This window comes from Emydura macquarii, unplaced genomic scaffold, assembly GCF_026122565.2.
Source record: "Emydura macquarii macquarii isolate MOO-44397 ecotype Brisbane River unplaced genomic scaffold, CSIRO-AGI_Emac_v2 contig_1790, whole genome shotgun sequence".
NCBI lineage: Eukaryota > Metazoa > Chordata > Testudines > Chelidae > Emydura > Emydura macquarii.
In genome coordinates, this window is record NW_027131927.1 from 23,941,647 (window position 1) to 24,071,459 (window position 129,813).

The following is a 129,813-nucleotide window of genomic DNA, read 5'->3' on the forward strand; positions in this document are numbered from 1 at the left end:
GACCCCCTTACCCTGCACACTAGGGCTTGTATGCCATTGTAAGAGTGCTGCGGCCCATATGCGAGGTCTTGGAGGCTGCTGTAATGTGGCCTGCAAAGGTGATGTAAAGCCATCCTTCCTCTCCCTCCAGGCCTCAAGCTTCATGTTGTGCCTTTAGATAAACAGCACATAATGTCACCTTCGGTGCAAAAAGTAATACTTCATGTTGTAGCGCTTGTTTAGAGGGGCTGAAGGCTGCACTCCATTCAGTGCTCCTTAGCCCGAAGGAAGAAAAAGGGCTGTAGAAGGGGGGAAAAGGGCTCCAAAAATAAACAACCCCATAACTACTTCCAGCTGTTAATATGTATCCCTATAGTGAGTTCCAGTCATGCTAGAAATTAGAGTAATAGCTTGAAATACAAATATATTTTATTGCAACCTCCCTATATTTCAATGTAATTACACCAGTCAGTTTGGCATTTTGTCCATTGAATAGCTAGACTACAAGCAATTTGAAATACAAAAGTTTTAAAATGTGGCAGTGCAATACTAAAGCAGTGATTTATGTGCTTTAGGATCTCTGATACAGCCTTCCTAGCATGGTATTGACTATACAGAATAACCCCCAAGTATTTCTTTAAGAAACAGGATTTTCATTCCCCTACTTTGCTTCAACCCCACCCGCCACCATAGTCTCTATCAGTGTTTCAATATCAAACACTGTACAGTTTTCCTAAGTTAACTGTTGATCTTGTCAAGAAAATTAGTCTTTTGCTGAAGCTGCACTTGAATTTGAGGCTTTCCACCTGTATATCAGAATAGTCTCCTTGTACAATGCAGTGGTGCTGTTTCTTTCCACTTCCTCCTTTCACTGCTGGTTTGTTTTTCTGCCAGGTTGACGGAGGTTATCTTGCCCTCTGAGAAATTCTACGAGTATTCATATACCTCCTTCATCAGTATTGTAATTTGATGTACAGTATCAACCACGAGGTAATAAGTGTTGAATGTTTGAGGTGGCCACTATATGATCAGCATTGGATAATCAAAAATAGAAGTCCAATGGATAAAGCTACAACCAAAATGAAGCTAAACTGACTCAAGGAAAGAATACTTTTTAAAATGGTTAAGTATTAAGACTGAGGCAATTCAAGTTTTAACAAGTCTGTCCTGTCAACTTAAATCAGAAGGTCAGACTTACCTAAGATACATAATAAAAATGAAGCTGACTTAAAAAGGCAGTTGCTTAAACCTTAACTGCAAACCTGGCAACAAAATGAAGACAAGTGAATAGGAGAGTAACACTACATGCTACTAAGACAAAGGCAAGCCACTACCCACTTCTCACTTTCACAAATAGAAACCACATTATAACTAATGATTGAGGTAATAACACTGAAAAGCCCAAAAGAGGTTCCTAAACACACTTAAGGTTACAAATAAATATTTATGTACACATTATACACAGCTGATTAATGGCTTAAATGTAGGTTCCTGGTATTTCAGTGTGGCAACAGTCTGGAATGACAGCACAGGTTAGGTCTATTTTTGAATTAGGATGTATCACTGTTTCTGACAAAGAAAATGCAAATAGGAAACACTGTTAATACCTTGATTTATCATTTTTGCAGCTAATAACTTCCTTTTGTGTAACGAGACTTTTGAAGATTTGTTTCACTCTTGGTCTCAGCTTAGAAAAGTCCACAAGATAATTACGTTTGTTTGTGTCTGAAACCCTAACATCTGTACTCTTCCTGAAAGTGGCTGAACATGTAAGCCACTGAAAATTACATCTAGAAAAAGGTTTAGCTTTGATTTTTTGATATTGTAATTTCTTTCCCATCATACATTAATCTGTAATAAATGACCAGTATGAACTGTGTTTATCTAGCCAGACTATTTCTATTTAAACAGGACCATTATACAGGAAGCCTCACACATGCTTTCACTCATAAGAAGCTTACTGTTGCAGCTGGTTCTTAATATAGGTTTCACTGGAGGCATAAGAGGAAATATGTTCCAGTAGCTAAATCCCACAAACAGGTCAGAACTCTGGATTTTATTCCCAGCTTTGTGACAGGAGCAACTAATTTGATGATTTTCAGAGATGCGGAGTATCTGCAAGTACTCAGCCTCTCTGGCAGTCTGGTAATGAGCCTCTCTACACCTGCCAACAATTCAAAGTGCAACTCTTTCATCACAGCCTACATCTATTTTATTAAATTCTGAACACTCCAGATTAATGCATCACGGTTTTTTTACTTTCTGAAGTTCGTTTTAGATATCTGCTTTCAAATAAAAACCAGGGTCCTTATTTCCCCAGATTTTTCTGAATCAAATAAGGTTCAGAAAATTGTCAAAAGCTTAGTCCTAATATTCAAGTTATTATACATAAGATGCATTCAGTGTTTATCTACCATGTACTATAACAAATTTTAAAAAGCCAGAGCAACAGTGTTGTGGTCATCTCCCTCGATCTTGGAGTCTTATCAGGATCTTCTGGAGAGCTGCTGGAGGCTTGAATCAGGGTTCACATGCAATCAACCACATTGCTGGATCCCTGACCAATATCACGAATCTGACTACTAAGACACGAACACACAGCTACACCTGCCCCAGCTCTGCAGTGAGAAACAGATCCAACAAGTTCCCACCTAAAGAGAATGATAAAGCAAGAAAGACAAGGAAAAAGATTAGTTTTTTCCCTTGAAAAGTTCACTCTACCACCAACATTTTAATTGAATTTGGTAAGTTCTCCATAGGACAAATGATGCCTCCAGTGTATAAATCTATTGGAAAACATTAGTTTGAATGCTTCACACTTCATTTAAAACAAATATACATTTACTCATAACTTTGTTTGAACTTCCATTTATGTAAATTGGTCAAGATTTGAAGAATTGCATCCACCCTACTCTTGAATATTTGTACTTATTTCCCTCTTTTCTGCACCCATACACAACCATATCTTGAGGCTAGGGAGATATAGGCATAATTTCCCTGCTACTTATCTCCTCTTTATTGAAAATAAAAATCTCTCAGGCAGGGAGAAGTAATGAAACTAAGATAATAACTTGATTGGATTAATCTAATCTTGCTTTACACTAATGATCTTATTGATAGTACTCTGACTAGAGAAACTTCCTTTACCTCAGTGAGATATACAGATGAGGTTTTTTCTCACTTACCAGTTTATATCACATAAAATTAAGTATTTACTCTTAAATACATATTGAAATTTACCCTCAAAAAACAAAAGCATTTAAGTAATGCTCTTCCTACTTTATTCAAGGCCAGGGAAAGAATTCCATCTATTTATATGGAAGATGGCACCTCTATGAAAATCAGAGTCACCCCTTGCCATAGATTTTCATAAAACCCTGTTGTTCTTAAACTCTTTTGAAGGAATAGATTTGTCTGTTAACTATGACAACCAAGGTCAAATCACAAACTAATGAAAGGTTGCAGAAAGTTACCTTTTCAATGACATAGGGCTTAACCTGTAACTGCTAACACTATGGGAGAGACTGAAGGCTTGGCCTAAAGTGTCAATGTGTGGTGATTGAATTAGTCTCTAATTAGAAAGGAGACTATAAACTGAAATCACTAAATACATACATAGAACCTCATTCTAGACTTGGAACTATGGTCCTAGAGAAAAAAGTAAATTCTTCACACCCATTAATGTAACTAGAATAAGTATTTTTTGTTGGATGTATGAACTTAGTCCATACACGACAGCAATTTTAAAATACACTTTCAGGTAATGTGACAAGTCTAGCATTTGCATTAAATATCCTTCAGGTGTCAGCGAATAATTGTTCAGTTACCAATTGAGGATTGGAAATTAACTCTTGTGCTCAGTTAGGATAGCTTGCTTTACAAGATGTTTAAAAAAAACAAAACAAAAAAACTGCATTATTTCTTCCTACCCCCTCTCTGGAGTAGCATTTTTGGATAAAGGAGAAAAATTATTCAAATAACTTTCATAGGTTAAGGGGCACAGTGATTCTATACTGTATACATGAAGCCATCTTTAGCTGTCTTCATCTAAGGATAGGTCTACACTGCCGGCGCTGCATGGATCGATGCAGTAGGGACTGCACAATCGATCCCAGAAATGCTCTCCAGTTGACACAGTAAATCCCTGCCGCCGCTGCCCCCCTCCCCCTGAAAAGAGTGAAGCTGCGTTGACCGGAGGGCATTTCCCGTCAACGCAGTACAGTGGAGACGTTGTGGTAAGGGAATGTTGGTAAGTCGACAGGAGATATGCAAGCTACAATATGTAGCTTGGGTATCTCCCATCAATGGCCTCCGGCAGTGTAGACCAGCCCTCACTCAGCAAAGCAAGCTTCAGAATTACCTGTTCATCACTGGATCAAAGGCTTCCACTGTGTTCAGGTATGCATTGCCATTATGACCACCAACTGCAAAAATTTTACCCATTAGTGTTGCTATGCCAACTCCACCCCTGGGGGTTGTAAGTTCTGCTACATACTCCCACTTGTTATTGCGAGGATCAAACCGTTCAACAGAGCTCAATGGAGAGTTGTCATCGAAGCCACCTGCAAAGACAGACATTACATTACTGTTTGTGAGAAGGGAGATTTTTCTAAGGCTGGCATCCAGTGGCTGTATAATGGCCACATTTTTCAAACATGGGTGCCTGAAGATAAGTACTTAAAAATCAATAATTAGGTAGCAGTGTGTGGCCTAGTGTTCAGAGGTGTAAAAGTTAAAGGAACTGGCAGGTGTTCACCACTTCTGAACAGATAAGACTGGTCTAGGTGCTTTAATTTTGAAAACTTTGGACCCTGTGGCATAGTGATCATAAAACCATCCTTTGTTTTTATTCTTCTGCCCCCCCCCGGAAGAGTGTGGAGTCCTTTTGCTTGTTTCCTCAGCACATGCATACAATAATTCTCAGAATAAAATAGGGCTAGACTTACTCTTGATGAGAATATTTTCTACTCTGTAAAGAATACCATTCTGTACCATGAAAACGAGCAAGCATTGGGTAAGTACAGTGACTTTTCTAGAGACAAAGAAAGAGACTGTATCCACTCACAGAAGTATGCATTAAAAACTCAATGCCCTGAAGTACTTAACTTTTGGTGTTTTCTATTTGGTTATTAAGTGTTAATATACAATGAAACTAAGCCACAAGGGAATCCCAACATCACCTGTTGTAATGACCCAGAGAATCTCTTAAAGGATTCATTAAGGCCAGAGACTCATTTCTATGCACTACAGATTTCACCATGATATTATGGTTAATCCAACTGTAGATTTACATGAATACAGTCTTGTTATAGTTATAGTCATGCTGTCCATTCTATTTAAGGAATATTCGGGCTGCCTTGTTTTTGCAGATTATTCAAGCTTGCCAACATTCCATAACATGCCAGAAAATAAATTTCTGTAAGTGCTGCAATCTTCTTCAGATCCACATAGATGATAAAACATTGTCAACTAACTAAAAGCAGTCATGAGGCTGCCCCTTAACCTGTACCCATCTCTGAACATCAGTAGTAAACTACTCAGCTGTGCTTCTTCCAGTTTTATTGCTCCTGTAAGTGACACTGCAACTCTTTAAAAAAAAAACCAAAAAAAAAAAACCAACCACTACACCACATACCACCTTTCTACCTAGATCCTAAATAGTAAAAACTACAAATGTGTGTCTTTCAGAAAAGGGGGAAATTCTATGTTTTAAAGAGAAGGCTATAGTAAGAATCTGTTAGCAAGTTCATTTTTAAAATCTCTCACTGATAAAGTTAAAGATAAAAACCAAAGCCAGTTAAGATTATGTAAAATTTCATGTGATATCCTATGATTCATATTGCAATTCAATGGTATGTATGCACAATTAAACTAGGTATAATTTAGTTTGGGAAACAGGATTCAAGGTGAAACTGTAAAGAGGAGGAGTTGAAAAATGTCTATAAAAATAAAGACATTACTGAACTCAGGCATACAGTGAACAAATGAAAAGGTGCATGATATATACACACACACACGTACATCTCAAGGTCTATTTTTAAGGGGGAAATTATACTATCATTTACTTCTGTATTTTCTGAAGAGTAGATGTCAAATCACTGTGCAATGAATCTGGTATTAATTAAGATCACATCACAATCTTAAATGAAAGCTTCACTTTTAAATTTAACACAAACCCAGTGAGCACACGATCTGTAACTGCATTGTGAAATGCAAAGAAAATTGCACCACTCCTCTCTACCAAAGGGAAGCACTGATTAGCTTTAATGAATTGTCCAGCGGCTTCGAAGCACTGAATAACCATTTTGTATCTGAACTGAAAAAATTAGATAAGGACCATTTAGATTTGTTTAATGCTCAAGGGCGCCTAGTCTTACACTCCAGCTGCCCCAGCTCTAACTAAAATAAATCACAAATACCTGAAGTGCAGTAGTACAAATCTAACCCATGGAATTTATTAATATCCACTTCAATTCCACTCCAGTTTCCCATCCTTACAGTTCCCCCTCCGCTGCCTATTTGTAAATGCTTCTGGGAGGTGTGGGAGAATAAGCATTGCAGTATGCCCCAAATTCCAATAGATTCAGAATTTTTCCCCCCAAAGCTGCCAGGCCTTGGTGAAAATATCTTGCCAGCAGCGAAAAGAACCTTCTCATTTATAGTAATGGCATTGCAGCCTCTGCTGACCTGATTAATATTAATGTTGTTGTTTTTACTTCTCCCGGGAGCTACTTAAAATTTATAAAATACTTAGATTTATAACTTATCATAATAGCATTTTCATGTTGAAATAGCTTGATTCTCAGTCACAATCCATATTTTTATAGGACAAAGTGTCTCTCTTGTATAAGTTAGGAAGAAACACTCCTACTCACCTACAACATATAAGCAACCATGAAGTTCACTAACCCCGTTGCCAGCTCTTCGTTGACCCATCTCTTTTACTTCTATCCACTTGTCCAGATGGGGGTCATATTTCTCTACACTGGAGAGAGAGGCTACACCATCATTGCCACCAACAGCATACACATAGTTCTGAAAGAAGATTGAGCAGAGAAATTACATGCAAATGAGGTAGCCTTTCATACAAAAAGTCAAAAGCATCTTTGTAGTAAAATTCAACATCACTGCATTGTCCAGCTCCTTTACATTGATTTTTTAAAAAATGAATAGTGATTGTATAGGAATGTGCACTGACCCTGGAATGTCTGTCCATCGCAAGGATCAGATATTTGTAGTGTGCAGAATGCTTATATTACAATCATGACCAAGAAGTTAAAAATACAACCATGTACATTTATTTAAGAGTTTACCTCTCTTCACTATTTTTATAACAACCCCCAGAAAGACTGAAATTTTGTTTTTCCCACGTGCAAACACATTGTTACTAGTGCTGCTAGTTTTTTTAAAAAAACATTTGAAGGTGGGGGATATCTGAATACATGGATTTAAAAAACTTAATTATGTTTTAGCACTACTAATTTTCACATTGTATCATTCATTTAGTGTTACATTTTGCCTATCTAAATCCACCTGCTGTCTTAACTGGAAACAGTATTTATTTCTTGTCCTCAACTGTTGCCATGTACTGTTAATAAATATGTCATGTTGCACTCCAGAGACGTGCAACAGAGGTGCAAGTGGTGAGTGAAATTATTTCAGTGTTTATATAGCTGTGAAGTGCTTTGGGGACTGTTACAAAATGATATTGGACCTGCTTTTTCTAATGCTTTGCACCTTGCGTAGTCATTTGTGTTGGTGCTGAGTGAGTGAAGAATTCCTATCTGGTAGACTATTCCATCCCTTATGCAACAAAAGGTGGAAGTGACTGAAGAATCAAACACAGTATGTTTAACACAGCAGTCATGACAAATCTGACTCTCTTAAATGATATCCATAACCTTGACTTTTCTCACCTTTACACAATATGGTAATTTTTGGGAGTGCCAACCTACTGATCATAGGATCAATACAGTACTTATTTGAATGTTACAACAACGTGAATGCACACAGTGGAGTTTGGTTAGAACACTAATGTTAACACCCTGAACTTTTGCAGAAATTGCACAGTATTTCTAATGGCGTAAGTGGTCAGTACCTCAATTTTAAATCTTATTTGAAAGGGAGCCCACTGCCCTAGTACAGTACCTCATGCCAAGCCAGGGCCTTGTTTCAATACTGACTCAGAAGGAAACATTAACTTACCATGAGGGCCACTGAGCCAACTCCTCCTCTGGGAGTATTCATTGATGCTACTCCACTCCATCGATCAGATTCAATGTCATATCTCTCCACATCACTGAAGCAAGTGTTGTCATCTAAGCCTCCTATGGCATAAATGGGGCCACCAAGGGAGGCTAGAGCAATTCCTCTCCTAATAAAATGATAGTATCAACAGTTGAGTGTATCCTTGAAGGTACTGGAAAAAACAGTTAGACCAAGTGCAATTTTCTCTGACTGGCAACTGTTTCAAAATGAGAAATAAAATATAATGGAAACCAAAAAGGAAATGAATGCTCTAATGCGGATATCTGAGATTTTTTTCATTACACACTGAGGCAGGCTCTTTTTTTTTTTTTTTTGGGGGGGGGGGGGCCTGTCTGCTCTTTAAAGTGTAACACTATCCCAGTAGGAACATGCAAATAAATGCCATTTAAATTAATGGGTTTTTTTGTTTTTTGCTAAATAGCATTATTAATACTCCACAACACAATCCTTCATTGAAATCTTGGTATACTGTTGTACAGGATATAATCCATAAAGAATGTGTATGCAAGTACTCGAAGTTTATCTGTCTTCTATAGCTAGTGAAAAGAGTAAAATTAGCAAGAATCTCAAACAGGATTTTCGTCAATTTCAAAAGCCCCCCCCCCCCCCAAAAGCAAAAGAAAACAGGCAGCTGTTGAATGCAGGAGCACCAGCTTGTGTTCATAAACCCAAAACCACCAAAAACCTAAGAACTCAGCTGAGCCTGCCTGTTTCAAACATATGAATTTTCTTTTTAAATGGTAGGCACCAGGGTGTAGGTAAAAAGCTAGACCACAGTAACTTTTGGATTCTTTTCTTCAAGAATTGCTTGCTCCCTTGTTATTTAAGAGAAATTTACCTTTTGGTGTTCATTGATGCTTTCATCATCCATTTATTAATGACTGGATCAAACATTTCCATGCTGCCTAAATGTTCATTTCCATCATGCCCACCTACTGCATAGACTTTACCTGAAGAATAGAGAAGCATTTTGATTTAATGGTGGGTAGGCATCACTTTGGTTTCCAGAAACACAAGATCACCACAAACAGTTGGTGATATACATGCCCAAGCCTATTTTCCAAAATAGCAGCACACTTTTCAGTTGCAAAAGTAAGGTTTGAAGGTTTAGAATCTGTGTATATTCTTAAATTACAGACTAAGCCAGAGATTTATCTTAAAATGTCCTATAAAAGCTGCTGTTTATTGAAACAGCATGCTGCAAGCTGTTCAGCCTCTACACAAAATACTTTAAACAAAATAGTTTAATATTTAGAGGCACAAAGGAATGTATGCTATCTGAAATATTGTTTTCTATTGGTTCTGTTGTAGTAATGTAACATATGGGGGAAATGCAACTCAACAGTTGAGTTCTCAACAGCTCTGGAAACCTGGCTCTAAACTCAATTTTTGGGTGCCCAACGTATCAAAATTGGTGGCAATCTTGGAAAATTATGGGCTAGAGAACTTGCCCAAAGCTGTGAGGAAGTAGGCTATAGACCGTGAATAGTGATCTCGCTGGAACTCTGATTGGTGCCATAGTAACACAGGAATGTTTTCAGACCTGAAAAATGGCTATTTAGTAAACTGAAACATGTCCAGTAATTTAGCCATGATATGGGACAGGCTTTTCTTATTTTTGAGTATAAGCTATTCTTGTAGTGGGTAGAATAACTGAACAATTAAGTTACTGCAAAATGACTAATATAAAGTTGTGTTGTTACTAACCTCCCACAGAGATTACACCTACATGTCTTCTCCTGCTGTTCATTTCAGGGCCAAAGAACCAGTTGTTTTTGTTTATAGAGTAGCATTCAATGCTGCGAAACGGGTCACCTGATCCACCTCGGCCACCAACACAAAACAGCATGCCTGAAGGAGAAGAGAGTAAATATTGGTCTCTGAATGAATAGCCAACAAAACATAGGCAACATTTTTACTGTGAATGGAGCAGGATTACAAAATGAACTGAAGACAGGCACTTTTCCCCTCCCTCTTGGGTTACATTCAATACAGCTACACTTCTGCATTTGTGGCAATGACCTCACCTTTCATCTGGCAAGAACCATGCAATTCTGGCATGCAAAATGACAATCGATGTTATTGTGCAGACTCCAAGAACGTAACAGGATTTTAGACACTATAGTTATTTGACTGGGGAGACAACTATATTTCTTCTGTTACATCTAACTGGAATTTCTAGATCAGAATCTGCAGTCTGCATAACTCCAAGTACTTTGTAAATGGCAACTCACTGCTTTGGGGGTCAACTAATTGTCAAAAAGAAGCAAAAATATTGTTTTTCTCCCCCAGGAAGTAAACTCTGTAGGGCTTGTGTATCTTTTGTTTCCTGCACAGTTCCTAACATTAATATGCTTTCTGCAAGCCCTGCCTTGAATACTGACATTTGATCTAGTTAAACTAGTATTTTAAGCCACTGAAACTATTTTGTTTAAAAGTTTTTAGTAAAGGTGGTGCTAAAAATTATTCACTCCACCTAAAACTTACATATTTCTTCTTGAAACATTAATGAAGTCAAACAATTTACTCCACACTCCCTATCTCTACATACATTCCCCAAACACTTCCTCAGTATTGGATAATCAGATCCCTATTTAATTACCAGCAGTCTCGTTCCTTGGGGTTGTGCGGATGGAATACTGGAAGTCTGGCACTGCACTGCTGCTCAGGTGAAGGTGGTAGTTTCTTGCTTCATCCAGTAAATCCCTGCATTTGAGATTCTGCTTGATGATCTCTTCTTTTGCCACAATGCCCATAAGGAAACAAATGGGTAACAAAGGCAGACGTACCTGAGGGGAATGTACACAGTTCTAGATAATAAGCTACTCTGAATTTGTTGAGCCCTAGAGCCAATGATTAATACAAAAGTATACTCCTGGGCTGTACTCCTTACTGCAGTAATTTATCAGCTCAAAAATCACACTTCAGTGAAAGGAGTAATAAAAGTCTATTCAAATACAGCTTTATTCTTCCTGGGAGAATGAAGGAACGCTTCTTTCACACCTTGTTGTGCACCTGCAAGGTATGTGTAGCTAGATGCAGCAGTGAAAAGCGGGCTGCGTCCACACTCATTGAGGTTTGTAGCTACGCACAGCGATGAAAGTTCCCAGCAGGGGAAGCTACTGGAGCCTTTCCCCGCTGCAGTGAAAGGGTATGTCTACCCTGCAAAAAGACCCACGGCAGCAAGTCTCAGAGCGTGAGTCAACTGAGCTTGTGCTAGGGGGTTAAAAATAGGAGTATAAACATTTGGGCTCAAGCTGAACCCCAGACTCTGAATCCCAAGGAGGGGGGAACTGCAGGCTGTGCTCAAGTGTCTATAGTGCTATTTTTAGCTCCATTGCATGTGCCCCAGTCAGTTGACCCAAGCTCAGACTTGCTACTCCAGGGTTTTATTTTTTTTGCAATGTAGATGTACCCAAAGACCCCAGCAGTAGGGAGAGTCTCTGGCAACAGGATTTTATTACTAAGAATGGGGGACGCTGAGAGAGCATGTAGAGAGAGCCCTGTGGGGTACAATACATGTAGGGCATTCTACTCTATTCACCTAAGCCATGCCTCATAGTTTATTATTTATACCCATCCTAGCTGGGCATGCAATATTTCCATTCTCTGTGCCACTGCAAGTGTAAACATACCCTCACTTAACTAAATTCTTCATATTAAAAAAAAGTAGTTTGCTTCTAGGGAGAGGTTAGAAAATCCAATTGCTTGCTCCAGGGGGAGTGGGCTAAGTGGAACTTTAACTACCTACAATACAATAGTTGTTACACCAGGCAGTGTGTCATGCACTGCCACATACTTTCCTTCTTTCTCCAGGTGACTGAGGCCAGGGCTTTACTTTTGCTGATATGCCGAAGGAGGAGGGTTTTTTACGACACTTCTAGGCCTGTAAAAGCCCTAATGTAGACAGTTATACTAGCATAAGAGTGTTTTTGCTAGTATAAATTTACTTAATTTGGGGAACCACTATAACTTATGGCACTTTTTTGCCAGTATATATCTGTCTATACTAAAAGAGTTTGCTGGGATAGCAATAGCAGCAAACCTTTTCTATCGTAGACCTTGCCTGACAGTATAGGTTAAAGGATGCTGAGAGCTAAGTGGCAGAGTCCCCAGAGGTAGTGTGGAGCAGACCAAGCAGCAGAAAGGACTAGAAATGTAGTAGTACAGACCAGCCAAATCAGGGAATAAATCTTTGGTGCCAGATTAGCAGGGGAGGTTCAAAACTATTAAGCCTAGCTAGCAGAAGAGACTGGACCAGGCTGAGACACAAGCAGTGGAGATGTGGGGGTATTATAAATGCATTATGGTGGGAAGTTGACAGAATTTGGGCACCATGGAGCCATTTTTCATTAGGCAAACTGATTTCTGTTTTCTGACTAGAAGGTGGAGGTAGGGTTCCCCCCCCAAGTCCTGTCTCCAAATGTTTGCCCAGAAGCTTTGGGGACAAAATTTAAGGGTAGCCTTGCACATAGAAAGTTTCATGCATTAGCTGCTAATGGTTAGTACCGACTGTACTACCTGGAGCTTGGTACATTGAGTCTCTGGGAGAAGTCCTCTTAAACTGGCGTGTTTCTGAGAGGTTGCCTAGAATCCCCTTTTCTACAGTGATTTCACCGCTGCAGATCCTGTTCTCTTTTCTCAGAACTCGGGGGATAACTGAGGCCAGCCCCAATGAAAATTCAGGATCCAGTTATAACGAACTCTTAAGTCTTAAAAACACAAGATTCATTACACTATAGTTTGAATGACAATTTTATAAAAATGTGAGGAATTTGTTTAGCATCATGATCCTACTTGTAGTTATTTGATCATATATCCAAACAGCTAGTCTGACATTAACTATGACAGACAATAATATATAAACATACACACAGATTACATCATATACAAGTAACACCAAGGCTCCATAGACTCCACATCAACGTAAATTCAGGAGTAAGGGGCCTGGCTTCTGCACAGCTGACTGGAGATTTTTGTAGCAGTTTCAAATAAATTTGGATTTTTAGTGTCCAATTAAATTGACAGATGAGTAATAAAATCAATCAAATATTCCTTTAAAATGTAATGTAATCTCAAATTAAAATATACTGCCTATACATTTCATTTTCAATCTACTGCAGAATATTTACTAAACACAAAACTGCATCACAGGACTTGTCTGAGGAAGCTGGAGCTTTTGGCAGCTAGGTATAGCTGGGGCTTAAAGTAATTTGAGATAGGGGAATCAGCACAATAGCTGGCCTCTAGTTACTATCATAATGCAATTAATAATGGTTCTGCTAAAATTATCTTAAGTGAAATAGATAACATTTGAAAGATCAGTTGTGTTTTCAAGTTTTCCCCTCATCCCCGAAGAGAAATAGGGCAATTTATACCTTCCTTAAGAGTTATTGCCAGTATCAATGGATCTGTCAGCACACTGTTTACATTTGGAAGGGTTGCTTTTTTTGTTTTTCAACCATAAGGAAAGCTTAGATTCTGGAACAAAGTTCTGCAGCAAGTGTATGGATTCACAGCATTAGAATCCAACCTGGGGCCATCTGGACAGTGTAAATATACACCAAACAAAATATACAAATTAACATACAGAATTAATTCTGGAAGATATTTAAATTTTTCTGCCATACATCTAACAGGTTTGCCCCTTTTGCTTTGCCCTTTTCAATAATTCCCTTTGAAAGCAGTGAAATCTAATGAGTTCAGATAATTAAGCTGCAAACTCTTCCAACTGAATGACTCTTCCTCCAACAAACTGCTCATACATAGTATCTTTGTTTTCTTAGGCCATGGATCAAGAAATGGATTAGCACATTCTGCCCTAAAAACCAAAAAAACACCCTGTGTATGTTCCAGAATTGATAAATTCTATCAGTGTTATATTTTATAAACCAAAAAGATAATGAAACTAATTACGATATTCTTTAAAAAAACCGCACCGCTTGATAATAGTGGTGTTCCCAACAGAATGTAGGAAGTATACCTTGTTTTAATACAACTTACAACTGTCTCAGCTTTGCTTTGAGTAAGGACAAATACTTATCACCAAAGAAAGCATTTCCTCCCCCAGAATCTTGTATTGCCACGTATATTAAGTAGTGATGACTTTATGTTTTCTATTTGACTAGGTATGCATTTTTAAACATTTTCCCCTCCAGATCAGATACTGCTTTCTGTTATTGGTAATTAACAAAGTCCAAGCACTAACGTAAAATTTTTCCTTTCAAAAACCGGTAAAGAATGTGACTTCCTTTTCGGAAATCCAAGGAAGGATCAGAATTACTTCTACTCTAAGCAGAAGATAACCATAAATTTGTGACAGACTGGTGAACCAGAGTAAAATGTCTTGCCTAGTAAAGGCTGAATATTAAATTGAAAAAGAGTATTCAACACAAAACTAAATCAATGAATTTTGACAGGGAAAGAAATACTTTGCATCTTTTGTCTGTGTTTTCCTTGCTCTTATAAGATCCATAGTTTTTACTATAAACAAAATGGATGGCTTCATCTCTGCATATTATATGAAAATATCATCCAATCTATGCATGTACCCCCGTCTCTTCCCTACCTGAGCAAGTATTTCATACAGCCATGAAGTATGATGCTGTGGATTAGCATGAAGCCACTTGATTGCAGCATTATAAACCTGCTCCTCAGTCTCAATGTTCAGATTGCTGGAGGACAAGAGTTTATGAAGGTGCTGAGGTGACATACTCACAAAGTCCTCACATTCCACCACTTCAACGAAGTGTTCACAAGCATAGCAGTCAGCCATGTCCATCAAGTCAATACGGTTGTGACTCTCTGCGAAGGCCCTCACTGCCAGGCAGTTTGAGGGATGAAAGTGTAGTTTCATATAATCACAGCAAGCTTTTGCTACTAGCTCCACCTGAAGAATGCAGGCTGCATATAGGAGGGGCTGGACATTATCGACAGTCAATGTAAGACGGGAGGAATAGACAAACTTCACCAAATCTTCTATTGCATCTCCATCAAAGTCCCTGATCTCAATCAATGTCTGTTTTGCCTCAGCCATTTCAGAAAGAAACATAGCTCTGAAGTAAGGAATAACACAAGCCAAAACCAACTTGTGGCAGGAGATTAGCTTTGAACCGACCTGTCAGGGAAAGAAGAGAGACTGTTTATATGAAAACTCAATTTTAGTCCAGTTTTAGGGCTTTAAAGAAAAGAAATGATACCAATTATAGCTGAGGCTGGAATCCTGGATTGTCATGCAGTTTTCTAGTGTGTTTGGTTTAAAAAACAAAACAAAACAAAACAAAAAAAAAACCAAACACAAAATAAATTATTTCCTCTTGTTGCTTATTTTTCGCATTTAGCCAGCTGCATAAAAACCCAGAAGGGCAGATTTCACTTTAGACATCTGACCTTTTAATTCAAAAGAGCAAGACAAGGCAACAGCCATATCCCTAGTTCAATAAAGGCCCTCAATAACATCTATTATTCATCTTATTAAAACCTCCCTCCATGCAGGACTTTTTAAAAAGATAAAGCAGAACTGGAATTCCCTTAAGAAAATACAATTCAGACAGAACTCTGGGGATTAAAGAGGAGATCACTAGTTTTTCTTAGCATACACACAAACTTAAAGTGTAAATGAAATAAAGTCTTTGCTAGTATGGGTCAGTGGCAGCCACACTAAGGAAAACAAGATACAAAGACCTTATGGTCCCATCAGACTGCAGAATGGCAACGGTAGAAACTTTCTTGTCCCTCTCCCATGGTTAATACAAGATTGAGGAAGGAGGCAGATACCAGCTCTACTCCAGAAGCAGATGGGCAGGTGTGTGGTGGGGGTATAGGGAAGCAGACCAGCGATTGCTTCTTCCTGCCAAAAATATCAGGGGCCAGATCGTTCACTGATGAAAATTGTCATAGATCTGTTAACTTCAATGGAGATATGACAGTTGACACCAGTGGAAGATCTGTCCCCAGGAATGGAAGGGAATGGCCCCACAGACCACTTCTGTGCCATGCCAACCTCAAACACAGCAGGATCCTTCTTCCTGACAAACCTCCAACCACAGCCATGTTTGAATCTGCTGCATAAGGCTGACCTTTTTTTTTGCTCTGAGCTGAGTTTGAAATTAAATTCAAGTAAATGGAATATTAGATGACAACAGACATTTTATTTTATTTTCTGTTTGTGCAGTTAGAGGCTGAGTAATGTTCCACGTTTTGAAAGGATGATTTATTTTGTACAGGAGGTGGCCCAACAACGCAAGCCTTAGGGGAGCCATAATGTATAAAAGTTGCTCTGCTGACAGCATAACAAAGACCCTACTGTCTTATTGTATAGCCAAGCCAATTATGTATGTACTAAAATATGATTTACAATGATAGGAAGAGAAAAATCTGCTCTGTTTTTCCTATAGGGGAAGAGAGGAGATACTGTGCTCAGTGTCCTCAGGCACGGGTGAGCACAAACTGTTCTATATAAGAATTAAATATATAAAACAAGCAAAGTAAGTATTAGAGGAAATCTGATCTGCAGAGCTTAAATTCCATTCAAGGAGTCCCAGTTAAACCACAGATTCAAAAAGCAAAGGTCAAGTAGTTTATGAAGCTGCCACAGTCTCAAAATAATATTAGCTCCAAAATTCAAAATTGGTTAACTATTTATATTTTTCCATGTTATAGGCATGGAGTATCTTCCTGTTAAGCCACCACTAGAATGGCTTCTTTTTAAAAGATGTTTCTCCATGTTTGTCCAAGGAGAACCAGTTTCAACACAAGCATTTAGTTCATTGGAACGTCACATATACAAATTAAAAGAGATGGTATTTAACTGTTATACTGCAACACTGTACAGTGGTGTTCTGTTCATTTTCTTGAATGAAGGTACCGCCATCTTTTAATCAATGAACCAGAAGTACAGTTTCCTTCTTATAACTGAAGCCATGATGTATATTTAATGCTCCTGATAGCTTTATAATGGGCTAAAATGTGTTGTAAGGAAAATGAACAATCTATACCCTAGCTGTGGAGTACCACTAATACTACATTTGAGAGCTACATGAGCCTTTCACACCTGTCAAATGTGATTTACCAAAAATAACAGTTACTCTTCTAGTCAGTGCTCATGGTTCAGCCTCTCAACTGGCATCCGTTCTTTCTTAAAACGCACTCATTTCAAAATCAGAAAAGCCAATTTAAAACTAATTTCCACAAAATCATACAATCAGTATTTAAAGAATTATTCTGCAGTTCAGTACTGATCATTGTTCAGCTGGCTTCCTTTTCAGAAGACTAATTAAATTATTAATTTCTAGACCCAATCTTTGTGTTCAGCATCACATCCTGGCACAATAAACAGGACAAGTCTAAACCTTATACTTTATTACCAGCGAGGATGTATTCTTTAGTCACAAAATACTGTATATTCAATATTTTGAGACACTACATCAATACTCTGAAGCATCCTGTAGGAAATACAGGATCATGCATCTGACTAAGTGGATTTCTGCCCATGAAAGCTTATGCCTAAATCAATTTGTTAGTCTTTAAGGTGCCATAGTACTCTCACTGTTTTGTAGGAAATAGTTTGTAATTTATGCTACCTCATGTCAGATCAATGACAACATGATAGTTATATATATTCACTGAAAATATGCCAACAGATAAATATGAAGCTGTTGTTACATCAATATCTATAAAATACTCTATTTGGATTTATAGAATGCATTCAAACATTCATGGAGTATTTGTATGTTTTTTTTTAAAAAACAAAACATTTCTAAAAAGTCACCCCAATACATATTCTCTTATATTCACGTATATTTTCTCTTGTACATCAGTCAACTAATGCCCCACTTCATTGCAAATTATTGTAGGATTCATATTTTGCTTTAGTTGAAAATCAAGTTACTACATATGACTTTCACAAACAAATACAATGGCCATTTAAAATGGCAAAATGCCTCTGATACATAACACTTTTGGACTAATATAGAAATTTACAAAAATCTAAGTTGTCCCTTGAATTATTCCTTGTTCATTATTAACAGCATGTGTGAAATCACTGGTTTATTTAATAAAACAAATTTACTGCAGTAAAGTCAGTTACCATTATAGATCCTCCCCCAAAATTGTAATGAGATATGTATGTCCAGTAAGCTCTGTGCCCTGATAAAGCTCCACTGATATAAATGGGGATAAGAACAGGAGCAGGTATCAATCCACACAGATCTAATTGCAGGACTAGGGCCATTATCAGGTTCATTTAAAAATAAGTCTGTGTTAAATGTTAGTGTTGCTTTCTTTGTATAAAGTAAATTATGCATGGAAAAAAACTGAAGAAAAACTATTTTTTCCCTAGAATGATTGTTGGGGGGAGAGGAGGAGGGGGAACAGATTCATCCACTTGAGGTAACCTTTAGTTCATAACCATCCATACTAAGCTACAAAACTGAAGACCATATTTTTAAAAAAGAAAATGCTAAAGTTTAATATTTTCATAATGTACAAATATTTCAGACATTGAATTATTTTATTTGAAGTTATGAGTTTGAATTAATCTACACTAAACCCTGGCTGGGCTGATTGACTGGGGGTTGGTCCTGCTTTGAGCAGGGGGTTGGACTAGATGACCTCCTAAGGTATCTTCTATGATACAGTTCAAAGCAATGTTAGAGGAAGTACACTGAAAGAAGACATATATCAGCCTTAATTGAGTCTTTAATTGATAAGTTATTCCACATAAACAAAGCAATGTAAAAATGTGAATCATACTTGCCTAATTCTACCCGTTCAATTCAAAAACTAAATGTTTTTGTCCCTTCTGCTCAATTAGCTATCCTTTTAACAGTCTACCAGCTTCAACCAAAACGGTTTTCTACAAGAAATATATAGTGGAAGAGATTAGATGTACAAGGTTTCAGGTGTCTTGTCTCAAAATTAACACAGACCACCTCACTGATCAGTCAAGTTCTCTGTATTACAATCATTGGGGCATCTCTGTATTAATTAATCCGCAATAGGGCTGAAGAAAATCAGGACAGCCACAGTTAAAGATTTATGTCAAGCTAGAAGTTGCTGTAAATACTAGTGGTTCCAACCAAAAAAATAAAAATAAAAATTTCTACATGTGCTGAGGAAACAGGTTCACCTATAAACCAGCATCACCTATAAATTAAAATGTGGAGCTGCCCAGAGATTTCATGAGGAAAGTTTTGCCTCAGTGTTTTACAAAGGCTTAGCAGATGAGTAGAACGGAGATATATACTGCTTTATCTTTATCCACTCCATCTTAACTATTTTTTTTAAATCCTACACCTTAAGCACCAGATTTTATAGGAAGGGATAGGAAAAGCCTCCAAGTACAGAATTTGTGTTACAGCACTGTCAATTTATACAGTCTTAGTGGATATCCTCAACACAAGTACGTTTTAAGTTAAGAAATGAGTTTCACTACGAGCTAGTCTGGCTCCCTCAGCATTTATTGCTGTCCAGTCAGCAAGTGCAACATCTGAAGCAGATACAGCTATACATATCCAATATGTACTATTTTGATCCTCTAAGAAGAGCCACTTTAGAAGTAACAAAGTGGTGAACGCACAGTCTAGAACAAAACTTTACAAAGTCTTGCACATCATCAGAGGGCTCTGGCACACCATCGAAACCAGCAGTGAACAAGCCCCATCAGTTAGGTTTTTATAGAAATTTTGTAATCCCCCCCCCCCCCGTTCTTTTCCTCCAACCTATACACACTATTTCAGTCTTGTTTGAACTGAGTCTCAGCCACATAAGCCCCAATCTTTCTGATTAAATCAGTCACCTGTAGCAAGTAAGTTCTCAGGAAAATACCATCAAATTCCACAGAATCTAACTTTCATTTTAAAATTAAATTGTTTCTAGCTCTTAGGGTTGTGAAGGTAACCTTCCAAACATGAACCACATGTAAACAGATGCATTACCATCTTCCAAAGTCTTTGCTAAAACCCTTCCCAAACTGCAACACAGTCAAAATTGACTAGAACTTTGCCAAACATCACCACACTAAAAACCTTAAGGGCAGCAGTGAAACTGACAAATTCATTCTGTTGCTACGTGGGGAAAGTATGAATGGTATAAGTAGGAGTAATACATACTAGAGTTTATTCATGGTGGAAGATGATTCAAAATAGCAGCTTCCAGACAGATAAGGATACTCCCTTCTCACAATAGCCTGAAAGCTAAAGGAGTACTGTTGACACCTTCCCCATCATCACAGCTCCTAGGAAGCTGAGTGAAGAGCAGCTGGCATCCCACACGTGAAAGCAGGCATGAATTCTGGTGTTAGATGGAAAACAGAGAATGCTCTTTTTCCATCTAGCTACCAGGTGGAGGCTTTGGAGAGGGGGCTTCAAATTTATCACAGCTAATAACTAGAGACTGATGTGAAAGGTGAAGTCCACAAGCAGGTCCTGGTACAGAATTTTGAAATTCTCAAAATTTAATTATGTTTCTACCTTTTAGAAAGATCATATAGAATACAGAATTATATCTATTCCATGAAATTAGATAGGATGACTAAAAAAAGCCTATTTCCATTCTCTATGTTTTTAGAGCAATTTCTATAGAAACCCATTACCTTTAGATTTTCAGAAGCCTTCTCTTAACCCTGTTGCCCCCAAGCCTCTGCGTGTTTCTCTTGGACAGTGGGAATCCCCCACTTTTTCTTAGCAGCTTTTGGCTAGTAGGTTTAGTTCTCTAAGTTTCCAAGCTCTACATGTGCATATGTCTGAAGATGGTCAGAAGAGACTGAAGTGGTGGCAGAAATGATATTTGGAGAGATTTCGGTTAGAAAAGAAAAGACAACATTTGGGGACAGGAGGGAAGAGAAGAGGAAATCTATTATATTAAAAAAAGCAGAATTTAGCCAGAAGGGAACATAAGAACAGTCTATATACTGGGTCAAACCAATGGTCCATCTACCCCAGCATCCTGTCTTCTGACAGTGACCAGTGTCAGATGCTTCACAGGGAATGAACAGAGTAGGGCAATTTATTGAGTGACCCCTCCACTATCATCCAATCTCATCTTCTGGCAGCTGGAAGTTTAGGGACACCTGGAGCCATGAGTTGCTTCCCTGACCATCTTTGCCAATAGCCATTGATGGATCTAACCTCCATGAATGTATATAATTCTTTTTTAAACCCAGTTATACTTTTGGCCTTTACAATATCCCCTGGCAACAAGTTCCACAGGTTGACTGTGTGTTGTGTGAAGTCGTTCTTCTTTATATTTATTTTAAATCTGATGCTTATTTAATTTCATCAGGTAACTCCTAGTTCTTGCATTATGGGTAAATAACATTTCTCTGTTCACTTTCTCCAAACCATTCATGATTTTATAGACCTCTCCTCTTATATACACTCTCCCCCTCCCTCCTCCCCCCCTCCCCCCCCCCGAAATCCTCTCTTTTCCAAACTGAATAGTCCCAGTCTTTTTAAACTCTCCTCACATGGAAGCTGTTCCATATCCCTAATCTTTTTTATGATCTTCTCAAAAAAATCCTCTACAGATGATTAAGAAAATCCTAACAGTAAGTACATAAAACTAAAGAAAGACAGTAAGTTACATTTTTTTTTTGAAAGGTATTAAAATAAAAAGTTGATTGACACGGTGTTAAATAAATGCAGTAAACATGACATCCAACTATTTTACTCTTTTAGACAGCACAGGAATGACAGAATAGGCATTTTTTTACCCTAGATAGTTGGGCAACTAGGGGCTGAACAGATTTAAAAAAGCATGGATAAGGACACTATTTGGGACTTGTATTAGGGCTGGTCTACACTGGGAACTTACATAGGCATAGCTATGTCTTCAGGGGTGTGAAAAATCCAACCCCTTAAGAGTATGTCTACAGTGCAATTAAGACACCTGTGGCTGGCCTATGCCAGCCGACTTGGGCTCCCCTGGCCCAAACCGCAGGACTGTTTAATTGCAATGTAGACGTTCCAGCTCTGGGACCCTCCCACTTTGCAGGGTCCTAGAGCCTGGGCTCCAGCTTGAGCCTGGATTTCTGCATTGCAATTAAACAGCCCTGCAGCCAGAGCCCCATGAAGCTCAGTCAGCTGTCATGGGCCAGCTGCAGGTGTCTAACTGCAGTGCAGACATACCCTGAGATATATGCTATGTTGACCTAACCTGCACTGTAGATAGTGCTAGGTCAATGGAAGAACTGAATGAAGAATTGAATTGAAAAGACTGGAAGAATTCTCAGGGTGATGGATTAACTACAACAACAGGGGAACCCTTCTGAGTGTCTGTACTAGTACTGAGTGTCTAGCTGTTTCCAGAAGTGACCATCTATGATGTCAAGAAATCGCTCCTCTGAACTATGGCCCACTGTGACATTTGGCTAGTTGGTATCTGTTAGTTGAAATAACCCATTGTTACTGTTTTAGCAGATTTGGCATTTAATCTCTGTCAGTATTATGCACTCGCTATTATTCTCCGTAAGCAGAGGTCAGCTGTATAACCCTTTGATTCAGGATCTGCACATTTACAGATTCTACTAAATGGCCACATCAATTCAAATTGTATTTTTTTAGAATCTGTAGAGCCTTTTCTATTTAGTACTATTCCTTAACTTCTTTGACTTAGAATGTCATTCCTGGGTTATACATTTATGATCAATGCAAGAACCATGTAGCTGAAATCTGCCAGTGAGTCACATCAGAAACATAATATAAATGGCTCTCTACCCAATGGTAAAGAGGAAAGGAAAAAGGAAAAAGTCTACCTCTGTTCTTGAAGTATCTCATTATGGAAGAAACATATGTGGAATTGTAAGATTAAAGTGAGGTAATTCTCTCATAATATATGTCATTAAAAGGCCACTGAATTTTTTTTTTTTTTTTTTTTTTTTAAATAAGGGTTTTCTCTCCCCTCCAGCTAGTCTTTTGGGCATGCCTGAAAACAACATTACATATGAAAGCCCAGCCCTTCTTTCCCCTCCATCTCTGTGCACACATCCTTCTGCTGGTGGTAACTGCAGCTGCAGAGCTTATAGTGAATACCTTCTTATAAAGCCTGGTGAAAGGCATGAACCAATCCCACACAAAGGGAAACAGATTATACAGGAAGTGCTGTCAAATGCACGAAGTACACAAATTGAAGAATTTTTTCTTTAGTCCTTTGTCAGTTAGTGATCTTTTGGTTTAGATAGCTCAAAATTTTCAGATGGAAGTGATATTCTTAAGGAGTTTATCTTGAGGCAAAAAAAGCTCCCAAATTGAATACTTCAGACTAATTATTTTTAACATGCTTGTTTTAAATATTTGTTCTAGCAAAGTTGGCTAACTATTTGTGTTTCAACAGGGCTTCCTCACAGCCTTAGTCATTCTTGAATCTGCAGTGAAACTAGATGGCCGAATCTGAGATATCAAAAATCATTTTCATGATAGACTGATATTCAACATGATTATGACTTCACTGCAGATGAGTTAAGGTGAGCTGGCTTGTGATTAAAAAGAAACTCCTACTTAAGTGATATAGGCTAATTGGATTTTTTTAGTTTGGACTCAATCCACTGCAGTAAAGTACAATTCAAATCTCATTTTTTGTAGATGTTTAAGCTATCAAAAAGTTGGGTAACAAATTTATCTAATGAGGTAAGCATAAGGCATTTTAAAGAACACATTTTCAGTATGCAGACTGGAGGGGGAGGAGAAAAGAGGAAAGGAGAGGGACATGAGGAAGGCTAATTGTAAAGAACAGTTAGATTATCCAGAGGGAGTTGTGCAGAGAGCAAAAATGGGCAGAGAGTGAGGGTTGGTATGTTTCTGCCTCTATCCTGCCTTCCAAAAATGACTTGTTCATGTGGCAGCATCTTCAGGGTAAGGGAAGATCTTCAATTATAAGCTCTCTGAAGCAGGGACAGTTGGTTTTGTGGGTTCCTAAACAGTACAGTAACACAAATAAGAATAATGCCTGTCCAAGGAGACGCTCCTAGCTGATATGCTATAATCAAAAAGGTTACAGAGAAGCAATCATCATTCTGGTTGGTATTCTACTTTTGGGTTAAGTGTTCTCTTTCCTCCTTCACTGCACTTCTCTACTCAAATCTACTTGAGTGTTTAAAGAAGCAATTGTAGTTCTCTGCTGTTTACACAAATTACTATTCATAGACCAGGTCAATTGGAATACTAAATAGTTTGAGAACCAACTCTTAAAGTAACAACCAATTTTGCAAAAATAATTAAAAGCTACCTCAAGATGTACAGAATTATAGCTTGTGCACTACTGCAAATCATGGCTGGCAAATTCTCATGAGTATCCTAGAACAACTAGTCTGAGCATGTGAGAAGTATTTGAGGTCCTGTATAGAGAGGCTTAAACAACAAGTTCTTCAGCAAAATTCATCCTATTTCTTTAATCCTAACAAACCCACAATTGCACTGTTGCCAGGTTCTGAAAATCATTTAGATCTGAGAACTTCCAGGACAAACTTGCAGGTGCTGCTCTACTCTTGCTGGATTATATGCCTCATTGCAATATCTGCAGCCAATCAATACAACATAAAATTTTGAATTTACCAGAACTGCGTTAGAATATACGTCAGTAAAAGCAATGCAATTTAAGTTAATGGCAAAATTGCAGCCTTAACAGAACTTGAAAAATATACTCATTCATGGCAGGCTTTTCCTGACAAGCGTACGGCCCCAACACAATTTATTTTTAAATGAATGCGTAGGTTCTAGCCCTTGTGATTTCAAAGATACCCTTCCCAAATGTGAACAAAATATAAATTGTAGTATTTTCTTCCCAATTTTTCAGCCCACTTCAATGCTGCTGCTCATACACTTGTCAAAAAGCAGCAGAGTAAATTTTCATCAGTTTCAATTCTGATATTCAGAAAGAAGAGTACTGCTTCACAACCGTTCCTCCCCAAATTGGAGTGTGGGAGCAGAACAGAGTTGCAGAAATGTCTTTCCTCTGTACCTCTTCATAATAAGCTCTGGATGGGGATGAATTATACCTTCTCTATTCCATTAGTTACATGGGTAGGAGGACAGAGTTTCAAATTTATCAGATATCTATTAGGCAGAGGCTTATGGAAAACGTGAAGTCCCTATACACGGTCCAGGAACACCATCCTGATAGAAAACCCAGCAACTAAGGCTGGCAGAGGGCTGACCTCCTCACTAGGGCATTGCCTCATCTTAGTAGTGGAACTGCTTCCCCCCCACCACACCACCTCTTTTTACTCTATCATGCTTAATATCTATCTAAAGCACTTAATGCTATTTTGGTGCTATATAAAAAGAGGCCCTAATCACAGAGTGTACACTATAGATAATGTATAGATTAAGAATAAGGGATGCAATGCAACAAAAGCTAGTGATTGAATAACGTTGCTCAACATCCATGGAGTAAATTCCCACTTCTCTCCTTTGTCACTTGTTGTTTTGTTCTTTAGGAGAGAATTAGGAATATTAGGATTTCTGGAATAAAGCGTTTGTAATTAAGGATTTTGGAAGACAGTGGCACAGCACAAAATCTCATCCAAACGGTTTAAATGTGATGCAGAAGGTGAGGGGAAACAAACAAACAAAGGAATTGTGGCATTGATTTCTGTGGTAGTAGCCTGGAAATTCTGAACAGGTGGGAGGACGCGGAAGGGTACTAAGCTGAAAGTCAAGAAGGTGTTAACTGAATATCCTGAGTTTGACCATTATATTTTTAAATATTTTGTACATAATTGTGAGGTACTCTTTTTATAATGACCAAAGACAGAAACTTCAGCACCTCAGCCTGAACCTGAGCTGCCAATAGTGTTCATAGAATCACAAGCAACCTTTAACAATACCCCAAAATCAGGGGATTGTAATAATTTGCAAGAGATGATTAAAACTGCAGCACATTTTAGAGCGTGCAACACAATAAATACGGGTGGTTGGAAAAGAGGCAGTGAATCATTTTATATGTCACCTTCAATGTAACATCACAGAGCTCCCCAGCTTCATAGAAGTGAAGAAGAGAGCTGTGAAAATCCTTCCAAGCTTCATTTGCTTCAAATATGAAGACTTCTTCACCATAACTGTTCAGAGATGTATCTTGCTGCTGCTGCCTTTTCCCTTTTATCGGATACTGTTTTGCTGGCTCTGGGATCATAGATTCTGAAGCCATTGAACGTTTTTTTCTTTCACAGCATGAATCTTTAAACACTTCCCATGAAAAAAATCAAGAAAATCCAGCTCCATCAGAACTCAGGCCAAACATTCAAAGTCAAGTAGAATCGCCATCTTCCTATTTGCAATGACAAAACAAAAACAGATTAGACATTTTTTACTGATAGCATTCTTCAAATGTACATCATGTCGAATCGTTACCTGTAACTCTGCTCCTTTGAAGATACCACCAACACAAGAAGCACCAGACTCACAAGTCAGAAGCCTATACAGATAGTATCTTTTTTTTTTTTTTTTTTTTTTAAAAAGCAGGATTTCTTCTCTAAGGAAAACTGAAATATCTTACTAAGGTTTACATAAAGTCAAATCAATCTGAAAATGTGTTTTGTATGGTTAGTCAAAATTAAATGTATTGAAAATATCAAAGATTCTGTATTTAACAATTTTTCATAAATAAAAAGAACTGTAATTTGAAAGTATTTTAGAATACATGCTTGTACCTAGAAGCTGTGAAATGGAAAATAACAAAAGGAAAGAAGCAATTTTTAATGCTCTTAACTAGCAACCTCAGCTGACCAAATTAATTTTTCTTGATCTTTAAGGCATTAAAATGAAGATGCTGTAACAAGACTTTGTTCCTGCTTCATATGCCTTTTCATTCAGACCCACCGAAATCTTTTAAGTAAATAGGGTGTCCAATATTGTTTATGTAGTTCTCTACAACTAAAGAAATTTTAGGTGTGATGTCAATCTTGCTCATCCAGGATCGTGAAGAAGTTTTGTTTGGGGTAGGGAGGAAAAAAGTGTTTTTTATATTTTGAACTACTGCGTCATTTTGAAGTAGCTATGTGAACGTTAACAATTGACCTTTTTTAATAACAGCGATATTAGGCACCAATTTCAATTTGTGAATGAAAACTAATTAAGGGAAATGGTGAGGGTTAAAATTTTCAAAAGTATTTATGTGACTTAGGTTCCTAAGTTCCATTTTCAGAAGGGACGTGGGACTTAAGTTCCCAAGTCCTTTAAATGTTCTGAAAATTCTACCCCAAATTCAAAGTTCTTGTGATGTCTGCTAGGAAACTAAGACAGTGGCGCCCAAACTTTTCCTGTTATGTGCTCCCCTCTTACCAGTAATGGAATCTGTCCGCACCCCCTCCCTCCATTACTACACAGTTGGCTCAGCAGAGAGGCTTGGGCTAATTGCAATACGGGTGCAGAACTGGATGGGGGAGGAGCTGGGACTAGAGGCGGGGCTGGGCTGGGGGCAGAGTGGAGCTGTGGCTAGGACTGAAGCTGGGCTGGGGAGAGTACCCCTCAACCCCACCATGGGGACTGGCCCAGCCCAGCCCTGCCACGTGCCCCCCCGAACATCTTCAGTTTGGGGATCAGTGAATTAAGGCCTGGTCTACACTAGAAATTAGGTTGGTATAATTATGTTGCTCAGGGGTGTAAAAAAATCCAGTTAAACTGACCTAAACCCCAGTGTAGACTGTGCTAGACTGATAGGAGAATTTTCCCTTTGGATTACCTACACCAATGGGAGAATCCCTCCCGTTGGTGTGGGTAGCATCTTCACTGACGTGCTACAGTCCTAGGATTTTAACTGAAGTTAAGAACACATTCTTTCCCCCCACAGGCTTAAGGGGCTGCAGAGAAAGGAAGAGAAGAAAGGTATCTGTCACAACGTTGTTTCTTTGTTCCTATTCCTTGGGAATAGGTTATATTTTCAGCTCTATTTATGCAAGGAAAAAGGCAGAGAGACTTTTCATTAAATGGAAGCTCAAAACTCTAGTTGTGCCTTGACAAGCCATCATAAAACTGCCTGAGGCTGGTGATCAAAAAAGAGAACCTAATATTTGATTTTTACTTGCTACAGCTAAATTTTAGTACTATGCACTAGACCTCACTTAGAAAAGCCCACCAAATTAAATTTATGTCCCTCCTGTACTATGAAGTCACAAAAAGGTTTCCTTTTCAGAACAAATTGAGTAAGTGGTGTTTAGACGTCTGTGACAGGGTGTACTCACCCCACACTGGACAGGGAAGGGTTAACTCCTCACTGTGGTCTGAGGAAGCCATGCCCCCAATACCATACTGGGCATGCCCCAAGTGCAGTGCCAGTATAAGAGGGAGCAGCTCAGCTCAGTCTAGGCTGACCACCAGGGAAGGAGGATGCACATCACTAGCTTCAGCCTGGGAGCAGTAGAAACCCCATGCCCCGATGGCAGAGGCGTCAAAACCCTGGCGGACACCAAAGGACAGCCCATGGAGAGTGGAACCACGTGGGACAGGGAACCCGGAGACCCCAAAAGAGACACTGGCCAAGGAACCTGGGGATTCCAGAAAGACACAGACCACAGCCACAAGAAACATGGTAGGAAGTAGCCCAGGGGAAGGACTAGCCATTGTCCTAGATACAGTGTTTTGGGCAGGTCCCTGCTGACTCAGTGGCAAATATACTTGCTGCTGACAGGGCCCTGGGCTGGGACTTGGTGGAGCAGGGACGGCCTGGGTCCCCTTACCACAGCCACCCCAATCCCTACAGGACAGCCTGCCATCCTATTGACTCCAGTCACTGGGCCTGACTGCCCTGTGCACCAGGACAGCCCTGGTCACTTTAGACTAGAGATCTCATGGCCTTGAGGTAATGGACAGCCAAGCGGGTGGGGTACACTCACCCTGCATAGGATGGGGATCCTCAGCCCCATCACAAAGTCATACACTATAGAAGACCTTCACCTAACACCTGTTCATTTTTGTCGAGAGTGAAAAAATGATGATAGCAGTAGTGAGCAAGATGGACTGCATGCTTTCAGAATGAAAATTAATAGAATTTAGGCTTACTGGGTTTTTTTTTAAAAAGACCTTTTGTGACAAGTTATATAAAAAGCATTTCATATTTTTCCAAAAATGAGCCTTTTTCCATGAAAGATCACTCCTACAGGAATGAAGGATACTAGCAAATTTTCTCTAATTATAGCATTCTGAAAGATCAAGAATTTAGATATAAAGAATATAATCTTTGTGGAGAAGTGACTTAATGGAATGGGAACTTCCTTAGTGCATTTTGCAGTGGTTTCTCCTTTTTCTATAGCTATGGTTCAACCTATTCACCATTGTGGGCTGCGTATATAATGTGTTGTGGATGCTGCACCCAATGCTATATGTATGGCCTTGAGAATGTCACGTGGACTGCAGTTATGTGCTGACTGGGCTACCCACAGGTTGAGAACCACTGATCTACAGAGTTGCTTAAGCATTCAAATATTGTAAAGGAACTGCACTTTCCTATGTGTAACACCAGTACTGAGGCCTTCATTTTTTTTCTATAAAGTTTGTGGGAGTGCATAGTATTTGTTAAACATTAACAGCTGAATTTCTAAGGTTAGGCTACTACTGTCTATAATCACTGGGAATCAAAGATCCTGAAAATTGAGAGAAATAAGAAAAAAACTAGTTTTGACTAGTTAAAAAGGGAGTAACCATACAGGAAGAGATAGATAATTGTTTCTGTGGCCATCAGTAATAAGGCTATTCATAGTTTAGTGGGTATTTCAGTGGTACTGAGAGCAATTTGCACTTCTATGCTGAATCTTGCTATTACAATGCTCCTCTTTCATAGCTAGGTTTACACTCTAATTTTTGGAGCAATTTAAAACTTTATAAAGGGAAACAAGTTGGCAAGCATCTCTAAATTCTACAGAACAAATATCAATCAGAAATAGCAAAGGGCAGAAAATGCTTTACACCAGTAATAGCAAGAAAACTTTCAATAGGTTAATATCTTAATTTCTATTGATATGGGGACAAAATAGCTGGAACATAGAATCATAACAGTCTTGCCACTAGTGGAAGCAATCTGAACTGCAGATTTATAAAGACAGAAAAATTGAAAGAACAGTAAACTTGTCAATATGCCTGAAATTTTTAACCTACTTTTTTCAATTACTGTAATTTTAAATATATGTATAAGTAAAATATTCCTTTTGGGTTTACTCTGTGCATTTGATAGAATTGTGTCTAGTCAGTTTTAAAAAATCAGAATAAAATAAAATATGTATAGGCACCCATCCAGTGCTCGAAGCACATTCCCAATTCCCACTGCATAAGCAGTTTCTCATATTTGTATGGTTCTCACTCAGCAACAGGAAAGTTATAAGAGGCACATATTAGTAAAGACATCCATATATGGCAGGGCAAATTGAGGCATCAGAAAGAACGGAAGCTTTTAACAGTTGACTAGATTTAATCTTGCTGGTATTCTTTTGAGACAGACTAGAGAATAAAGGTTTGTTTTCAACAGAAATGTGAAGGGAGATTGAGGCTATATTAGACTGTAGATGATGCGATTTATAAAGAGAAGACTTTTTTACTGACACAACTACGAGTAGGCAGTGCTATATTTCCACTGTGGAAAAAACATTCATGACGTCAGCTGGAGTCAGCTAATGGAACGAAAGTGTAGAATGACTTTGAAATGAATTGTAAATTGAATGGTGAACTAGTGAAGCTGCTTCATGATATGGCAATATGACGTAGTTATGCTTTGAAAAATGCTTTGAACCAGGCAGCAGCATTCTACTTACGCTGGAGTTGTGTGTGTTTTGACTTGGGGAGGCCATATGAAAGCACACTGCAATAGTCAGAAGGACCAAAGCATGGATGAGAATTCAGCAGAGATCAAACTGAGGCAACAGCATCTAGGCATATATAGACAATATTGCACAAGTGGTGACAGGTAGATCTACAGACACTAGTAGGATGTGTCTTCAGGATCAAAGATGATACCAAGGATATATAGACAAGAGTTTGTCAAGGGAAACATGGTATTTAATTCACCCACACATGTATCAGTAAGTAGTTTTATTTTTATGTAATACAATTAGAATCCAACAGGATTCCTCTAGGAATACCCCTTATATTAATTCTATAGCAATAAAGCTTAGAGATATTGATAAACTGGGTTGACAAAACACAGTATCATGGCATAAAAACAGTTGTACTGTATTAATTTAAGTCATCTCATTGCTTGAACAAAGTGGGTTTTGGCCCTCATATCAATCAGAACAGTTTTGGAAATAAATGTTAAGTCAGTGACTTATTTAAACATCTTTACTATTGATGTAAGTCTGTGATTTACATCTTGTTTAAAACATTTCACCCTGCATGAAGCACCATTTATAGTCCTTATTTTATTTTAGCTAGTATTGGTACATATTACTTAAACTATTAGTCTTACAACCTAAGCTGACTACTTACAAAATCACCTATCCACATTTCAGAATTTGTCTGATTTGCTCCAAATTAACTGTGACATCACAGATACTATGCAGTCCCTCTATGGCTAACCTAACAGATGAAGAACCAATAAGTAATAATCTGTTAAGATAGTGCAATTTTGCTTAGCTTTTTTAATCTGTTGAACAGTTAGAAGCAATGGTCATAGTCAGGTAATGTTTGGAACTACAGTGTTCATTAACCTTCTTTTTGGTGTTCCATCTACATCCTAAATCTCAATTTAAACAACAGTTAAGCCTAAAAACTGAAGAACTTCTAAGCTAGCCTCTTTTGTCGTCTGCCTGGCTCCACTCAAAAAATCAAGGCTCGACTGATGCTTAGTTTTCCAAAACCTTTTCAAAAGCTGGAACAACTTTTGTCCATGACATCCTAAGGGATAATTATCCACCCTATATGCAGCATGATTCTTTTCGGAACTTCTTCTCCTTTCAATCTCTGTCTGAAACAGTAGCATTCATTTTTGGAACTACAAGGTTTAGCTCCATCTTGTCCACAAACAAGGCTGAAACCTATGCACCAATGCATCTAGTTTCTGAGGCATTACAGCACCAAATTCTGCAGCTGCTTCTGGTAAACTCAAGTTGAGGTTCTTATTGAAAATAGAGGTTTTTACTGAATTAAATAAGAAACTGAACAACACTAGGAGTATCTACTGATAGCATTTGCAGGAAAAAGTCAGTGTATTATAATACACCCCAAATTTTGATTGCCTATATACCACAGATACTCTTACTGCATTATAGAAGTTGTCACAGGAAAGCTGAAAATTTTGGCAACTGGGTAGGGAGCAACTGGTAATTCTGGCACTTATGAAGAAGAGGTTGAGATTTTTGCAAATAAGTGATGCATCGTATATTTTCTCCTATTTGGTGGTGGAATAGAGATTGTAACATAGGGAGCTATCAGATGGTACTTCTGAAAATGATCTTGTTTTTCTGACTATATTTAGTTCTTGAAAAAATGCTTACTGTCAGTTCATAAGCAGTTCATTTTGGATGCAGAGAGTATTAATAAAGCTGGTATGGCTTAAATCTTCCTAAGAAACATTGAAATTGTCATTAGGCTTGAGAGAGATAGGGGACAGGTCTCATCTCTAAGAGCTATTGTTTTGGGCAGGTTCACATTCATAAAGTTCTTTGAAGCCATAAGAACTAAGTACTTCACTTTTAAAATATATTATGCAGCATCATTTTGCTATATGGGTGAATTCTGTGACATGAGACTCAGGAGTGTGCTTACAAACTTCTTGACTGATCTAGATCAAAGATTACTTGAACTGAGATCTGCCACTCCCTATCTACTCTTGAATAGTGCATTAGAAACACCCAGCAACTTCTTTAGAACTAGCCAGAATAAGGAACTCTATTTTTCTGTATCTCATTTCATTATGTGTAGAGTATAAGTCACTTGTTTAAAAAGATCTGCATGGTCTCCGTTTTTAGAGAGCCAAATTCAGCCGAGTCGACCGCACTCTGAAAAAATTTGTCCAGCCTGAATCAGACTCATTTGAGCAAGGAGGAAAAATAAAGGAGAGGTTGGATAACCTTGACTTGTTTCTGAATACCAAATTGCTTTATTTAGTGGTGATCAGATCCTCTAAATTTGGTTAGAGGGAGGACTATCAAAAGGACTGCTTATGCTTATGGGGCAAAATAGCTTTCTCTCAGTGCAGGCCGAGGAAAATTCTATTGCTCAGGACAAGAACAGCGCTATCAGGGAAAGTGAAAGCTTAAGGTTTACTGCACAATAACAGAAAAGAGAAGGATAACTGAGACACAGCAGCACTGAGCAGCCAGTCAAAAAGGAAGCCAGCCAGAAAGACTGAGTGGGAGTGGAACAAAGAACTGAGCTTCCACAAGAGAGGAAAAGCCATGTACAGCAACAGAACTGAGTTGCCACTCAGATGGGAGGAAGACAGGCTTAGAGGATGTTAGATGCCTTGGAAGAAGTGGAGGGAGGGAAAGAAATGGGGAACAGAAAGAAATGCATTGCTGAACCTGCTTCAGGATGCATCTCAGTATGAATTTGTGGTGCTCTTATTAATCTCAATGTGTACCTGTTTGATCAAGTTCCTAAACATCACTTTGTAAGAGAATTCTACTTTTTCTTCTCATGGAACTTCTGAACTAATTGGTCCTATTTTTGACATTTTGATGAAGTAGGCCTTTAACTTTCAGTTAAGAACAAGTTGCTTTAAACTAATACATACAACTCTCCAGTCTGGTAGAGGAAAAATAAGCTCCCTCCAATAGTATATTAAAAAAAAATGACTCAGTCAAAGAAAGACAAAGATTGTGTCATGCTTAGTTTTTTTTATAATAAATTTTTCCACTTAAGGCCAAAAACATATTTCAAATGCTAGATTGTAAATGAAATAAAATATGAATTCTTAAAGAGTTTTCTAGCAAAGAATGACGTTTTAATTTTTAAAATGAGGGCATCAAGCTGCTTGGTGATCTTTACCAGATTTCCTTGAACTCTGAATTAAAATAATTCATTAGCATTGCTTGTTTGCTAAAAACCTGCAAAGGGGCCATTATTGCACTTAAGGTCATGACTAAAATAATGCTCCAGAGACAGCCTGTCTGCATTTTTTTCTGTAACTTAAACCAGCAAAAGAAAGGGGGAGAAATAGACAGTACTTTGGGTTCTAGATGTCCTAAATAATGTGAGATTTTTTTAAAAGCATAGTATATTATTTTTATTCATTTTTAAGTTAAACCTCACTTATCCTGGTCTTCAACTAATACCTACCTCCTCCACAATGACCCCTTATTACACTCCTGTAACTAATAATCTGCATTCACAGCTCAATATATGTTATCAGGATCTTGGATTACCTCTCCACATTAGTCAATTTATAGTCCAGTAGCATGATTATCTCCACACAACTCCCAAACATAACCTTTCCATCTGTCATTTACTCTGCACTTCTCTGGAGCACTACCATTTATCCTAATTGCTACTGCAGAAGACACACAGTTTGCCAATATTACAAGCACCTGTCTTTCCATTCTGGATTTTTTTACATTTAAAAACAACTTTAATGTTAACATTTTATCAATACTGCATATTCCACTGGAACATCAGCATCCTCCACCTTCAAAAACAAATTCAGTATAAAATATAGCTACACCACAATCTATTTGATTCTAACTGAATTGTCCCATTAGACAGGGACAGAGAAGCTTTGAGACTAACAATGTGACAAGATGTGAAATGTCAAGTGCTTGACTTTCACATCACTGAACTCTAAAGAGAAAAAAGTTCAGTATATTTTTGACTGGCCCATTGCTCATTAATATTTTGTAGTATCACTAATGCAGTAGTGACTGAGGCACTAATTAAAAATCAAGTCCCCAACGAGCTAGGCACTGCACAAACCTGCAATCAAAAAAAGACAGTCTCTACCTCAAAAAGCTCTCAATGTAGGTTAGGGCAAGAGATACAACAAGTAGATGAAATAAAGGGGAGGAGGACTTTACTGTCTCCCCTTTACTGACCATCACTCAAGTCTTTGCAAGATGTACACTGGCTTGTAACCATGATATCAAAATCATACATAACAATGATTCTCTGGCATGGTTTGCTGTGGATCCAACAACATGAGTTAACTATAAAGTCACCAGTCTTATTTCCCTACAGCTTCTCCCTTTCCCCAGTGAAATGATTCAGACAAGTGTAACAAAGTCCACTAACTTCTAACTACAGAAGCCTGGTTTTGTACCTACCAAGTAGAATTTCTTTAAAACAAAAAGTTATCTGAGTAAATTACAAGCTATAACCACAACACACACACTTTTCTTTATAAAGTTACCATTAAAAGACATCTAGGAACTGTACACGTCTTTTGCTAATTAGAGACCATCAAGTTCCTTCTGTTTTAAGAAATAACACTGGCTTCAATTGTATTTTCTATTCTAAATGTCTGTGGGAAATCTCCCACCAAGCAGACAAAGTTTCTAAAAGAGAAGAAAGTTAAAGTGCAACTGTTTACTTCCCAAAAAAAAAAAAGTGTCACTAGAGACATGCTTGGCCTCTAGAACAATTAAATTAGTATAACTAAACAAGAGCAAAAGATATTAAATGCTACATATGCCAGGGGGAAAAAAAAGACTGATATGTAGGGCCCTACCAAATTCATGATCCATTCTAGTCAATTTCATGGATTTGAAAATTGGTCAATTTCACTATTTTCTAAACTTTAAATTGACTCTACTCTTAATTTGAAGTAGAATGATGGCTATAAATTTGTAATCATACTTTAGTAAACTGTACATAGTTTCTGCAAACAAGATTAGTCTCTGGTGCATAGTGCCTCATAGGCATAAGTAAAAAAAAATCTATTTAATTTTTACTAAAGTTATTCAAGTTTATTAATACACTGGTTCCCACATCTCATTTACTGAGCAGGTCAGCTCAAGTGTTCAGGCTGGCAGAATGAATGCGCTGTGCATTATACACTAATATGCAATATGAGATGCAAAGCATTTTACAAAGTCAAAGGCAACTCATTCATCTTTAAAAGTGGCCAAGTCAACATAATTCACATCAAGTATTCTAGTATGTGCACTGACCACCACCTACCCAAAGCACAACTATTGAGGACCTGTCCACATGTGACATTCAAGATCCTGAGTAAAGAGAGCACCATTTTTAATGGTACAAAAACAGCAATGAACTTTCAGATCTCAGTGGTTAAGTTTTTTAACCTAATCTCATTATATTCATAAAACATTAGATTGCATTGAAAAATTAAATTAAAACCAGACAAGGTAAAAGTTGCCCCATCCCCACCCACCAGGCTTATCTAGAAGAAATAGTCACATTTCTTTGACATGAGTCTTATAAATATTCAAGATAATAAGCCAGATCCTCAGGTGCACCACTTTGTCCTTCCTCCAACTCAACTCTGTACAGCCTTAGAACAAGTATCCTACATTTAGAAAATTTAATAAGCTTTAAATCAACCTGACTAAATAACTATGCTCAGGAGAGCTAGGAACATATACTCGGGACAGTTTCTATAGTGTAAATATTCATAACAGTGCTAACCACTTAATACAATTCAACTATTGTCTCTTGATCTAGCAAGAAAACTTTAAAACATGGCTTGGACTGTTGACTGAACCAAAGGATGAACAGAGATTGGGAGAATTAAGGAAAAAGGAGAAGAATGCAGCTGTCTAGTCCAGATCCTAACCAAGTAGCCTTGGCATCAGCTGCAGAAGCAGCTGTTCACTGTTCATCCTCTGATTACAGCTAGCTCAGGGAGCAAAAAAGAGGAAGTATACTTTATACAAAAAATCATTTATTGTAAACCTCAAAACTCTTCTTTACTAGATCAGATTAACACAAACCCCATGCAAAACTGTTGATTAGAATTTCCATGCTAATTGGGAATGTGAAGGGGGATATACAAGATTTAAACATAATATACATTTCATGCTTTTCAATTATATTTTGCTTGATACTGAGCTTTAAATAAGTAAATTAATCCTGAGAAAAGAACAGTCATTCTACAAGTCCCAGAGCATCAGATTTTGTAAATCCTGCCACAAAAGGAAACCCATTCAGTTAAACAAAAAAAGTCAAACTTCTCACTGAAATAAACTAAATCTTTTCACAATTAATATATGAGAAAAGCACTTTACTTTAAAGTAATCTTGCAGAATATAGATCAAGACTCCTCAACATAAAAACAAGCTAGGGTTCAATATAAAGGAAGCTGCTGTGTATAACAGTATTTCACAAATTCTGTTTTGTGCAACATGCTCAATAAGACAATTTAAAAGAAAAAAGCTTCTATATATTTGGCACTACCTAGGGACATTTAGTCTCTTTATATACAATCAAACCCAGATGATTGCTATGGACACTGACAAACACCTTCTCTCAGCTCACTGCCCACACAAATATCTTGGTTCTTGGACAACTGCTGACAGAAAAAGCAAGGAAAGAAGAAAGAAAATCTGTGCATCTGTGGTTGAAAGCATGGTCAGACAGGACTGATTTTTCCACAATGAATTTTTACAACTGTGAAGACACTAAAAGGAACTACTTCCTTGCCCTGGCCTACAGGCTGCAAAGACATGCCTGCAAAACTCAGTCAGGTCATAAACCTCTTAACAAACACAGACAACTTCTGTCCGGTCTCAGAACCTTTCTTGCTGTGAGGAATTACTGCTACTATCTATTTGCTAGGGCTTTGGAAAAGGACTGAGGGTATGATTGTGACAGAGTATTTTGTTACCTAACAAGTCCGTAAGAATCCCCAGTCCACCAATATTCATTGATGCTTCTGGGTAGCTAATTCTGTTTGGATTTTTATTGTAAACAGAGCCTCTCTAGCTGTGGACACATCTAGCTGTGGACATATCTGTAGGCTGAAATAAGTAATTTATTTCAGAGATCACAAATATCAAGGACAGTTACATGGACACCAGGAAAGTCAAACTCAGCAGGGAATCAGAAAAACTCCCTTTAAAAAAATCCAAGCCATTCACGAAATAGCAATTCAAGGACAAAACAGCAACTGGGGCTACCACCAGTGCCTGATTTTCCTGGCTGGTAAAAGTACAGTAGAACCTCAGAGTTACAAACAGCAGAGTTTTGACCGGTCAGCCACACACCTCATTTGGAACCGGAAGTACAGTCAGGCAGCTGACAAAAAAAAAAGCAAATACTGTACAGTAGTGTGTTCAATGTAAACGACTAAAAAAACCAGGAAGTTTAAAAAAAATTGAGGTAAGGAAACTGTTTGTGCTTAATTTAAATTAAACCAGATGGTTTAAAGCTGCATTTTTCTTCTGCATAGAAAAGTTGCAAATCTGAACTAAGTCAATGCTCAGTTGTAAACGTTTTTGAAAAGACAACCATAAGGTTTTGTTCAGAGTTATAAATATTTGAGTTACAAACAACCTTCACTCCTGAGATGTTCGTAACTGAGGTTCTACTGTACAGATCTAAGGCCTCTACAAAAGGGGGAGGGAGACTGTCAGCCTCTTCCTTGAAGAAATCCTGCCTCCCCTCCTATGGCACATGCAAACACATGCACAACAGCCTAAGCATTACTGAAGAAATTATCACTTGACTGTGGTGACCAGTCAGTATCTAAATTCCCCTTTATATGCAAGCTAATTGAAAAAACAAACTGATTCCCAACACCTCCTGGATCTTTACATTACAGTCTGTCAGCAAAAAAACTTATGTCGCTCAGGAGTCTGCATAGTCCATCACCCTGAGCGACATAAGTTACATTCACATAAGCATTCATGTGCACAGCGCTATGTCAGCAGGAGAGCTTTTACTGCCAACATAGCTTATGCTGCTTGCAGAGGTGGTTTTTGTATGCTGACAAAACAGCTCTCTCCCATTGGCATAAAGTGTCTTCCCCAGATGCTCTGCAGTGGTGCACCTGTATTAATACAGCTGCACTGCTGCATATTTAGACGTGGCCTTAGTCAAGGCATGGTGCAGAAAGAGCACTGTTTGTTCTAGCCAATAACCTCCTCCAGTCCACAATCAAAAAAAGGCCATCCATTCTCATCCTCTTGGACCTCTCTGCATTTGATACCAACAATCATCAAAATCTCTTGCCCCTCAAAGAGGTTGCAGTGATGAATGGAAACAGTCTGAAATAGCTCAAGTTCTTCCTCTGATTGAATCCAGAGTCTCATAATTGAGCCTTTTTAGATTCTGGAAGAAGCTAAACAATCATGTTCTCTACCATATTCAAACACCGATATGAAGTCATAGGATGAAATGTTCCATTCAACTCCAGAATCTAATATCTCTTGCTGTGAGGATGTATCACAGCAAATAACACCATCTAATTTGTAGGGTTTCTGGGGAGAGCTGAGATTATGCAGCTGATGGAGTATTTTGTACTGATCTGAATTACTTGCTGGATACAATAGTATTGGTGTGTAGGGATACTGTTTTGCTTCTGTGTGATTAGACTTGCTGTTCTAAGTCGTCAAAGAGCTAGAAAATTGCACACCATCATGTTAGATTTAGACATGATGATTCTTGCAATCATGACCAAGGCTCAGTTACTGCAACTCTGATCTAAGAATGCAACATACCCCCCAAGAAAGCTTTAGCCAATACAGAATGCAGTAGCCCCTTGCTGACTAATACACATATAGGTAAATCACCTCAGCGCTGCATGTTCTGCACTGTCTTCATGTTAAATCCAGAATCCAATTAAAACTTTGTCTTCCTATTCCAACACAGTCATGCAATTGGCCCTACCTACATGAGACTGCCTCTCTCGTCATAACCATGACCTCTCACAATCATTATACTGTAGGTGTATACCAGGTGTGCAGGAGACAGTGTTCATTCACAGGAGCCAGATGAGGACTTTGGAATTCACTACCCAAACATACAAGAACGACTACTAACTTCAGCATGTGGAAAGAAAAGTTTGTATTATTTCTCACTTAGCATTTCCTCACCAAATTACACACACACACAATCTCCCCCCCGCCCCAAAATACAATATACCTACTCACACCAAATAATATGCTTCTACAACTTATTCATTTTTATTACAAGAAGTGAGAAAGGAGAAGAGCATTTTATATTTAATATGTGAGACCCTACTGCCATTGTAAACTCTTCAGGGCGCAGACTCTACATGGGCCTTTATACTGTACTTAGCAATACTGTACCCTAGATCTTGGTGGAGGATGCTAGCAGGGGAAATACAGTATGCGGTCCTGTAAGCAAGAGGCAGCAGCAATTTGAGGCCAGCAGTTCAGCTCTCATTACAGCATTTCTAACATGTTTTATTACTATAGTGTTTTATTACCACAGTATTATTTTCATTATAGCCTGAGATTCTTGAGAGAGAGAGAGAGAGAGAAAAGAGGAAGGAAGTGTCACGTTTATGAAAAAGGAGTTGACTACTTAAATGCTTTGAAAACTCAAATTCAGAGAGAAGTGAAAAATGTTAAGTCTTGTAAAGCGCTAAAATGTATTATGCATGAAAATAATGTAATCACCCCCTTACTGCCCGACCGTAGGTTTAGTGGGGGAGGGCACAGAGGTGGCACATCGCAATAGAGAACCTTCAACTGCAGCCGAAAATACACTTACAAAGGTGCACAACCGCAGCCAGCCAGCCCCCCCCCCTTCCCCGCACACCCCCTCCTGCTCCACCGCCCTGCCCCCCACTTCCTGCCCTCCCCCAGCCCCACACACCCCCTCCTGCTCCACCGCCCTGCCCCCCACTTCCTGCCCCAGCTCCCCATACCTCTGCCCAGCCCAGCCCCACGCCTCTCTCCCTAGCCACTAGCTCCCCAGGCTGCCGCCCCACATAACCCCTCGCGCCCCCATCCGCATTCTCCCCGATAGGCCCCCCCGCCCCCGGAGCGCTCCACGGCTTCCCTTCCTCTCTTTCTAACCCTTGTCCGCCCCTCCGCACCACCCCGCCCCTTTAGCCCGGCTCCTGCTCCCCCGCCGCTCGCAGACGCCCCCCACCCCCCAGGCACCATTACCTCTTGCGCGCTGCGCTGCGCTCCTCGGTTCCGTTCTCTCAGGCCGGTGCAACTGCACCGGGCAGCGCAGAGCCGGCAGCCAGCAACGAACTCCCACGCGCGGGCGGAGGGGGGCGGGGGGAGAGAACTGAGAGCGAGCGACGCGGGACTTTGCCGCCGGGCACGCTGGGAAATGTAGTTCTAGGTCTCCGGGTCGTGAGACGCGAAGCGGGCGAGGAAATCTGCACGGCCCAGCTGCCTCCGTGCCGGGGCTTCTACATCTCTGCCCAGGGTCCTCTCGCGGCAAGCCCCTCCGCGGTTCAGATGAGCGAAGTACCGTTTTTCTGCATGCCCCCGAGCTGCACAACCCCCACCACACACACACACGACCACAACCACCTGAGCGTGCGCCTTGGCATATGCCCAAACCAGAAAGTGCAGCCCCTTTGGCAAGATTGCCCGGCTGTGTTTAAGAGACATGCACAGAAACGAGGGTGCATGCCGATCCTTTTTCAGTTGCGTTATTTTCATATTTTTCCTGTCACTTCAGTGGCAGCAGGCTCAGGCTCAACTTAGACAGCCACAGGCTCTTGGTTTTCTAAATGTGCGAGTGCCGATTAAGTAGCTGGAAATGCAAGGAGTAGAGGTGGAGGAATATAGAGAGAATCCCATAGTCGGATCCCATAGAAATAAATTATAGGTATCCAGCAGGAAAATACACTACACTAGATTGATTGGCATCCTTCGACTGCAAGAGACAGTAGAAATTGCAGCCTATGATGTAGATGGTTTGCAATGTCTCATGTGACTAAATAGACCAATCCAAGATTTGCATAAACTTTGGCAGTTATTGTAAATGTGTGTCTTCCTTGATAGCTGCTTGCTTCCTACAAGCTCTTTTCAAGAGCTACACTAAAGGGTGTGATAAAACCCTGTTTTCAAAGATTTCTGAGAACATCTGTAGTGCCTATGAATTAGTTTTGTTGACAAGGTAGACTGTGAGCTTGTGAGCTCAGAAGTTGAAAAAGCTATGTTCAATCACCCTAATGCTCACATGCAACAAAGAAATGTATGATGTGTGTGTCTAAATTGTGGTACATCAAATAACATATGGCCAGGAACCTCAAGTCTGCCTTCTGTGGGGTTTTTTTGTTTTTTGTTTTTTTTGGTTACAGGTTGTATTTGGAGGGAAAATAATATGAGAACTCTCACACCTTAGTTGACTGTTGATGAAAGATGTTGAATCTGTTAAAGTGTCCTTTCTCTCTCACCTGTTTGTTAAACAAGCACTTCACAGATGATCCCACTGTCAAACTGCCCAATTTCTTGATCTACTGAAGCCATGAGATGACCATCAACTGCAGGAGAACATTACAGAAAAGATGCATGCACTTGATGCTCAAGTGGAGAATCAAGGATTCACACAGTGCAAATACAGAGACTGCCAACCCATTTAACACATTGTGAACAAGTGCCCAATCTTTTCATTTACAGGAGACATAGTAAAGGTGCTTGCCACATCTCTTGAAGTCCTGAGATGAATGTCAAACCTTTCTATTAACCTGTACATGTTATTTCTGTACAAAAGATTAATCAATCATATAGTTGCTAATCATTTTTTAAAATTAGATTGCCAATCCTGATGTGTTTAGAAATGAGTATGCCCCCCAAAAAATATCTTTTTGAAAATTGGGGGGTTCTTTTGCCTTCTGGTCTTTGAACCGTATTCAGGTAATGTTTTCAAAAAAAATTTCACATCCCCAAGGGCTAGAAGCTTCCTAGGAAAGAAAGATTCTCTTCTATCAAGACTCTCAATAAATGACACTGAAAATGTTTTTAAAGGTCTCACTAAAAACCTACTCCCTCTCTCAACTGGGGAGTTTTCCCTTCTCTTGTGATGTTATAATTCTACTTTGTTCTCCAGTTTCTCTTAGAGTTCCAGAGTAGACAAAACTTTAATATCAAATGTAAAAAAACCTCAGATAAGAAGAGTTAGAAAGATACCAGTTATTCCGGCCTTCTTTATAGATCATAAAGAAAAAAAATAAAACAAAACAAAAAAACAGTACAACCATGACATTACAACCCCCATTTTGTTTCAGGGGGTTGGAGGGTGAGGGGAAGGGAGACATGCAATGCTTTTACATGTGAAATAGCCAAAGAAGATTTCATTTGGCATTTGATATTTTACATAGTATTTTTGTTTGTTTTTAAATGAGGGAGTTGTCTTGGTTTAAATGAGGAAGTAATAAAACAGTCTTGTTTGCTGAGTGGTTGGATTTCAAAGATTGCGCAAGGGACACATATTGTACGGCCTTATTTTCTGAATAAATGTACCTTAAATTCCTACAACGCTGCATCAGAGCACACCCATTATCACACCTCTTAAATTGGAAATTAAATCCACAGATATTTTAGGTGTTTTGCCATCTCTCACCCTATTGAAAACTCCAGGTAAGAAAATTGCAGCTTCCATTGGCAACTAAATTTTGGAACTCAGCAAACAACAGATATATTGTTCAGTTAGTTCTTAAGACTTATTGTAGAGTCACTGACTCTTATTGTAGAGTCACTTATTGTAGAGTCACTGCCCCGAGGCAGCTGCGCAGGTATCCTGCCTCAATTGCGTTCTTCAAACCTTTTGATCCAAAGTCTTTAGGCCTCAGTGTGGAGGTTTGGGTAGGTATCCTTGCTGGGTAATAACTCTGTCAGTCCCATTCTCTGGGGAATAGGAGTCTACAGCCCTCCTCCCAGGTTTAGGTCACAATTAAAATAATTGCCTCATCTGGAGTCCGCCACTCAGAGCTGAGTTATATAACTCAATCAATCTTTTTCTCTTTGTCTCAGGACCTACAACACCTTCCAAGAGCAGAGGTAGGTGTGACACAGTGTACCCCAAAGCAGCATACAGTAAACCCCATATTCATCATTTCTGTGCAGTTGTAATAATTCATATTAAGTATGCCATGTAAGATATTTAATGAAAGGTCATAATCTGCTGAAACCCATGGTCAAAATATGAATATTGCTAGTATGTATCAAATTATAAGATTCTGCTGTTGTTACAATATGTTATAAGCTTTCTAGTAACAGCAAAGGAGGCACCCACACCAGGAGGGGCTCAGCAGCCATCAATCAGCAAAGTAATTGTAATCAAAGGATTTACAATACAATTACCATTGCACAAGACTATACAGTAAAGATTGCTCAACTCTAGGACTCATTTGCATAGGAGGGATTAAGCAACCTAGTGACTCAGCAGAGCCCACCTGGACATGCCTGAACTAATGTTTACTGGCCACATGGTTAAAAGATATAAAATAAGGAACCAGAGGCTGCATGTCTTGTCCTTTCTCTTCCCCCATCTACGCTGAAAGCAACAGAAACACTAGAAGATTAAGAGATTAAGCCCAGGCTCTTGGGAAAGGCTTGTATACTGAGAACTGGAACATCCAAGTGGGGTGAGAAAACTGCTTAATCTGAATGCTGCCTAGTGTTAAAGGTTTAAAATTTAGAGCAGTGGTTCTCACAACAATTTTTTTGGTGGCCTCAGAGTGCGGCCACCAACTCTTGCTGGTGGCTGCGTTGACAATTTTTCCTAATATACTCAGTTAACATTAGGAAAATCAAATAAACATGCACATATACATGTCCAAATAAATTCTGGGTTTTGATGGATCAATCGTGTGGATCAGAATATTAGCAAAAGTTGAGGAGCTCTTTGAATGGAAAGGCTGCCTCACTTGCCCCATTCACCTTTCAGGTGAGAAAGATGAGTGGGGTGCATGAACTGCAGCTCCTGCCAGATGGCTAGAGGGAGTTCACTTGCTCTTCCCTGCAGAGCAGTCAATCTAGCTACATGTGCAGCATGCCCTGAGCCACCTGGCAGGAGGTAGGGAGGGGGCTGCTTTGGGAAGGAAGAACTGCAGTTTAGGGAAGAGGCTGGGGGGGGGGTCACTTGCACAGTTGCAGGGAGGGGGGGATGAGTGGGTGAATGCAAGGACCCTGGAGGCAATCGAGAAGCTGGCAGGGAGGGAGGAAAGGGGGGGTGGTGCTAGAAGGCAGGGAGGAAAGGGGGTGGAAGTCAGGAGCCAGAGGCATTGGCGTGGCGGGTGGGAGGTGCGGGTTAGTGGATGAATGCAAGGAGTCACACCTGCATGCGGAGGCAATCAAGCGGCTGGCAGGGAGGAAAGGGGGGTGGGTGCCGGAAAGGCAGGGAGGGAAGGGGTGGAAGTTGGGACTCCAGGCACTGGCGCGGCCGGGGGGAGGGGGTGGCTGTCAGGAAGGCAGGGAGGGAAGAGGGTGCGGGGAGGGACCCCAGGCACTGGCGGGTATCCAGTGGCTGGCAGGGAGGGGTGCGGACCCCGAGGCAGATGCGCCAGGTAGGGGAGGAGGGTGTCACTTACCTAGGCACTGCAGTCCGACGGCAGAAGGTGCTTCTGGGAGCCAAGGGCCAGAGGTTATTCACTCTGCCGGGGCTGCTCCCAACAGCTCCCGGCTTGTGGTTAGGTGAAACCTGGCTGGGCGGGGTAGATCCTTGCCCCTCCCTCCCCAGCTGCTCGTGGCCTCACAGAAACCCCCTGGTGGGCGAATGCGGCCATGATGGCCCCATTTGAGAACCGTTGATTTAGAGTGTGTGTTTATCGTTATTTTCTTTGGTACCTATCTCTGATTTCTTATGCCTACCACTTATACCCAAAGTCCACCTTTCTGTAGTTAATTAACCTGTTTTATATTTCAACTAAAATAGTGTGTTTGTGTTTGGAAAAACCCCAGCTCAATTAACAAAAGCTGGTGTGTGTTTTTGCATGCTGAGGAAGGGGCAAACTGGGTGATAAACTTATTGGTCAGACTTCTGATCAGGGCAGGACAGGGCAACCTCAGGGTGCAGGGCAGGGAGCTGAGGCGGACTGCCTGGTGACCTTCTCTGTGGGATTCGTGAGTGGCAATCTAGCTAGACATAGGGCTCCACCTGCTGTCATACTGAGAGATAACAGCACCTGGAAGGGCTGCTGCTTGTCACTAGTAAAGTAAAAACAACGAGAGTCCTGTAGCACCTTAAAGACTAACAAATTTCTGCGGGCATAAGCTTTCGTGGGCTGCAACCTACTTCGTCAGATGCATGAAGTGGAAATCACAGATAGGAAGTATATATCCAGCCAAGGGTGAGAAACATAACAATGGGGAGGGCAAGTGCTAACAAAGTCAATTCAGGTACGGTAGATGAGACCTACTCACAACTGTTGATTAGAGGGTGAGAATGTGTGAACAGTGACAATTACTTCTTGTAATGAGATAACCATTCCAAGTCCCTATTCAGACCCAGTCTGAGTGTGTCAAGTTTGCATATGAGTTCCAGCCCTGCAGTTTCTCACTGAAGGTACTTACTGGACAAGAAACATATGGCGCAACACAGAAAAAGGCACAAGGCAGGGAAAGACTTATGGAACAGGAAGAAAAAAGAATTGACATGAACATAGGGGGTAAGAGAGAGGAAAGGAGAGCAGAGATGTAAATGGGGCTAAAATTATGTAGTGTGAAGACCCTGAACTCTAATTTTATGGGGGGAGGGAAACAGGAAGCCAGTTAAAGAGTCAAAGGGCTGATGTAACTAAAGCAGAGGAGAGGAAGGCCACATAAGCAGCATCAGTGCAAGCAATTTGTTTTATAGCTCACTCAAATAACTACCTGACATGTCTGTTTGAATACATAATTATTGAAATTAATACAGCTATGATGTTTCATTTCAAGTACATGCACACTTGCACATGAATATATCTGAATACCACACTTCAGTACATCATTCCAAACTTAATGGAAAATAGTGTATACCCTAAGCCTCAGCCATACGTTGATATACTTTTATAGTCCATGTTTTTAAAACACTCAGCGTGGTTCTTTGGAAACCACATTTCATCAACCACAATAAAGGCTCTAATCCTCAATGACGATAAGTCCATGATAAATTTAATACCTGATAGCCATCTCTGTCTTGATACTGTATCCGACTATTGCAGGCTAATAGACTTGATTATACAGTAAGCCTTTTCCCATTCTGATTACTATGATCTATAAAAACAGGTTTTTGAAAGTTAAATGTAAAAAAAAAAAAAATGACGAGTTAACATCAAAAACATCAGCCTTACTTTTGGATTTCCTTGCTTTTCTTCATTTAATTTAGACTATATTTTATGTTACAGGATAGCACAGAAGAAGGACTGTTCTTGCAGCTTTTTTTTTTTTTCTTCTTCTTTCTTTTAGAGATCATTTGGAGATTGTAAAGGACAGAAAATGATCATGCTACTTTATAGCAGTGGTTCTTAAACTGTGGTCTGCAGGATGATTCAGATAGTGAAACACTTTGAGAACCAAGCAATAGAAGAATGAAATGTCATGAGGGGATATGTTTGCCCCTCAAGTTTTTCTTTTTATGAAATGATCTGTTGAATTAAAAAGTTTGAGAATTTATGCTTTACCGGAAAAGCAGAAATGTGCACTTTACTTTGTTGCCATTAAACAATAGGCAAACTGAGATTATTTTTGCTCTGCCAGTTTAAGCTGACTGTGCAAAGCATGTGTGTTGTATGCTGCTGCTGCAAACTGTGGACTCTCACATAGTATTGTTGACCTTAGCGGCTCTGGCAGTAGCTTGCTTTGTCTTGCTAGACAGAGGAGAATGACAGGAGTTAGTAAAGACTGACAGCTCTACACTAAAGAAGTTAATCCTTTTATGCCAGTTCCAATTTTTTGTCAAGCACCATGTGAGGAAGGTTGTTGTAATTAGTCTATTAGTTCAAAGATTGTCTTTCCACTAGGAACAGACCAGTCTCCAGATTCTTGTGCAAAAATATTGTTCAATTTCAATGACTTCATTGGCATGACAAAGTATGCAAGTGGTGCCCAAGTTACCTGTTAAGTATCTGTGTAAAGGACAGTTTCACAGTGGTAATGCAGAAGACATGGCTTTACTGGCCATTGCTGATTTACTGGCAGGCTGGCACATATTGTAGTATATTTTCTTTCTCCCAGAGTTTTAAAGAGCTTTTCTTCCTCACTCTTTAGTTGGAAGCAGAGACCATCTTAGCATTTTTGAGTGGGCTTGCAAAATATTTTGTCAAGCCTGTCCCATCTCATCTCAAATGTCACTGACTTCTGTCCACTGTGATCACATTAGCATACACAGGATTTTTAGAATTTTTCAGAGGCTGCTGCTCACGGGGTCCTCCTTCTTCAGGGTTTGCTTGTGTCTGTCTGGGTTTAGAATCTGTCCTGACCTCAGAACTGTAGTCAGACTCTATGGCTCTGGAGTGGCATGGCAAGGATTTTATAACTTTTGATTCAGACTTGACTTGAGAACCTGAACTGTTAACTGAGATGGCACATGGAGTGGGGGGAAATTACAGATTGGGAAGCTCAAACAGAGCAAAAGATCTCTCTTCACAGATCAAAGAGAAATCTACTTTGGTAACTACCCTGGTACAAGGTCCTGCTTTTGGAATCATAATGATAATTCCTTATTACAAAATAATAAATAATAATAAAATCCCTAATTAACCAAACAGCCAAAAAAACCCTGTGGCTCAATATTTGTATGTTCTATTCCAGTTACATGCTTCAGACTTAAGACCAAGACAGTTAAGGTTAGTATTCAATAAGCCTTGGAACAAAGGGGAAGTTCCAGAAAACTGGAAGAAAGCTAATGTGCCAATTTTAAAAAAGGGTAAATGAGATGACCTGGATAATTATAGGCCTGTCAGCCTGACATTGATCCTGGGCAAGATAATGGAGCAGTGAATTTATGGAAAATAGATCCTGTAAACTAACGTTATCTTTTTTTGATGAGATTACAAGTTGGGTTGATAAAGGAAATAGTATTGATGTAATATACTTAGACTTCTGTAAGGCGTTTGACTTGATACTGCACAAAATATGGATTAAAAAAACTAGAACGATATAAAATTAACATGGTCCACATTAAATGGATTAAAAACTGGCTGACTGATAGGTCTCAAAATGTAACTGTAAATGGGGAATCCTCCTCAAGCGGGTGTGTTTCCACTGGGGTTCTGCAGTGATCAGTTCTTGGCTGTACGCTATTTAATATTTTTATCAATGACCTGGAAGAAAACATAAAATTATCACTGATAAAATCTGGAGGTGACACAAACTGGGAGAGTAGTAAATAATGAAGAGGCCAGGTCACTGATTCAGAGCAATCTGGATCACTTATTAAACTGGGTACACAGAAACAATGTGCTTTAATATAGCTAAATATAAATGTATGCATTTAAGAACAAAGAATGTAGGCCATACTTACAGGATGGGGGACTCTATCCTGGGAAGCAGTGGTTCTGAAAAAGATTTGGGGGTCACAGTGGATAATCAACTGAACATGACTTGCAGTGCAACGCTGTGGCCAAAAGATCTAATGTGATCCTGAGATGCATAAACAGGGGAATCTCGAGTAAGATTAGATAGGTTATTTTACTTCTGTAATTGGCATTGGTGTGACTGCTGCTGGAATACTGTGTCCAGTCCAGTGCTTGCAATTCAAAAAGAATGTTGATGAATTGGAGATGATTCAGAGAAGAGCTAGGAGAATGATTAAAGGATTAGAAAACCTGCAGTATAGTGATAGACTCAAGGAGCTCCATCTATTTCGCTTAACAAAGAGAAGATTAAGGAGTGACTTGATTACAGTCTATAAGTACCTACATGGGAACAAATATTTGATAATGGGCTCTTCAATCTAGCAAAGAAATGTATAACCCAATTCAATGGCTGGAAGTTGAAGCTAGACAAATCCAGACTAGAAATGTGGCATAAATTTTTAACAGTTAGAGTAATAAACCATTGGAACAACTTACAAAGGGTCGTGGTGGATTTTCCATCACTGACAATTTTAAAATCAAGAGTAGATGTTTTCCTAAAAGATCTGCCATAAGAATTATTTTGGGGATGTTCTCTGGCCAGTGTTATACAGGAGGTCAGACTAGATGATCACAATGGTCCCTTCTGGCCTTGGAATCTATTAAGCCTGCTCAGTGCTCAAGAATAGGCAACTCCCTTTTCTGAGCTCTGCCAATATGCCTTGCAGAAAATTCTATCCCAGACCCAAATTTAGAGATCAGTTTGACACTGAGTAAAACCTGCCTAATCTCTAAACGCATCTAACCTCACTTACAGCCAGAGATACTGTTGCTTCTGAGTAATCTTGTATAGGCTCTGATCTTACAATTAGATCAATGTGGGTGGACCCCAGTGCTCTCAGGGAATCCCTCCGAGGACAATGCAGCTACAGGTGGGCATTGGTGTAGATCTGACTGTAGAATCAGAGTCGTATAGGTCAGTACAGAACTGTCCACATGTTGGACATTTCTAGCCTTGTTTTTTAGCATTGTGTTCTAAAGTTCATGTGTTTTATATTGTTTTTCAACTTTCTAATGTTTGATAAATTTACTAACAGCAAAACCCCACATGCATCATCATTACTGAATTGCAACAGCTTCGTTCTGTAATAAAGGTTGCAATTAGATGTTGGTTATTTAATAGATTCTGATTTAAGTACCCTTTCCCCCAACTCCCTAATGAGATAGTGGTTGGTGCCATCTGCTTGCCCTGTTCTATAGGGAGCAGGCAGGAAGCAGTAGGCAGTCTACTATCTCAGATAATAAAGTAATGCCTTTGTGTTCTTAATGCTAGTTATTAGCGCATTGGTAATATTGCATGTAATGTATGTATGGCCTTGATCCAATTCCCATGGAAGTCGATGGAAAGACTCCCACTGATGCCAATGAGAGTTAGATCAGGCTTTATGCCCACAAAGCTACCATTGTTTAGTTTTAATTCTGTTGGGGGGAGGGTGTTTGGTGTGGTGTTCACTTCCTGCCCCAAAAGCGCACATTTATTAGACCTCTGAGATCAACGTTTTGTAAGGGGACTCCTCTTCCTGCAATGTGCAATCTTTAATGACAGTAGGAAGTTGTGGGAGTCTTCTCTTCCGGAGCTGGTACCAGCAGCAACCTTTTTGTATGTAGAGAGGCTTTGACTGCAAATTCTGAGGATAGTTTTGAGGACAATGTAATACTATAACAGTTTTTCTTTCCTCTGTAATAAATAACAAATCATGTATTATAAGAGGCCAGCATCCACTGTAGAAATGATCATACTTAATTTTAAATCATCCTTTGTAGTTTGCTGGGAGTGATAGTACCAGAAAACTCCTGATGGATATTACAGGATTAAAGTCTAGAAAACATGACCTCTGAGGAAAGATTGAAAAAATTGGATTTATTTAGTCAGAAGAAGGGAAGACTGAGTGGGGGACATAACAGTTTTCAAGTTCATAAAAGTTTGTTATAAGGAGAAGGATGAAAAATTGTTCTCCTTAATTTCTGAAGCTAGGACAAGGGTTTAAAGTGCAGCAAGGGAGATTTAGGTTGGACGTTAGGAAAAAATTCCAAACTGTCAGAGTGGTTATTGATAAGAGAAATAATTAGTATATTATACTTTAAATATAAGATTTATTATCATTTATCTTTGCAATGTGCATTTTTAAAAACCTATTTGTATCAGTAAATGTTACATTTATGAAATAAACAGCAGGATCTTATTCAGGGGACAAGGCAGTATGCCACGTTTATTATGAATACAGAAAATATTTGAAAAAGCAATTGCCTAAAACACACTTCACACACCCAGAGTTCTGCAGGAGGGATATAATTACCGGCCTCTGTGTTGCTCGAACTGAATCACTGGCCAGGTGACTCAGACACAAGGATGGAGCCAGGCTCTGTCGGTCGCGACATGATGCTCCTTGAGGTTTGCAGTACGAGCCCAAAGTCCAGGTTTCTTCTCCCCATTTTTATACTTATCTGTCCCCATTCGGGTCTATGGATTTTGTCATGTCAGTCTCCTTGTTTGATGTAATCGTCAATTACGTTTGATAGTGCAAGTGTGACAGCTTTCCCATTCTTTCATTCCTGTTTCACTTTGTCTTGTTCCTGTCCTTGGGTGTTAACTCCCCTGTTTTCCAGGGTTATCTTGATCTTCGGTCATCTGGATTGTAAAAGTTCTTTAAACAAAAGCATCTTCTCTCCCTCCTGCCCTTGGAGGCTGAGAACCATTACCTCAGCAATTACTTCCTCGCCGTCTTATCTTGGCAGACTCAAATTGCATTCACTCCTCATTCATACTTACTAAAAATCATTACATTCTTATCCCATTACATTGGTACATTATCTTATACTTACTAGCATAATAAAATCCTTATACCTACACCAATTCTATTAATACCAATTTTACTAAAAGGAAATAAAATAAATCTTATTTGCCCTCTCATTGCCCCATGATTTACACATCAACCACATTCCTGATACGCATTGAGCACTTTACTTCACTTGTAAATTATCACAATTAGATTTCAGGATGTTCCCAAACATTCATATGTAGAACGTCACAAACAGGGCCCCAATGTGTTATAAATGTTAAATCACAAAATGTTTAGGTAGGATGTTCCCACTCATATGTTCAAGTAGTCAATTATCATAGTGGAGCCTGGGGTGGCATGAACAAACAATCAATGTGTCTGGAACATCCCTATCTATAATGCCTAGTTTTGTTCTTTCTCAATGTGAGGATTAACTCTTAAGCTTCAAATACATATTCATGGTCCAGGCCTGCTCTGGTTCAGGCCTACATCACAGTGCTGGGGCCTACATGATGAGTGTTACATACTGGTTTTTAACTGTGCCCAGGTTGGCTGGGATGCTTTAAGAACATGTACGGTTAACTGAAATAGGAATAAGAAAAAACACTGATATTCACAATAATAACCATACTCTGAAAGTAGTCACCAAAAATAATTCAAAACCAGCCATTTGGATAAAAACTAAGTTAAACCAATCACTTTCCTTTGAATGATCTCATAAGTTTTTGTAAGACAGACCTCATCTTCTTTTGGTTTTCACAGTATTTTTATCTGTCCTTATGCTATCATAGAAGGCGCAGTTACCCAAAAGGACTATAAAAAATTGGTTAGAAAAGTTCTCTGTCATTGATAAGAGATGCCTTTTTAAGAGTTTGATCCAGTGAGATACTGAGCAGCTCCTGGGAGAAGCTGGGTACCATCAACTCTCACCACCCAAAAGATCATGTCCTTAAAGATGAGGTGAACAGCTGCAGCCAGCAGCAGAGATGAGGGTGTTGCGAGTGAGCCCGCCATTGATAGAGCTTCCCAGCAATGAGGGCCAGTACTTAACGTGTGTTTAGAGGTAATGAAGATAACTATCTAGCTGCATTGGGAGCGGAGGAGGATGGTGGTGGGTGGTTTGGGTGATGGTAATGAAGGAAAACTGGCTGATGGTTGGGCAGAGAAGGGAGCTTGCACTCAGGAAGAGGGTGGTTGGGAATCTGGACATAAAGGTTTAGGAACCTGCACTAAGGAGAAGGCAGCATGTCCATGCTGGGTTGTTTGGGCATAGCATGACCAACCACTTCTGCCCTGGTGGCAAGCTACAGTCAGTTGTAAATAGCAATTCTTATCCATAGTCCAATCACTGATATTTTGACATTGAAGACAGCGCTGGTTATAACAATATCAAAGACCAAAGGATAACAACTAGTAAAATTTGCTACATTTTGAGTAATAATATAAAAAAACTTTCAACTTTAAAAGAAGAATACAGCAAGGCACAGAGTGTCATTAAGAACAATTAACTGGTATAAAAAACCTGTAAGATTCAATATAAATTTATCAAATCTGTTGCCCCTTATTACAAGATACAAAGCTGCCTTGATTATATATCCTAGAATGGCTTCTCTTACAAAGAGCTGAGGGAGACTGCCAAGCAGCAATTTAACCAGAGCTGACAAATGGTTGTGCACTGAAGTGAATTAATGACATGACCTTCAACTCCTAACTCTACAAGAAATTTGTCTCACTGTTCATATATTTAGATTTCCCAAATTCTAGGTTACTGTCTTTTACCTGAAGAGTTATTCTTTTAGAATAAACAACATAGCTGGGAGGCTAATATTCTAGGTGCAAAAAGTGATTATGGGCTAGAGTCTCCTCTCACATTAGTGTAAATCCAGAGTAACTCTAGTTCAGTTATACTGCTGTAAAACCACTGTGAGAAGAGAGTCAGACCTAACATTGATGGTGGTGGAGTACATGAAGCAGTAAATGTCTTTTGTGAGTGATTATATGGTAGGGCAAAGCTGAAGCACTTAATAACTATAGGAAACATTTAAGACCCAATTTATTGAAGATGAAAAACACCCAAAGCACTCATTGACTTCCAAGGGAAGTATTAGCACTCATCACCTCTGAGGATCCCTAATGAAAATTATTCTCTTGTGACGTGACAAGGGAAGACTCAAACATACTGCAACTTCTTTAGCCAGGTTCTTTGAATATTAACCTGATCCTGAATAAGTAATGTATGATAGAGTATGTTCACATTTATTGTCATTTTGCTTTAATATTTTTTTAAAGTCTGTCTTGTGGCATATGTGTTTGAAAGTTCTGTGCTGCTGCTTTGGGGTTGGGATGTATGTTGTCCTGCCAAGGGAGAATACAACCTCTAGTTTGTACACATTGCCACTCCTTTTTTTATCCATTCATAACTGTTGAGGAGAGACAGCATGAAGCGAGCTACATCCCCTCTTGCCACTGAATTTGTTACCGGGTAACCATTTGGATCAGGAACAAAATAGCCTTCGTGAGTCAGGAATTCTTTGTCTGTAGGGGAAAAATATAAACTGATATGAACAGTGGGTGGAAAAAATAGAATTGCAGAGGCAAATCCTTACACTTCAATTGATTCTCACCTGCTCAATCCCAATGCATATATATATGAAATATCAAGTTAATTTTAAGCAGTAGCTATAAAAAGGTACTATTTTATATCTTTAACAAATCAGGAAATACAGGGGCCATTCTTAAGTACTGCCAGTTGCTGTAGGTAACTAAATAACTTCAAGGACTTCTGCAGGATATTATGTGAAAGCCTAGGTGTAGCTACATCAGCTCCTCCTCTTCCACCCGAAGACTTCCATAACTCTATTTATGTCTTCTTATCTACCTTCTCTCGTTCCTTTTCTTCCTACTACAAGTCTTGCTTAACCTCCAGGTAGCCACCTAAGAGGCCAGATCTTCAGCCAGTGAAAACTGAGGTAACTCCACTGAAGTCACGGGAGCTATGCCAGTTTTTACCAGTTTGAGGCTCCAGCTGAAGATATCTACTAAATAGCAATAATGAACACACAGAGTGTGATAAGTAATTGCCTTGCCTACTATGTTAATATCAGCTATTTTTTGTTCATACACAACGTTCTTTATCCTTGTAATATGCTAAGAGGGAATATTGCTCCTTTGCAGTTGACTTCCTCACTGCACTTGTACTCATTTTAATTTCTTAAAATAAAGTCTAAAAATGAACTTCTAAATAACGTTACCTTAGTATTTGCCATATAATATACCTTTATCATTATCAATCATTATTGATTTGTATTGTAAATTAGGCTGGTCTATTCTATAAAAAACAGCCTGTATTATTCATAAAGTAATGAGCCGCCTTGAAGCAGGATCTGCCTTACCTTATCCCAGGATCAAAAATTATTCCATACATAATATTTGTCTGCAGCATATCATTACTTAGCCTCCCTCCAGAAAACCTATTAAAATCTCCTTGGAAGTTTGACACATGTTTAAAATGGGATTTCTTGCTGTTTTACAGTGATGGGAGGAAGGTGGAAGCTGCAACATTTCCTAGTATGAAAACATTGTTCAAAGTTGCAGAGAGATGTATTAGCTGTTTTTGGCTAAGGAACAGTGTACAGCATGTAAATAGTGTTCTGACAAGTGTCTACCTTGCAAGGGATTTTTGGATCAGACTCCAAATCAACACATTTATTTTTCCTTCTCATTTTTATTGTAACAATGGAAGCCAAATTCTGCTCACAGTTATGCCAATGTAAATCCAGAGTCATGACATTGAAGCCAGTTGACATACTCTGGATTTATAGGAGTATAATGGAGAGCACAATTTGCATCAAATGTAGCAGATTTATAAATTGATGTGGAGTAAAAGATTACCATCTAGTTTTACCATCTCTCCCAGACTGAGAGCGTCATAGCCATGATTGAACAAAGAGCTTCTGCTATTCTATATTCTGAGTCAAATTTTCAGAAGTTGACAGATTTTCATAGCCCCTTTGCTTTCAAAATACAGCTCTGATTGTTCTCCACAAACTATTGGGTCCTGGGCACTTATGGAAATCTGGTCCTCTGGTCCTTGGAGCATCCTCATAGGAAAATTGTTAAATGCTGGTTAAAAATACACCACCCTCTTAAATGTGTTTCTCTTTGAACTACCAATGTCCCTTCCTGTAGAAGGGTGTGGGTTTAAAAAAAACAAACATGATAAACAGGAGGGGTTTCTTGTAATATATTGTGTTCTGACAGAAAATTATCAGGCGCTAGCTGTGAACATTAAACTGCTGGGAAACCTCAAGGGAAATGTTATAGCATATAAGAAACATTTTTTCTGGTAGCATTTGGCTTGCTGGGTAAACATAAATATGTTAATTTTCAAATGGGGAATTTGAGTTGAGGCTGAGGTCTTGTGAAAAATAAGCTCAGATCCCAGTAGAAGCACAGACAGGAAGTGAAGGGCTGGAGGAGAAGAAGAGTGCAAGAAATAAAGAGGCTTGAAGTGGAAAAAAGAATAGAAATGCTTGCCTCATGGAATAGTGGCCTGCAGGTAGCCCTGCAAAACCCCTCTGATCTCCCATCTTTACTTTCCGTGAAATGGACTTGCTCATTTAAAACACACTTCATATTTTACTGCTACAATTGGTGTGTGCTGTGCATTTAGATCCACATTTTCAGAACAGGGTGCATGTAATTTTTGCATACAGTTGTCAGCATTGCCAACCTCAAGCGTGCAAAAAATCATGAAGCAGGCTCCAAAAAATCATGAGATCTGCTTGAAAATCATGAGATTTAAAAATATATAATAAATGTTCATCTCTTTTTCTTTGCCTTCTAGTTTCTGAGCCTTTAGCGTGCACCTGCTTCATGCTTTCAAGATTTTTTCTGAAACTTACTTAGATTTTAGATAATGAAAGCTGAGATTCCCATGCAATCTTTTGATTAAAGCATCTGGGACTCCACGAAAGATCACCAGCTATCATGATGGCTAGTTAGATGCCTGGCTTTTAATTTTTCTCATGCTGCTACTGTGTCTGTACATGCAACTGTGGTAATTGTGCATGCAAATTATGCACTTGCATTTTTGCACATGCAGTTCTGAAAATATGTTCTTTATTGACTTGGTGCTAGAACGTCGAGAGCTTTTGCCTTTAGCACTTATCAGCCCAAGATCCCAGCTTTACATGAGGTTCAAGTGAAATTAGTTTTTACATTTAATTACAGTAAACTCCAGAGTTTTTTAAACAAACAATCTTTGTCTTAAAATGAGGGTGCATCCCAGCAATAAAGTCCACATGGTGAGATACCTTGTTCTATCCTCCTCTTGTTTACAGTTGAAGTTGTTTCCTTATTATTGTGTTAAAAAAGGGCTGTATGGTGCTATTATGTACAGTGACTTTTTTGTCAACAAGCTTTTGACAAGCTCCAGCTCTGGGGATCAGTGGGGAGGATGAACTTAATTAAAATAAATCATTGATGATAATAATAATCTTATTAATGAGAAATTTGCTGTGGATTTTAATGTACTGCAAGAATGCAGTGAGATCTTATTTCAGCAATTTCCCCCCAGCCCATTTGCAACAAAGGCCCTTTTGTTAGTTCATTAAGCTAATATGAAGCCTCACAGATAATGTTGGCATTATTTTTCTAACTCATTTACAGTGATCACAGGAAAACAATTAATTCCCTGAATTTCTGGCAGTTACACTTTACTTATCCCCAACAAAAGAGCTTTGCTCATTAATATATTATCAGTCCTCTAATACTCTGTTTTTTCACTAAGCATTAACTCCTGCTGCTAGTCTTCTAAAATTAACAACAAATGTTCTGTTGTTAAGAACTGGAGGCCAGTTCCATTTTACAGGGTCAATCTCCTACACAGTGCTGAGCACTCTTAGTTCCTACTGACTTTGTTAGGAGTCCAGGATGCTCAGCATCTCCTAGGAGCATCTCAGTAACTCACCGGATTGAAACTCTTGATCCTGCAAACATGTAAGCACATGTGTAACTTTAGTCATGGGATTAGTCCTAGTGACTTCAACAGGATTACTCATGGTCATAAAATGTGTAAGTGTTGAATGTTAGGGCTTATTAATCTAATAACTAGGGTTTTCGATTAAAACCCCAAAGGTTCGCTAATCTGCGGTCTGTATCCTTCACAGGATTTTAAGAATATGGGACACTGATGGGCTTTACTGCTATACTGAAAGGACCATATTTTCAAAAACAGATGCCCAGTTATGTGTGCAAAATTTCACACAGTATTGCAAACCTCCATTTGCACACGACTATCCTGATTCAGCCAGTTGGGCATCTGAGTCCACACCCGAGCAGTTAGACACCTAAGTGGTCGACTGTGTGTTCAGATACCTCATGGTGTGATTGTGACTTATATGGACACTTGTATGACTATACATACAATTTGTTTACTTGTATGACCCTGACTGGGACGAGTGTGATTTTTGTGTGTGAGTACAATTACAAAATGTGATTTACCTAGCAGTACAAACACATTCTTAACAAAATATGAATCATGGCAAAAATGGCTTGTTTTGGGGTTAGTTACAAATTCAGATGAGAATTACTAAAACATTCACTGAGGTTTGTTAATCTTTCTGTGTCCCTGCTTTGAGTTTGGGACAAACCTGGGCATAGGGGAAAGCCTTGGGAAAAGTGATCATATGAGTCAAATCAGCCCAAAATTGTGAATTAGAGATGAGAGCCTGAAAGGGATTTGTCTAAACTCTGCTGAAATCACAGGGTTTCACACAGCTCTAATCTAGTGCTTCACCTGCTGCAGTCATGGCAAAGTGAAATTAACAAGAGCTCTACCTTCACACTAAAATGGAAAACTGAATCCCACAGGGATGAACAGCTCGATTTTCTTGCATGCATAGCATGGAGTAAGTAAAAGGTAGGGCACATTTGGGGCCTGCCTATACTTTGGTAATGTTCCTTCAGTACAGTGTGTTTCCAGTTTTTATCCTGGGCCCTGGTCCAATGCTCACTGAAGTCTTTCCACTGACTTCAATAGGCACTTGGTTAGTAAAGCTTTGATACTTCAGTCTCTGGAAACACTGGCTAAATGATGTAGTTAACGTATAATTTATACCCATATATTGGAAACATTTATTCTCAAATATATTTAATACTTACTTTTTCCCTCCTGCAGCTTTACAATATTTTGGGCCACCTGAAAGTAATTAACAGAACTGGCTAGATGCAGCTCTGCGCTCTTTCCCACATATCTCTACCAATGTTCCTCAAGCCTACTGCTAACTGATTTTGCAAAATACTGAGTGGCCTCAACTCCAAAAGTAAGCTCTTTGGGGCAGGGAGTGTCTTTTTTTCCCCCTGCATTTGTACAGCACCTTACACAATAGGGTCCTGGGCCACAACTGTGGCTCCTAAGTGCTACAGTAATAGAAATAAAAATGTAGTCAATAAGAGTTAAGGCCAAGCAGCACCTGCTGCAGGAGGTGCTTAACACCTTTTCAAAATAAGGAGAGTAGGGAATGAGTGGACATCTTCATCAGCCTTTAGGCCATCAACATTACTTTCTGGCTATATGGCCATCAAAGCTTTCTCATAGTTGATGCTGCTACTATTACAGTTCGTTTACCTGTGGCTGGGACATTTTGAAGTCCTGGTGGCCTCACTACAGTCCAGCTGAGGTCACTGCACTCCTTCTCTAAGTAGTTCTCCATCTGATACATGTTGGTAAGCACACTTCTGATGAGTGGCAGGAGGAGAAAACGCACGATGGCTGGAGCATTCAGTCCAGACTCAGCTGTAACAAAAGAGACATTCTTTTCACAGAATTCCTGAATGAGTTTCAGTGGTTCCATTTCAGCAACTCCTCTCTTCAATAATATAGGCACATGACGGTCCTGATTCTGTTCCCTCTGAAGTCAATGGGAGCCATTGACATAAATGGGCACAAGATTAGGCATGCAGTATGGTAGAGAATTTATAAAGCCATTTCCCCTGTGAAGATCCCATTCCTGCAAGGTGTACTGTGAATCCTAGGGGCATTCAGTACCTCCCAGGATTAGTGTTTAAGAGGCCAAAAAGGATTATGAATTTTCAGAAGCATAATGAAGCTGTGGTAGTCTATGCAATCCAAGACACTCCTAGTCTTTATAAGGGCAGGACCCATGTTTCTTGATGCAAACAAAGATACTTTCTGAGCTTTACAACCAGGCCAATACTTTTTCCTTTGTTTGCAAAATAGTGGATTGCAAGGGTGTGATTATGTCCTGGAATGGAAGCACAAAGTGTGCAAAGATGAACTTTCAGCTAAAAGGAGCTTAGCACAGATCCAACTGGCTTGAGCAGAGGAAGGCTTCTTTTCAGCACACCTGGTAAATCTGTCAAGCAAGAAAGATCCTCAGGTGCAGAATTCATGCATAGTGAGCCCAGACAATGGGTTAGGGAACTCTGTGAACAAGGTAAGTCTACCACATTACCTGGCTATCAGTGATCAGACACAACACTACATTTTTGTTGGTGCTGGCTGGACCTTATCCTTAACTTAGAAAATGACACTGTACAACTTTATTGACAAACTGTACAAAACCTTGCGCCTTAGCACTGCAACACCTACTGTATCAGCGTCCTCCATCAGAAGAGCCTGGCCTGCAGTACTGTAAAAGTGGTTTGCCAAATTTTGAGCTCCATTTGTAAATGCAGCAAGCAGGATATATTGCCCAATCACGTGAGATGCAGCATAATCTATCATGATCCTTGTAATATTCTGGATAGGATGTGAGGGTTTTGGAAAAAATGAAGTCAAGACAGCCTCTGAAGAAGCTACGCCAGGCTGTATGCATGTAACAAGACAGGATACGGGGAAAGATTTTCAAAGGCACCTTACCTAGCTTGAGACAAGGACCTTGAGACAGGGACCATCTTGTGTGTGTGTGTGGTATTAAAGCACAATGTGTTCCTGGTCTATGATTATGGCTCCTAAAGCAATACAGTAATCATATAATAAAGTGACTTAAGAGCCAAAGTCCTATTAACTTCTACATTCCCTTGCAAGCCAAGTCACTTACTGCTTTTGAAAATTTTATCTTGGCTCAATAACAACAAGAACTGCTTGTTCTTAATTTTCAGTTCAAGGTTCTCCGGAATCTCAGACACCAAAATCCCTTTTACCCAGTAGACAATAACCCCTCCTCCTTGCTCATTAGATTGCTTGGCTTTGTCTCTGAAGCCAATGTCTAGAAGGATGCACTGAAACAATTCGCTGGTTACTGTACTCACGGGAAGTGTACCATGACGTCATGGCTATTACACGGTTCACTCTGGATAGCCTCATGGCAGCCACTACAGTTTCCATTGAATCTGTGTATCCTGAAATTGCTGAGAAGATCTTGTAAGGGAAGCCTAAGCAGGAAATGACAGCATCTTGACCTTGAAAATGTCCTGACAACTGTTCTGCTGAAAAAATGTTTGCTTCCACCACCTAAAAAGATTTAATAATGTCATAGTCTTTTCAGTACTTCTCTCCCCACCATACCCACCAACATTTCCTTCTCCTGTCTCTCACCACTTCTTTTCCAAATAAAAATACCTCAGAGAATGTTGTAGTAGCTCATAAAAGTGCTCGTAATGTACCTTCATACAGGGTGGGATCATGTTTTTTAAGGGAAGATTTGGCAAACAAGGAAGATAGAAAACCTCAGTAGAGTGAGTCTTATCAGATTCATTTTCATTCATGCTCTCTCACTCCCCTTCTTTTCTTTTAAAAAATATAAGAATATGATGGTGTGTATTTAAAAAATAATACCTCTACAGCCTCACCCCCACCTTGTGATTTAGCATTAGCTTAACACAATTTTTAATTTTAAGGCTGAAGATTTGATTCCTGTTTAATGCAAAGTTGGTGACTGATAAAGTTATTACTATCAATTATATGATAAAAGATGAGCCCCTGACTTGGTAAGGATAACAAAAACATGGCTGGATGACACTGCAGACTACTGTTGGCACAACTGTCTCCAGCTGGTTATATGATGCAACACAAAGACAGTGGGAAATTGGAGGCCAGTGTTGGAGGAGAGTGCATCTGATCTCAACAAATAGGAGGTATTTTACCTCAAAGCTAGATCTGACTGACTGAATGATTTCTTGTCTTCCCAGCTGATAGCAAATAGTTCACTGTCTGAATTCTCATTGGGCATGGTCTCTGTATGAGGATACACATTTCTATAGGATGTGAACAATGACAATTACAGTTAACACCAGTTACAATAATACATAGTAATTTCATTATTGAAACTGATAACGTGTTCTTGCCATCCTGTCCCAGTCATTAGACATTTAACACTTCATCCTTTCACCATATAGAAGTGTACAAGAGCCAGAACGCAATTCATCTTGGGAAAGCTGCATCCTATGCCTTTTGATGATTTCATAGAATCACAGAAGATTAGAGTTGGAAGGGACAGCAGGAGGTCTAGTCCAACCCCTTGCTCAAATCAAATCATCCCCCCAACTAAATCATCCCAGGCAGGGCTTTGTCAAGCCATACCTTAAAAATCTCTAAGGGTGGAGATTCCGCCACCTCCCTAGGTAACCCATTCCAGTGCTTCACCACCCTCCCAGTGAAAAACTTTTTCCTAATATTCAACCTAGACTTCCCCCACTGCAACCTGAGACCATTGTTCCTAGTTTTGTCATCTACTATCACTGAGCTCCATGCCAGGTTAACTTTAATGCCAGGTTAGCTTAAATAATAAAATAACCCCATCCATGGATCAGAAAGCACTTTACAGAAAAAAGGGGAGTATAAAACGGAGGCACAGCATGATGATCTGACTTGCCTGGCAGAGCTGAGAATAGAATTGAGAGAGCCTGACTCCCTGCCCACTGCTTAGTACACTAGCCTACATTGGAGCTCAGTTCCTCCCAGCTCCACAGACTAATAATACTGGTTTAGAGGCTCAGGGTCTATAAAGGACCCAGTCTTCAAGGGCGTGTTCACTTCTTTGTTTGCCTGGTCCAAATTCAATGCTCTCTTCCCCAGGGTCACAAGAAGTCCAGTTGAGGTGTCTGGCTGATGCTCGTCTCTGAGGCAGTTAGAGCCCACTCCTGCAAACTGTGAGCATCTCTTGAGAGCTGCTAATTGCTCTCAAATCCTATTGAAATCAGTGGGAGACGGGGCTTCTCAGCACTCTGCAGGAACAGAGTCTTTAGCAATTCCACCCTTTCAACTCCCAGACCCAAACTGTAGCTATCTATGGTAGTGATCATAAAAGTGCATTAAAATTAAAGAAGAAAATAGCAGGGAAAAGTGGCATAACATAAAATCTCCTGGGGTTGTAGAGATATTGGCTCAGAAAGTAAGATGAGAATTTCTAGTAGGGTAGGAATCTGCAGGTGCTCTCCCTGGCTCTTGGAGATCACATACCACCCAAATAATTTAGATGTCATGTTTGGGCAGGCTGACATTTTTTTGTAGAATCATTTGCCCAATCTGAGTTATAATAGCTATATAGAAAAGAAGCCAGTGGAGAGACTGCCATTGAATTCAATGGGTTTTGGATCAGATGCATAGGCAATATACATTCAGTAGATAAATATGTACTATATTTAGGCCAAGTTTAAAAACAAATGATTAGTGGTCCTCATTGCTTGCATTATTGGTTGACTGACTTGAGACACATTAAAAGGGCTGCAATTTTTAGAAAGCGCTGAGTGCCCACCCTCTGAAAATCAGTCCCCTTTAAAGTGTAAAGTTGAGGTACCCAAAATCACTAGTCATTTCAGAAACCTTTGGCCTTATATAACAGAATATTATGCTGCTTAATATTTAAATAATGAAATACCTTCAGATTTTTATGTTGAATAGTCAGTTTGGTAACATTCCGCACAAGTGCGGTCACGTCATGGCCTTGCTGTAGTGCTTGTGAAACCAGAAACTGGCCAGTTTGACCAGTTGCACCAAGAACCGCCAGCTTCATAGCTTATCTGCAAACAAAAGGCAAGGTTGAGAATGGTTTTGGTTGCAAGGAGCTGCCTGGTATTTGGATTTAAAAGGTGGGGGGGAAAAGTGTCTGGAGATTTAGGAAGACAGTAACTTTTGAGGTCCAACTCAAGCATCTTGTTTAACTTTGATTTCAGCACAATAGCGCTCTAAGGACCAGAATGTGTAAGCTACGTGTTGCACGAGTTGTGATATGGAGTCACATGACTGTGACACTCTAGGAGGGACTGCTCCTCGGGAAGTACAACCCTTCACCAGCTCCCCAGTGCAAGTGGTGAGAGTGAAGAGACTGTACCATGCTTCAGTACTTTTCAGCCTGCTCCCATCTCCGCTTCTGGCTAGTTCTGTGGGCTAGTAAAGATGCTGTGACAGGACATGGAACAATCAGTCACTGTACTCCACCAAAGGCAAGGACTGCAGTTGTCCCTGGCTCGTGTACAGGATGCAGAAAAGCTTCTATGTGTGACCCTGTCCCCTCTCATCTGATTCCCTGGTCAAAGGCTAGGGACAATCAACCCCTAAAAGTATGTCTACATAGTGAACATTGGCATTTTGGAGCCAGTGAGAGCCTAGGTTGCCAGACTTGGTCTAGCAGGGCTGCGCTAGCACTCTAGCCCTTTGAAGTTGCAGATAGGGCTGGAGCTCAGACTCTGAAGCCCACCCACACCACCCCAGGCACCAGAGCCTGAGTTCCAGGACTGTTTACAATGCTATTTTTGGAGCACTAGTGAGTTTGTTGAACCAGGCTTGGATGCTCAGTTGTGCTCACTCCAAAATGCTGTTTAGACATTGGAAGCATTTCTAGTTAACGTGATTATTGATTTGACTGGTTTTGAGTCAACTATCTGCAGAGGAAATGATGATGTGCAAAGCTTTCTGCACAGTATGAGTGTGGAATCAGAAAAATATCACTGACAAAATACCTTACTCTGAAACTGTGATAGAAATGCTAAGTTCAAATGGAATGTCTTAGCCCTGCCATCCACATGCATATTCGTTAGTCTATGTTGCAGAACTTATCCACTTTTGAAGTCTGAACACAGACATCTCCTGTCAGATAAGTTAGTAAGTGTCTGTGCGTGATCCAAGACTTCCTGGCACCAGAAGACCCATTTAGACAGGCTAGCACCTGGAGGACCCCATGGTGTTCTGTAATCACCTTACTTGTGGGCAATAACCTGTTAATCAAACTCCACTATACGATCTATATGTAAATGAATCTAAATCAAATCTATATAAGTCCTTTGTATCTGGTAGCAAGGCGAAGTGCCAGTGACCAGCACAGAGACGTACTGCCTGGGCTTCCCTATGGCTATAGCTGTTTGTGTGTGACACAAATAAAGCTCTACTCGATCTAACCCTAAAAGAGAAGCTGCATGATCTTTCTTCCACGACATGAGTCTCCTGCAGGATCAAGGGCCATGTAGGAATCTGTCCTAGATCAGCTGCTGCTCATCATTCTCTCTAGCTATTCCTAGGCTTTGCTCCTCATTGCCGTTGTTAGTGTGGTGCCTCATGCTTCATACTTGGCTGATTGCTGCTACAAGTATCAATTTATTTACTTACATTTACCTTATAATTAAAGCCCTGCAGATCCATGAATATCCACTTTATATCCACAGGTATCTGCATCCCCAGATCTGGATATCTGCGGACCATTTTTTGTGGATCGGATAGTCATGGAGGTCGTGGATAGACTTTCTCGGATGTCTGTGACTTCTGGAGGAGCTGCCAGCCCTAGGCCCCACCTGTACAGCTAATCATCTGATAGGCAGCAGCTGGGGCTGAAGAACTGATCAGTTGTTGGGCAGGTGGGGCTGATCAGTTGTTGGGGGGGAGCTGTTCATCTGATCAGCTGTTTGGGGTGGCAGGGACTCAACAGCTGATGGGACAGCTGGCTGCAAACATCGGCTTGGCCGTGGGGATGGGGATACATCTAAAAGAGGGAGGGTGGATTATGAGTCTATAGAAGTTTATTCTAGCTGATGTGGATCCACATATTTGTATCCGAGCAGGGCTCTACTTATAATTAAAAATGACCCAAGATCATCCAGATGTGCAACCACATGTTCCTATCCAAATTACCCTAGTTCTCCCATGCCCGTTCCCTGTTTGGTTTGTTACACCCACTTATCATGTCTTGTCTTTTATTAAATTGTAAGCTCTTCAGCCTAAGACTATCTGGATGTCCACATAGCGCCTCGCAGAATGGGACCCTGATCCTGGATGGGAGATCAACATAAGAATAGTACTTTGCATCGTAGGTCTCAATATACTTTATAAGAGTGGTTAATGGGAGAGATGAGCACCAAGAGAGATGGGGTTATCTGCCCAAACCCACAGAACAAATCAGATATGAAGCTGGGAACAGAACCCAGATCTCCCTACTCTTAATACAGTGCTCTATAAACCAGCAAGACAAACTGTAACATAGAGGTAAATGGATTTCAGCAACTCAACCGGCTCAGATTTGTAGTTTTGTACCTACTCAGCGGCTGCTCTTGAAGAGTGATCTGGTCACACAGGCCAAGTGGCTCTGTGTGTTACAATGTGTGGGTGAGTCTCTCTGCTAAGGGAGAGGTGGAGCAGGGCTTGTAGCTCCCTCTTCTGGGATGTGAGGAACATACACCTCATTCATCCAGTCCCTCTCTGTCCTGTGCCATGTCCTGGATATCAGACCAGTTAAGTGATCAAGGAGCAGGACAGCTACTTGTATCATTCCAGAGTGCTGAATCATCCAGGATTTCTGCTTGCAGCCACTGCTGCATTTTCAGGTTGAGAGACTGAATTCTGTGCTTGTGTTTGTGCCTGCATGTGCTATTGATCTTATTTCCTTGCGGGGCTCTCTGTGGAGTTCACCACTGTACTGCTCTGTTCCCTTCTGCCACTTTGTATTTGGAATTGTTTGGAAAAGTTCGTGCTCCTCCCACCTCCAAGTCCCCAACCCCGGCCAGAAACTTCTTCTCCCCCCTGTGACCACATAGATTACATTCATAGATATTGCAGAGAAAAGACTATTAGATCATCTAGTCCACCCCATGCCACTACCAGTTTGTTGTGTACACTCCCCATGTGTCACATCTCAGTTGCAGCAGTAATGGGTAGAGGGATCAGTGACAGAGCGCTGCTTATTTAAGAATATTTAGTAGGAATCTAAACAGGTCAAGTTTGCCTTGTCCCACCCAGCACCACATTTTAGCAGCGTGGAGACAGATGAGGAAATAGAAATGACTTTTCGCCAGTCCATTCTTCAGTGATGTACCAAGGGGATGGGGTGCCATGCCCCTGGGCGCTGGCAGGGGGGTGGTGCTGGCCAGGCCCTCGGAGGAGGAGCTGCCTCCTGTTGCAGGCAGCCAGGGTGTGCTCCTGGCCCCTTCGCCCCTGCATTGGGCGGAAGGATGGAGCCATGGGACTAGAGCCTATCACGTCTCTCCCCCCCCCCCCACAGCCAGGTAGCCCCTGCCACCCCCACTGCAGGGGGAGAGCAGGAAATGGGCCCGCAGACACCTCCCCCCTCCGCGGGGCACTGCTGCCAATGGGAGTGGGACACCAATGTAAGTATGGTCCCTGGGCACCTGAGACCCATGGTAAACCACTGCCATCCTTTAATAAAAACTAAAACAAGTACTTACCAAAATCACACTGGAGACAAGTGATGGAGATAGTTATGCCCCCGGGCTAGAGCAATAGAAATAGCTCTGAACCAAACTCTCTAGACAGTCTTACTGCATTGGTGAGGCAGGAACTGGACTCAGGATTCCTTTATGTTGTGTTCACATTAAACTAAGTTCTCCAGACGGTAAGAGTCCTCTGAGCATGTGTGCATTGACCCCTCTTCTCCCCGCCTCCTGCAGACTTTGTCCCTGTGAATGTTTTACTGCCTTAAAAATAAACAAAGTGTTAATCTCCTTTGGTTTGTTTTTGATTCACTTTTAGTCTTATCACTAATTTCCCACAGTCCCTCCTCCTTCCCTTTTATCTATTACAACATCCTGCTTACACAGCAGAGTCACAGGCAAGAAGTGTGCAGTGCTGGGATGTTGCCACGCCTACAGTTTCTTGTTACATAAAAATTATGTAAGCTTAAAAGAAAACACATCAACCACACTAGCTAGGCTGTCAGCAATACAAATTGCCAACGATTACATCCAACAACAGAAACCACTCCAGGGGCTTGGGTGAAATGCGGTTCTCCGTTTTTGAAGGGATCCTGAACTTGCAGAAGTCCCAAATTTGTAGAACAGTGGGGATCTGTTACTGCCTGAGGACACTGATTACTATTTACGTACACTTTGGTAGTGCCTATAAGCCTCAGTCAAGTGGGGAACTGGGATGAGGTGTATAAACACCACGGAGGCATTAAAAATAACGAGAGTCCTGTAGCACCTTAAAGACTAACAAATTTCTGCAGGCATAAGCTTTCGTGGGCTGCAACCCACTTCATCAGAGGCAGTGACAGGTTTAAGGGAAGCCAGAGAGCTCAATTAGGATTAGACCCAGCTGGGGTGAAGGTGGCTAGGTTGTTCCTATAAGGGAAGGACAGCAGGGGAATAGAGGGAAGGAGATACAGAGGGGGATGGTGTGGGGCTTGGCTCTGGGATAGGAACTGTAGAGAGACCTGCAAAAGAAGGAGTTTGTACCTGATGACTGTCCCTGAAGGCTGAGGGTAGCTGGAAAGGGGACTCCTAAAGCAAGTAGGGAAGACGCCCTGTTGGTCAGCAACTCAGGAGAAGCTGGGCCTCCAAGAAAAAAGCTCTGGGATGCAGTGCTCAGTAAACTAGGAAGCCGGAACTGCAGAGTGGGGTAATGAGTCTGCAGGGAACTGAGCTCAGGCAGGCTGAAAGAGTTTTTGTTCCTTTATCTTTGGACATGAGTCACCTGGGAGGGGTAGGACTCTTACAGTATGTTAACACTGCAGTTGCAATGTGATTTGCAGCTCCTGGCTATACCTGTGCTAGTGTGCAAAAAATAGCAGTGAGGATGATAGGCCCTTGCATCAAAGCTCATCTAACTAATGCTCCAGTAGCTGCACCTATGCCATCCGCAGCTATTTCTATTGTTTCACATACATATGTGACAAAATAAAGAGAGCAGTGTTTGCTACCCTGAGATGTTTAAAATATAATATTGGGACACGTGAGGGAAGACAAACACCATTGGAGGAAAAGAGGGCTGGAAAGGAGGTGAGAGGTATAAAATAATGTAGTTGCTGATGCATCTTGAGGGTTAACCTGTTTCTTTCTCTTTACTCTCCTTCCCATGCTCATGGGCACAGCTTCCAACAGGAAAGGATAAGGGTTTATAGGCCTACTGGAAAAAGTGGGTTTGTTAGGAGACTGAAAGAGAAGAGCTTGTCTAGCCTGAGGCAGAGAAGAAATGAGGCAGGATTTCACGTTCAAGGACCAGAAATAACTATTGGGACCCAAAACGGGAGTGCCTATCACAGAAGTCCCAAAATGAAGGGCCTCCACTTCTGATTATTCGGCTAGAGAGATTTATCCTCCTTCAGGATCAGCAAGAATATAGGGGCCCCTCTATGAGCGTCACAGTTTACGATTGGCTGTAGGGTCCCCCTGGCTGCTTGCTGTGTTTCTTTTTGTGTGACAAATAAAATACAGTAGCATGATGTACTCTGTAGTTTCAGCCCAGGCCAAGGGTGCCACCTACTGAATCACTAACTTCACTTGCCCTTGCTAATCACAAAAAAGAAATTCATAGTGCTTCTGATTTTAGGTTTTAACTGATAAATCACCCCTGATACAAACAAAATAAAAAATGAAATGGGCGGTTATCCAATAAACACTGGAAATGCTTATGTGCAGCTAAGCTTGACTCTCTAGAGCAGTAATGTAGACTAAGGGTGTGTTATTTTTAAACCGTGCTAGTGTTGTGTATTAATTGATCCATCTAGACTCTGCTGGTGTGCACTAAATCTTCCCTAGTGAGCTTTAACACACTTTTATGTGAAACAGTGGTATGGTAAAGTGCACTAGGGAACATTACAAAGAAATTATTTAGAGTAAATGCTATTGTAATAAGTAATGCACACAACATACACTGCTCATTACAGGATATACAGAGAGCTCAGAACCCCCCTGCATTTTGAACATCTACATAAAACTAAAATTGCTAAAAATAATCCCCTCCTTCCCCCCAAATGAAATTAATAAACCTGAGGGGAAAACAGAAGCCTTAGGAATTCAGTGCCTCGATCTTGAAGTAAAAACATTTAGTTTTTATTCAAAGGGTTCTTACGTTATGTTTAAATCAAATTGGAAATCTATTTTAAAATGTCTATATGTCAAGGCCTGCTTCTCAGGTATAGTTTTATAAATACAACTAGGAATTACTGGTGGGAACAAAAGCACTTAAAAACCTGTATAAAATTATAGTACAGTGACAATCAAGGGTTATGTTAATAATGGGGGACTAAAATAATGATAATTATAAGGAATTTTGCTAGAATAAAGGCTGCAAAATTTGGCTCTGATTCTGGTAGCTGATATGGTAACTGAAGTAGACGTCTTGGTCAAGGGGTGGTACCTCCTTTGTAGATAAGCTTCTTTGAAGCCAGGCCACAGCCACATGAGTTAATTATTCGTTGTTATACCAACATAAACATTTTAAAGCATCTAAGTGACTTAGAAGCCTAAGCCCCATTTTAAAAAATGACTCAGGTACTTAAGTGCTTTAGAATATTTTACCCTATTTTTCTTGTTGATTGGTAATTATTTCTTAAGACTGTCTCAGGAACTTCTACCTTATAACTTAAGACATTATTTTATATTCCTTACTAATGCTATCAAAATTCCTAATGACTTTAATGGGACTCTTTTCCTTGTTGCCTGAAGTTGCATAATTTCTGTAGTTCTAAAGGAGGGGTATTCCATTTTCCATAAAGTATCACCCACTGCCTCTGACAACAGGGCTCTTCAGTCACAGCAAATTCTTGCCATTTTCTTCAGTACAACAGTCTGACCCATGCAAGCTTTCCTAGTCTCTGTGTAGCGTTTACAGTAGATTGGGTTATTTCAATTGTTCTTTTGCATTCCTAGAAACTAAACCACATTCTCCAACTTGTGTGAAATACTGCTGGTGGAATTAGAACTGGAAGCTGCAAACTCTGCATAGTGCTGTTGTCATGAGGGAGTCATTATTGATTAACTTTTATAGCCAGATGCATTTCTAAGATACCCCACAGATTTTCAGTGAAATACTTCATTGATTTTTTTTTTTGTTTAACACTAAAGCTGCTTTGAAGACTTGCCGGAGGTACACACAAGGACGTCAGTCAATTCATCTGAGCTGTTCTTACATAAAGGTTACTTGAGATCATCTGACGTCAGTTTACTGGATGTTTCAAAAACTAGGATAAACACCTTAAAAATCATATTCCTTTACTTTTTTTGCAGTCCCTGAACCTGGAAATCATTGCCCCTCAGATGTATTGATGCTGAATTAATAGTCTTAAATGTAACATAATCTGGCTAAAAAGGCAAGGTTTATGTAAATTTTCATACTACTGACTACTGAGCCCTTCTTGCACTTTGTATTTTGTGTATTGATTTTAAAGCACCTTGAGATGGATTGGGCTCATGAAAGTGCTAGTTCGATTAATTTTGGATTGGAATTTAATTAAATCCCAGCCTCTTCATTCATGCCAATTTAAGGAAAATGGGGTGAGGACTGAATGGAGCAGGTGGGTGGGTCTGGGGTATGGAACCACTACTTCATTGCTATGAATCCAACGTATGAGTTTAAAGCAATGGTTAGGTTTGAAGATTGCCGATGGCTCCAAAGGTTGCAATTTCCTTATAGAAAAAGGGATTACCTGTGTGTGACAAAAGTTAGAAACATTTCTACATTGAATTTATCTTAAATTAAAAAACACTGACATAAGTGTTAAGGCATGGGGCGGGGGAGAAAGGAGGGAAACACAAACAGGAAAAAATAAAGTACATTCAAAAAAAGCCAGAGAATTTGGATGGCTTAAAATTTTTAGTCTAAGACCCAGTCTCACATAAAAAGAAGCAACAATGCCCTCTTAGGTCAATATAAACTTAAATATGTCTCATCTCATCTGCTCTTATTACTTGAGGAATTTTAGATGGGCTTGGTTGGTGAATAGATATCAAGAAGATGTCTTGGAACTCAGGGAGATGCATGTTTTCTGCTTTGTAAGGGTTAGATTGGGCTATTCTTGCTCTTTTCGAATAGTTTAGAGCAGTGGTCCCCAAACTTTTTACATCGTGCCCCCTGGAGCTGGGACCAGAAGTGGGGCCATGGTCAGAGCCGGGAGCCAGGGTCTAGGACTGGGAGTGAGGTCAGAAGTGGAACTGAGGCTGGGGGTGGGGCTGAGGCTGGCGGGCAGGGACAGAGCAGAGTTGGGAGGTGGGCAGAGCAGGGAAGGGCGGTGCTCCCTCTCTGTCCCCTATGGGGGCTGGCCTGGGCCCCACCATATGTTCCTCCACACACCCCCAGGGGAGTGTGCCCCATAGTTTGGGGACCTCTGGCTTAGAATCTGATTTTTCCACTTCTCTGCAACCACTGCTGTCATCTACCCTGATGCTAGGTGGGTACAGAATGCAAGCAGATCAGAATGTGGAGAATTGGCACCAAGTATTCATGTAAGGAAGTCTTAGGGCCAGATCCAAAGGGACTTAGGCACCTACACCCTGACTTTAGGAACCTAAGGCCTAGCTTTAGGCAGCACTGCAACCCACAAGCCTCCTGCTCAGCTGCTGCCTAACTTTGTAGGAACCTAAACTCGTTCAGTGCCTAAATTCCTGCTCTAAAAGTTCCCTAGGCACCTATATTTCCACCTGTGGTCAAGCACATTGCTGTGGCAATATCTGGATGGCTATTTCACCCCAAAAGCCCAGCGTGATGCTCAGCAACTTGTGCACCTATCTTCCCCATGAGGTCTGATGTGAGCAAGAGAGGAGGAGGAGGAGAGTAGGTTCAATTCTCCACCTCCTCTGCCCCCATTGTCTGAGGAGAAAGGATGTGAACTAGGCTACCATGGTTCTCACTCTTTCTCTGGTCCAATGTGTATTTAATTAAAGTGGAATGGCTTCAACAGGATCTCTCCTGAGAGTCCCACCTCAGAATATCCCACAGCCTCAGGGTTAGCACACTCTCCTGGGAGTCAGGGAACCCCTGACGAAATCCCTTCTTCTCCTTCAGCAGAGGGGAGAATTAAACTAGGGTCTTCTACACCCAGGCTGCCTCTTCTTTCACCCCCAGGCTTTTTTGTGTGGAACCAGGCAGGGACCTATGCCGCCTGTTTTTAGGAGATGGGTTCCTAGCTGTGCATCACAAGCAGAGACATGTGACTCCCGGCAGCCCTGATGTAGGCACTGAAATCTGAGGGGACGGGGGTTAGGATGCATCTTTCTTCTTGCCAGCTCCCATTGATCAGCTTAGGCAGCTGTCCACTTGGAATGCTGGCTTTGATCACATTCTCAGGTGTCTATCTCTCCTCATCATTGTGTAAAGGGAGCCTAAGCTCCGAATTCAGCGTTTGTGGATCTTGGTGATTTTCTAGGCACCTAAAAGTTTAGGCTTTGCCCACTGAATGTTGCAATGCCTTGGTCCCTTTGTGGATCTGGGCCTTAGTCCATGCAACCTAATCCAGCTTTGTATTCATATTTCTCAGCCTAGCTCTCTTGCATAACAATGAGCACAGAATGTGAAGAAGAGAACAAGTTCCAGTGACAAGAGACTTATTCAAATAGCTGTCAATATGATGGCTTTAACATGAACCATCACCTGCTGAATTTACTATGGCTGGATGGCATCAAACATGAACATGAACTCAAGGAGTGGTTATTTCACTGACTCCACCGGTTATTCTGAAAGAAAAACTACTATGCTTTGCAGATCTTCTTGCCCTCCCCAACCCCACCGGAAGGGGTGATGGGTGGGAAGGGAATGTTGTAGGGCCACAGAGGCTACCTCAGTGTCCACAAAGTGGCTCTGCAACCCATGGGCAAAAATTCCTTCCTTTTCCCCAGCGTCTAGGTACCAGGTCAGGGTGGTGGGGAGAAGACTTGCTCCATAGTAAAGGAAACTGGAAGTCCCAAATTTCCTCATCTGGGGTCAGTCCTTCCACACCTCTTACAGTAAACTGGCATATACCAACAGCTATGGTCCAAGGAAAAAGCAGCTGGACTCTACTTTGAGTGGAATTGGCCTAACCAAAAAGCATTGTATGTATAATGAGTCAGTTACATTTGTAGTGTATTCAAAGAATCATCCTACAAATCCACAGGCCAGTTCTGCGATCATGGTGGATAGGAGTCTATTTCATTTTTGAAGGCAGTGAAAATAGTTTCAAAGGGCTGTCCGAAAGGCTGGCTCTGAAGCCTTGCTACCACTTCTGGCGTGAGAATAACAAATTCTCTTGCCAGGTTGTCCCTGCCATATTATATAGTGAAATGCCTTCATAGAGGCATCTGCTGTATCCCCATTTTATACATGGGGGAGTTTGAGACACAGAGGTTAACCTGTGACTTCCTGAGAGTTCCTGTCTTCTAGTCAAGGCTCAATGCTGCTTCCTTCATTTGGTGGAGGGAGATAAGGAAATAAATAATCCCAAATGTACCTACTAGTCCACTGTGCAGGATGAATTAAAATTCTGTCATGGTCTGGACCCCGGGCTAGCTCTAAGTTTACTGGTATGTAGGGAAAAATGTTTGGCCTCTCACCTTGCCCACTAGCCAGTTAAGAAAAGCCTGTTCTTCAGGTACTCAACCCTAATGTGTAAATAAATGCCAGCCAGCCCTGAAGGACTTGCACTGTTTCATAAAGTCCCCTTAACATGGTACTGTTGGTGGCTGCCTAATCCTAAAACTGGCTTTGGTTGTGGCAAAGGAAATGAGCTAGAAAAAGAACAGATGAGAACTAGAGAAAGTGTAATAGGAGGCAATAGGATTAGAGAGTAATGTTACTTTGTCTCCTCAATTTAGAGTGTAAGTTCTTTGGGAAGGAGTTTTCCTACATTATGTATGTAGGATGCCTAGCACAATAGGACCCCAGTCTCTGTTGCAGTCTCTATGTATTACTTTAATACAACTGATTAATAATAATATCCTGTGAAGTTTTGGCACACTCCAATTTTAAAACTTGGATGTACTTGAAATAGTTATAAAATTACTCAGCATTTTACAATATTTGTATAACACTTACAATGAAATTTAAATCCTGCTTTCCTATTGGTCTTTAGAGTACTGGTAGTTTTGTAACTAGTAAATAGAAAAGTAGGTTGATGGCACCATCTAGTTCAATATTAAACTGTTCAACATACAAAAAGGACGAGGGACATGATTCTTTTCTTGCTCATAGCAGTGTAAATTCCATTGAGTCAACCCTCAAATATGCTGGCACAATGCTTGGTACATGGGAGAAAGGGGTGTTTTAAAACAAAATCATGTTGGTCCAGGCTCACTCGAACTATAAATTGTCCCTTAGCAAATATTTAGGTGAACCCTATATGAGGTTTTGACCTGGTAACAAGACCTTAAAACTAATCAGACTTCATTTGTTTCCTACATAAAGTGTTCACAACAAAACAACTAATGCTTAGGTGTTAACCTCTGAATTTCAAATCACTGTGTGGAGCTCTAGCCATGCAAGTGTCACCTCACCCACATGCATTCCTGAGGCCTTGCTCATTTTTCAGGTGTTCCAGCAGTCATGGAGCATGGTTTTCTCTGCAGAGTCCTCCCAGCCACAAGCACTGCTGTGGTGCTAAACTACCCTGCTCAGACCGCTCTCTTCCCCTTACCAACGTGCAGACAGCTAGCAGAGGATGCAACGGGGGGCCAGGGAGGAGGTGGCTGTTATTCCTGTCGAGGCACAGAAAGCTTGTCCTTAACAACTGCACTATTTTAAATTAAGCATGGTATAATGTCATAGCTAGAGACTTCTGTTTGCAGCATTAGGCCAGCAAGCTGATCAGGGAATGGGAGGTGTTCCCTCACCCCCCTTCAAGTGGGAGGAAGAACTTTGGTCTCTGTAACCGCACCCTTGCAGAACAATAGTGGCTGCTGCCCATGGTGGCTGAGGTGGTGAGGGCCCACTGTGTGGAACAGAAGCCAGCAGAGGGGACAAGGATTGAAAGGTGGGACAGGACTGGGAAGGGATTGAATTGTGTGAGCACAGGTGCATGATTGACTGAATTGAAGGAGGCTAATGGGAAGCAGGGATGTGATAGTTCAGCAATCTTACCCACACTAAACAGCTCCCTTTATTCCCTAACGCACCCTGAACAATCTCTTGCCTCCAGGCTGTCACTCACACATACAACAACCTCTCTAGTAACTCCCCAAATTCTCTCCCATTTGTAAGTTGCCCCCATGGCGATTCCTGTCACCCTGACTCCTATCCAGCTTTTAGCTACTTCTCCTCAAAGTCTCCACTATTTATTGGTCTCCAGAAGCCAGGACAGAAAGCTCTAGAGAGAGCAGAGCTGTGCTGCGTATACTGTTTTGTGTTTACAAACGGCTATGGTTTTGTCATATTTACACCACAGGCAGGGAACGTAACTAGAGAGATATTTTGTTTGGTTGTTTTTTGGAAGGGAAAGTGCTGTGATTGCACAAACACTTAAAAAAAAAAACACCTGAAACCCCAGAGCCTTTTTTGTTAGTGACATGAGCTTCCTATCAAAAATTCTCTCTCCAACTGTCCCTGTCATGGACTCCCCATTCATTTCAGTGTATGTTGGTCTAACCCCAAGCTAATATTATTTCAAAAGATACAGAGTCCATCTTATTACTATGTAAATGCACCTTTTACTAGTTTGATAATAAGAGATATAACTAATAACTGTTAGTTGGAGTTAGGTGTGTTAATGAAATATGCATCATAAGAAGAAAGCAGGTTATTTCTGCTTCCACCCTTCATCCAATAAAGAACTAGTTATTTACACCTTTTGGCCCCAGCCAGCATTGAGAAGGGGTAGAGTTTGGGGTAGAAAGGTAGAAGGGTAGAAAATGTAGATGTGCAGTTTGCCTTATTGATTCTGTGAGACATCAACATGATGATCTGCTTTGATGTTTGGCAAATTCATAGGCTGACTCTCCCAATTCCATGCACAGCTCCAGTAATCAGAACAGTCTCTCCATTGACAGGTTTTCTCATCACAGGAATAAAAAGCTTTACAACAGCCTCTAAGAAGGAGTCGATTATGGTGACAGAAAAAGCAAGAGACTCTTAAGCAGGAGTTTGATTGTTTCAGTTACAGGATCCTTGCAATGTTTTTCTCAAATTGGCTGTTTAAAATACCGTGAGTGGTTTGCTTGAATAAGAGATAATATTGTTCACTAAAGCCAGTAATCACAAGGTTATTATGTGCACAAAGGTCTGATGCATCACGAGGATTCTAAAATGAGCATATTGAAAAATGAGTCTTGTTCTCAGACCAGAGGGTGTTTACTGTGTGTCTTGGTTGGAACTGGCTCTTTTGAATGATTCTGGTTATTATTTGTTTATTGTTTGTGTTACCAATGTAACAGCACTCCTTGTTTGAGGTGCTATGTGAACACAGAACAAAAAGACAGTCCCTGCCCCAAAGAGCTACAATCTATAAGGCAAGATACGACAAGTGAGGACAGATAGACCCTTTGGGGGAGTACAGGAAAACAGTGAGAAAATATTGGTCAGCTTGATTGGTTGTGGTATCAGCAGCCTAAACATTTTTTTTGTAGGCTTCACAGCAGAGGAGAGTTAATTTTGTGAATGTTTACAGGGAGCTTCTGCCAAGCGTGAGGGACAGCATGGGAGAGAGCATGAACGTGCTTGTTTGAAAATTTAACAAATGGGCAATGGAGGTTGGCATCATGGGATGATTGGAGGTGGGAGTCAACATGTTGATAGCAAATGAGGGATGATAAGTAGGGTAGTGAGAGGTCATGAAGGGCTGTGAAGTGAAGACAAGTAGCTCATGTTTGGTACAATAGAGAAAAGGCAGCCAGTGGAGGGATGCAAAAAAGATGGTGGGAGGTTGCAGGAGGGAGAGAGGCTGATCTCTGTGAGAGTTGATGGCTCTCTTTCAAGAAAGGCAGCTACCAAGTCTGGAATGAGTGAATAGAGAGACTGTGGTTTTATTTAGCTAAGCTAGTGGATTCTAGCAATAGGTGTTTGTAGTAATATTCACTGTGGACAATTACAACAGGAATGTGAAATCCATATGGAAGAGGAAGATTGAGTATAAGGAAATTTGCCATGGCATATACTCCAGGTAATTGATAGATTGCCAGTCTGATTTGTGTGTATCCTTTGCAGAAGAAGGGGGTTTGGCCACTTTCAAATTCATGTACAGGAATCAAAGACAAATGTCACTTATGAGACAGTTGAAGTACAATAAGATGAAGAATGTAGATTGAAAGTTCCGGAAATGGTGACTTTGGCTTATGAGCAGGTAGACCCTGAGCTGTCATGATTGGAAGGAATGATAAAACCACTTTGCTCAGCCCGAACCCCTAGACGTGAGCTATTTTTAGTGCGCTAGTTTGAGCCCCTCTGGTGTGAGTCTGTCTTTCTGCATGGAGACACTCGCTCCCAGCAACACAGGCTATTGTGAGCGCAACAAACCCGCCCTTTGCTGTCTGCACTGACTTCCCACAGAATTTCAAATCAAGTTCAAGGTCTCAGTTCTTATCTTCAAGGCACTCCATGGCTTGAGCCCAGGATGTGTAAAAGGTCACCTGAAGACCATGATTGACAACTATGTTCATCTGACACAATGGACCCCTCTACAATAAGGAAAAATCTTGTCTGTGCAGGAGAGAGAACTTCCTTGGGGGCTGGTCTGAGACTGTGACATGAAATGAAGACCATTGCAAAACCTCACCACTATTTGCTCTAAGATCAAGGCACATTTCTTTGACTTTGTCTTCTCTAACATAAAAATATAGCAACCTGCATAGTTTAAAAAAATCTCCCCTTCCTCCACCTAAAAAAACCCTCTACCAAAACAAGACTCTCCACTACACATGGTTCTTCCTCAGTGGACAGGATGAGAGAACAAACAACATGTGATGGATGTTAGTCACATTATTTAATGCATGACTTAGGTACTCATCTACTATGCTGATGAGTGTTGTATAAAAAACCTATACAGAATAGATAGAATCACCATGAGATCTGGGTGCCAACAAAATTAAGCAACATTCAGTCTGAAAGACTGTATTTTCCATCTCTCCCACCTAATCTGTTGTAGGGCACACACATGGATTTGCATATGTATGTCTATTTTATTTATTTGTTTAGATCTAGAATGATAAAAAGATGCCTTCTTAAGGCTCTTGACACCCTAACATATTCAATTAATTATACAATACTAGCAAATCCAAGAAGCATTAAAAAATAATTCTAATAGGAACTCAGCCAGCCAGGCACTTTCAGAAACACATTCAGAGCAGTGTTGCTGGGACTTCGTCAAATGTCGCAGTTGTGGGAAGGCTGTTGGAAAGTGATGGGTCTTCCATTTTTCTCTGAAATAATCAAAACACTGAATAATTGATCTGAACTCAAAACATGAACCATCTGCAGCCTGTGTGGTTTGAGAGGGAGGTCCTAGTCACTTCTGACCCTGTTTCTGTATCCAACAACAGCATCAAATTGAATTTTCTTCAGCTTGTTCAGTGCTGCTATGGCACGCTCTGGCAGAAAGCTGGAAGAGAGATTGAAATAATGATTAGAGACTTAAAAATTGTGTGGGATCATCTCCCCAGGATCCACAGAACTTCTGTATGTTGGACTCCCTCCTGCTGTAGGAAAGGGGGATAGTGGGTGGGAGAAGAGGCTGGCCTGGAGGCCAGAGTGGGAGGGCCAGGGGGAGCCAATGAGAAGAGGACTCAACTAACTTACTTTTTTTTTTTTTTTGTGAAAGATCTATTAGTATCATCAAAGAGAGAGACACTGTCTGATTTGCCACACTATTTTGTGACAGGACTGCTGTTCTATTTTACAACCCAGAATAATAGAAATGTAGTGCTGGAGGAGGTCTCAAAAGGTCATTGAGTCCATCTCCCCACGCTGAGGCAGGACCAAGTACACCTAGACCATTCATGACAGATGTTTGCCTAACCTGTTTTTAAAAACTTCCAGTGATGGGAATTCCACAACCTCTCTTTGTAACTTCTTCTAGTCTTTGATTCACCTTTATAGTTAGAAAGTTTTCCTTAATATCTAACCTAAATCTCTCTTTCTGGAGATTAAGTTGATTATTTCTTTTCCTTCCCTCAGTGGACATGGGGAACAATTGATCACCATCTCCTAAGACAGCCCTTAATATATCTGAAGACTGCTATCTTAGTATGTATGTTTTTTGTAAAACATTTTTTGGTGCAGATATTTGCTGTCACAGGAAGATAACAACTATCTGACATCAACATACTTATCAATGAAAATGCGGTGATTTAGTTTTCTATTGACCAATTATCATGTCATATTTTGCCAATTACTATCTTGCCATATTTTGTCTCTTACTGATTTGGTTCCACTGTAGTAAAATAAGTTTTTCTGAAACAAAACTTGAAATCAGATTTAAAAAAATCTAGAAATTTATACATTCAGAAATAGTTATAACTAGAGTTTGTTTTCCTGTACTTACTTTTCCATTATTATATTAATTTTCACAGATGATGGAACAAAAATCATTTTCTGGTTGGTCAATATCCCCTCTAGCAGTTTATTTACAACCTTCTCTGGCTCCAAAACAGTTACAAATCTGAAATTAAAGGCACATGTTTAAGGGCTGTAACCATGTAGTACTGTATACCATGGAGGCATAAGTGTCAATACAATTCACACTAGGATGCTGCAAATACGGAAGAACCGAGATAGTACAATCTAACTAGTAGGTGGGTTAACTGACATTATGATACTGAGATACTATACATTGATTATCTTCATTTTTACATAATTGAACTAGCACCTGACATGGAAATGAGTGAAGTGTAATATTCCGAAAAGATACTGCTAAGAGCAAGGGCTTGAAATTCCCACTGTCCAATGCTCTTCAAACCTTACCTTATACTTGGGTTTTTGACAAAGCCAGTGTTTATAAAAATAGGACAAAGGCATGAGGTTTTTATTCCATCCTTTCCCAATGCAGAAAGTTCTTGTGTTAAGGCTTTATGAAATCCAACTGCAGCAAACTTGGTTGAACTGAAAGAGAATGACAAATGACACATGTGGAAAACAGTTCCCAATCCCAATTACTTTTAACATAGGCAGAAAATCATCCGTCATGCTACTGTATATTCAACCCATCAGTATGCTTCCATGTACAGTCAGCTGGCTCAGTAACAATGTCTTACAAAGTTTTCCTCCAGATTTTATTCTCAAAATTTCAAGAGCAGCATTTACAATAAGAGAGCCAAACAATGATCTTACACAAACAGAAACCCAGTAAAAACTGGATGTTACACTGTGGCTTCTCAAAGAAAGCCCCTTCCACCTTCTAAATACCAGATGGCTGTGTTTTAACTGGATAGTTCTATTCTTTATTTGTAAGCTTAAAATTAACTATTTAACATCTGTCCTCTTGCTGGAGGTTTTTACAATGCAAATGATCTTTTCCTACAACTTCTGATACAAATGAATGGCCCACTGAATTCAGCCCTATCTGGTGTTGGCCTCTTTCCATTGACTGGAGAAAACCTGTTTATCAACTCCCCTTGAGGTGCCTGGTTTAAACACATTTTAGTTATAATTTCAGCACATCTGCATAATCCTTTGTGGGTTGACCACACATACATTTTGCAAGAATATTAATGATCAGTGAATTATTATTTTTCCAGTGATATATTACATAAGACCTTTTAGATACAGATTCTAACGATAGGGAGTTGGGGTACACTGAGCCGGTCAAAGCAGCTGAAACTCACTGCTAGATACCGGGGAGCCCCTTGCCTTCTGCTACAGGGATGCTCTTAGGGTAATATGTATTCATTTTGTACATTAGCACTTGCTTCTAAAAGAAATCTCTTAGAAATGGAATGGTATCCTTGGTATTGGTTGTAATGATAGCATTTGTTAGTCAGTGGGGAAACAAACATTTAAAAATGGTGAAGGAGATTGAAATTTAAAATCACATACCAATAAGTCACCAGGAAAGAAGCCACCAAGTGACCAGCTGCTGAAGCAACAGTAACAATATGGCCATGGTTGTTCCTCATCATTGCTGGCAGAAATGCTTTTGTAGTCTTGAAAATAGTTAAAAGGGGAGGAAAAGTTGTATGTGAGACAGCAGCAGAGCAAGTGAGAGAGAAGTGTATTTTCTATATAGGTCATGGTTTAGTGCATTTTAAAACTAACTGTATTTATGGTCTTTAAAAAGTTTTAAAATATATTTTATTAAACTTAACGCAATGACACTAATGACATTTACCCAGTAATGAGCAAGAACGTTGACTTCAAATATTTTTTGTATCTGATGGTCCTGAGTTGAAAGCAGATCTGCAGCCGTAATCACTCCAGCATTATTCACCAAGATGCTAACATCTCCAATGTCTTTTTTCACCTTTTAAAAATTAAAGAATTTAAATACGTAGTTACATGCAGTGCTAGGAATTGTAGAGTTGACTGATATCCTATTAGTTTAATTGGTTTAACTTTTGAACCTCAGTCTATTGCAGTGCTTTGCTTTTTGCAGAGGAGAAAAATCACCAAAAGAATCAGGATTCAGCAGAGGAAATTATACAAATTATAAATCCATCCCCAGGAAATTCATTGCAGATTTGGAGTGTCAGTATGAATCAATCCCTAGTATTGGAGCCACTTATAGACCTCTGCAAAACTAGATTCAAAAGGTATTGAAAGTTACCCAAATTGGTTTAACTCATCTGTAGAATTATAGTATTTTTTTAATACAAAATGTCTTTATTTTAGAATTTTAATTAATTAACATCTAATTAATGTTCTTAGTACTGTATTAGATATTAAAAAAGATGGTTCCTACTCCAAAGAGTTTACAATCCAAAGGGCAGATTCAGAAAAGGCAAGATGCCCCAGAAGGAAACCTAAAGAAGGGCATTAGAATGGACATTTTTCATTTTAATTATTGGCTGACTCCTCATGCAAAAGATTGTGGGGAAAATGAGATTTATTTGAATGAGGTGAATGTAGTACCATGACAGTCAGAGTTCACACACCACAAGGGGAGAACAGAAGGTTTAAATCCTCAAAATGAGCAGTTGAAACAACAGATTACATACTGTATTATTATACTACAAAAGCATTTTGAGTAAGGTCTTTTATGAAAGCAGGTAATGCTCTGAACTTGATGGTCATCATGAGATACATATACAGACTGGGATTTTGAATCTATGCATATATTCAGAAAGCATGTTTATAACCTGCACTACAACTTCAACTGCACCTCACAGCAAGGAGGGGTTCCTCCCAAGCCAGGTGTTTACATGAAACTTGCCCCAATTATCTATCCATTTTCGAGCCCAGGAAAAAACAATGGTAGATCATTAAAGCAAATGGAAAGACACTGACACCCTGTCTACACTTACCTCCGAGATTCGGTGGCAGTCGATGGGAGTTACGCAAGCTACGCAAAAAACTTGCGTAACTCCCGTCAACTTCTCTGCTTCTCTTCTGCACGCCGTCTTCACTGCACTGAGCCGATGGGAACCGCGTTCCCGTTGACGCAGCGCTATGCCAGTTGTGCAGGTGGTCTTAGTACGTCCATTTCTGGATCAACTGAGCGGGTCTTCACTGACCAGTCGATCCAGAGAAATCGATCTGACGGCGGCAAAGTCAGTGTAGCCGTAGCCTGAGACAACTTGAAGCTGAAAAGAAAACCTCAGTCTTCAGAAACCAAGAAAGGAGGAAGTTTTCACCACTTTGAATATCTATAGTGATAGGTGAAAAACGGCTGAAAACCCTTTTAAAATGGAAGGGCTTTGAACTGAAGACAATCTAGAAACTGAGGGGCCGACTTTAGGGCTATGTCTACACTAGAGACCTTACAGTGGCACAGCAGTACCACTGCAGCTGCACCACTGTAAGCTCTCCTGTGTAGCTGCTCGAGACCGACAGGAGAGAGCTCTCCTGTCAGCATTATTAAACCATCCTCAAAGAGTGGCGGGAGATGCTCTCCTGCCAACATAGAAGCATCAGTGTGGGCAATGCTGTCAGTGTAACTTATGTTGGTGGGGTGTGTGTGTGTGTGTGTGTGTGTGTGTGGTTTTTTTTTTTTACACTCCTGTGACCAACAAAAGTGTTTCTAACAAAAGTGCTAGTGTAGACATAGCCTAAGTGGAAGGCTGTCTGTGAATGCTGGACAATCCCCTCCCCCCCATAATTGAGGTACACTGGGAAACTGTTCAGAGGCAGTGGGGAACTTGTGTTAGGAAAGGGCTTTTATCTATCCTGGAAGTGTAAAGCCTGAGGCTGCATCTTCATGTTTAGTTTCTGTGTAACTTGCATATGTTTGCTCTCCTTTACTATTTTATCTTTGAATCTGGGTTTTTTGTTTGTTTATTTTCACTTCAAGCAGGTCTCTGCTGTGTGGAGTGTGTGCACCAAAGAAAGTTGGTGTCTGGTTTCATGCCTTCTAGGGGGGGAGGAACAAGAGGGGAAAAGTCTGAGTGTCTGGTAGTTAAGAACTTTGGGAGGACTGATTTGGGGGGAGTTGGAGCTGGAAGGGCTGTTGGTGCCTTCATGGAAGGAGTAATTAGGCTGGTGGAAGCCAGGGTGAGACCTTATGCTTGTGTGCTGGCTGCTGGTGTCAGGGATTTGAACTATAGCTGCACAGCACAAAGGTCCCCAAAGTTACAGGGCAGGTAGTGATGGAATTCCTTACTGGTCTGGGTGATCCCCAAAACATCAGAGGTACCCCAGTTTCCATTTCCCAATCTTCACTGAAGCTGTAGCATGCTTGGGTAATCTTTGGGACATACACATTATAGTCTTACCTTCTCTGCAGCACTGTAGATTTCCTCCTTTTCACTGCAATCCACCACAAAAGCATGAGCTGTGGCCCCCAGCCTTCTGCATTCTGCAGCTGTTTCCTCAATGCCATCCTATAAATGATAAAAGGCAAAAATCACAGTTTCTCAGAGGTGGATCACATTATTAGGGCACTGGTAGGTCCCTTAATTTTTCACACTCCTGAGCACTGTAGATATGTCAACCTAAGTTTTAAGTACAAATTAGGCCTAAAAGTTTGCAGGATGTGGGGCATATTTTCCTATTTTTATTAAATAGCCTTGCCTCTTTATTGATGCCATGTGAAAAACTTACACATACAACAGAGGAAACTGACTGACTAGACACAGAATATTTTCAAATGCCCAAGTAAACAAACAAAAGCAACAAATATTTTATCCCCTAATCCCTTTCAGTTACAGGAATTGTAGGTGTTGTTTTTAACACTAGTAAGTACAAAAATTCATACAGAAGGGTGACTTAACATTTATATAATATCCCTAATACTCAAATTATTCCTGCCCCTTCCACCCTCACATGACCATTTTGGTGGAGAAGGAGCCCTTTCAACTTCAAAACTGGATACTTTAAAGGACATGTGTAACTTTAAAAATTAATTACTGTATAAAAAGAACATTTTTTTGCTATTGGTGCAAGCAAACCCTATGCTTCTCATTACTGAAAGAGATTAGAGAAAAAGTGGAGGGTTTTTTTGTTTTGTTTTTTTACTTTGTGCATTTTCCAGCACTTTGTCAGTTTATTTCCCTCATTATTCGGGTAGGTGTGTCACACAGCCATGGAAAATATTTTAAACATAGGAAAATATAGTTGGAGAACCATCAACATTTTCTGAGGGACTCAGGGGCAGGTGTAGAACATGAAATACTTTAAACACCCCTCCACCAACTAGATTTCAAGATCATAGTGTCCCATTAAAGAAAACAGAACAGACCAGTATGTTGAATACAATTCCATTTAAATGAATATTTATGTGAACCACAGCATAAAATCTTTCGAATAGGCACAAAATCCTCATTTTATGTGCACACAGGATACCAGTTAGTGCTCTAACTACCATTATAGGTAAATGTGGATGATGAGCACTTGTGTGAATATGGATATAAGCCAGAGGCTGAATGAACTCTCCCTGCCATCTAGCAATGAACTTGGGGTAAAGACTTGGGGTAAAGCAGTGTGTCTCACCTACTCTGCCTAGGTGTACAGCAGACAGAACTGCTTTGCCAAAGTGATCAATTTTGGCTGTTTTAGGTTTAAAATACTCTTTAGTATTCAAGTGGCAGAACCACAGACCATGCAACAGCGGCAGAGACAATAACAGCAGCAGTAGCAAGCAGTCAGTGGCTACAGAGATAGCAGTTGCAGAAGTAGCAAGCAGTGGCAGAAGCAGCAGCAAACAGCCAACAATGGCAGTAACTGCTGGCAGTGACAGCAGCAGCGGCATTGCTCATTGATTTTCCGGAGTCGGAGGTGAACCAATCCAAATGCAAACCTGGACTCAGGGACGTTACTGACCTTGGACAACAAATGCAAGTGGGGGGAAAGGACAGTTGTGACATTCATTCATCAGACTTTCACATCGCAAGGTGGGAAACTGAGGCAAAGGACACTGCCCAATGTACTGTGGAGCAGATGTTTGCTTATGGTTTACATGCTTTTGAATAGTTGCAGTGATTTCCAAAATCAATGCTGGTTTCCCCCTCCCTTGTTTCCTTTTGTTAGACACAGACTCAGTGCCGACAAGTGGGGAAGTATGCCTTGTAGAAGTGCCCGGCATGTGTGGTGTTTAGTTTTCCCGGATTACTAGGTTGGGGCTCGTGCTGCTTCTGTTTTGTAGTGTTAGGAGGCTCCCCTAGATATTAAGCCCATCCTTTATTGCTGCCAACACCACCTGGCAGAATAGTTACAGATAGAGTATATATGTATGTCTTAATCTAATCTCCTCTTTCTGTTAAAAGTCAATAATTTCAGGGTGGGGAGGTATTGGAGACAAGGTTTACTGAGTTACCTTATTGATGTCCCACAGAACCAATCTGCTTTGACGATTTGCAAATTCGTAGGCTGTAAGTCTCCCAATGCCATGACCAGCACCGGTAATGAGAACAATCTCTCCACTGACAGACTTTCTCTTCACAGGAATGAAAAGCTTTACAAAAGCCTCTATGAAGGAGTACATTATTGTAGCTAAAAGCAACAAAAGCTCCATAAAGAGATTCATTCTTCTGCAGACTTTCTGTACTTTGACCGGCCCTTGGTCACTATTTAAAGCACTATAGGTTATTTATTTTTCAGAGACAAGGAAGAGTTCCTCCTCTGGACTCAGTGGATGAAAAAATTGCTGCTGATGTGCATGTGACACCTGAGAAAAGTTGTCCTGTAGCTGTAAAATTAACTGCCTCACTGCCAAATCAATGACATTCAATCCGTTCCACAGAGAGAGGTTTCAGCCCTGTCCTAATTATCTGTTTGGAACCTGTTCAACAAATAAGATTGTCTTTATTTTCATGTGTCTGCTGATATATGATCTTGTGGGATTCAGATTAATAGATTATAAAACCAGAAATGACCACTGTGATCATCTAGTTTGACCTCCTGTATAACACAGGGCATATAACTATCTCAGAATTAACCATTTAAACCAGAGCATATGTTTTTAAAAAAATCCAATCTTGATTTTAAAATTTCCAATGATGGAAAATCCACTACAGCCCTTTGTAAATTGTTCCAGTGGCTAATTCCCTTGTTAAAAATTATTTTGAGTTTAAATTTGTCTAGTTTCAACTTTCCACCATTGAATTTTGTTATACCTTTATCTGCTAGACTGAAGAGCCCTCTATTATCAAATTTCTGTTCCCCATCTAAGTATTTATAGACTGTGTTCAAATCACCTGTACTTTTTCTCTGTTAAGAGAAATAGATTGCCATTCTTTGAGTCTCTCTCTCTCTCAGGCATGTTTTCTGATCCTTTAATCGTTCTTGTGGCTGTTCTCTGAAACCTCTTAAATGTATCAACATCTTTCTTGAATTATGGAATCAGAACCAGACACAGTATTCCACCAGTAGTTGCATCAGTGCCAAATAAAGAATTAATGTAACATCAAAAAAAATGTAACCTCAAAAATTAATGTAACCTCAAAAATCACATTAGCCTTTGTGGCTACTGTATCATACTGGGAACTAATGTTTAGTTTATTATCCACCATGACCCCCAAGTCCTCTTCAAGGTCACTAAAATAGAGCCCCCCATCCTGTATGCATGGTTAATATTCTTAGATTATTACTTTACATGTGTTCATATTACAATGCATATTATTGGGCTTGCACCCACTTTACCACATAATCCAGAGGACACTGTCATGCTTCTTTGTTATTTAACACTCCCACAATTTTTGTGTCATCTGCAAACTTTATCACTAATGATTTTATGTTTTCTTCTAGGTCACTGATAAAAATGTTAAATAACATAGGGCCAAGAACTGATACCTAAGGCATCCTACTATAAGCACACCTCCTTAATGATGATTACTTGTTTACAATTACACTTTGAGACTTATTATATTAGACAGTTTTTATCCATGTAATGTATGCCATGTTGATTCTGTATCATTCTAATTTCTTAATTAAATTGTTGTGAAGTACCAAATCAGATGCCTTACATCTATTACATCAACATTATTACCTTTATCAAACAAATTTGTGATCTCAGAAAAAATCAATTAGTTTTACAAGACCTATTTTTTCATAAACCCCTGTCGATTGGCATTAAGTACATGATCCTACTTTTAAGTTTTTATTGAGTCCTGTATTGGCTGTTCCATTATTTTGCCTGAGATCCATGATTGGCTGATGGGTCTATAACTACCCAGATAACTTAGGCATCTTTATTTATTTTCAACGTGGATAGTGGTTATTATAATGCAGCATAATGTGATGATTCAGTGTCTCAACATGAAAGCAAAAGACTTGCAATGGGATTTTTTCCTTTTCAGGCTAAATATAAAATCTTAGGACCCTTAAAGGGGACAGTAGAAGCCTATGCATGCTGTTGAGTTAGGGGAGCCCCAGGTATTGCTAATTTCAAGTGTTCAAATGTCAGCCCCCTCAAAATCATGAGATTGTCTTAAAAATCATGAAACTGTTGTAAATAATACACTAAGGTCCCTTTTTCTTTGCCCTTTGAGCCTTTAGGGGGCAATTTGCTGCTTTTTTCAAGCTTTTCTCTGCAACTGGGAGCTCTAGAACTTACTCTTCTGTAAATTATTTACTTTTTGTTTTACCACAACCCTTAACACCGCCTAGTCCTAGCTCAGGGCCCGCTTGCATAAGGCAACGTCCCACTTAAAGCAGGGAAAACGCTTGGGCAGCTCCAGCTTCGCTCTGATTGGAGTACAGCCCCCACGGCCACGCCCAGAAGCGGGCGGGTAAAAGCGGCAACTCTGGCGCGGGGCTCGTGGGCTATGCCTTTCTCGTCTCCATGGCAGCTGGCGGGGCCCAATCGACTGCTAGAATGAGGCCTGATTGACGCGGGCGTTGCCCTATCGCTTGTGGAGTTCCAGCGAGGGGTCGGTCAAGGCTAGTAGCCGCCTCCAGTGCAGCTCTGGAAGGTAGGCGGGGGCGAGGGGGAAGCTCGGCACTGCACTGCACTGCAGCCCGCCCTCTAGGTGGTAAGAGGCTTCCTCCGCCGGACGGCTGGGGACGAGCCGGGGCAGCGGGCGCCGGGCGGCGAGGCGAGGCCTGGCCGGATGACCTGCTGCGAGCGGCCTCGCACGCCAGCGGCTCCGCGTTGAGCAGGCCAGGGGCGAGGTCCCCGGGCCGCGGTGGATTTCCCCGTCACTGGAGCGCCTGGACGGAGCCAGGGCTGGGGGCGCTGCCGGTCGCTCTGCCGTGGGGGTCGCGCTGGGGAAGCTCTCTGGCCTGTGCTGAGCGGGAGCCAGGAGCCAGGAGGGCGGCCTGGATGGCCCCATGGCACAGGCCAGCTGTAGACCCACGTGCTGCCTTGGCGTCTGGTACCGCCCACCCAGAGCGGCCTAGGGAGGCTCTTGTATGTGGCAGCCCGGCAGGGGTCTGTGCCCTAACTAGTGGGGTTCTTGTAACCTCCCCTCCTCCCTCGTGGCTTGTGACAAACTAGCTAGGCCCACGGCCCTTCGAGGGATGGTTGCCGAAGTGTTGGCAGGGAGCCTAGCTGTAGGGATAGGATTCTGCGCCTTTGGAGCAAGAGGAGGCGAGCTGTGTCCCCACTGGGCCTGAGAGATTCCAAGCGGCCACAGAAGGTTACCACGTAGTGACCGTTGTGAAGTTCCTGGGCAACTGTGAATTGGTTAGACTTTCAAAATAAGCAATTAAAGGAAATGCAGGCCATACAGTCTCTCAGATAAAATACATAATGTGGTATTTTACATGTGCCAAAAAAACAACCAAAACTCTGCTGCTTTTTAAAAAAAAAATCCTTATCAATAGTTTGAGTTGCTGTGAAACCTACCAAAACCTTCTAGCTCATACCCTGAAGTCATCTCAAAAACATTTTTCCTGTGGATAGTTATAGTGAACCTAGTGTTTCAAATGTTACCCTAATTGTAATGTTAACTATAGAGCTTGTGCAGCATGGCCCTGTTCAGGTTAATTCGTAATAATCTGCAATTTGAAAACAAGCTGATGGGTTTTCTTTGTAATATCCAGCAACTCCTATTATGGTTTTTGCAGAGCAGTGGAAACACTAGTCAGATGCCACTTTCCAATTAAGACACAACTGTCAACATAATTATTAGATAAACCTGGCAGACCTGAACAGCAAGGACTAAAACTGTAGTGCTTCATCTGTAAAAACACATGCCTTGAGCTAAAATAAAATCAGTCACACTGGTGAGATATAGAAGACCCTTGGACTAGATTCTTCACTGTCTTGTACCTTGTATAGTCACTTATGCACATACATAGTATGTGTAAAATATTACCAGATCAGAATAGTAATATTTTACACTCACTTTGCATAGGAATAAATGATTATCCAAGGTGGTGGAGAATCAAGCCCTTTATGTTTTTTCCAAACTTCAGCCAGCCATGACAGGGCACACACAGTGCTATGGTCCTGATCCTGCAAATACTTCATGCATGTACTTATGGAAGTAGTGCATGATTAAATTTAGGCACATGTGTAAATCATTGCAGGATTAGGATGTCTGAGTCATTCTAGTTAGATAAAACAATAATTAATAGCTTTACTTAGTTGTAATTTATTTTCTTCAAATAAACCCTCTGCCTGAGTTTTCAAGGAGTTGTAACTGTGGAAAGGGGTAATTATAACTCTGATCATTAAATGATGAGCAGTCACCTGGTGGTTTGATTGCTAGCACAATTCTATTTAAGTAGAAGATTTAAAATGCACAATTTTAAAATTGTTGGACCATTTGTCTAAATGCAGTGTGACTTCACTGAAGTTAGTAGCATTGCACCTCTGCAAAACTGGAATATCTGAGAGTCCAATCTGGCTCAGTTTCTGTGTTTAGGATTTTTCCCCTTAAAGAATTCAACTTAAGTTGTAGAATAAATTAATATGGCTGTTCCTTGTGGGGAATGAGGTAGACAAGACAACACATCCTACAATCAGGTTTCCTACTTTTTTTTTTTTTTTTTGACTGTCCAGGTCACTGCATGACTGGTGGCACGGCGTTCTGGGGAGGCATAGTTTCCTGTGAGCGTCCTGCATGTGATGGCAAGGTGCTGTCTGGCCCGGACTGTTACTGTGGTGTCCCTCACTGTAACTCTGTCTGCTGTTGCTGTCAGGTACCCTAACTGTCGACTCCTCTACCCACTGCTCCATCCATTCAGGGAGCTGGCCTACAGGTATTTAAATTATAACACAGTAGAGAGAGAAACCTGCTACTTCCCATAAATGGTAAAGCTAGATTGAGGTCTAAGGCCTTCATCCTGCAAATATGTATGTGCCTGCTTAACTGTACATATATGAGTAGTCCCATTGAAGTGTCTCATGGGACTATTCATGTAAAGTTAAGTATGTTTTGGCATGAACAGGACCTTATTTACCATCCTGTTACCCTGCCACTCCATCAAAAGTGTATTTCAGATATTAAAGTCAAAATTCTGCCATCAGATCTGCTGAATTTGGAGTTGCAAATATGTGAGTTGCACATGCATATCCAGTGAATGAATTGGGCCCTTAGTATGGTATGTAGTTTTGGTAAAATCCCAACAAGCAGCAGATAATTTTAATCCTGAAAACATGTATGCAAATAAGTAAGTTTACTGACACAAGTAGTTACCATTGGAGATAAGTTACTGTCATACGTTTACAGTATTGGGCCCATTATATAATTTCATTGAAGGTCATGACTGTCTTGATTTATTGATTTTTCATTCTTGTAGTGGGGAATATTGCCAAATAATGGGAAATATAACTAGGAAAAGATATTGCAGATCGAAAAGTTGTAGTTGAGGGATGGGGCAAGGTATTTAAACATCTCAAAATATTATCACCTATTTATTCGGGTTTTTACATTTGTGTGCGTGTGTTATATTTATAAATACAATAAAAAAGAAGCAATGTGACAATTCTTGATGTGTGCATTCATAATACCTATGTAACAGTGTAACGTAATTCTGATGAGCTGAACTATGCTGTGATTTTGGAATATCACCACTTCCTTACTCAGAAAGTATTGTTGGGCATGTAATGAGTTGTTATAATCTGTTGGAAGAATTATGTTGAAATTTTGCTTGTATCATCCAGTTTTTTGAGGTTCTTTGGTTTTAGTAAAAGTGCCTTGCTTGGCTAGGGCTGAGAAGTTATTCAATATTCAGAGCCTATGAATAGATAGATCAGAGACAGAAATTACTCAGTTTACTCAACTGTAGCTAAATCACTGGGTAGCTGGTATTGGGTGACCATTTTTATGCTTGCATGTTAAAACTTAACACCCAGTCTTTTTTTCTCACTTTGCAATCTGGAGTCCTAAAACTTGGAATTAAATAACATCATTAATATTTTTTCATGAGTGCAACATTTTCTCTTTTTTTGCCTCAATAGCTCAATTCCAGCACATTGGTTCCATTTTTACCCTGTCAGCATGCTGAACTGTTACAATCCCAATGAGAAAACCCACAACAAAGCTCTCACTTCCCCGTATCCAGGGTCAATGGTTGAGCGCAGCAAAGTACCCACTGATAAAGTGGGCTGGCTAGTTGAGTGGGAGAATTACAACCCTGTGGAATATACTGCAGCCTGTGTCTTGGCTGGACCCATGTGGGCAGATCCACCGATCAGGTAAGCAGTGTCTGTCCAAAAGAAATTGGGGGCTCTTTAGGTGAATGTGGCTCTGTTGCCCAGGGTAGAGAAAGGAAGGAAGTTGTTTGTGAATATCGCTGACAGAGAAATTTGATCTGCTTTAAATATTTTCCCTAAAATTACGTGTGCACCTGGTCCTTGTGAAAGTGAAGGACTTAATAACGCTGTCTAGAGTACTGTATTATTTGGATAGGCTCTGTAAACCATCCACACATCTGCTACTGCACTGCACCTGTGACTATGGAATAGGTAGTAGTTTTCTTCTAAAATGAATGTGGTGTACCTGGGAAAGCTGGATATTCCAAACGAAGCTAGTCCTGTAACACATGCACATTTCTGTGGCAGTGAAGGGGGTTAGTAACATGGGATAAAGATAAGTAAAATCTCACAGTCTTGCTACTTTGTCCTTGTAGACATTATTGACATCAGGACTAGAACACTGCTGCAGCAGCTATATGGAGACAGAGAAAGTTTTTCATAATATATATATTTCCATTTGTTTTGTATTTATGTTAAATGCAAACAAACAGTAATAATACAATGTTAGAATTCTAGAATTGAGCACTTGGATTCAAGAAATGCAGAAGTTAAAGTTGAATGCTCAGCTTTAACTCTGTTCCCTTGTACATATGTATATGAATTCTAATTTTGTAAAAATATACTATTTCTTAAATAATGCAATGTAATATTTTACAACACTAGATACACATGTCTAAGATACCATGTGTCCTGTATTTAAACTGTATGCATGCGCGCGCACATGCACACGAAAAGGGGCAAAATAAAGTTAGTGCTTCAGTCTCAGTTTTCATATTTCCTGACATTGCATTTACATATGATTGCATTTATTATTTATTATTAATTGTATAGCACCATACACCGTGGGCTCTTGAAATACTTAGGGTAGAGCTGTCTATACTATGCTAGTGCAAAGTAGCCAAAATACTGGGGTGTATTCTCCCTCTAAATGTTCATGTTTCTTAAAAGTGCTGATCCAAATTTTAGATGTCAGTGTAATAATCCAAGCAAGCCAGGTTTGAAGCAAACTGGGTCAGTGGTTTTAAAGTTATGAATGTTTGATGACATTTTAAAATATGCGCACACTATACCTCTATGCATGCATGCCCATCATGATTTTCAAAAGCACTCATGAGAGTTAGATGCCAAACTCCAACTGAAAGTCAATGACTTAATTGGAAAAAGAGTTTTAATATGTATGTTTCATATGCTTATAACTTTGGTTAATCACAGCCAATTAAAGGTCTCCTCAATGGGGATTATATCTCTGCCAAGTTTCAAAGGTTATGTATTTAGACCTGACTTGGAAAAAAAATCTGTTAAGATTTTATAAAATGGGGAAAATAAATGTTTGTTTTACTCTTGCCAAATTCACAAGTGGGTAAAAGCATTTTGTTCAAACTTTAAAACAAACCAACACTTTTGGGCGGGAATCTGTCGTGGAAAATGCCATACTAAAAGGATGATATTTTAGAAACTTAAAATATCAAATCCATGTATCACCTGTTAGAAGTGATATTCTGCAGTTTGCAAATGCTGACGTTTTATTGGGGATGGAGGGAAAGCTTAGAAAAACATGGCTGTAATTCAATTTTAGACATTTTGGTGAACCAAGTACCATCCCTGAGACATTTGCTGTTGCCAATCCTTTGGATGTCATTACAACCTTTATAAATAACAGCTGCTGGTTATTTAGTAACTTACTCTATATTACTCTTCCCTGAAACAGTGACAAAAACTTTTCTCCCAAATTCAATGAGAAAGATGGACAAGTGGAGAGGAGGAGTCTGGATGGCTTGTATGAGGTTGAAAATGGGAGGCCCAGGTAGGTGCTTTTTGCCCCTTTATCCTCTTCTGAGAAGTGTGTTTTTTAATGTCTGTCTGTATCTGATTTAGCAGACAAGAACAGCACATTGTCTGTGTTGACTTCCCTGGTGCAAAGTCCCAGCACCAGAAAGTTTGCATAGAAGAAGAAGACACAGCGATGGGCCTGTAGTCCTCACAACTCCCAAAGTGTGAGGATGTGTTGGATATAGATCCACATGTGTGGGAGAATGGACTTTAGGATATGTTGTATCAGTGCATCCCCTCTTTAGCTTCTGCTGATAGAACTTGTAAGGAAACATCACCTTCCTCCCTGAGGGGTAAATCTCTCAGCCTGGATACAGCAGCTCTCGTGGGCACAGGGCAGTACAGTTTGTACCTCTATGCAGCAGAGGTGAATCTAGCATATTTTATTTAACCTTGTTTGTTCTCTGTAGGTTAGTGTTTATAATAGATCTCCATCCTTGTGTTTCACACATCAGAGATGAGATTGGAAAGCTGACTAGCAAAGCGAGGGCAAGATTTTGTCTCTTTACTCTTCTATATGGACTATCTACATAGCCAGCTCATGTGTGAGACTAGAGAAGACTGTGAAAGGCTGCTACTTCCTCCAGCAAAATGAGGTTGGGAATGGGCTGTCATGCCTCTGCCCCATACCGTGGCGCACAGAAATGCTCATGCAACCCAGTCACAGTTCCTTCCCTAGACTGCTCCTGGATGGTGCAGCGATGTGCGCCATCCTCCTCACCCTTTACTATGGGGTAGGAATGATTTAGAACCCTCAGGTGAGTTCTAGTCATGTGACCTGTGGATAAGAGTTTAGTTCTCAGACACCATTTCATTTTTTTCCGCTGTGTTTGGTTATTTATATCTCAAGCTAAAAGAACACACCAAAGACTGTTCATCCAAAGTTCCAGGAACCCTTGCCAGATTTTAAAATACAGTATTATAAGAGTTTACAAAATGAAGTATTGTGCTTTTACTTTTGTATGGTATTGTCAAATTTAGAAAATGTAATGGAGCTTTGTCTCAATAAAATGTTTAATAATCTTTTCTGTCTATACCTCAGCCTCTCCCTCTCAAGGTGTATGTCGACACTAAGAACTGGACCAAATGTACATTATTATCCTCCTCTTTCCTTCTTCTGTGCTTCCTTATTATTTGAATGAAGCTGGCTTCCCAGAGTGTTTGTACATATGGAGGATTCCATAAGCACTACCTTATCTTTCAGAAATCCGGCAGGCAGGACTGGACTGGTGGGTCGAGGATTATTAGGGCGCTGGGGACCAAATCATGCTGCAGATCCTATTATAACCAGGTAGGGGGCACAGGATCAGACGATAATATACCAGCAGAATGGAAAAATGTAGAACTTGCATTCATGTGTGCATGTCAGGTACCTATATATGACAGATTATAAATATATGTTGATATCATGTATATCTGTCACATGGATTTTACCTATGTGCAATTTGTTTAATATTAGGTAGATGTTTTATTTTCCTCTTTGGAGAGGTGAATGGGAAGTCATCAGTCAGGACAGACCATCACTTAAACTGGGCAAGCAAAAAAAACTGGGGAAGCAAAAAAAAAAACAAACAAAACAAAAGAAAAGAAAAGAAAACAAAAACACAGGAATAATGCAGGTAGTAAAATACTATAAGAAAGTATTAACACGATAACAAATGGTAAATATTTGAAAGCACAGTGGTGCAAAATACCTTGCATCATCATCATAATCATCACCATATGCCGAGGGGCCTTTTCAGTGCCTTGTGTAAAATTACTAGTTATCCTTTTTTAAAGATTGTAGGTTTGAAATTCACAACTGGTAATGACAAATTCAGCATGGTTGTACATCATGAGAGGTATGTCTCCACTGCACTGTTTGAGATGCTGTCTGTTTTTAATGTCTTTTCTGAGGAGGTCCTCTGCAAATCTCTGGTGTTCAGGTCAAAATATATTGTAATTTTATGATGATACTGTTGCATTTGCGTTCAATATATATATAACATTGCATACAAAAATACATTAAAATAAAGATTTTTAGGTGGCAAAGTCAAGCACTCAAAAGTTAGATGTCACAATTAAGGTTGTCTGGGCAGCCTTAATTTGGCTGTCCCTGGGCATATACATTGTGTGGCAGTCTTTAATGACATGATCATTTATTATTTTTTCTGTCACACCATTGCCTAATCCAATTTACAGGATGGGTAGTGTTCAGGAAATGAGGCAATGGATCAGTATTTCTTTTTATGATCATTGTTCAGTGTGTGGCCCCATAACTTATTTATTGTATACCATTCAAACCCTGTTCTAAGTACAAAATTAATTTATTCGTGGGCTTTTTATGCTACTCATTACCATAGTATCTGAATACTTCAGAAACGTTAAACTGCCCATGGAGATAAGAGAGCATTATTATCCTGATTTTTACAGATGAGGAAACTAAAACAAGGGCATAGAGACTTATTGGGGGATACAGTGCATCAGTGGAAGAGCCAGGCTTAGAACTCCCAGATAAGCAATAGCTCTCAAGCCTGTGCTCATTCCTCCAGACCACACTTTCTTAATGCCTGAGTGTCTGAGCAACCACAATTCCTGTTGACTTCAGTTGCAGTTGTGAGCACTCAGCACTCTGGTCCCTGGTGTCTAAAAGTGGGCAATTAGAAAATGAGGCGCACACACTGTGTGAAAAGTTTTCAACATCATCTAGGAACTCTGGCAGAGGCAGGGATTGAATCCAATTATCGCAAGATGATCTGTTCTGTCTTACAGTCCTCTGCCTCATTCACCACAGCACACCTTTCACCTATGAGAGCAAATAATGTAGGGACAGGAACAGTCTGATTTACTAGATGACCTTGATTGATTCCAAAGAATGGAAAATAATTTTCCTTGTTTTTCATTCCCTGTAGGTGGAAGAGAGATAGCAGTGGCAATAAAATAGCTCACCCAATCTCTGGCAAGAACATTTTACAGTTTGTAGCAATCAAGAGGAAAGACTGTGGGGAATGGGCCATCCCAGGGGTAAGAACCAAAGCATCATACAGACATTACAATTACAGTCTAGTAAGGCTATGAAAATGTAACTCGTATTTATTTGTTTTATCAAAAAGCCATTAAACTGCTGTTTTTTATTGCCATTTTACAAGACAATATTTGTGCCTAATTTGGATTATTTTTTCCGCTTCATTTATAACTATTGCTGTCCATAGTACTTTATAAATACGTTATAGCTCCTTGAAGGATTACAGCAGAGGACCCAAACTGTGGGGAGTGCCCCCCTACAGACGTAAGGGGGGATGTGGCAGGGCCTGGCCCAGCCCCCCAGTGCGTGTGGAGGGAGCGCCACTGTGCCTCGAGCAGTGCTCTGGCCCCACCCCCCAGCCTTAGTTCTGGCCTTGGCATCTGGCTCCACCCTCAGGCTGCCTCTTGGCTTGGCCCTGACCCTACTCCCAGCCTTGGCTGCTGTGCCCCAGCTCCTGGTTGCGGCCTCGGCGTCTGGCCATGGCCTCGACCCCCAGCTGTGGCCTCAGTGCTTGGCTACTGTTCCCCACTTGGCCCCTGCTGCCCCTGGCCACCATGGCCCCACTCCCAGCCTCGGTCCCCAACCGTGTCCTCACTCCCAGCCACAGCCTCTGGCCCCAATCGTGGCTCTGCTCCCAGCCCCAGCTGGGGAGACAGGTGGTGGGGGAGACACAGACAGAGGTAGGTCGGTTGTGACCTAGAAAGTTTGGGGACCACTGATTTGCAGTCTAACACAGACCAATAGAACATATGGAATAAAGAGCATATGGAATAATGAGAGCAGATAGGGTCTAAGAGGGTTATCAGCGTTGGATGTTTTTGTTTAGGGTATGGTAGATCCAGGTGAGAAGATTAGTGCCACACTGAAACGAGAATTTAGTGAGGAGGCGTTGAACTCCTTGCAGAAATCCAGAGCAGAGAAGGAAGAGCTGGAGAAGCAAATGAACAGCCTCTTCAACCTGGAACATTTTGTGGTAAAGCTTTTTCCTTCTATGATGATCTGGTGTGCTATTAAAAACTGTACTCAAACATCAATAGAATTTACAGGGGACTGAAGAAAAACCATAGCAGAATGGTTTCATCCATGATGCTACTGTGATCTGCTGTAGGAATGGATTCTACTTTGTGTCCTTCATCTCTGGGAAATATCCTTATAACAGGATATTTTGAACTTTTATATGTGATTTCCTAGCAGGGAACTTTGTTTTGGTATCAGTCAGTTGCACATGTATTTGGATATAGAATTATAACATGAGAGCGAGCCGGATAGAGCCCTGCTTATCTGAGATCTTACATTCTGGAGAAGTCATAGTCTGTCTGCCTGGTCAATTACGTCCTCAACTTTACATATCACTTTCTCAGAGAGACTTTCGGTATTGTTTTGATAGCCAAGTAGAGTTTCTGGCAGTGAGGCACCTGCAAATCTTTTGGCTACAGCTGTCCTAAAATCCTTGTCTAATGTGGGTGATTACAGTACACTTATACCTACGTTCTTCACCAGCCCCTTCATGGAAAGTGCATGTAAATAAATTGTGTAAGGGATATCCTCGTTATTCCTCCTCAGTTTTGCAGTAAAGGCTGCTTTATTGAATATGCATTGTTTGGCACCTCAGGGCTGTGAAATGGAGATGGGGAATTAATAGGAAAGAGAGATTTGGACAGTGATGCATCTGTTATGCCTCATCAGCTACTAGTCTCTCTATATCACTCTAGATTTGGAAGAAAGCCCAGATCCTGCTGATTATTTTCCTCAGGAGACATTACATGGATTATAAAACTTCAGTAATGGACAGGGACCACACAAGAAACTATTCAGTTCAAAGGACAACAGTCAAAGCAACTATCGAAAAAAAGCTGAGAATGTTAACTGGAACTGGTTAAAATTTTTAAAAATTTTAACCTTTTTTTTTTTTTTTTTTTTTTTTTTTTTCCTCCTCTTTGCAAATTTTCCCTGGAATTTTGAATTTCAGTGAAAAATGGTTCAGTACTTTCAGGAAAATTTCATTTAGGTTTTTTAGATTTTTAAATGTTTTAACCAGCTCTATTAACTTTTGTGTCTCACTAATAGATTGACACAGACTGCCTCAATCATAGCACATCTGTGAAATGTCTTTAGAATGCCATTCTATCAAGTATTCCCATCTTTAGCTTGTGGGTTAGTTACCTTTTTGAGAATAATAATGAGTGAGCTCAGTGGGGTCTAGCGGTTAAATGATGAATATTGTTTATGTGGTAGCACCTAAGAGCTAGGTGCTGTACAAACACAGAACAAAAAGACAGACCCTGCCTCAAGGAGCTTACAATCTGAGCATAAGATGGACACTGTGGAGACAGATTGGGGGAGGGGATAAGGAAACAATGAGAAAATATTGGTCAGCATCATAAGCCCAATGATCTCAGGTCACCAACTGCATAACTGTTAAGATTTTTATCCGCATTATGGGAAAGGAGTGTTTTAAAGAGGGATTTGAAGGAAAACCATCAAGTGGCTTTGTGGATATTATGAGGAACTCCTTCGATGTCTAAGATGCACAAAGGGAAAAACCACAAAGATGCTTGTTTGCAAATTTAACAAGTATAGTTCTGGTAAGAAATATGAAGCATGGTATTTCTGTGTGGGAAGGGTGACTGAAAATATGCTGAGCCCACAAAAACTTACTGTGCCCACTGATGTTCAGGTGGTTGTTAGGACCCATGAAACTGGTGAGGGTAGGAAAAGCTTTTGAATGTGCCGACTCATTTGAGGGAACAGATCACTTCCACAATATTGCAGACTGGTACAATTTAGTTATTTCTTAATGAACAGTGAGGCCATTTAAGATTCTCCCTCATGTCACTTAATGTCATGGCCCTCAGTTTAGAGTGTTGGTCTTCTTTTTAGGTGTATAATGGTTATGTGGATGATCCTCGTAATACAGATAATGCCTGGATGGAGACAGAAGCTGTGAACTACCATGATGAATCTGGTGAGTATCCACATTTTTACCTTCTAGTAGTTGCTCCCCTGCATATGCTGTTACAAACTAGGGGGAAGGTGATAGAAAGGGATTATAGGGCCTGAGATGCACCTTATTCAACCATCTTCAAGTGTGAAAATTAGGTGTTAATCTGTGGAACAAAAGTCAGTGGGTGGGTTTTTTCCCATAGGGGTTCAGACATTGCACACAGTAATCTTCCTTCTCTAGCTCTTCCAATAAATATTCAGAAAGGTTAGTTGGCTAAATTATATGAAGAAAAATAGGTGCTTTGGGAGGATATCTATTTCAATTGAAACCTATTGGAAAAACCATGAAAATTTTAAACTCAAATTTAAAAAAAAATAGTTTATACTAAATAACTTACTGCACAGAGACCAGGCATTTAACTAAGCCTTTTTCTTGCTACAGTATCTCTTTGAATTTGGTTTAATCTTCTGTCCCATCATGAGTTTTGGGGGGAGGAGGGGTTTAAATTTTTCAGAGTTGTTCAATGCAAGGTGACTTGGTGCTTGTTTAGTGGCATTATTTTTGCTCAAAACCTATAGACACACCCAATTATTATTGTCTCCACTCTTCATCCTAGTGTGGGATTAGGCTATTGGTATTTTCAGGTACCCTGTTGAAATAGGAGGATCAGAATCTGGCGTACCTCCTGGTGAGTGGCATGTGAGATGGAAAGAGTCCAGTCATCAGCTATATAAAGGGTATGGGAGCAATAGGGGCAGAGGAGACCAGAGATCAGTTGAATCTAAAACTTACTAGAGCAGTAAGACAGTGCATGTAATCAGTTTAATATTACTAGCTAGCCATGGCACTTATGACACCACAAAAGTGGTAATATGGGATTAAGGCTATTCGGTTTCCAACTAGATAGTATAATATCAATTATGCATGTAATTATGAGAGAGGTAATTGTAACACAGAGGAAGAATGTGCTTAATGGCCTTAATGTCCTTAATGTTTAAAAACCTGGCTGGTATTTTCATGGCAATAGTCGAAGTGAAACTGGCATGAACAAGAATCCTGCAGCAGGGAGTAATGGAGCATGCAGGATAGTGAGAGGGCAGGAAAGAAGATAAAATAATGTCTTAAATCTTTGTTGGGCAATCAGGTGAGACAATGGATAACTTGCTTCTGGAAGCAGGAGATGATGCTGGGAAAGTGAAATGGGTTGACATCAGTGAGAAACTCAAGCTATATGCAAATCATGGCGACTTCATCAAGCTTGTAACTGAGAAATGGGGAGCACACTGGAATGAAGATTCTGTGCCTGACCGTGATAAATGATGCTTCTGGAATCCAAATGTAAGCTGGAAACTGATGCAAGTATAAGAAGGGAAAGAATGCGTTACTTTATTTAGAGAGAGGTTATCTTTTTGTATCTTCATTTTTGTTGGTCTTCAGTACTGGTCATTGATTGCCTTTTGATCAAAAAGCAGTACTAGAAGTGGTACATCATGGTAAATACATCAGACACAAAGGGCAGAAAGTGTATAGAAGGGCAGTTGTGAGTGCATGCTCCAGAAATATAGCTGGAATATTTTATGACTGCAGTTAGGCATGACCTAAACCAAGGCATCTAAAAGACTTTCATATTTTGCTCTTCACATAACTCTAGTATCCAAACTGGGATGAACTCAGACTAAAAACAGACTTTGCTATCAGATTCTCCATTGCCTTCTCCTTAGTGATTTCCATTCAGCTCTTAACAGCTGCAGACATACATGACATTTTAAATTGTCTTGATTTCACACTAATTGGTAGGCTTGGAATTTAGCTGTGTGTGCTTTTGCGGACATCTGTCAGGAAGAGAAATCTTTCAGGTAGGCATGAGATTTAGTATGATGAGCTAAACGTTGATTTATTAATTGTGATTTGAAAGTTTACATTATAAACCAGAAACTAAATTAATTCACTTTCACTTTAGGAAACCACCAGCAAAAAAACCAAAACCTTGTCTGAGAAATGAATACTCCTGATGTTGAGTATTTTGCTAGACTGAATTGTTGTGTTATTCACTCATGAACAAATCTAAGAATGGATTTGATTTGGGAGGAACCTCTAATACAAAGCTGCCCAAATATTTGTGACACAGAGTCAAACTATTAATTTGACAGGGAGACACGGGTAGGATCCAGTATGCACGTATTTTATTCTAAGATACATAACCAGAATATTTGTTTGTACTTGTGTCTTCCTTGATTAGACACACAAATGTTTGGTTGAGTTTTCCAGCAACTTAAAACCTGCAGTTGATCTGCTTATCTCTTCCTGCTGTTAAATCATGAAAATGGCTTTTGGAGCTACATTTTAGGACTCCGGGGGCTGAATTTTACCCTTGGGCTACTCTTTAGGCAACTTTGCTTGAATCATCTCATCTTTCCCCAGCACCATGGTAGAGCTGATCTTTGTTTTCTTTTTTAAATCCTTCATAGACAATCCCTTGATTGATGGGTATCGTGTCTGGCTAATTGAATATCTCTAATAATGTTAACCCTCATAATGCTGTGTTTGACTGTTGACAATTCCTCAATGTTGAGTTGCAGAACTCTCAGGGCTAGCCCGATGGCTTGAACATTGGAGGTTGGAATTACATCAAGAACGTCAGCTGGCAAGTGACTGAGATTCAGCCTTAAAAAGGACTTCGAATGTGGTCTGCTGACTGGACACACAACTACACTCAACTATGAGCATCGTAACTGGGGCAGTTTGACCCACAGCAATGCCCCGGGTCTCCATGTTAAGCAACATCACTCCAAACATTTGTCGTTAGGATGCTACAGCCAGAATGGTTCAGAAGAACAGGGCAAACTTGAGCCTACCACTATACACTGACCTCTTTGACCACACAAGAGCGTACTAGTTGTCGAGGCACCCATTGTGGGCCACTTGCCCTGTTCCAATTTCTCTGCGACATCGATACGGTGTGAAGAATGGTCTGCAGCTGATGTCAGAAACTCAGAAATCATTCTTATAACTGACCCGACTGTGTGTGTACCCAGCTTTGATTTGTCATGCTGCTCAGGTGTCCTTCTGAACTGATTTTAAGTGGGCCAGGGTCTATGAGCAGCTAGCCTTCACACCTGAGGCCAACAAAAGCATCCTACATGCAGCTGGGGCCAAAGATAGTGTCACGCATCACTGACAACTGTCCTCTGACCAGATTTGATGGTGGTCAGAGGGCACTGCACTTTGCTGGTGAGGCTGCTGCAAATTGACTTGGCAAGCTCTGCTTTCAATGAGGAGAAGAATACTAACTCTGCACCCTCCATCCTTTACTAGTGTGTTCTAATGTTTAGCTGTTCTTGTGTATGGTTCTGCCAGTGTTTACCTTGAGTTGTCCTTGCTTTAGCTTTCTGTCCACTTATGCTAGTAATTGTCTGCAACACATGCTGGGATGGTATGTCTCATCCCACTCTCTGCCTTTATATTTAAAACATCAAGCTATTTTACCTTTCCTCACAGACCTTGCTTCTAAGTATGTTGTCCTTCAGGCATGCTTTACATTGTCAGTGTCTTCAAATTCTAGAAGAATGTGATACCCAAAAGTGAATTCTGTATTTTGTGCTTAATAGTTAGAATCACTTTTTTGCTTGTTTTACAGGTGCACCTCTTTAGTCTTTTCTGGGACTGTCTGCTACAGAACTGCAAATAAGCTCTTCAAAACCAAGCGATGCTGAAACCTCTAATTCTGTGTTTTTATCAAAGTGCAGATGCTGCCTGTGCCAGCACAATGAGTGTTAGAGTTTTTGACAATGTTTGGTGGTTGAAGCCATTGTGTGGATTTCTTGCTCTTATTTTCATATGAATTGTATGGGCAGGATGCTGTTGTCAACACGAATAGAAAATACCATTGCCTAGTATCTTCTCTTGCAGTTCATTACTATCTCCACCTCACTGATAAAGTCTGAGTGTGATATGTCAAACTGTTCATCTCAAGAAGGCAATGGAGGAATGTCAGATAATGTTTTAAAGCTCTTTTTTCAATGCTCCTGTGTCAGGAATCAGGGCCTGGAGCAGAGCCAGTCTCTGGGCAACCTAAAGGGTGCATTTGGCCTGTAGTAGGCTGTCTAATTGGCTACGCTGCCTCATGGGTGGGAAGAGTCTGCTCAAAGCATTAGCCCATGGCTGCAATAGCTCCTGTGCCTGCTTGTTCCTTGCCTTGCTCGTTTACAAACTGTATTGCTTACAAATTTGTAAGCACTTCTCTAAGTTTGATTTTATTTTGTTTTTTTTTAGTTGGTTCTACCACTACACAGGGTTAATATTTTGGAAATGGTCCCATTATCTTTGATACCATCACAACTAAGAATGGAGCTTCACATTGATTTGAAAGACTATACAGTATGTTACACTATCTTTTTACCATTCCCAGGACAGTGAATGAGGACTTTTTTTTTTTTTTTTTTAATTAGCGGTGAAGAAGAAATAGTAGTACATTTGCTGCAAGAGCAGGAAATGAGGAAAGGACTCTTGTGGAATGTAGCTCGTTGGCAAGCTAGTTTGACACTTTCCACATTGTGTTTACATTATAACACGAAGGGAAAGACTTAAAACTAAAACCTCAATTTATATGCCATCTATATGCTCATTGGATAAACTGCAATCAGAAATTGTTATGCAACTGCATATGTTTCTGGCTGTGTTAAGAGTAAAAAGGAATATGTCTTACTAAATACTGCAGAAGTTTAGATCTGTATATTGCAGAAACATTAGTTCTTTTCCTGGTCCATAAATGTTATTTTTATTAAAATTTCATGGTCACATTGACATTGAATTTCTGTTTAATCAAGCATCATTGAATTAAAATCAGATTAAATGGAAGAATGTTGTATGACTTTTTCATTGTGTTTATATAAGAAAGATTTTAAGTTTCTGGGTGGAGGTGGAGGAAAGACTAATACTAAGGATTTTATGTACAATTTTCTAATTTGTTCTTATGGATACTCTCTTTGTGTATCATTTGAATTCCATGCAGAAACAAAACAATTAATTTGCTTCAGTTATTAATATGAGCACAAAGCTAGTATTCATTCGTCTGTATTTTTAGTGCAATGGCCTGTGGTTAGAGATTTATTTTAAAGTGACTCCTTTCACCTTCTCCCCCACCCCCCAGTTCACTTACATAAAGTTGTTCTAACTATAGAAGTTGTGCCCCTCTAGTTATGCAAGCCTGCAATTTCATTAGTAACTTCTGTTTTCAGGGTGTTACTAATCCTATACTATCACTCACTGCAGAGAACAACAGCATTCAGATACTTTTGTGCTCAAAATAAAATCTGGTGGGGCCACTTTTTCCACTTCCATACAGGGAGAAGATCTGGGCTATAAGTACTTTTTCTACTGAAGTTTCTCTAGTTACCACATTGGTTTTAAGCTCTACAGATCAGAAGGAGCCAGTATATGTAATTAAGAGAATGGCTGCTATCTAGTGTTTTTATTGCTCTAGAGTTACTTGAAACTGACAGAATTAGTTAAATATGCAGTACATTTAATTGTTTTTTGTATCATCTTAAATAATTCTCCTCCTTCCTTGGTATGTACATCCTTCAAAGACTGGTCCTGTGTCACTTCACACTCTGTTCCCTTGTTTATCTCTGAACTTTTTATAATTAGCTGTTTAAGTGTTTAGTTTTTTTGTAAATATGCAAATTGAGTCTGCAGTCTTTACACTAAAGCAAAGTGGAATCTGAGAAAATTTTCAAGGGGAGAGGAGAGAGAATGAATGCTTTTTCCTGCCTATTTGCAGTTCTTGCAGTTCTCTGTATACTACACTCAGTGTGTTATCTGAATGTCTAAGATAATCTACCACTGCATAAAAGTAAGACTAGATGGGGAATGGATCCAGTATAACTAAAATGCCTCAAAGAAACCACAAGGACTCCTCTAGGAGATTAGTTTTGCAAAGGTGCTCATGGTGCTCCCTACCCTGCCCATGCTACTTCCTGATCCCCAGTCCCTATGGAAAATGTCACCTGGGGAAATTAGCCAAAATATGCGATTTTGGGGAGGTGGAACCACTGGTTTATTTTGTGTCTTTGTCCTCTCCACCTGCCCATCTAAGAAACTTTTAGTTGAAATTCATGGGGCCCCAATTCTGTTGCACCTTGTGCAGTCACTGACACCAGAGCAAAGGGCATGTAAAATACTACCAGATCAGAATGATAGGTTTTAACACTCACTTTGGTCTGGTGTAAATGATGGTCCAGTCCAGGGTGATGGAGGAACAGCCCTCTGAAGTTTTCACTCCTTTATGGGGTTGATTTCTGCACATGGCAACAATGGGCTAAAATATTTAAAATCTCATCCATAAACTCTTTTCAACAGGAGCGTGAGGTTTTTTTTTGCTTTATTAATTTTAACAGCAGACGACATCCTTCACAAAACCAATTGAAGTGTGGTCTATACTTACTGTTTAATTGTACAGCAATAGCTATAAATAAAAAAACCATGGGTTTACCCCCACAGAATGGGAAAATAAAAATATACAGTAAGTTATTTGGTTTCAAGGGAAAATTGTCAGATAAAGGTGTTTCTGGGACAAAGAGGACTTAAAAATAGACTATTGTGTAGACTTTTGATTAAGTACAGGACTGCAAGACAGGACCTCCTGATTTCTAATCAGAGTTCTATTACTGATTTGCTCTGGGAGCATTGGGCAAGTCATTTAATTTTATTGTTTAATTTTTCCTCTCTAAACTGGGAATAATATTAGTCTTATCTAGATATGAGGATGCATTACTTAATGCTTCTACAATGCTTTGTAAATGCCTATGCTGCAATTAAAAACCTGCAGGTGGCCCATGCCAGCTGACATGGATTCACAGGGCTCAGGCTAAGGGCTGTTTAATTGCAGTGTAGATGTTGCTAGAGACTGTGTACAGTCTATTACTTTCATTATTTTATCCCATTTAGACCTTGTCCTTACTGGAAAAACATGGGTATTTTTAAACAGGTTAATTAAAACAAGAGTAAATTAATATGTTAAAATTCTAGTGTAGGCAGGGCAGTTGTGGTTTTAACATTTGTTAGGTATTTGAGGTAAACTCTAGATTCCCTCTCTAGGAATTTGAGCAGCTAACACATTTAAAACTACATCTACCTTGTGTATGTTAGAATTTTAATATGTTCACATCACACATTTTTCCTAGTGTAGACATGACCATAGTCAGAGTCCAATACTGCAATCACTTAAATTTGTACCCAACTTTATTCCTCAGTGTAGTCCAAATGAAGTCAATGGAGCTTCTTGCATGAATACATTTAGGCATGTGTTCACAGCAGTGGAGCCTTAGTTTCTCTTTTGCTAAAAACAACCTTGTAGACATCAGCAAGGGAGCAGAAAAACCTTAAAAATATTTATAAAAAATTCAGAAAAATAAGCTGTTGTAGCAAACTGGAATTTAGAAAAAGCTACTCACTTACTTAGTTTCTCACTATAGGGCAGCAATGAGCTTATATTTAAACTCATTCATAAGCTCTTTTCAGTAGAAGTGGGGAGAACTTGTTGATATTTATGTAACTGATTTTAATAACCCCAGCAATGTCCTCCAAAAAACCAATCCATTGAAACCTGCATTTATTGTATAATTAGTCATTGCAACCATAGCTATAACTATAAAGTATGGCCTTGCCACATAGTAAAAATAAGAGACTAATATCCAATAAGTTATTTGGTTTAAAGGGAAAGTTAGATCAAAGAGTGTTGGCCCAAAATTTAGGCTTTGAAAGAATAAATTTATCTAAAACTAAGACAAAGAAATGTTTCTTTGAAATTCATAATTACAAAAATGTGGTAGTGCATACAAAAGTTTGAAAGTAAAATTGGCTAGGCTCTTTGAATTGTCCAGGCCAGGAGAAATTCAAGTAGTAAAAACCACAGCAGAAATAGTAAATGAGTTTTAAACATTTGTTTTAACAACATGATATGGGGTTTGTAACGTGCAGAGCTTAATATATTTTCTAACCTCATTAAATACATTTTTCCCTTACTGTACAATTTTCTATAAGTACAAACTATATTGCTTTTCTTACCCCTCTGTGTGGGTTCAAATATACAATAATGATTGTGAGACTGCATTCTAGATAATCTGATATTTTGAAAAATCTAAACTGGCTCTTCAGTTTCTGACTTGATAGCCTTATGCTTGGGCTAGTAACCTTAAAGTTCTTGTAATTTCATTTAGACCTATAAACTAAAATTAGGTGTCTCTGAAGCAAAAGACTTGGTCAATTTTGTCTGTGATGGTCTATTTTTAAGTGCAGAACTGCAAGCAACTCCTGAATTCCGTAATGATTTGCTCTATGGCCTTGAGCAGTTTCTTTATCGCTTCCCAGGTTAGAGAAGAGAAAGTGAATACTACTAGTGGATTCATTACTTAATAAGGATTACTACTGAGGATTCATTACTTAATGACTCTACAATGTTTTGTAGATATAAGTACTGAATGGACCTGATCCTGTAAACACTTCAGTATATTTATTTACTAGGTGGCTGAGGCAACCTAAGCTCCCTACTCAGGAATTACCTTGAGTTGGCTAACATGTTTAAAACTTCAGCTGCCTTGTGTAATCCATTGACTATTTAGTTAACATATTAGCCACACCCTCTTTGTGTAGATATGCCATAGAGCCCAATCCAGCCATCACTTCAACATGGACCTAACTTTATTCCTGGTTGTTGTCCAAATGAAGTCAGTGAAGTGTCCTGCATGGTTAAAGTTCGGCATGTGCTTGTGTTTGCAGAAGAGGAGCCTCATTGTCTCACCTCTCTTTGAGAGGCTTTTAGACTTCAGGAGAGCAGAAAAATGTCCATTTTTAAAGAATTCAGAAAAAAATTGAGCTGCTGAATCAAACTGGAATTTAGAAAAGATTAAAAATGGTAGTTGACTGTCCCTTTAATGCTCTGTTACAAATATTTGGTGAAACGTCTAATAAAGTGGAACATGCACAAAAGTCTTAAAGAACAGCTCTGTCCTTTTCCATGTAAAGGGTTTAATTGCCTCTGATTTTTCTATTTCCTGTTGACATGCTGGAGGAGAGAGTATCAGCAGGAAGAGCATTTCACAGCTAACATTGGGGTCTTTTCATGCACAAAGAGATTTGTTATTTTGTCCAGTAAAACAGATGCATTTGTAATACACTATAGGCTTTCTCCCCCCCCCCCCCCCACTGGAATAAAGGGAGGTGGAAATGGCTGAAAAAAACAGAACAGCAAAATCCAAGATGGCAATCCATAAGCCATGTCTACACTAGATCACCCAATCCAGATTTTAAAACTATTTTAAAGATTGTGTTTTCAGCTTCATTGAATGTTCCCTTATTCTTGTATTATCACAGTACCCATTGTCATAATACAATGAAACAAATACAATTTAAATCACATAAAAGGACATTTTTACACAGTGTACAGATATGTAGCAGTGAGGAGTCCCATAGATTGAGACCAAATGGGATTATGCAGAAGCTTCCCCTGTATGCAGATCATTTCATAAATGCCAACTTTGGGGTTTCTTGCACCTTCCGCTGAAGGATCTTTTTCTTTTCACTGTTGGAGATAGACTACTGGACAGGATGGACCACAGATCTGACCGTTAGAGCAATTCTTTTAAGCACATGCTAGTGTTTCATGGAATGTTTAGGAGTAAACATTCATTGAGAGCTTCCTTCTCACTTGTTAGAGTTTAGTGCCATAGAGTTCAGATTTTTCCCCCTACATACCTAATGATTTATTCCATCATCAACCACTGGAGAATAAAGTACATAACTCAATGTCTGAGTTGTTTTGACTTCAAGAAATAAAAATAATTTTCTTAAAAATGGATAGGTTAGTGTAAAAGTTCAAACACTTTCTAAAGGAAATGTTTAGAAGCTATAGTAATATATATTTTGAATAAGATTAGATGATTTGAGAGGAGCAACATACCTGAATTCGTTCTCTGGACTTGGTGACTGTTGGTAGAATATTCAAGCTGCTATTATTTTAAAGCAGAATTCTGACCTGATGCGAGAGGATACAATTCTATTGGCTTCAGTGGATTTACAGCAGGCTTGAATTCATCCCTCTCTCTCTCTCAGTGGAGTTTTCATATGGAAAAAGGAAGTTAGGAGCCTAACTACCATTGAACTGTGATAGTGTTTAGAATTTTAAAAAGTGCCTAACACAGATTCCCAATGCTAATGCATTTTCAGTATTTTTTAAATGCCTCTCACCTTGATATTTAAGGCTGACTGAATGTATAGTGTCAACCTAGTTCTGCAAATAATTTACAGTCCTAAATTTGCTGTGGGATTATTAAATACACTAAAGAGATGAATGGGTGAATTATTTAAGTTTAACTATTTTCTTTAATTGTTTGCACTAGTTCATTATATGAATCTGGTGTTTTAGGTTCATTTTAAAGGGAAGATATTAAGAAAAGTTACCCGAGCTGGATCACATAGAACAGGGGTGTAAATAGGGCCCTATGGAGGAAAAGATTACCAAAAAAGTTGTTTTTAAATGTTAGTACTAATCAATCATAATTTGAAAATTTTATATTATACTTATGGTTGCTCCTTCATTGAGACTTAATCTGGAACCAAATGAAAGCTTAAGTGATCATTTTGCTTAAACTTTGGTCCCAACATAGTTTAGGTGGATTATTATAGTAAAAGTGGAATGCCTATTTTTACCTAATGAGATTTCCCTAACGATACGGTGCATATTTGAATGTCTCATGCTATATACAGATGCAGATTGACTTGTATGATATAAGACTGGGGTCCTTCACTGCTATTGTAATTCCAATACATAATATAGAGATTCATTTATTTCAGTGTGGAATCTAAACCTTTGCCTCTGCTCCCTCCTTTTCATTAAAGGACAAAAAAGCCAAGTAAATAGAATGCAGTGAATAACTAATGTGCTATTGACAAGTCAAGAAGTTCAAAGTTATGGTCCTCACAGCAATTGTAACTCAGTCATATTGTTTATCATATATGATTGAGCCTTTAATGGCTAACACGAACCACTGTAACTTATCTTAGACAGACAGATATATGAACCTCTCCCCCCATTACTGTAGCATCTGAGTATCTGTCTTTGTTTTTATCCTCGTCTGCTGAGTTACAATTGTGTGCAGGTATGTGTCTATCAACTAGATTCTCTAATAGTGCAGAAGAGCTGTGCTTGCACCAGGTAGTGGGATGATGGAGAAAAGGGAGATTTAACCCACCTATGTGCTGCCCACAGCTTGACGACTTGTTTGAAGCTTCAGTGCCATCTAGTGGTACAATTGTTATTGCAAACTTTTCAAAACCAGAAACTACTGTACTGTATGTATCAATTACTAAGGTAAGTCCAGAGTAAGCCTGGATTTATACAGATGCATACAAGATCAGAATCTCCCCCACAACCTTGCCTTTCAAGAGTTTCACATACAATTTGTTCATAGTGTTTCATTTGAGATGTAAATGTGATTAAAATTTCAGTATAACAATGTGAGGTTGCTTTTTGTTACCATGTCTGGGGCTAATAAAGGGACCTCCTAGAATTATCTTATGCATTCCTGAAAGAAACTTGCACACCAATGGAAATTATTTTAAAGGTCTCTGATGTTATTATCCAAAGATAGTTATTAGTTATTATCTAAAGCTAGTTATTACTAAATAAAGAGAATGCACTCTTGTCCCAACTCAAAAAGTAATTCACAACCACTGTGAGCTCCATTCTACAGTTAGCCTGAGATAATGTCAGAGTATAATTGTAATGGTCATTATTTTGCCTTCTATTATAAGACAGATGGGACAAGGAGAAGGTACTGGGATCCAGATTAGGTGTGGGCATGGATTGTAAGATTAGATTTCTCTATAAACTTCCAAAAGCTTGAAAAATAAGAAACATTCTGAAAAGATACCTTGATGGTAACCTGTTAGAAAGTACTCTGACATTCTGTGATTAGAACACCAAATGCTCCCCCCCCCCACCCTCTGAACTTAGAGTCTTTCCCCTCATCCGCGTCTAACGATTACATTGCTTGAAGAGGCTGTAGAAATGGAGAAAACTTGTGGAGGAAACAGATGGAAACCTTGGGAAATTCCACACCACTTTGGAAAATAAAAAGCAGTCAACATCAGTAACTTCAGACACAATTATAAATCATTTGAGTATTTTAAAGCTAAGACGACACAGAACATTAATACTTAGGTGATTTACTTCTCCACTAGCGCTTCTATCACTGTCTTCCAGCTTTGGAAAACAAAAAGATACCTTACATTTATGTAGAGCACTTTGATTAAGGCTAGAAGTGTATTGGGATGCAAAGTTCCACATGTCCAACAGCAAAGTAATGACATTTTAAAGGAGGAACTCATTGGAACTTCAGTGGAATTCACCCTTGTACAGCAGGAAACCTGCTTTGTGATAGATTAAATCTGCAGTGCTCATGACCCATGTGGAAATTCCTTGCTGGTGCTTATGATCCATTTGCTTATTATCGGTAAAGTTTTGATGGCGAATAGGAACAACAAACTATTTCTTTAGCATCTATCAGGCTTAGAAAAAACACATTTTAAGGAAGTTCCTCCAATAATGAGAAGCAATGTGGTTGCTATTTCTAGCAGTTTGATATTTCTACACAGATGCTTGTTCAGTACTTACAGGGACTGATACAGTAATGGCAATGCTTAGAACACAGGATAGAAATTGAATCTCATTCTGGTGGAGAAACCTAGGAAAACCTAGATTAGAAACAAATAAGTGTGACCCAGTAGTTTGTGAGTAGGGCACCAGAGGGAGTCAGGCAACATCCTACTTCTGCCTGTGTCTTGCTGTGTGACCTTGGGCAAGTCATTTAACCCCTGACCCTTGGTTTCCCCATCTGTAAAGTGGAGATAACATATAGTAACAATTTAAAAATGCAAAGAGCTGTATAAGGGTTAAGCATTATTATTTTAAATTTATTGTGGTAGAGCTAACTTAAACCCTATCCAGGCTACCACAAACTGTGTTAAGGAGTTTAACATTGTATAGAGTTAATAGCATGGTGCTGGTCCACTCTTTTGCAATTTTTAAGGCATGCTCCCCTTGTGTAACAACTATATTCAAGCCCTTACTGACAGTTTTAGTGCCTCAAGCAGGGCCCCTGGAAAATGTAGCATTGACACAAATATCTGAAAAAGCAAAGTGACTAGTAAAATATGGGAGTTTTGAGGATATTACGTCACAATAGTGAAGGGAAATTAATTGAAAAGTCATTCACTGCAAGGTGCTCTCTGCTGTCAACATCTAGTCAATTGAGAGTTGAGCTTACAGAGCCCTTTGTGGCTGACACACAGCACCTCATAGGACCAAGCCCTATATTTAGGGCTTTTAAACATTCATCACTAATTTAAATTCACATATCCTGCATTCCCTGAATTCCCTCAGATATCGTGGCAATAATATTGTCAAAGAGCTCCAACATGTAAGTTAATCAAACTGCATTGTTTGAGATTTTCTTTTGCTTTTCTCCGTAAATGGTCCTGAATCTAGTAAAGCTTCCTGGTCTACGATTCCTTAGTTTATACTGATCCTTTCCAGATTGGAGTTATATATAATTGCCAGTTTCCAACATTTTGTAGTATCTCTCAAATCTAAAAGGAGTGGTTGCTTTCCTTGCTTACTTCCTTTATACTCATAGATAGATGTTACATAGATCTCCTTTGTCTGCTTTGAGTGACAAATGTGATATGTATGGCTAATGCCACAACTTTATCACCACCAGGAACAACTGGAAACTATCAAGAAGCAGGAGCCAAGGTTTTCAGAAGTGACTAGTGATTTTGGATGCCCAGCTTAAGATACCCTCAAGGGTGAGTTCTTAGCACTTTTTGAAAATCAGGCCCCATTAAGGCATCTGAATACATGATTTGAGAGACTGAAAAAATCACTAGTTATTTTTGAAAACATTGCGTGACAATGAGGTAAGAGCTCCCTGTCAAGTTAAATTCAGCTGTTTTGTTGGTAAGTTTGCTGACAAGTCAGCTTAACTACAGGGCACTCATATTTAATGTGTGGCATGGCAGTCTCCCTTATACTATTGTAAACCTGCAAAAGCCTCATTCATAGGTTCTGAACCATCTTACCTCATGCACCAAAAGCCAGCCCTTCTTTGTCTATCACAGCATTTATGTTTTTGATAAATGCTCAGTTTTCATTGAGATTTTCTGTGATTTGTTTCTGTCTGTTTCTTCTCTTTACTTCTGATGCTTTTTCTATCTTTACCATCCTTCCCTCCTCCCATCTACTGCCCACTGAAATCATATATATAAAATATATATCATATATGTAAAATTAATGTTTAATGACTCAGCCCAAATGGCACTATAATACTTGCATTACCTTGGCCTTGTATGCTGATCACTGCAGCAATCAAGAAATCAGCTTGTCCCAGTGAAGTCTGTATGTGCATAGCTAGTATTTAAATGCTGTTTCTAATGCCTTGGCTTTAATCAGAACGCCAGGCTACAGGACCCCATCTAGGTGCTCAGTACCTTTGTCATGCTCAGGAGTGAGAGAGCCAAAAAAATCACCATTGCCTATGAAAAACAACACCAATATTCACTGCACTTTCCCTGTACCCACCCCCAGGGAGGAGCATGGAACAGTTATAGCTTCCATACAACAGAACAACCAGCCTCCTCTCCACTAGGCTGGACTCAGCAGAGCAGCACTGTAGCAAGAGCTTTCAAACGTAGGTGTCCAGTATTTCTTATTAAAATTATTTGTGGGAAATAACAGAATTTTGAGACTTATTTTTCCCTTGTGACTGTCAATCTAATGGTGCATCTGTCTGTTTATTCAACAACTTCTGGCAGGAAGGCGTGGAGTGGTGCCGCCCCATGTCTACTGTACATCTCGTCCTGCTCAGGAGGAGAACGAGGGAGGATCTGTTCTGTGAGAGCCTCCAGTACTCCGTGGCCTCAGACTGCAAACACAGGGCTTGGAGGGCCATCCAAACATGAGCATGGAGAGAGTGGCTGCTGCAGGAGAGGCTAAAGGACAGAGGCACATTGGGAAATGGACCAGGGCAGAATGAGTTTGCTCAGACAACAAACTCTCATGCTGGGGAGCATAGTTGACCTACATACCCAGAGACCTTGGACTCAGCAGGCTTTCCAATGTACTTCCCTGTGGGGGTGGGGGAGAATAGGCTTTCTGGACCCCACCCCCCAGGTCCCACTGTCCTTTTAGCCCCTTTTCTCCCCCAGCTGGCAGCCTTTGGGAAAGTTCACCACAGGCTGGGAGTTGCCTCCTGTTCTTCCCCTCCCTTTGCAAGAGTGGCAGGTCTGGTTGGAACAAGGACCAGTCTTTCAGGCACTCTTAGAGAGTCAGCTCTAAGGACTCAGTCTATTGCCCCTTTGGAGGGTTTACCTTTTACCCCTCTTCCTAGGGCATATTGCTGCATATTGGGAGCTGTGCATCTCTCAGCCAGGCACTGCCTCAGCTACTAGCAGTCTCTGGGCACAGCAACCTTCTTCTTGTCCACTGCCTCTTCCTGTGGTAAGATCCCCCCTTTTAAACTCCTCCCGCTCCGGCTGAACAAGCCTTGCAGGTGCATCTCATGAGCATGGAACAGGCCGGGAGGAGCTCCTTAGCCTTCTCCATACCAGAGTGAGGGTATGTCCTTTCACATACCCCAACCCCCAATTTTCCACCTGGCATACTACTCCACACCAGACAGCAGGAGAACAGTAACTACACATGCACTGACTTATAAAAACCACAGGTCAGTGTATATGTAACCTACTATATTGTAGTAGCTTTTAGATTCATAAATGTTCACTGTTTATTTCCATTTTCTCTTAGGAGTTTAAAGTATGGTTCAACCTGTTAAAGGGCTGACAAGTTTTTTAAACCTTGTATTTGTTTGTTTGAACTTTAATTTTGTTCCCTGCTTCTTTGTACACTATAAAGTTCTATTTTGGGAAACTGTGGAGTCTCTTCATTAGTTTACACCAAGCAGTACAGAGTTCATAGTGAGAGGCAAAGACCCACCCATATTTAATAGACAACACTATTGTAGATGACTGTTTAAGGCCTCCCTGTCTCGGCTGTATAGCTCCCTGGCTAGCTCTTCCAATATCCCTTGTGTCTGGCTATTCAAATTCAACAGACAATTGGTGCACCTTGCCTCTCCCCCCTGGCAGCAGCTTTTCTCTCTGAGCCTCAGAGATTTTATGCAGTGCACAACAGGTAGCTAAAAGCATGGGGATGTTTTTCTTGCTGAGATCCTATCCAGTGGGTAAACAATGCCAGCATCCCTTCAATCTACCAAAAGCACACATCAATAATTCTGCACCTGCTGAGCCAGTAATTGAATAATTTCTTGGAGCTCTCAAAGTGGCCAGTGTATGGCTTTATTCGGAAGGGTACTCACCAATGGTAATCCACCAGACAGGAAAGAATGTCCTTGTTTGCAACTTTTTGAAAAGTCCTGTGTTCTTAAATATGCAAATACCAGAAAGCTTCCCTGTCCAGTCCACACTGATATTGGTGGAGCATCCCCAGCAAGCAATTAGTGCTTGCATAATCATGGAAAAGTATTCCTTTCTATTGATGAACGCAATGGCAAGGTGGGCTGGCGCCAGAATAGGGAAGTACATGTCATAGAGTCATAGAATCATAGGACTGGAAAGGCCTTGAGAGGTCTTCTAGTCCAGTCCCCTGGACTCAAGGCAGGACCAAGCATTATCTCTAGACCATCCCTCACAGGTGTCTGTCCAATCTGCTCTTAAAACTCTCCAGTGACAGAGAGTCTACAACTCCCCCAGACAATTTATTCCAGGGCTTAACTACTGTGACAGTTAGGAATTTTTTCCTAATGTCCAACCTAAACTGCCTTTGCTGCAATTTAAACCCATTGCCTCTTGTTCTATCCTCAGAGGTTAACAAGAAAATTTTTTCTCCCTCCTCCTTGTAACAACCTTTTATGTACTTGAAAACCGTTATCATGTCCCCCTCTCAGTCTTCTCTTCTCCAGACTAAATAAACCCAATTTTTTCAATCTTCCCTCATAGGTCATGTTTTCTACCCCGTTAATCATTTTTGTTGCTCTTCTCTGGACTTTCTCCAATTTGTCCAGATCTTTCCTGAAATGTGCCCAGAACTAGAGATGATACTCCAGGTGAGGCCTAATCAGTGCAGAGTAGAGCAGAAGAATTGCTTCTCTTGTCTTTCTTACAATACTCTTGGTAATACATCCCAGAATGATGTTTGCTTTTTTTGCAACAGTGTGATACTGTTGACTCATATTTAGCTTGTGATCCACTGTAAACCCCAGATCCCTTTCCGCAGTGCTCCTTCCTAGGCAGTCATTTTCCATTTTGTATGTACGCAACTGAGTGTTCCTCCTTAAGTGGAGTACTTTGCATTTGTCCTTATTGAATTTCATCCTATTTATTTCAGACCATTTCTCCAGTTTGTCCATAGTATTTTGAATTTTAATCCTAGCCTTCAAAGCAGTTGCAACCCCTCCTAGCTTGGTATCATTTGCAAACTTTGTAAGTGTACTGTCTATGCCATTATCTAAATCATTGATGAAGATATTGAACAGAATCGGACCCAGAACTGAGCCCTTTGGAATCCCACTTGATACGCCCTTCCAGCCTGACTGTGAATGACTGATAACTACTCTCTGTGAATCGTTTTCCAACCAGTTATGCACTCACCTTATAGTAGCTCCATCCAGGTTGTATTTCCCTAGTTTGTTTCCTATGTATTACCTAACCACCATTAGGGAATGCCATTGTGGCAAATCCATCCACTTTTTCCTGTACACTTGGATGACAATGGTCCCCCCCCTGTGGATTTTTCCAACCCCAAACTGATTATCCACAGACTGATAGCAATCCAGCGTTGCAAGCTTCCAGCAAGCGATCACCCTGCACTTTTCCACGGTTAGTGCAACTCTGATTCTGGTGTCCCTGTGCTGGCGATTGGGGTCAAATTCTGCACATATGTCTAGGAATGTGGTCTGGTGCCTCCAAAAGTTCTGCAGCCACTGCTTGTCATCCCAAACCTGCATTATGATGTGATCTCAGCCATCAGTGCTCATTTATTTGGTCCAGAAGTGGTGATCTACTGTGTGGAGCTGCTCCATGAATTGCCAACAACAATCTGGCATTTTTTTCACTATGTCCATCAGCATCCAGGTATTGAGCTTGCACATCTCTGAATCTTCCTCATCACAATCTCAGTTGTAGCAGTACTCTTTCAGGGTCTACAAATATAGAAGAATCGTCTATCCTGTATTAACAACATCATGAGAATCATGTAGACCTCAGTAGGGTCCATGCTTCTGTCAGACAGATGGCAGAGACCAAAATGCACCACATAGGACTATGGTAATTTTAAAAAGTGGTATGAAAGTTATGGGATGTGGAAGGTATTATGGGATGGAGAAAGTGGCATGGTGGGAACTTGACCCTGGCTCCCAGAAATTTGTGGGCAAATCACTGGTATCCCACCAAACATTGAGAACATGTCCCACAAAGCGTTGAGCCAGATGGTGGTGTGGGGAACACTATAGACTATCTATCCATGGTGCACTGCATTTTATGTTGATGCAAGCACTCCTGGTGAGTATGCAGAGCACCAAAGCAAGTCTGCACTTTCCTGAGTGATGGACAAACTTTGGCTCCTGTATGCTGACTTAAGGTGTGTTGAAAAAACTTTCCTTTATAGACATGGCCTTAGTAGTACTCAAGCAGAAGCCTGTGCACATCCCAATGTTAATCTGTTCTTTCATTTCCATATAGATAGTGGACACAGGGATATGTCGAACAGATAGCCATGTACTGAAAGGTGCTTTCCTAAACATAGACTACCCAGTTATTGCTGGCCATGAAGGAGCTGCAATTGTTGAGAGTGTTGGACCAGAAGTTACATATATGAAACTCAGAGATGTGTGAGATGTTGAATGCTGAGTATTTCATGGCTCTTACATAGTCTATAGTCAGCATACAGAAGAGATGATAGTTTATGGATTCACAATAAAGACAGCATGTTGCTGACTAATGACGTACTAGCACTAAATGAAACATCAGAGTACAGTGCTGGGCTAAGGTGGGAGGGAGCTGAGGAAGGAAGAGAGAAAGAGAGGAATTTCATTATTTTGGCCTCTTTTCTGGAGAAGCCCAGAGACAGTAAATCAATGTATGCATATAAAGAGCCACGCTAATAATGGAGATTAGTCTGATTAGGTAAATGTATGGCTCGATTTAATAAAGTTAATAACAATTAGATATTAATATACACCCTAGATGGCAAAAAAGACACTTTTCACTTTTTATTTGCTAGAGAGAGAAAACAGATTGCTCTGTCTGACTAAGAAAATGCTGCTATGCTTTGAAATCTTGACCAAGGAGCTGAACTAGACAGCTCAGCAGAATGGTTGCATTGGAGGTTGATAGTGAGTCTTCCTGATTAAGAAAATTTTTAACAGAAGTTTGCATTTTTGTTTTTTAGGAGACAAAGTCATCCCTCTTTGCGTTCCCCAGTGTGTGAATGCAGCTGCTGTTTGAGTCCTAAGGCTAACTTTTGTCTGAAGAGGAAGTGAATTTGGATTAACTTCTCTATTATTGGATTCTGATTCTCAGTGGTACTGACAATATCAAACTTGAGTTATGTTTCTCACTATTCTTGGATCTCTCTGAACAGTCTCTGCGAATCACCAAATCTCATGCCAGACAAGACCAGCAGGTTCACCTGCAAAGGGAAGCAGATTCACCATTTCCTGTGGATCAGCACCTTCTCAGAATACACAGTTGTGTCCAATTCTGCCATTTCAAGAATCGATGCTGCTGCTCCTCTGGATGAAGTCCATCTGTTTGGTTGTGGATTTTCCACTGGTTATGGAGCTGCCATCAATACTGCCAAGGTGAGCGTGCGTGTTTCAAGGACAAAACGGCATAATTGCCTTTGTGAAGGAGTAGACTCATCACTGCAGCACCTCCTTGTGGCCAGGTAGGGAGAGCGCCACTATGCCACATCTGGCATCTCCTGCCAAAAGCTACTCTGGTCCTTTCGCTGGTCCATCTCTTTGTATGACTCGGCCCTCCAGCCAGGTCATATTTTAGTCCACACCCCTTTCAGGGTACTACAAGCCCAAGTCCATATAAAACAATACCCAAGTTCAGTCTCTTCAGCACCTCTCCTGGGGTTTCTGAGATCCTGGGGGTCCTCACCCAGGATCTTTAGCATAGCTCACTCAAAGAAAACTCAACTCAAGTACTTCTCATCCCACTTAACTCCCCCACAATCTTTGAACCCTGTCTTGGGCTCATCACAGTGAGAATTCTTCTTTTCCTGCTGTCTTGGCACGCTATCACTCTCAGCTCCATATTGGACCCTGTTTTGGGCCCACTGCAGTGGGAATCACCATCCCCTACAGCCTTTGCCTTTTGACTGTCTTTACCCAGGTTTTTCCTGCTTCTAATGGCCTTCCTTGTCACCCTCAGCTTCCTGGGCTTCTTTTCCAGGTCCTGCCCCCTCCTTCCTCAGGGCTGCTTGCTGGAGCTCAGCCTATTGCTTGCAAAATTCTCTCTTGTTCTTATTTTAGTGTGTGGTCTCCCAGGCTTCCTGCTAGCTCAGGCCCTTCTCAGTCTGGCTCCGAGCCTTCCAGGCTTCTCTCAGCCTTTTGCCCAAGAGAAGATACTCCCAACTCACTTTCTTCTGAGTCTGCTCCCTGGCCTTCCTGCACTCTTTCCTGGGTTTCCTCCTTTGGTGTCCCATGGACACAGTGTGTGTTTTAATTCTAATGGAATCCCATGTGTTTATGGCTATACAGGTGGAGCCTTATTCTACCGGTGCTGTCTTTGGTCTGGAAGAAGTTGGCCTGTCTGTTGTCATGGGCTGTAAAGCAGCTAGAGCTTCCTGGATCATTGGGATTGACATCAACAAAGACATTTGCCAAGGCTAAATAGTTAGGAGCTACCGTGTGCATCAATCCTTAGGACTTCACAAAGCCTATTCAAGGGGTGCTGGTTGACATGACAAGCCATGTTGTGGATTATTTCTTTGAGGTCATTGGACTGATGCCATGGTATATGATCTATTAGCACAAAATCTATTACTGTGTTAGATCAGGGTCAACCTATCTGTTAAGATTCCCATCTAATGGCTGAATTCACTGTGTATGTGTGGATTCTAACATGTATGTGTCTGTTTTGATTTAAATCAATCCACCCTGGTATGGAAACACTGGTGCAGCTGGTTTCATTAGCAAGAATTCTGGAAACAACACAAAGGGTCAAACTGAGGCCTCATACTCACAGTCCTGTGAACTCATTACTGCTCCAAGGTGTTGTGGTTCTGATTTGAGCTTTGAATGGCAATAAATCCTTGTGAAGCAGAAATAATTGTTATTGTAAACACATCTGCAGCTAAAGCCATCTTCTTATTAGTGATTTTTCTTCCCCTTCCATCTTCTCAGATGGGTATCCTGAATGTCACATTCTACTGATAGGTTGCTGTTATTTTGTTTAAAAAAGGGTGGAAGTTGAAGGACTCTCTCCCTAAATTGGTGTCTGATTACATGAACAAGAAGTGTAACCCAAATGCATTAATAACCCACATTTTGCCTTTTGATAAAATCAGTGAAGGATTTGAACTGCTGTGGGTAGGAAAAAGGTGAGATATTTTATTTATTCATCTAAATGATAATTTCGTGAGTCAGTCTGCTGTATGATTTTCCAGAGGAAGATTCTGCAATTTCTTGACTGGTTTTTGTGATAGATAAGAGATGGATTCAAAATAGAAACTGATCCAGACCCCTTTTTTTTCCCATGGACTTTCAGAATGTTTCTATCTGGAGCTTGTGTCTATCTGTATAAGGATTTTAAACAAGAATCCTGAATCCAATTACTCCTGAAATTTGAAAAAACCTGAGATCAAGATCTGAACTTCATGACTCAGGTCTGTCTGTCATATAAAAAGTATAAACAGAAAGACAGTGTCCTATCACTGTGAGAATTCTCAGTGCTTGGAAACTCTGAAAATCAGGCCACTTACTTGGCAACCTAAATATTTAATTTAGGTTCCTAACTTTAGGCACTTAAGTCTGAAAATTTCACAATATAGTACACATGAAGATTGAAGAGAAATTATTCTTATTCTCTGGAAAAGGGTTACTTGTCTGTCTCTGCAATCAGTTTATATGTTGCATAGCCAACAGAATGTAATTGTGAAAATAACTGAAGGAGGAGAATGGGCTTCTTGTACTAGATATCCAATGTCAGCATACGGACAATTGTTCTCTCTTGACACACAAGGTATTATTTATGTGTACAACGTGCATCTTGATGTGCATGGAGCATTGTTTGGCAAACATGTTAATTCTTCCATTTTCTGTTTCAGTATTCACAGCATCCTGTTGTTTGAAGCTCTTGAGCATGAGAAGTGGGGTGTGAGCAGCACAGGGCTTCTCCTACTGCCCCAATCACCTATCTGACTCCCTCCCGTTAGTCAAAATGTTTATTAGTATGTTGGTTTTACAATCTTTGCTGCTAGAGATGTACAAATTGGGCCTGTCTAAACCTGAAAATATCTGAATAGATTTAGGAATCATTTTTGTTTGGGCCAAAAATTCAAACATCCATCCATAGCTTTGAGGTTTGTGAAAGAGTGCAGAGCATGTAGGAAAGAGATTATCCTGAGGATGGGTCCTCTTCCAAGTTATTCAGAATTAAACTAAATTAACCACTCCATCAAATCCTTACAACAGCTCTCGTGGAACTTCTCCGAGTATGCTCCTCACCTCCATTGTTTGCTACCTTCTAGTTGCTTTTTAATCAAGGCTCCTCTGCATCTTTCTGGAATCCACAATTTGGTCAACCAACCAGCTAACCAAGCTGCAAATGATAGCACATAACTGGAGTGAGATAGACGGAGGACTTCTACTGAAACAAAGATGTAATCTGAGAAGACATTTATCAGGTGAAAAGAGTAATGCTTTTGTTAACATGGGTTTCCCATTAAAACTGAATGTTGACCTTCTGTTAATGTAACATTTCATTAAATGTATAAACTAGTTTTCTAATTGCTTCTTGCTTTGCATGTCCTCTTGTGATCTCGTCTGCAAACTTTGTGTAAATGTATCATGATCAAAAGTAAAGTTAACTAATTCAATCTTTTCCCCTCCTTAACAGGTGGCGAAGTCATGAATATTGATTACTACAATAAGATACATTCTCACATAAATATATTGATCAGTGGGGTGCTGTCTGCTCTCCTCTCAGCTTATCACCTCACTGAGAACCCTAATCTAGAAAAAGCAGACATGATTTACCAAGAGTATTTACTGACAGCTTGCTTCTGTCAGGGTGCACTAACCCGACTAGGCTGACAATCTGCTTAGCAGGAGCACCATGTCCTTTTGATGGTTGACATAATGCTATTGTTCTCTCTCAGAATATGGAGTTCTACATCTAGTCTCTGGTTTTGTGACCTAATCTGTCCTTCCTGTATAGATTATACCCAGATCTGATGAGATCCCGTTGATCAGTGTCATCCCACCATATTTCAGCAGTGCATGTTTGTAGAGTCATAGTCATAGTAACGTAGGGCTGGAAGGAACCTCGGTAGGTCATCTAGTCCAGCCCTCTGAGCTAAGACAGGAGATTTTCAGGGTGGGATGCAGGCTCTTGGATCTTTCTGTTTCAGGGGGCTGAGCATCTCCAGTGACCCTTTTCCCCACTTAGCCTCCCACGAAGCGAGCCATGGTGGGGTTGAAAGCTGCTCGGCTCTGGCCATTTTCTGCCATGCAACAGTGGACTCTGGCTGAGAACCTGGGAAATTAGCTCCAGTGGTTTAGCACTTGCTTTACATGTGAATGGTGCAGGCCCAAGGCCTGCATTCTCCAGCCTGCTCTGTTGCAGTGGGGGCAGCCAGCCCTTTCTGGTTGCTCTGTTCTGCTTTGCTCAAGACCCCAGAGCCCTCTCTCTGTCATCCTGGTACAGGGCAGGTCAGTCAAAAGGGGGGTAGAGGGGAATTAGCTTATGCAGTGAAGTCCAAGTGCTTTACAGGTGTGAAGGAGATGGGTTGATGCCTGTGCCCTCCAGATAGTGGAGCAAGGACTTTCCCCCAATCCCTGCAAGGCAGCCAGTGCACATCCTTCCCCCTTTTTGCTCCCACTCCCTGAGCATTCAGGCAAAAGAGCAAAAGTCACCCTCCTGAGGCCCGCAGTCACCAGGTGATCACCCTGGGCAATCAAACCCACAACCCTGGCATTATTAGCACCATGCTCTAACCAGCCCACAGGAAGCATACCTCCCATGGATGTTTGGGAAAGGAGCAACAGGCTGCCAGGGGACCTTTGTGGCCTGTGGCATGACATGGGGGGTGGGGAGGGACAGGCTCCAGTCAGGAGCATGAGCCCAAATGATAGAGCCATTGATTCACATGCAAAATGTAGTGTGAGCGATACCTGCATTCTTCAGTCGCTGCTCCCAGGGCTTACAAGGTGGTCTCCCTGTGTCCTACCTCCTTTAGTGCTTCCTGGCTATGGCAGTCAGGTAAAAGAGCAAGTCCCTTACAAAGCCTGAACAAAGGGAGTCATCAATGGGATCAAACCCACCTTCTCAGGAACTGCAGCAGGCACTTGTCTTTGGGTTGCCTCACTCTCCTGTTTCTGGTGAGTACGCATGGGTAACAAGGGCCAGTCTGGAGCAATGCGATTATGTAGGAGTAAGGGCAGATGAGTCTGAAGACAACGGTGGCCATAGAAGAGTTACTGCGGCTGAGTCTGGAGTTAGTTGTATCATGCAGGGGCCATTTGGAGGCTGTGAGGGTCACACATGGGTCAGTGAGGGCACATCTGGAAAGCAAGGCTGGAGGTTGTGGGGCTGACGCAGAACTTGATCATGATGAATTTGGATGCCATCAGTGTCTGGAAGGGGTAAATTAGAACAAGTATCAAGGAAGAAGGGTCATGAAGGGTACACAGTGAGACTACAAGGGTAATGTAGAGGTCATTGAGGATAAATTTAGAGACACTGTGGTCATACTGGGTCACAGCAAGGATGGCGGAAGAAGGGGTCATGCAAGGGACAAAGCATATATTTGGAGTCAGACGGGGTCAGAAGTTCAATGCTGAAGGTAGTGGTGTGGGGGTCACACAGAGATCAATGAGAATAAATTTAAAGGCAGTGGGGTCACAGCTCACGGAGAGCAAGGGAGAAGGTAGAGAGGGGGTCAAGCAGAGATAAATGAAAATCAGTTTGGAAGCAGAGGGAGCAGAGAAGGACGGGGTAGTTGTGGGTTATGCAGAGGATAAACATACATGTAGTGAAATCACACGGGCCCATAGACAGCAGGACGAGGTAGTGGAGGGTCATGTAGAGCTCAATGAAGATAAATTTGAAGGCAGAGGCGTCACATGGGGACAGAGAGCAGGGCTGAAGGTAATGGGAGGTCATGCAGAGGTCAATGAGGATCATTTGGAAGCAGAGGGGGGTCATGGAGAGCAGGGCTGCAGGTACTGGAAAGTCACTGCGGGTCAATTTGGAGAAGTGGAGTCACACAAGGTAACAGAGAACAATTCTGCAGGTGGTAGGGAGTCCTGCACAGGTCAAATAGGATCAATTTGAAGACGGAGGGCCATATAAGATCAGAGAGAGGAAGCCTGGAGGTAGTGTTAGGTCATGCAGAGGTCAATGAGGCAGCATTTGGAGACAGAGGGGTCAAACAAGGTCACAGAGAGCAAGGCTGCATGTAGTGGGGATCATTGAGAGCACAGTAATGACCAGTTTTAAGGTAAAGGGTGCACACGAGGTCAAACAAAGCAGGCCTGGTGGGAATGGGGGATTCCTGCAGAGGTCAGTGAGGAGCTATCTGGAGCTAGAGAGGGCACACGAGGTCACAGAGAGCAGGGCTGCAAGTACTGGGGGGATCATGGATATGTCATTGAGGCTCAATTTGGAGAAGTGGGGGATCACACAACATCACAAAGAGCAATTCTGCAGGCAGCAGGGGGGTTATGCAGAGGTTGTTAGTATCAATTTGGAGCCACAGGGGTTCACCCAAGGTGACAGAGAGCAGGGTTGTTGGTGGTATGGGGTCATGCAGAGGTCACTGAGTATCACTTTGGAGGCAGCAGGATCATAGGAGGTCCCAGAGCTCAATGCTTCAGGCTGTAGGGGGTCATGCAGAGGTCAATTACTATCAATTTGAACACAGAAGGGTCATATGAGGTCACAGAGAGCAGGGCTGTGTGTAGTGGGGGGGTCACTGAGAGGGCAATAAGCATCAATTTGTAGACGGGATCAAACGAGGTCGCTAAAGAGCAATTTGGAGGCAGCAGAATCATACAAGGTCACAGAACTCAATTCTTCAGGCTGTATGGGGTCATGACAAGGTCAATGAGGATTAATTGGGAGGCAGGGGTCACTTGAGGTCACAGTAAGCAGGGCTGGTTGTATTGCGGGGTCATATGAGGTCACGGAGTATCAATTTGGAGGCAGTGGGGTCACCCGAGGTCACAGAGAGGTGGGCTGCTGGTTGCATGGGGTCATACGAGGTCACAGAGCTCAATTCTTCAGGCTGTATGGGGTCATGATGAGGTCAATGAGGCTCAATTTGGAGTCACTTGAGGTCAGTAAGCAGGGCTGGTTGTATTGCGGGGTCATATGAGGTCACTGAGTATCAATTTGGAGGCAGTGGGGTCAACCGAGGTCACCCGAGGTCACAGAGAGGTGGGCTGCTGGTTGCGTGGGGTCATACGAGGTCACAGAACTCAATTCTTCAGGCTGTTTGGGGTCATGATGAGGTCAATGAGGCTCAATTTGGAGTCACTTGAGGTCAGTAAGCAGGGCTGGTTGTATTGCGGGGTCATACGAGGTCACTGAGTATCAATTTGGAGGCAGTGGGGTCAACCGAGGTCACAGAGAGGTGGGCTGCTGGTTGCATGGGGTCATACGAGGTCACAGAACTCAATTCTTCAGGCTGTTTGGGGTCATGATGAGGTCAATGAGGCTCAATTTGGAGTCACTTGAGGTCAGTAAGCAGGGCTGGTTGTATTGCGGGGTCATATGAGGTCACTGAGTATCAATTTGGAGGCAGTTGGGGGTCACCCGAGGTCACAGAGAGGTGGGCTGCTGGTTGCATGGGGTCATACGGGGTCACAGAGCTCAAGTCTTCAGGCTGTATGAGGTCATGATGAGGTCAATGAGGCTCAATTTGGAGTCACTTGAGGTCAGTAAGCAGGGCTGGTTGTATTGCGGGGTCATATGAGGTCACTGAGTATCAATTTGGAGGCAGTTGGGGGTCACCCGAGGTCACAGAGAGGTGGGCTGCTGGTTGCATGGGGTCATACGAGGTCACAGAGCTCAATACTTCAGGCTGTATGGGGTCATGATGAGGTCAATGAGGCTCAATTTGGAGTCACTTGAGGTCAATAAGCAGGGCTGGTTGTATTGCGGGGTCATATGAGGTCACTGAGTATCAATTTGGCGGCAGTGGGGGGTCACCCGAGGTCACAGGGAGGGGGGGCTGTTGGTTGTATGGGGGTCATGCAGAGGTCAATGAGTAATTTGGAGGCAATGGGGGGTCATACGAGGTCATAGAGCTCAATTCTTCAGGCTGTATGGGGTCATGACAAGGTCAATGAGGATTAATTGGGAGACAGGGGTCACGCAAAGTCATAGTAAGCAGGGCTGGTTGTATTGCGGGGTCATACGAGGTCACTGAGTATCAATTTGGAGGCAGTGGGGTCACCCGAGGTCTCAGAGAGGTGGGCTGCTGGTTGCATGGGGGTCATACGAGGTCACAGAGCTCAATTCTTCAGGCTGTATGGGGTCATGATGAGGTCAATGAGGCTCAATTTGGAGTCACTTGAGGTCAGTAAGCAGGGCTGGTTGTATTGCGGGGTCATACGAGGTCACTGAGTATCAATTTGGAGGCAGTGGGGGAATCACCCGAGGGCACAGAGATGTGGGCTGCTGGTTGCATGGGGTCATACGAGGTCACTGAGCTCAATTCTTCAGGCTGTGTGGGGTCATGATGAGGTCAATTAGTATCAATTTGAAGCCAAGGGGGTTATATAAGGTCACCGAGAGGAAACCTGGCGATATGCTGAGGTTACTGAAGATCAATTTGGAAGCAGAGGGTTCACACAAAGTCACAGAGCTCAATTCTGTAGGCGGGCATGCAGTGGTGGTAGGAGAATTTAGCTCCTATTGAGAGCAGGCTAGATCCTTTTGTGTATAATTGGGTCATACAAGTGTCAACAAACTATGCCTCTCATTCATTTAAGCTGCTTGGGTGACTCATAGCTGTGGCAAGAGCAG

At 40.6% G+C, this 129,813-nt stretch overlaps 4 protein-coding genes, 1 long non-coding RNA gene and 1 pseudogene across 12 annotated transcripts; 3 read left to right on the top strand and 3 right to left on the bottom strand.

Annotated features, from left to right (window-relative positions):
* Positions 1 to 520: 520 nt before the first annotated feature.
* Positions 521 to 45,643, bottom strand: KLHL8 (kelch like family member 8). 2 transcript variants are annotated; one of them, XM_067557137.1, is made up of 10 exons: positions 45,583 to 45,643; positions 26,191 to 26,508; positions 14,816 to 15,364; positions 10,850 to 11,036; positions 9,955 to 10,098; positions 9,086 to 9,197; positions 8,185 to 8,353; positions 6,855 to 7,014; positions 4,340 to 4,541; positions 521 to 2,630 (listed from the first exon to the last, which is right to left on the bottom strand). In XM_067557137.1, exons 2-10 carry the CDS (start codon positions 26,386 to 26,388, stop codon positions 2,507 to 2,509), a joined length of 1,845 nt encoding a protein of 614 aa, XP_067413238.1. In that variant the 5' UTR covers positions 26,389 to 26,508; positions 45,583 to 45,643; the 3' UTR covers positions 521 to 2,506. The 2 variants fall into 2 exon arrangements, with proteins under 2 accessions (XP_067413238.1, XP_067413237.1); XM_067557136.1 differs by lacking the exon at positions 45,583 to 45,643 and adding an exon at positions 41,198 to 41,720.
* On the top strand, positions 28,562 to 66,555 carry LOC137159013 (uncharacterized). The gene is made up of 2 exons (XR_010921521.1): positions 28,562 to 28,767; positions 66,009 to 66,555. It is a non-coding gene; the product is annotated as an uncharacterized lncRNA (long non-coding RNA).
* Positions 51,797 to 68,260, bottom strand: LOC137159012 (flavin reductase (NADPH)-like). The gene is made up of 5 exons (XM_067557138.1): positions 68,019 to 68,260; positions 64,229 to 64,370; positions 61,662 to 61,863; positions 60,016 to 60,183; positions 51,797 to 54,920 (listed from the first exon to the last, which is right to left on the bottom strand). Exons 2-5 carry the CDS (start codon positions 64,361 to 64,363, stop codon positions 54,763 to 54,765), a joined length of 663 nt encoding a protein of 220 aa, XP_067413239.1. The 5' UTR covers positions 64,364 to 64,370; positions 68,019 to 68,260; the 3' UTR covers positions 51,797 to 54,762.
* An 11,201-nt stretch (positions 68,261 to 79,461) lies between these two features.
* LOC137159196 (estradiol 17-beta-dehydrogenase 11-like) lies at positions 79,462 to 87,658 on the bottom strand. Its single transcript, XM_067557386.1, has 7 exons — positions 87,368 to 87,658; positions 85,329 to 85,436; positions 82,790 to 82,921; positions 82,498 to 82,604; positions 81,427 to 81,564; positions 81,008 to 81,124; positions 79,462 to 80,065 (listed from the first exon to the last, which is right to left on the bottom strand). Exons 1-7 carry the CDS (start codon positions 87,575 to 87,577, stop codon positions 79,969 to 79,971), a joined length of 909 nt encoding a protein of 302 aa, XP_067413487.1. The 5' UTR covers positions 87,578 to 87,658; the 3' UTR covers positions 79,462 to 79,968.
* A 2,185-nt stretch (positions 87,659 to 89,843) lies between these two features.
* Positions 89,844 to 106,335, top strand: NUDT9 (nudix hydrolase 9). Of its 7 annotated transcripts, XR_010921522.1 has the most exons (11): positions 89,844 to 89,963; positions 92,000 to 92,199; positions 93,401 to 93,637; positions 95,406 to 95,501; positions 96,732 to 96,818; positions 98,419 to 98,530; positions 99,358 to 99,504; positions 101,412 to 101,496; positions 102,620 to 102,813; positions 104,055 to 104,706; positions 105,748 to 106,335. XR_010921522.1 is itself a non-coding variant. In XM_067557142.1 (10 exons), exons 2-9 carry the CDS (start codon positions 92,066 to 92,068, stop codon positions 102,793 to 102,795), a joined length of 1,074 nt encoding a protein of 357 aa, XP_067413243.1. In that variant the 5' UTR covers positions 89,844 to 89,963; positions 92,000 to 92,065; the 3' UTR covers positions 102,796 to 102,813; positions 105,113 to 106,335. The 7 variants fall into 7 exon arrangements, 6 of the variants coding, with proteins under 6 accessions (XP_067413243.1, XP_067413244.1, XP_067413245.1 ...); XM_067557142.1 differs by lacking the exon at positions 104,055 to 104,706 and having other exon boundaries at positions 105,113 to 106,335; XM_067557143.1 differs by lacking the exon at positions 104,055 to 104,706.
* A 13,536-nt stretch (positions 106,336 to 119,871) lies between these two features.
* LOC137159084 (alcohol dehydrogenase 1-like) lies at positions 119,872 to 122,589 on the top strand (annotated as a pseudogene).
* Positions 122,590 to 129,813: the final 7,224 nt, after the last annotated feature.

Excerpts from the sequence above, each read along its gene's own strand:
- KLHL8 (XM_067557137.1), bottom strand. The coding sequence starts at position 26,388 with ATGGCTTCAGAATCTATGATCCCAGAGCCAGCAAAACAGTATCCGATA. Across the intron at positions 11,037-14,815 it reads TGTATGAAATACTTGCTCAG|GTACGTCTGCCTTTGTTACC; the intron begins GTAGGGAAGAGA and ends CATTCCCCTCAG. Across the intron at positions 10,099-10,849 it reads CCCAAGGAACGAGACTGCTG|GCATGCTGTTTTGTGTTGGT; the intron begins GTAATTAAATAG and ends CTTCTCCTTCAG.
- LOC137159012 (XM_067557138.1), bottom strand. The coding sequence starts at position 64,363 with ATGAAGCTGGCGGTTCTTGGTGCAACTGGTCAAACTGGCCAGTTTCTG. Across the intron at positions 61,864-64,228 it reads TTCAACATAAAAATCTGAAG|GTGGTGGAAGCAAACATTTT; the intron begins GTATTTCATTAT and ends AAATCTTTTTAG. Across the intron at positions 60,184-61,661 it reads GACGTCATGGTACACTTCCC|CTGAGTCTGGACTGAATGCT; the intron begins GTGAGTACAGTA and ends CTTTTGTTACAG.
- LOC137159196 (XM_067557386.1), bottom strand. The coding sequence starts at position 87,577 with ATGAATCTCTTTATGGAGCTTTTGTTGCTTTTAGCTACAATAATGTAC. Across the intron at positions 81,565-82,497 it reads TCTTTCCTGGTGACTTATTG|TTCAACCAAGTTTGCTGCAG; the intron begins GTATGTGATTTT and ends ATTCTCTTTCAG. Across the intron at positions 81,125-81,426 it reads GTCAAAAACCCAAGTATAAG|ATTTGTAACTGTTTTGGAGC; the intron begins GTAAGGTTTGAA and ends CTTTAATTTCAG.
- NUDT9 (XM_067557142.1), top strand. The coding sequence starts at position 92,066 with ATGGCAAGGTGCTGTCTGGCCCGGACTGTTACTGTGGTGTCCCTCACT. Across the intron at positions 92,200-93,400 it reads TTCAGGGAGCTGGCCTACAG|CTCAATTCCAGCACATTGGT; the intron begins GTATTTAAATTA and ends TTGCCTCAATAG. Across the intron at positions 98,531-99,357 it reads GGGAATGGGCCATCCCAGGG|GGTATGGTAGATCCAGGTGA; the intron begins GTAAGAACCAAA and ends GTTTTTGTTTAG.